General features: G+C 40.3%; 2 protein-coding genes across 6 annotated transcripts in view; one reads left to right on the top strand and one right to left on the bottom strand.

The window, feature by feature from the left end:
• LHCGR (luteinizing hormone/choriogonadotropin receptor) overlaps positions 1–44570 on the top strand; it is a 47711-nt gene extending 3141 nt beyond the window's left edge. Inside the window, exons 2-11 of one of the 5 annotated variants that reach the window (XM_004590655.2) lie at positions 11709–11780; positions 13753–13827; positions 16611–16685; positions 18992–19066; positions 19156–19233; positions 29159–29227; positions 32708–32782; positions 35289–35474; positions 39434–39514; positions 43258–44570. In XM_004590655.2, coding sequence (XP_004590712.2) covers positions 11709–11780; positions 13753–13827; positions 16611–16685; positions 18992–19066; positions 19156–19233; positions 29159–29227; positions 32708–32782; positions 35289–35474; positions 39434–39514; positions 43258–44410 — 1939 coding nt within the window. In that variant the 3' untranslated portion in view covers positions 44411–44570. The remainder of the gene's footprint in view (positions 1–11708; positions 11781–13752; positions 13828–16610; positions 16686–18991; positions 19067–19155; positions 19234–29158; positions 29228–32707; positions 32783–35288; positions 35475–39433; positions 39515–43257) is intronic. The other 4 variants (XM_058667764.1, XM_058667762.1, XM_058667763.1 and 1 more) reach the window with 4 other exon arrangements.
• Positions 44571–68700: 24130 nt separating this feature from the next.
• On the bottom strand, positions 68701–143811 carry GTF2A1L (general transcription factor IIA subunit 1 like). Its single transcript, XM_004590659.3, has 9 exons — positions 143745–143811; positions 141426–141527; positions 141125–141248; positions 130410–130462; positions 127157–127241; positions 125343–125902; positions 92245–92505; positions 91070–91159; positions 68701–68968 (listed from the first exon to the last, which is right to left on the bottom strand). Exons 1-9 carry the CDS (start codon positions 143763–143765, stop codon positions 68861–68863), a joined length of 1404 nt encoding a protein of 467 aa, XP_004590716.2. The 5' UTR covers positions 143766–143811; the 3' UTR covers positions 68701–68860.
• Between the last annotated feature and the right edge of the window lie 368 nt (positions 143812–144179).

Raw genomic sequence — 144179 nt, 5'->3', positions numbered from 1 at the left:
CTCCCAGGAGACGAGGACTGTGGTCTTGTATTTACGCACATGAACCAGCAGACACCTAACAGCTGTTAGTTAATTCCTTAGCCATTTCAAACCTTGGTATGCCTGCTTTTTAAGATCTCTTTTTAAAGTTACTAGCTGATTTTAAAGGAAGGTGGGGAGGACTTTATGGATTATAACTGCTTATCATTAAGAAGCCCACTGCTTGCAAATTTTGAAAATGGCATCATTCAAATGGTTCTGTCCTCCTCTTTCTTATTTTATTAAAAACATAGATATTTAAAAATCTGAAATGTAACACAAATAGTTCCCGTATTTTCACTTGTTTAAATTGGAGGAGAAATGCATAAGAAAAAATAATTTTAAGAAATTCTTTCCTTTTCTTACTAATTCCAGGCAAGTGGAAGAAAGAAGAGGGGGGGAACTCTCACCTTGCTCATGATTATATAAAGATCTTTGTCTCTATGACAACAGAAAGGTTGTTCTGCTTGATATGGAAACAGCTTCTGAAAAATCTGTTAGTAAGAAAATGCTAATAATAATATGGCAGTTTATTTTTGCATATTGTGCCTACTGAACAATAAAGCCTCAGGCTTTATTGTAAAGACATAATCCAGAGACTCTGGAAGCAAGAAATGTGTGTGAGCATCAGTCCAGTGTTACAGGAAGATGTTCATCTCCTGTCATCTGTCCTGAATGCCTTCCCTTTTTACTTCCATGGGAAATCAGAGTTTGAACAGTAGCATTCAGTGCCTGGCTAGGGGGAGTGGGGAAAAGGTTCAGGTGAAGGCCATGGTGTCTTTGAGAAGCCCACAAACTACACAGGAATATACCCCAAAGACTGATGTTGGCAGAGTCAGGCAATGAGGCTCTGAGGAATTCAGAGAATGAATGAATGTCTACAGACTGAGACTTCAGGGAAAGGTTTCAAGCAAAGGGTTAGGAAGCCTGAAAGGAAAGAAGAGTCCAGGGAGAAGTAGCATACAAGTGGACTCGTGAGTCTTTGCTAGGAAGGCTTGAGGAAGGAGTACAGGCTGAACGAATTCTTCCATCTTCAAGCCTCTCTCAGGGAATTCTCTTGAGGGGAATTTTTGTTTTGTGTTGTTTTGGTTTGGTTTGGTTTTGGTTTTTGCAAGGGAAGATACAAGATCACTAGGACTATTTGATTAAATTATCGAAAAGGGCACATGAGGGGGAATTACAATATGCATTTCTTGATGCACAAACTTCAGTTCAGCATCAGCTCTTCCACATGTGTGAGGCAAGCTTTAAGCCCAGTTGCACTGATAAAAAAAACTCCTTGCCAGAAGTTTTGGAAGCACCAGATTTTCTCAGTTTAAAGATTACTCTGGGGGAAAATGAATGCTGACCCTGGGCTAGACACTGAAACACAGAGTTCCCAAAACCTTCAGTGGAAGTGTAGAACCATAGAAGTTCTCTTCAAGACCACATTGGCCTTAGACCCAGTCCTCCCATGTAGAACTAAAAAAACTTCATTGATTTCTCCTTCCTTATCCTTTACTTCAAAAGCAGTAGAATCAGGCCTGGCACGGTAGCCTAGTGGCTAAAGTCCTTGCCTTGCATGTGCCAGGATCCATATGGTTGCTAGTTTGTGTCTCAGCTGCTCCACTTCCCACCCAGCTCCCTGCTTGTAGCCTCAGAAAGCAGTAGAGGATGGTCCAAAGCCTTGGGAACCTACACCCACATGGGAGACCAGGAAGAAGCTCCTGGCTCCCAGCTTTGCTGCAGCCATTGCAGCCACTTGGGGAGTGAATCAGCAGACAGAATATCTTTCTCTCTGTCTCTCCTTCTCTTTATAAATCTTTCTAATGAAAATTTTTAAAAATCTTTAAGAAAAAAAAAAGACAGAATCAGATTAACTCACGGCTCTAGTTAGGTTCCTTCATTCTTATCTCCCTGCTTCCCAAAGGACTCCCTGAGTCCTTTTCATGTCTAGAAATGAGAAGCCAAAGGTCTCTTTCCAAAGGGTTTTCTCCTGGAGTGGCTAAAGGCAGTACCATGGCCATATGTGTTTCCTGATCTCACAATGAGGTTTTACTCTTTTTAATAAGATGTCTATTTGTAACGAAGAATGATAAAGGTCTTCCATCACACCCTACCCTGCCTCCCACCCCCTGCTGCCCAAAATGCCCAAAATAGCCAGGGCTGGGCCAGGCTGAAGCCAGGAGCCAGCAACCTCATCTGGGTCTCCCACTGAGTGACAAGGACCCAAGTAGTTGGATCATGATCTGCTGCCCTCCCAGGTGCATTAGCAGGAAACTAGATCAGAAGTTTAAGAGCTGGGACTTAAAGCATCACTCTGATGTGGGATTGGGCATTACTGCACACAACACAAGAGGTTTTCAGGCCAGCAGTCACTGTGATAGAGTGAGGCCCTGCTGCTCACTTCCAGACCACAGAGGGCCAGCTCCATGACAGCACATGTGCTCTGTTCCAGCATTCCCCCCCGGGTTCACGAAAAATCCCATTAACACAGATTTAAGCAAATTTCCTCATCAGCTTCTTTTTTCTCAGGAATTAAAATTTTTCTCACCCACCAAACAAGAGGCCTTTTGGATTTGGTAAGCAGCTTCTAGGTGCTTCTCTATGGGGTCCTCATTTACTGCTGGCTTCTGCCCCTGTGGCGGCAAACCACACAAAGCTGCTCTCTGTGTGGCCAGAGCAACAGCTCTCTGAGGCCACCAGAGCCAACTTCAGGAGAATCCTATTTATAAATAAAATTCAACCTCCAACTAAAGGTGTTCCTCCTTCTGCCATTACCTGTGCCCCTGTCTCAGGCCCTACCAGGTTGCTCCTGGACTCCCGGGTCCCCGGAACAGCAGTGGCAGGGTCTCTGCACTCACAGGTCCCCACCCCTAGTTTGTATGTTTGAGTTTATGAAGAAACCTCTGTGCCATCTAAGGAAAGGGATGTGGCAATTCCTACTCCAAAAAGGGTTCAGTGTGGCAAAGATAAATCAGACAAACATACTCAGGAATACAAGTTTCGTGTAACGACAGAGCATGATTGTCACATTCTGATGAAGCAGAGGGGCCAGGAGGAGCCACCGTCCTTGCTAAGGTGGAACTGCAAATATCTACTATGCTAGGGGCAAGCCTGATAGCAGAGTTTTATTCCTAGGAGGTGTTAGAGAAAATGACCCACCAGGTCTCCTCAGTCTGGGAGGTAAGTAAGTTTGAATCCCAAAATAAATAGCATAGCTCATTATTGCCTGGAGTCCAACAGTCTGGCCTTTTCAGCCCAAACTGAACTGCCTCTAAAACATATCTCCTAGCACCTGATTAGACATTGGTTGGAGACCTGCCTGCCCAGCAAGAGCACCTGATGTTTCCAGGCATCCAGAGTGCAGAATCAACCTGGTTTATATCAATGGCATTCTTCCACTGTGATGCAAACAATGATATGCTTCCAGAAAGGGGGGCTTTTTTGAGCCAAGCAGCTACACAAATTGGCACCTACCAGAGCAAGTGAATTAGTGAAAAGGGAAGGTGCATGTGCCAGTTATCCCAGGCACTTCAAATCCACCCTTCCAGGTTAATTAAAAGTATGAGGTATATCTGTTGTAACAGGCTTTTACAAGGCTCACTCAGAAAAGAAAGAAAGGAAAAAGCAAGAGGAGCTTATAATGAACAAGCTACCAGGAACATATCTGCAGTGTCACTGCCCTGACAACATAATATTCTCAGCTTCTGAAAAATATTTTTGAGAAATCATTACAGATGACATAGACATTCCCTGGGGAAGATTCAACATGTAGCTTTATTTACCAGAGTCACTCTTGTCATGTTACATTATTGGTAGAATTCTAGGTTGGGCAGTAGAGACTGGGTGATTTTGCTGTGTGTCTTTAAAACTTTAAATGGGTTTTGAGTCCAGGCTTAGATGTGCTTACAATTTTCCTCTGAGGCTTTATATTTTTAATTTAGTTGTTGCACAGATGACTTGGAAAATCCATTATCTGGGGGAATCAACATCTTGGTTACGTGATCATTCATAAACTCCTCACAGCATCTTGGGTTCTCTGAACTGGCTCATGGAGGAGAGTCATTCAAATTGCACTTTCCAATGGGAAAGTTCCAGCTGAATGAACTTTTTAAATATAAACTCTGCAGAGTGGCTCCTCAGAACTGAAATATTTGGTACAAAGTTGAACCTTACCACTTCTTTCAAAGATTACTGGGCAAGGTCTGTAAGAGATACAAGTATCTAGGCCTGGTGGTGTGGCCTAGCACCTAAAGTCCTCGCCTTGAACGTGCCTGGGATCCCATATGGGTACCAGTTCTAATCCCGGCAGCTCCACTTCCCATCCAGCTCCCTGCTTGTGGCCTGGGAAAGCAGTTGAGGACGGCCCAATGCACTGGAACCCTGCACCCGTATGGGAGACCCGGAAGAGGTTCCTGGTTCCTGGCTTTGGATCGGCACAGAACCGGCCACTGTGCTCACTTGGGGAGTAAATCATCGGACGGAAGATCTTCCTCTCTGTCTCTCCTCTCTGTATATCTGACTTTGTAATAAAAATAAATAATCTTTTAAAAAAAAAAAGAGAGAGATACAAGTATATGAGCCCTAAAGAAAGGTGCCATGTGGGGAGTGTTGAGCCTCCCTCTCAGCCAGCCTACGTACAGTCAGTCAGTGGAGAGACAAGAGTCAGAGACAACTCCCAGTCATTATACAGACTCACCAATACCCATGCCAAATCGCAGAGTCTGTTCCTAAACAAACGAACTCATTCACTCCTACCCCTACAAAGGAAGCAGAGTAGTCATTAGGTCTGGTCTAAGTGGCTTAAATCTCACAGTAAGCAGCTAGAAATTAAAAGTACTTACTGAGTTCTTAGCTTGGATGCTGAATTAGTGGTTTAAACACCTTTTCTTAACCTCTGAAAGCTAAAGCTTTTATAGGTTGCACACATTTTCCCGACTTCATAACAAAGCTCTGATTGGAACCTAGGCAGTCTAGCTCCAGAAACTGCACCATTAATTACCACAGTTGACTGTTTCCACAGAGAAAGTGCATGGAGTGGGTGATAGAGACATAGTCCATGAAGATGGACAGGTAACCCAGACTGGAATCTGGCCAGAACATAAGGGTAGGGAATGTACCAAATGGTGGAAACAATACCTATGACGGTAAGGAGTTTAGGACACACAAATGGTTTGATTTGTCTAAGGAGGTACTATTTAGGAAACATGCAGTGTGAATCACATGAGTGATTTATAATTTTCCAGTAGCCATATTTTTTTAAAGGTTTACTTTTATTGGAAAGGCGGATATACAGAGAGGAAGAGAGACAGAGAGGAAGACCATCCACCCAATGATTCACTCCCTAAGCGGCCGCAATGGCTGGAGCTGAGCCAATCCGAAGCCAGGAGCCAGGAGCTTCTTCCAGGTCTCCCACATGGGTACAGGATCCCAAGGCTTTGGGGCATCCTCAACTGCTTTCCCAGACCACAGGCAGGGAGCTGGATGGGAAGCGGGGCTGCTGGGATTAGAACTGGCACCCACATGGGATCCTGGCACGTGCAAGGTGAGGACTTTTAACCACTACACTATTGTGCTGGGCCCCAGTAGCCACATTTTAAAAAATTTGTTTACAAGGTGAAATCACCTTTAACAAAATATTTTATGCAATCCAAGATATGCCATATATGATCATTTCAACATGGAATTTAAAAAATCACGAATGCAAGATTTTACATTCTTTTTTCTTACTAAATCTTTCTATTCCAATATGTGGCTTATACTTTTAGCACCTATAAATTCAGCCTGGTCATATTATAATCCCTCAAAGGCCATATATGGGTGGTGGCTGCCATACTGGACAGGTCAGCTCTAATGTACTGCTTATTTGAAGGGAAGAGAAGGTGTTTGGGATAAAAGTGATGAGAGTGACATAGTGATAGAGAGGATAATCTAGACTGGACAGGGGAAATCCTGGATACAGTGTGGGAAAACAGATTAGGGGATCTTAGCTGCTCCAGCAGGCTCCAGTACCTCATGGTGGACTAGGAACCAGAGCTGTACCTTGACACAGAGCACTTGCCACCCAGAAGCTCCTGGCTGAGTTCAGAAGCTGAGACTAAGTTTTCCCAGGACAAGCCAAGGATCACACAAGGTGTGTCCACAAACTCCCAACTGAAAAGCACTGCCATGTGCTGATGGGTGCAGGGCACTGGTATAGGGCTAAAAAGGAGGCGACTCGCTGTTCCCTAGTCCAGGTCTACCCTTGAATTGGCTACGTGGTTTTAGGGAAGTCATTTCACCTTTCCTAACTTGAAATTCTATCTTTGTAAAGCTAAGGAATTGGACCAAACAACTTGTAAGCAGGCCTTTCATTCAGAACTCAGCCTCACACAGCGAGTACTTCAGGGAGAAGCCAAACAATAACCCAAAACACCTGGGTGTATTTTTAAGCCATGTTCCAAACTTACTTGATGTGAAAGCTTCACACACTAGATAGTCATTTATACTGACTTGGTGTTTCAGTGAACATGGAAGGCTTGGCTCCCTCTTGGTGAATGCTGAAGAGGCCAACACATGTAGACATTTACAATGCTACATTCCCTATAACAAAGTTAACAAATAGACCTATGATTTGGAAGGCTCAGAGATAAAATCTCTTGAAAAGAAGAAAGCCATTTTTTATTTCACTCCAAGATGAAAGCACGTTTATCATAATTACTGAGGAGCTCTGAACAGAACACAGAAATCTGTTAAGTCTCCCATCAATGTAGAACAAGATCGTATGGAATAAATACAAAAACATTAACACTCTTTTGAATTTAAAGAATTAAATAAACCTCCTGCCATTTCGATGACTTCATTAGGCAAAAAGCTTGAGCTGTCTCGGATTTCTTCCTTTATTCTTTCCCAGTGATTTTGTACTGCTTTAAAATTCAGGGTGTAACTCCAGCAATAAAAGAATTGTCTGTGGGAAATGGATGGATGTCTGTAGCTTTCTTAAATAAAATACAGACATCTTTCCTAAACAATGAGAGGGGAGTGAATAAAAATACTTCATTTCTGCCAGTTGTTAAGTAGAAGAGAAGAGCTCAGGCAAGGTGACCAAAGATCTGACCTAGGTTTTGGGGACTCCAAGTTAGCCCTGGCTTTTTTCCCTGGCTCCTCTGTCTTTCCCTCCATCCCTGCTCAGCCAGGGGACCTCAGACGTATGCCCTGCTTTGAAGACCATCTTGCATCAAACTCTGAGAAACCACAAAGAAGTGAGCAACCTAGAATATAATTTGCTTTATGCAGTATCTGTCATTAAAAAGAGAATGTCTTTCCATTCACCTAGAGAGTTTGCTATTTAAAGGAAACCAGCAGTGAGTGTAGAACAAAGAATCCTTTGAAAATGCAATGGCCCTCAATTGATAAGTTTTCAGAAGCAAAGATTTCCAAATCAGCAGCTTTATTTTTGAAGGGGTACACTAAAGCCCTACTGACTGAAGCTCTCCGGCTAATATTACTTCCAGTGGTATTTAACAAATCAAAGAATGGGACAAACAGCTCAGTCCAAGGTCATACACTGGTGTTATTATAAACTACATCCCTGAGTACTCAGGAAACATTAAGAAAAACCAGGGAGGATCTGGGTTGCACTGTCTTTATCTACTTCAAGATAAATGCCATTTATCTGAATGTTCCTTGCTTATCCATAAGCATAATTTTTTCCTGCTGCTGGACTTTGACACAAGGTGCACTGGAAGTCTGGCAGCTGGGACTGGCTGGGAAGAGCATGGAGTCAGGTCCCAGGTTAAGAGTTAATAGGAAAAACACTCTGAAGACAGAGTGTTCCTTCTGAGTGATCCTACTTGCAAGTCAGGTGGCTATGCATTCATTCTGGGAATTGACCAGTCACTGGATTAGTACTGCCCAGGATAGAAAACATGATTGTGAGTGAGGGAGCAATCTTAGGCTGACAGTAGGAGAACTCCCCAGCAGCAGCTGAGAGAACTGCTCAGACCTGAAGGGAGACTGTGGCAACCAACCACAGAATCCACTACACAAACAAATCCAACTGCACTAGGTGGCCCTAATGTGCCGGGAGGCCCTTTGTGCTAGGAGGCACAGCTGGAAAGTCAGGACCCAGAAGTGAAAGATACTACCTTGATCTCAACTAGATGGCGACTACGAACTATTCTAGGGCAACAGTGTCTCCCAAAGGGCAGGGATAAAGGAATAAGGATCTGATGATGGAAAAGAAGGGGAAGCAGAAAACAGGAGGGGCTCATTCCTACACAGACTTTGGGAATACCAAGCAGGCTAAGGAATTGAGGCATAAATAAACAACCTGCCCTCCAAATAGAGTCCACATTAGACAATGTACAGTGCTTTACCAGAGCCATGACCCATCAACAAGATTCCAGCACAAGCGTGAGGGACTTCATTCCAATCCTCAGAAGTATAGATTGATTGTGTTTCAACTGCAATCTACAGATCTGATGAAGGCTTTAGGGTAGAGAGAACAAATGAATGAAAAAGTTGGGAGTACATCAAAATAAAACATTTCCTTTCTATTTCTCTCGCAGTTACTAAGGGTTAACTTAATCATTGATCAATTCAAAGTCCCTCTGTTTTTATTTATTTATCTATTTAACCCCTTCCCCCAAATAACCATAGAAAAAATACAAAATAAGTTCGTGTTTTCTTTCAGAATATCTCATGTTTGCTGTGCATGTATTTGAATCCCACATTAATTTCTTGCTTTTCTCAGTCCCATGATTCTGAGACTACCTCTGTACCTCCACTCTTGCTTCCCAGAATCCACCTGTGCAGTTAAGCATGTACTGTTCATATTTCACCTGCTTATTACCCAGCAATGCATATCTAGACTGCCTTTAATCCCCTGATGCCACCATGCTATGCAGAAAATTTTTGCACAGGTTCCATTAAGTATCCATGTCTCTGGAATATATACAGGATTTAAATTGTAGGGCTTTTTTTTTAAAGATATTTATTCAGATTGTTTAAAGTTTCTGCCTTCATGGAAGGAATCACAGAGAAGGGAGTGTCTTCAAAAGGAGTCCCTTCAAACTGACATCAACAAAGAATACTTCACCACCTTACACAAATTTATACATGGGAGATAGAAACATAACAATTTTAGGAAACACTTGCCAATTGAGGATGAATCAGTAAAGAAGATAGCAGATCTCTGTGATAAAAATACAATTCAGTGAGAAAAAATGGATGTGGATTCATAAAAAGATGTTCTTCATTTCACAGGAACACACCTGTATGAAAAGCATGATGCACCTGCCTCATCCCATCTCTTTTCCCAGTCTCTAGCCCCCAGGTTTCTTTCTTGATGCAGTCACATTTATAGCATCACTTGCTGATGGCTCAGTCCCCCTTTTAAAGTGGAGGCTGCATTTTCATTCTCACCACTGTTGTCTCTCCTGGCCTTCAGCATTATCAACTCTGCAAAATTCCATCTTGCACCAGGGTTGTTTCACAGTCCTTGGGGACTACCAATGCATGATCTACAGCTGTTCTTACTTTTGTCCTACCTTTGCTCCTCATCCCTGCAGCAATCAGAAGCTCAGGAAACCTCCCAGGTCAAATTTGAACCAAACTGCTCCTCTGGGAGCTACACCATTTTTTGGTTTGCTGGAGGAGGAGGAGGCGGCCTGCTGAGATGCCCCAGCTTGGAGCTCCATTTGCATGAATAAACACCACTGAAGGGTTCCTTGGAAGCTTTTATGTAAACACTTTCCAAAATATGTTTGCTGCATTATCCCCAGTAATAAAAATTCTGGAATCAGAATTTGGCTGTCAGTTTTATTGATGCTGCATAGGGTACAGTAGAATACAGCTTTCTCTTCTGGAAATTTACTGACCTGGCAGTGCAGAGAGCAATAAAACTGTGTTTTTAATCAGTAAGCCAAGCAGACATGATTCCACAAGAAATATAGGAAGCAAACATGCCATCACAGGAAGATTTCTCCCCCTTACCATCCCTGCTCCTCTCAGATCTCCAGTTAAATAAGCTTGGGGGCTGAGTGATGCACCTGTCAGGCTGTCCTCAGGAATACAGTCAGAGGACCACATCTGGATTACTTCTTTTTATCAGAGGAAGAAACTGTTGAGCAGAAGTATTTCACAGAAATGAAGTTTCTTAAGTTCCTACGCATCATCTCCTAGAAAGGAAGTATCAGTAAACCGCTCTACCAGAGAGTAACAAAGAGTGTTTATGCCAGGCCTTGCTTCCTCTCAACCTGTCCCTCTACCTTGTTCAATGAGAGAGATGGGTTGGGAATCACCCAGTCCCATATTGTAAAGTGGAAAGAGCATTTGGAATTACATAATCTCTTTGTGACCGCGTTTCTTCTGCTCTCAAATAATCACTGCACACCATTTTGAGCGTATAGAATAAGATCATAGGTGGGTGTACATAATCCACACAGCCACTTACTCCTCTACTAAATCCCTTCTGGGATAGCAAGGATCTAATTGATTGAAATCTGTCTTTCAGTAGCTGGCATTGTGGTACGGCGGGTTAAGCCAACCCTTGTGATGCCACCTTCCCCTACCAGAGTGGCAGTTCAAGTCCCAACCTCTCCACTTTTGAACCAGCAAAAGATGAACTAAGTACTTAAGATTCTGCCACCCAGGATGGAGTTCCTGGGTCCTGGTTTTAGCTTGAATGAAATCTGGCTCCTGTGGCCATTTGGCAATGAATCAGATGATGGAAGATCAGAGATCAGGCAATTTCTGCTGCAAGTACATAAGCAACAAAATAGCATCTCCCACTTCAGCTTTCCCATTCCTAATGTCTCTCCACCTGAAATGACCAAGTCTGTTCCATTTTCTGCAAGGAACCAAAACCATGAAGCTCAATAACCAGTGAACATTCAGCTGGGCCTTGAAGATGGTTTCTCCTGAGTTATCTTAACCTCAGCTTCCTTTAGCATTCATACATCACTGTGAACTTGTTTTGCTATTGCTCAGAGTCACTTTCTCCTCACTTCTTACATCCTACATACCTTTTACCTCAATTTCAACAATGAACTATGTTCCCATGAATATGACTGCCTGAATAAAATGCTCTAAATGACATGGGATTCCCATATGAGCTAATGACAGCAGCAAAGTGGCCTTGTTGGGATAATATTAAAGTGAGCTGCCTGAGGAAGACAGTATAGCTCAAGAGTGGCACATATTCTTGGCAAATATTCCCTTTTCCTATCTGCATGTTTTCCAATTGTGTCCTCACCATCAGTTTCTCCACGCTACCCAAGATATTTTTTTGTCCATCCTCCCAACCAACCCTAACGGTCCACTCTAGAACCATTTACTATTTTGTGCCAAGCACAGTAGGATTATTCCTATTTAATCCCATCAAGTAGGAATTATGATTCCAATTTGATGGATAAAGAAATTGAAACTGGGGGCTTAGATAACACGTTCAAGTAGTATGACCATGGGGATTTGATCCTGGGTATGTCTGATTCTCATGCTCAACATTCTAACCACAAAATCAGACATTTTGATTGAGACCAAAAATGATTCATGGCACATCTCTGTATTGATGTATGAGAATTCTCTACCTAAATTCAGGTGTTGGAAACTATGCAGTCGCGCGCACACACACACACACACACACACATGCACACACTTTATTCATGAACTTAAAAGGAACCAAATCATAAATCTTAAATTCTCCAATTCCTTTTTTTCTTTTCTAGATCACTCACCTATCTTCCTGTCAAAGTAATTCCATCTCAAGCTTTCAGAGGACTTAATGAGATCGTAAAAATGTAAGTAAGATACTGAATATCAAAAGACATTCATAATTAAAATTATGATTTTTTTCCTGAGAGAAAACACAGTTGAAAGGGGAATAATTTGTCTACAAGAGCAATTGGACCTAGGAAACTGTAATATTTTTATCTTTATAATACAAATAATATCTAGGGACCTTTGAAGAAAAGGTATGATTTTCAAGAGTCATTAAAATCCAGATAATTAACCTTGCTTCAAAGAGCTGAATGCATTTTGATAAGTGATGATACACTTTTAAAGTAGGAAAGAAGATAGGCTCCCATGGTAAAAATTCTCCTCCTGCCAGAGCATTCCCTAGTGTCACATTGTTAGTGTTATCTAACAGATAACTCCCACATAGAAGAAAATGTGTTGAAAGTTTATTGTGCATCAGGAGATAATCTTTGTATCTAAACTATAATAAATGTCTGCCAAAACCATGATATTTATAGCTGTGCTGATGTGAAGCATTTACCAAAAGCATAAAGTTGCCTGATATTGCAGTGTGATCTCACATGTGATACTTGTGACTTCAGTCATTTGTTCCTGAATTTCAGTTACTAGTGGTAGAGACCCCACACATGGACGGAGAATGTTCTCTCGAGCCAGATGTCCCAGGGTCCTCCTTATGCTGAGTCTGCATTCAAGGACCACAAAGGCCACTGGAGAGCATCTGTGGTCTTAAGAATCCACTGGACTGCACCAGATCTGCATCCCTAGCAAGGATGCTACTCCTCTGGGAATCTCTGCCACTCTTTAAGATATTAACAAGCCATGAGAACATTAAAATATAATTTCTCAAGAATTAGAGCATCTTAAGAGAAACTCACAACAGAAATGTTAGTTCATTTCAGCCAAACTCAAACTCTCCTGCTCTCAAGTTTAAATGAGGAGTTTTGATAACTTTTAGTGCACTACGACCACCTACTGAGAAAAGCAGCCACAGTTAAATAAGCAAACCATTAGGTAGGAATAAGATGAATCAGCCCAGGAGTAATCCATTACTGTGTTGTTCAGAAAAGACATTAAGTGCCTGAGGCTCTGCCTTTCTGTGAGCTAAAGCTCTCATGAAGTCTGAAGCCCTTAGTGAATGTTAACCTTAGAAACACTCAATTGTACAATTTGTGAATTTCAGACTTTTTTCTCCATTGGTAGCAAATAGTGGCTTAGCTTGGAATTTTAGACTAATACCGGCTTTACCAACAGGCTTAGGGATGGTAAATGACAAAGTCGGTTCCTTGACTTTTGTGTCTCTTTTTTTTTTCTTAGCAATTTACTCATTAATCCACTTACTCATTTACTCTTTCATTTATATACTAACCATGTGCCAGGCAATATGAAACCACTAGGAATTCAGAAGTGAACAGAACACAGTCCTTGTCCTCCATTGGCTCACAGAGTGAATTAAACAGTCAAAGAAATAGGTAATTACAGTCCGTGGTGAACACCATGTACAGCTTTCAGTAGAACAGCATTTGGGGAAACATAACATTAACATAACATAATGTTAAATTATGATACAACCAGAGTTGACATCTTACCAGAATGATGGAACTGGGACCCCAGAAATTCAAATCCTATTCATGACCCTTTGTATAAGTACTATTGCCTCTCTTACCAGAGTCTCGATTTTCAGGGCCATAAAACAAGGGAGTCTAACCAGATGTTCTCAAAGGGCCTATTCGTTTCTAATGATCTATGACTCTGAGTCATAGATAAGCCAAGAAAAACCTGTCACATAAACAGAGTTACTGAAACTTGCAATTTCAACTGCATCTGAATTGTAGATGCCCACCAGTCCTCCCACAGGGAACTTTATGAGATGAGCACAACTTGCATGTCACCATTCTTTTCAGAGGGACCCACTGGAGACCCCCAGTGTTAGATCACACATAGCTCATTATCATGTAGACATGGTCATTTCTTTCATGTTCCTTTCTTTATTGTTTTTTCTTTCCTCTTCCCTAGTGAAATCTCTCAGAGTGATTCCCTGGAAAAGATAGAAGCTAATGCCTTTGACAACCTCCTCAATTTGTCTGAAATGTAAGCATCAGCTAACAGATAGTTTATTGCTGTACACTATTACCCTCGCTGGCTGGAGCCCACTCAGTATTTGTATTCAAGCATCTACTGCCAAGAATTCAAGAGGAAAAGACTACAGCAATTACTAGGTCTGGGCAGGCACTAATTTCTCTCACTGCAGTGGCCTGAAGGTTGCCATGGTGACAACTGCTTCTCCCTGGGAGCTGTATAAACTCTGAAACATCACAACACAAAGTTGAAAATTAAAACTGACATTGTGAAGTCCTGCCAGATAGCTCTTGCTTATGGAAGGGAGGGTATGGCATACCTGGGGTAGTGGGAAAATTCAGAAAGCAGTTTAGAAATCATGAATTGGTTCATTGGGAACTATTTGGCAAATTCAATCACTCAGTGCTTCTTAAATACCTACCAAGTAAAAACCCTGTGTGGAACATGTATATATTGGGTTTGTCATGTTTTATTGTTAGTATAATGATGTTTTAGAATTAAGTCTTTAAAAACGCTTTCCAACCAATCATTTTATCCTAATTCACAAAAAAGATGGGTGAATCCTGGTTTTCGGTTCATGAATGTGTACCCAAAAGAAATTAACTGACTTTCCTGACGTCCCACATCAAGTTAGTACCAGAAACAGAATTAGAAATTAGGTAATGTGAGCTAAACTTCTTTCCTCTGTCTGTGTATTTTGAACTGGAGTTTCTAGAGAAATGCCCTAAAATTTTATTTGCTTAGGGGGTTTGGAAGTAAGGGGATAAGCATGTTAACATCACACGTTTGGAGCTTTTAGACTATGCTGCAGCATGTGAAAATGATCCCCTTTCTTCAGGGAAAGGATTGGAAAGGTGCAGTAATTTGATCAGTGTGACCCTTCAGACAATGAAAGGGCTAGGGCATAAGCCCAGATCTGTCTATCTTCAAAGGTCATACATTTTTTTCATTACATCACAAGGCCTCCCTACACATGGTTCAATGAGTAAGTACCTGAAGAAAATAATTAAAAGATAAGTATCTGAGTAGCTGCCATGAGTCCAGTCCAAAGCCAGGTGCTGCAGGAATAGAGAAAAGTGAAAAATACAAATGTGTCCCAGGAGATTACAGTGGCCAGGAAGGTTAGACTACCTCACCAACCAAGTACAGAGAAATACAAAATAACACATGTTTCAATGGAGAGGTTGTAGTCTGGGTTTGGTTATGAAGCAGACAGTGTGGGTGGCTGATACAATTGCAGGTCACAGTTTTATCTCAGAACTGAACATCTATATTTTAATAGACTCTCTAGGTAATGCTGAAGCACAGCTAACATTGAGACCCACCAGGACAGCTAGTGATAAAGAGAACCCACCAGTGATGCAAAGCAACATCTATCAACAGAAAGAGTAATGAGGCAGCCTAAGGGGAAGTTTATGAATTCTCAAAGTTAAAGCCCTAAGATTAGGAGGTGAGTGCCCCGTAACTCCCATGGTTGTGGCTCACAGCTGTGTGCCCAGCACCTAGAATATAGTTTGTCACATATGGATAGTCAAGGAATGCTTATGGGATGAATAAGTGGTCTAAGACCAGATACCAGAAGATCTTCACTAGTTGAAAATCCGTGAATTTACATTGACATCATGCCCCACATGGTCCCCGACTGTTTAATTCAGTGGCTGTAAAAGCAAGCACAATAAAATGTCATTCAAATCTAAAGAATCATATGGTCATTTCCTTCTTTTAGGCATGAATAGGCACCCAGGATAGGTAACTGTGGTGTGGTAGAACAAGCGCTAGACCTAGAACCAGAAAAACAGGAGCACAGAGAGACCTGCTTCTCAACCATGTGACAGGACACAAAACTTTCAGCTTTTTTATCTCAGCAATTACAACGATAGACATTTACATGGTTGGAGCCTTACTGTGAACTCTACATACAGGCATTTACTCCTTAAAAATCAACCTGTGAAAAATCAGAGCACAGATAGCTTGATCAGGCTGCAAAACCAAGCTGGCTCCATTTTCTCTGATGGTTGCTGCCTGGATTAAGCCAAAAGCACTTTCCAACCTTTTACTGTGTCTGAACTGAACAGGACTCAGCAACTGTGGCTACTCCCTAAAGGGTCACAGTTACTGGGAACACAAAGGAAGCTCAGTCACAGCACTGTAGTGTTGTGGTTGCATTTTTATATTCTGTGTGTCCTGCTCTGTATTATCACTGCATATTCTGTTGCTCAAAACCTATCAACCTAAAAGACAGGGCATTAGGGAATATTATGATTCCAGCTTTATGGAAGAGAACAGTAGCTTAAGGAAGTTAGGAGGCTGGATGGAATGGGCATAAAATTCTAAAATTCTAATCCCATGACCTCTGCACTTGTGGTTCCATCAGCTATGTGCCCATTCAAATAAATGAGCAGCATGGGTGCTGGTCCCGTGAAAGAAGAGGACTAGCTTTTCTACAGGGGGTAGTACTACAGAACCTCCTATCGCCTCACTTTACAGACTATCCAGTGAGACCTGCTTGACCGCACTGTTAGTGCTGTCTGGAGGGGAGGTGGAAGGGATGTGCAGACACACTCCCAGCCGTGATGGTCACTCCTATCTCTTCAGAAGGCTGAGAGCAGAGCCCCCTGGAGATAGCTGGCTCTCACCATGCCACTTACACTGCCAGAGTCCCAAGAGCTCCTCCCAAGCATTTTAAAATTACTTGGTTTGGTTGACCTCATTTTCAGCCAGCAACATCTAGCCTCATGCACTCCGAACAATTCACATCTATTGAACTGCTGCTGTCTGCTCTTCCCTTTCTACAGACTGATCCAGAACACCAAAAACCTGGTTTACATCGAGCCTGGAGCATTTACACATCTCCCCCGATTAAAATACCTGTGAGAAATTTTTCCTTTCTTTAGTAATTGGGGAGGGAAAGATGAGCATTTCATGAAAAAGCAAAACAATTCAAAGGCTGGAAAGGATTTTTAAGCCATGCTTGTACACTTAACATTATCTGCAGGGTCCTTTTCATTCTTCTGATTTACATTTAATCAGCACTTCTTGTCAGCCACCATGCAGGGTGCTTCTGCCTGTGTGTTAAGTGCCTCCCTGCCTTTGTCTCAAATGCCTAAGTAGAACACATCCTGTGATGGTGATTCTCTTTTTTGTCATTTTAAGATTCATCACTTCACTTGAAAGGTAGGATGAGATAGAGAACACAAATGCACTTCCATCACCTGGTTCACTCCCTAACTGGCCATATGACCCAGGTTGGGCCAAGACAAAGCCAGGAGCCCAGAACTCCATCTGGATTTTCTTACATGGATGGCAGGGGCCTTAGTACTTGGGCCATCTGCTGCTGCTTTCCTAGGTGTGAAAGCAGGGAGCTTGATGAGAAGTAAAATAGCCCAGGACTTGAACTGGCACTATAACATAGTATTGCTTAACCCCCTGTGCCACAATGTGACCCCTCAACAGCGAAGTTCAGAGTTGATAGAAGGAATGGAAGGATCACAACACTTCAGCTAGGGTGATTAAAAATCTCTAAGATGGAAGTGGGAGAGATATTCACTCAGCCCTCAATCCCCTAGTACTGGTCGACAGTTAGTGATCACCTTTATCTTATTTGTTCCTTCATTCATCAAGTGAAAACTTTTTAAGTACTCTCTCAGGATAGGCACTGTACCAGATCAACTAAACCCCCGGTTTCGGTTTCTTAGCCCACAGGTTAGCACTATAGCGCAACAGAGTCACCACCTTGCCAGCAATGACATAATCCTTAAAGTTTTGTACACTCTACAAATTTCTCACCATGGTTCTTTTCACATACCAAGTTGTCCCATTCACATACCAAGTTGTCCCCTAACACCAATATCCTGTCTCTTCTGACAAACTGAATTCTTTCAACTCCCCCAGAGGATGAAAAGTCCATGCCCCTACCCACCTGCAAAAAGAAAACCAGAAGAGGGGAAAGGCCGTCTGTTGGATGTGCCATTGTCCGTCTGGTTCCAGGGTGTTTTCCAGGAGCTGCTGGTGGGAATGCCAGACACCCTTAGGCCATGCTGACAGGTCTATATGCAGGTGTTATGGTTCTCTTGACCCTGCAGCGGGCAGGTCTTATATAAACACTCCAGCTGTGTCAGCCTCTTGGGGAAAAAAAAAAAAAACCTCACAGAACCCAATTTGACTGCTTCATTTTTAAGAGTCACTTCATTATTTAAGAGTCACAGTCTGTATTAAACAGCATTTTCACCCCAAAACATGATAATCCCCTGATCCAAGTCCAAACTGCAGTTGAAACCCACGTTGCTAGTCCCAGCCACAGACAAGGCACATGTGCAGTTGTTTTCTTGTCACCAGGGTGCCAAGTAGTTTATATCAAGTTGTCCTAAGACTGGGCAATTTAAAACTCAGTGGGGGAGATCCAGAAGCCTGGACACATCGAAAGGAGTCCTGTTTTTTTAATAAAATATTCTTCAATTTCAGCTGTTACTTAAAGCTTTTGCCTCTCTGGAGGGTTAAAAAAAAGTGCGAGAAATAAAAGTGGAATGTTGAGTAGCTCCAGTACCTGAAGAATGTTTAGCAATTTCAACTAAACACAAATAAGGACTTCCCAAAGCTTACTTGTTAGAGTAGCTAAATAAATGTAGGTTTTAACTAATCGGGAAAATGGATTTCTCACATGAGATTAATCTTCCTGAATTATTTAAGTTTAAAACCTGCTCCAAAGAACAGTAATACTTTCAAGAACTATTAAGAACACAGAAGAAACTACCAAAGTTGCAATATAATTTATTTAATAGGAAAAGGCAGACTTGAAGCACACTTGAAGATGACACTGGACTAATGTGGTGTAACAGGTAAAGCTGTCACCTGCTATACTGGTATGGGTGCCAGTTTGAGTCCCAGTTGATCCACTTCCAACTCAGCTTCCTGCTAATGCCCTGAGAAAGGCAGAATAATATGGCCCAAATGCTTGGGCCCCCACCACCCACATGGGAGTCCAGTATTAACAGATTTAATTCTGACAATCTTCATTAAGTAAATATGTTATTAATAAAGTCAAAACTCAATGTGCTTTTAATTAAAGGTGAAAGCAGCATTTGAAAAGGGTGTTTCTGGTCCCTTTTGTCTTTTTGCCTCAATGATAATCACTCTTACCCATTCTCTACCCCCATTACCACCCTGCTCCAAATCACAGGAGCATCTGTAACACAGGCATCCGAAAGCTTCCAGATGTTACAAAGATCTTCTCGTTGGAATTTAATTTCATTCTGTAAGTACCAGGCTGATTGCTTATGCATAACAGTTTCCTATTTGCAGCTGAAATTTGGAGAGTAAATATTTCTCATTTCTCTCCTCAAGGGAAATTTGCGATAACTTACACATAACCACCATACCAGGAAATGCATTTCAAGGGATGAATAACGAATCCATCACACTGTGAGTAAACTCCCAATTCCTGTTCTGCCCTACAGCCTCCTGCTATTCTCACCTTTGGCTTAAGGTGAACTCTTTCTGCTGTTGCACCTCATCCCTCACTCACCAGTGACACTCCTCTTAACCTAAAATGCTGAGGTGGAGGTGACATGCCAATTCTGTGTGCAATACATCACATGGGCTCAGAGATACTCAGTGGTGAATTTCTTCCTGATGAAGTTGCTCACTGCCTTCTGGAATGATCCAAGGCTGAGGAGACACAGACTTCAGAGCCCTGGTTAACAGAGAGCATGCAAATTTCAAGATGTCAACTAAGAAGAGTTTAGAAGGATATTGTCAAAGTAAGTAGAGTAGTCAATCCATGGGCCTGATTTTTCTATCTCTGTCTCTCCTCTGATTTTTTTTTTTTTTGCCTTCCTCTGTGTCCCTGTCATAATTCTGAAGCAACACCATCAATTTCTCTATCTGTGAATAATCTTACAAATGATCTCTTATTGTTTGACAGTCACTAAATCAGGTTACCAAGCTCCCAGGCCATGTTCCTTTCAGGATGTTTGCTATGGCTTTGCTTTTCCAAAAACGGTGCATACATCTTCTGAAAACTCAGGCCCACCCCAGACTACCTAACTCAGAATACAGATTTTCAGAGGATCCCCAATGATTCACACATATACTGAAACTTGAGGGGCACTCTCCAAAGGTAGTTCAATCTATTCATTTCAGGGTACATCTGCCTGACTTCCTTCACTCTGGACCTATCATCTGTCTTGCATGGAGTATCCTCCATTGTGCCACCATTCAGAAACTGCTTCCGTGGTGCTTTGCCTCACTTATTCATATCTAAATCCCAGTGGCCTCTGCTCAGTTCTGCTCCTTGTATGCACATTCTTCTCCTATTTGCAGCTGCAGCCCTGGCAAAACTACATGAGATAATAAATGAGTTCACCCTCATGGAAAAAAGTAAAAGGGAAAGATGATGGATTAGAATGAGGCTTAGATGAAGAGATGACTTTTTAAAAACATCTGAAAGACAGAATCATAGTGGGGGGAGAGAGATCTTCCATCCTCTAGTTTATTTTTCAAATGGCTGCAACATCCAGAGATAAGCCAGACCAAAACCAAGAGCCTAAAATGTCATCTAGTTCTCCCATATGACTATAGCAAGGGTTCAAGAATTGTGCCATTTCTACTGCCCTTCCAAGAACATCAATAGAGAGCTAGATCAAAAATATAGCAGCTAGGACTTTAACCAGCACTCATCTGAGAAGTCAACATCACACACACCAGCCTAACCTACAATACTACAAAGCCGGCCCCTAAATGAAGAGAACGAAGGGAATCAAGAAAGCAGAAAAACGTTTATATAATGGTTGGGGTAGAGGACAGAGGGCTTTGGATGCCACAATAAGGAAATAAACCTGAAGACAGCTCTGAAAAAGTAATTAGAAGAAACCACCCAATACAATAGCCTTTATTAAAAGTATCCAAGACTCCATACAGTTATGATCTAAATCTGAAAAATAATCAAGAACTCTTAGGTGCTCCTCCCAGGTAAATGTGATGGGAATGGAGGTGAAGTAGGCATGAAAAGGCAGATATATGGAGGAGGCTCAGTAAGAAAGCAAGTACTAGGGGCCCGGTGCCATGGGCTAGCAGCTAAAGCTCTCACCTTGAATGCACTGGGATCCCATATGGGCACCAGTTTTAATCCCGGCAGCTTCACTTCTCATCTAGCTCCCTGCTTATGCCCTGGAAAAGCAGTTGAGGATAGCCCAAAGCCTTGGGACCCTGCATCCACATAGTAGACCTGGAAGAGTTCCTTGCTCCTGGCTTCAGATCAGTGTAGCACCGGCCGTTGTGGTCACTTGCGGAGTGACACTGGATGGAAGATATTTCTCTCTGTCTCTCCTCCTCTCTGTTTTATTGACTTTGCAATAAAAATAAATCTTTAACCAAAAAAAAAAAAAAAAGAAAGAAAAAGAAAGCAAGTACTGGACGAATCCATAGGGAACCAGGAGCTCCCAAAACAGACCACCTTGCCCAATTCCAGGGGTAATGGGACTCCTCTCACAGTCACATTGCAGCATATGCATAGAGCTGCACAGTGTTCTTACGACAGGCCACTGGTTCGCTGGTGATGATTTTCACAAGAATGGCAGTGCATGTACGCATGGAGGGGAACACTGCCCCACCTCTGAAAGAAAGGAGACATGCACAGATGCCAATCTATTTGGCACTGTGTTTCCACTGCCTTCCCCGCTCTCGGCCCTTTACTTGGCAGGAGAGTGACCAGTAATTTGCATGGTGCTTATTCTTAGTTAGATAAACCCTAATGTAAGCCCAAAATCCTAAGGGGTGTGCTTCTGGAAAAGGGGTACTACACTTACAGAGAAAAGCATCATTTTCTCCTCTTAGAAACCCCACTCCCTAATCAGAAAATAATGAAAGCAAGCCTCCTATTTCGATTCTGAGTGGTATAGATTTGGCTTTCTGCAGAACATAAACTGCCTTCCACCTCCACCCAGATCCTTAGCAACTGTGAGCTCACTTAATAAAAACAAAACACTTTACTTGATGCTGGAGAAGTTCAGCGGGGCCGGTGCTGAAACTATGTATTACATTCTTAAGTCCTTCGATCAAGCCACTTTGGTTTGTCATAAAATTTCCTCAAGAGGCAACCTTGAAATGGCCTCCCTGAGAGAGCAGGATCTAGTTGGTACCACCTTTAATGTAGTCTAAGTGGCTGGTTGTATCCATCTCATCAAGGGGACAGCCTTCATCTACATCTGAACTCAATGGAGAAGGACAAAAGGCAGCAAGTAACTTCCTAAGACCTGGCAGAGAAGGGCTGTCAGACAAAGCACGATGAGGTTCCAGGCTGCAGCCAGGCCATCCTGGGTAGAGACTGATGAGCACTGAAGTGAGAAAACTGGGTTGTGGTCCCCACTCTCTGAACAGCCATGCAGCCTTAATTAAGTCAGGTCAGCTTGACATGCCTCTTTCCCTGTCTATTCAGTGTGTTAATTTATCAAAGAATATTTATTTACTATTTATTTAAAAGGCAGAACAGGAGAAAGAATCTTATATTTGCTAGTTCACTCCCCAAATGTCTACAGTAACCAAACCTGGGCTGGGCCAAAGCAAGGAGCTTGATGTTGGGCTCTCATGTGGGTGACAAAGACCCAAGAATTTGTCCATATTCAGATGTCTTCATGGAAACAACAGCAGGAACTGTCATTGGAAGCAGCATAGCCAAGGGTTCAAATCAACAATCCAATATGGTACACCAAGCAGCAGCTCAAACCACTATCCCACAATGCCAGCCTCTCAGTGGGATTATTGCAACTCCTGGTGCAAATAATATAACATTTTTCCAACTACAAAATTAATACAGTTAACTGCAGTTAAAGCTGATATTCGGGGTTTAAACCATACTAAAAATACTGAATCACCTTAATTTTTTTTTTACTTTAAAGTTTTTGACTTGCAAATGGAATCACCTACAATTTGTATTTCCACTGGCAAATGAAAAGAATAGTATGAGACACCTCATACACTTCATCCCAATTCACCATCTGCTGATTCACTTCCCAAATGTCTGCAACGGTCATGGGACAGGACAAAGCCAGGACCTCCATTTTGGTCTACGACAGAAGTGACAAGAACTCAAGCACTTGGACCATCTTCTGTCACCTTCCCTGCATGATAGGAAGCAGAGCAGCTGGGACTTGTACTGGCACTCCAATAAAGCTCATCAGCAACGCAAGCAGTGGCTTAATACACTGTGCCAAAATGTTGCCCCCACACCCGTCCCTTTTACCAAACCATCCAAAGAAATGTCTGTTCATCATGACATTTCTCCCCTAAATAATTCAGCATGTATTTCCCCAATTAGGGACATTGACTATAGTACCATTACACCTAAGAAAATCAACAAAAATTGAACTACAATTTCTAACCTGGAATCCATAATCCAGTAAAAAAAAAATGCCTTAGGAGATCTTTAAAAATTTATTTACTTTTATTGGAAAGACAGATTTACAGAGAGAAGGAGAGACAGAGAAAAAATCTTTCATCTGCTGGTTCACTCAGATCACCCAAAGCTGAGCTGCTCTGAAGCCAGAAGCTAAGAGCTCCTTCTAGATTTCCCACACACGTACAGGGTCTGAATGGGAAGTGGGGTTGCCAGGACACAAACTGGTACCCAAACAGGATCCTAGCACATATAAGGAGAGGACTTCATCTACTAGGCTACCATGCTGGGGCCCACCTTATACATATATATTTTTAAAGATTCATTCATTTATTTATTTTCATTGGAAAGTCAGATATATAGAGAAAAGGAGAGACACAGAGTAAGATCTTCCATCCAATGATTCACTCCCCAAGTGGTCACAATGGCCAGAGCTGAGCTGATCTAAAGCCAGGATCCAGGAGCTTCTTCTGGGTCTCCCAGGCAGGTGCAGGGTCCCAAGGCTTTGGGCCATCCTTGACTGCTTTTCCAGGCCACAAGCAGGGAGGTGGATGGGAAGCAGGGCCGCCAGGACATGAACTGGTAACCATGCTGGATCCCAGTGAGTGCAAGGTGAAGACTTTAGCCACTAGGGTCCCACACCAGGCCCAATTTTTTGTTGTTGTTTTGAAATCACTTTTATTTTCTCATAGCTAATAAGTACATTTCAGGAAACTGAAAAACACAAGAAGCAAAAAACAAAAGCCACTCACAAGGAGTGGAGTTCAACATGTCCTTTTGAGTCCCGCACCTGCACATACATCCACTTGAACGCAATTGGAATCACATGATCACATGGAATGTACGCATCATGCTTGTTCACACTTCAGGGATATTTACCAATTCAAAGTCCCAAACCTGTATGAGTATTTAAAGCAAAAAATTGAATCAAACTTCAAGTGCTTCATTTTTGTTGTTAGTCCTTAGTCATTCTTCCCTCTGTCATTAACACATACATTACAATGGGGTACTTTAAGTTACTGTGACTCAACAGTTAGACAACAAACTTCCATCTGATAGTTTCAACATCTGTAATTATTCAGTTAGGACATAAGGGCTACAAAATACAGAGTTTTATGCTCTAGCACTTCCTATATTTGCAATCCAGCATGCTGCTATAAAGACGCTTAAGGGTCTGGCACGGTAGCCTAGTGGCTAAAGTCTTCCAGTATCCCATATGGGCATCAGTTCTAAATCCGCTGCTTCACTTCCCACCCAGCTCCCTGCTTGTGAGAGCAGTAAGGAAAGAAGTAGAGGACAACCCAAAGCCTTGGGACCCTGCAACTACCTGGGAGACTTGGAGGAGGCTCCAGGCCCCTGGTTTCAATGGACTCAGTTCCGACCACTGCAGCTACTTGGGGAGTGAATCAGTGGAAGAAAGATCTTTCTGTCTCTCCTTCTCTCTGTAAATCTCACTTTCCAATTTCAAAAAAAAAAAAAAAAAAAAAAAAGACCCTTTCTTTTTTTTCCCTTCCCAATGTCTTTTACTGTCTCGTTTTAAGTTTCCTTATGGGGTGTGGATTCCTTTAAAAATTTTGCTTGACACATTCAGAGCCTTCACTATCAGCATCGTTTTAGTGCCTGTTGCACTCTTTATTACTACATATGAAAGAGTTATAGAAGTTGACACGAACTTTGCTGAGGTGGAGATAAATAAGAAAACTCACTGTTGTTTTGTTATTTTGTTGAAAGGCAGCAGGTACATTTTCCACAAGAAGAAGGACTCCATGCTAGAGACCGTGAACTAATGGAAATAGGGTGACCTTGCTCTATATCCAAAACTAGGGCCATGGCGACACACAGCAGAGAGTGGGTGGCCATTATTGTTAATCACTACTGCCAAGAATCCACCAGAAAAATATCTGCACACATGTGGAGTCATAAGAACCTTAGCAAAGTGTTACTTGGGGAAAAGAGGGTGAACACTGTATACTCCTCTTCTTTCGGATGCTGCCTGTATAGTCATTTGATAAACATCGGCTTATATGGAGCATCTTTCACTAAAAAGAATGCTTTATCCCTCCATCAGGGGCCACTTTTTGAGACCCTGGGGATCTGTAATAATCTTTCTTCCTTGAAATCACCTAAAAAAAACCCAGTGGCCATATGATCCAAGAGGAGATCATGGCAGAATACCTAAGTCTCAGAATGTAACTCCAGAAAGGTTTGCAGAGCCCCAGGAAACATTTGGAGTGTTTTACACGGCAACATTCAGAATGAGAGCATCACTTAGAATTAATTTCTAAAGCCTGAATCTTACTTGGAATAAAAAGATGCCATGCTCTCTGCATGATCACAATTACTGACATTTGAATAGAGAACCTAGACAATGCTTCAGAATTAGGGTAACTATTATTACAGAGGAGTTGGGGGATAGAGAACACACTTTGATTTCTGTGCCTGTGACAAACTCCTTAGGGCAAAAGAAGTCCTCCTCATTTAATTCTGACACCATGATGTTTTGGAGAAAAGTCATCTGAAGTGACTCTCCAGATGTTTGTGAATGGCATTAAAAGCACTGTGTGGGCCTGACAGCATGAGGTCTCCCACTCATGGTTGTCATTTCTCCAAAGTAAGAAAGCCACTCTTACAATCACAACAAGACAGTGGCTCTATTGTAACTTGGAGAACAGCGACAAGGAACAGCTGAAAAGGAAACAGAGAGCTGCATTCTTTGGAAAGCTGGGAGAAGCAGGACCCAGGACACTTGCAAAACATTTATATATATATATATATATATATTAAATTTTTTTCGGAATTAAAAAATGTCCATGATACTATATACCAAGGTAGCTAAGGGTCCAGAAGCCCATGCCACTGAGCTGACCTTTTCTGTCTGGGAAAGGTTGTGCCAGTAAAGGAGGATAGTAATTCCAATAAACTGGTTGGCTTCATTTCCTGGAAATCCTGTCCAGAGCATGCAAACAGAAAGTCAGGTTAGAGGACTGGCAGTCACTACAAAATACAGTAATAACAAGGCCAATTCATGAAAAGCCCATTTCTAAATGTTTAACATCCATTTAGAAATGGATGTCTCCTTGATACTTTATGAGGCCAGTACTGTCATTGTCATCCCTCTATTCAGGTTAGGAAATTGAATCAAAGATTATGCAAGTTAACCAAAATAACTCAGTTTGTAAGTATCAGAGCTGAGTGTCAAGTCCAGGTAGTTGGGCTAAGTGTCTGTAGGCCTAACCATAAGTCTGCCCTTAGAGAAATGACATTCCAAACCATCAAAAGGGGGGGGCAAAAACCTCAACATGTATCAAAACTAGAATCAGGGCAACACTTAGCAGTAAACAGGAATGGGCATCAAGACAAAGCTTTGCTTTGCTAACCGCACAGCAGGGGCTACTTTCCTTGACTGGCTGCACAGGTAGTTCCATCGCCTAGATGCTTGAGAAAGCAGTAAGGGGACTGGATTCTGAGCTCAAATCTGACCAACAGACTATCGACTTCTCACCTTGAAATGATAAGAACTGCATCATCCTATGGTACATCCTAGGGCAAGGGAGCACAACACTCACTGAGAGAGCTCACGATAAAAGTGTTTATTCCTGGATACTATCAGATTCTGATTCCTCAGATGAAGGGAACTGCTTTGATAACTTCTGGCCTCAACACTGTAAGAAATCAAATTTCAAGGAAGTTCAAAGAAAAGGCAGGCATGTTTCTTTCATCTAAGAGCTTGCTACTGAAAAATTCAACCACATATATGACAACAGCCTACCTGACAGTAATATTCTAAGCATAAAGGTTTTTAAAGTTCGAGTGGGATTAGGCTGCTAAGGAGTCAAGAAGACCACAAAAAATTACCCAAGACAATAAAGCAAGTACCTATCCTTTTGTATTCTACAATATAAAGGTGAAGAGCAAGTGTTGAAAAAACGGCATCCAATAATCTGATACTGGAGAGCTGGTGTGTGAGTATATAAACTTAGAATTCATGAAAAAAGCTCTAGGACTCGAGGCACTGAAGGAAGGAATTCCTTCCTGCGGTAGGGCAAGGCCACACTTCATACAGATTCCTGCCAGGGTCCTGGCATGTCAGAAGGCCTGGCAGGGTTAAGGAATAAATCAATGTTTGGAAAAGTTATCTTATAATGTCCAATTTATATTTCAAAGCCCAAGTACTATATTTCAACATGAGTGTTTTGTGAGTTTATACCATGCCAATCTGTGCCCAGTGTGCTTTGGATCCATGGAAACAGACCAGACATACTTAGACACATACACACATCTATCTATAGGCTAGTGGATACAAAAATATGTGTTTAACACACATATGCGTATACACACGCATTCATTTATGCCATGAAGTGTCATTGTCTGCCTTATTTAATGAAGGATGAATTAATCTCACAGACAACAGCCTGCTGGAGAACCAGGGGCAGGTGCAGCAAGTGTCTGAACTGTTTCTTGGGTCTCACCCCTACCCCAGCCTGACCCTAACATGGCCAAGCAGCTGCCAGCAAAATTGAGAAGGGAAGCTGGAGTTTAATTATATGTTACACCACAACCCTTTCCCCATTGGCTTTTACAATGCTGTTCACAGAGAACTTACACAAACGCAGTGGTTTCCAACATGTCCAGCTGTGGTTTACAGTAGGACATTGGCCTGACATTGGCTCATGTGTTGGTTTAGTGTGCCTCCAAGGTGCCAGACACTGCTCTAGATGCAAAATCCCTCTGCTGCAAACAAAAGAGCTTGCAGGCCTTGCTCCCCTGAGGCCTGTAACCTGCTGCAGACAGGAGGGGGTGGAGAACATGCAGAAGTAAAATTGCAGGTTACATGGTGATACAGCAAATGGAGGAAAACGAGGTCAGGAAGAGGGTCAGGGAATTCTGTGGGATGGGAGGATGATGTTTTAAATAGCATGTCAGGGAATGTTACTCAGAGTACACAGCTTCGAACAGGACCTTGTAGGAGGAGAGGGGTGGGCCATAAGCACCTTGGGGGAAGCAGCCTGCAAAACGCCTGTGCTAGAAGCAGCCCCCGGCATGACATTCTGGCCACATTTCTGCCAGCTGTGGGGCTCAGACAAGGCACCTTCCTTCTCAGAGCCTAGCACCTGTTTTGGGAAATGAAGAGGTGCTGCTTGACCCTGTCCTGATTCCTTCACAGTGCTCCTGCTACCCAACTGTGTTCCAGGGAGACTGTTTTATTGTTCATGGAAGTATATACACACGACTTACTACAGACGTAAGTGCACCTGTGCCTGCAGCCATGTAAACACAGTGGAACAAAACTGCATTAATATTCACACCCCAATCACTTATAACATACTCAGGTACTGTTTCATCTTTTAAAATACTGGCACCACCCAACTAAATTGATTTCATGGTCCACTAATGGTTCTTAAAGAACCATTCATAGACATTGACATCTTCTTGGGATGCGGAACCAGATTTGGCACCAGCAAATCTACGTACTCACCCAAGAAAAAGCAAAGCTGACTCAGTACTGAGCCTTCTGTTGCTATCAGCTCCCAGCACCCCAGAGAGTCCACTCTGCCCACATGGGAAGAAGAGCTCAGGCCGGCAGTTCTGGCCTCAGGGAGCTCCCACCACTGCCTTCCTTGACCTTAAGCAAGCTGCCAACACAACAAAAATGATTATGAGAATTAAATTATTATATATGTATGTATGATAGCTAGTCAGATACTTGGCATTTAATAAACACTTTATAAATCAGCAATAGTGGTGAGAGGGGAAGTAGAGGTAAGCTTGACCAAAAAAGAACAGCTTCCTCCTCAAAGACCCCTAGATTCTAAACTTTCAGAGAAACAAAACTAGACATGATGCATGCTAGCAATCACCTTAGTAATAAACATCACAGGAGGAATAGTGTGTGCTTCCAAACTGTGATTCTTTCCATTCCTTCTCCAGCCTAAACCCTCTCTCCTCCTCCTTCAGCAAACTATATGGAAATGGGCTCCAAGAAGTACAAAGTCATGCATTCAATGGGACGACGCTAATTTCGCTGTAAGTATGTGCTTATTTCCCCAGCTCATGAATAAAAATAAAATCTTACTCTGGCTACCAGATCACATCCAATCTTCAGCAAGGAACTCAGGGCAAAAATAAACTTTCAAGTGGCTAGTCCTCGGTGTTTCGAGCATGTTACTAGGCAACTGGCTGGCTGGAAACCCCAGAGCACCCTGATTTCAAAGACAAATGCAGCCTCAATACATTGAAGTTGACAGTTTGCTGAAATATTCAACACCCTACTTTCTGCCTCCTCCAGCTCACAGCCTCCTTCGCGCAGGTTGACAGTGTGTTCTTGGCGGCATGATTTCAGGTTATTCTCCCCCAAGCCCAGCTGCAGAGAAATCAGTGACACCATTTACCAGCCTAATCAGCCACTACAGACACATTCAGAGGTCCCATCCCCTACTGGTGGCTGGAGGAAACTCCTTTTCTACTTGGTACCCTCACCACTCCCTCCCTCTGGTCTCCAGGATTATCAGCTATTAATTCAAGGGAAGAGACTGCTAATTGTGCCCTCATGGCTCTCAACCTCTTTGTTTCTGAGGCTCCTTTTCCAAAACAATGGCACAGCCACGAAGCTTGAAACTTGTGGGGCTCAGAACATTGGAACCAAGACAGGCAGAGGACAAAGGGATAATCACTCCATGTACACTAAAGCTAAGAGTACATAAAAAAAAAAAAAATTCAGAAAAACAAGCAAAACAAAAACCCAGCTTCTCATGAACAAACTGCATAAACCGCATTCAGCAACAATACTTCTCGAACTTCCACACACTTAGACTAACCTGCAGATTGTCAAGCAGATGTTCAGGGCACACTCCCACAGACTTTGATTCAATGGGTCTAGGTAGGGCTTGAGGATTTGTAATTTTAACAAGCTCCCAAGAGAGGTGGTTGCTGCTACTGCTCTGAAGCTGAGCAGCACAGGTCTACTTGGGCCTGCTATTTATTTTTAACTACAGATACTTAATCAAAGACCCTGTTATGTTGATGCCATACTGTATGGTTAGGTGGCTCTGATAACAGGCCTAAGATGCAGTGACCAAAATTCAACCTTAAACATCACAATGCTTCTGTTTCTATGGCTTGGAACAAGTTCCTTAAACTTTCCAAGCCATAGCATTGTTTGTATGATAAAAGCACTTATGGAATTCATGTGAAAAGGTCTATTTTGCGTCTTCAATATTTAACACAGTGCATGGCACATAAGGGATGTTCACTGGATGCTTACTATATTATTAGTTATGAGTGGGTATATGAATATTGAAAATTAGTGTGTGCTTAGCAGAGGGCCTGACACCTCAGTTCAAGAAATAGTAGTTTTCTAAAACTTCTTCCTACCATGGAGTGAATTTGCCCTTGTTTCTTACAGACTTCATGACTTAAACAAAGCTCAACTACCAAGAACTTTGAGTTAACAGACAGCAAAACTGAATCTATTTTTGCCAAACTTCATCTCAGCACAGTACTCCCTGTTTCTTGCTCCATTATTCACACAAGTGATTATGCAGCATCAATTGTATTTGAATGAACTTAGGAAGGTTCTTCAAAAAGTTAATGGAAATGGAATAAAAGCTTTTTGTGTGTGTTGCATGTTTTTAAATCCATGCCTAGTTTTTTCATAAATGATGGCACATTTTCCCTGAATTTTTGGAAAACTCTACCTATAGGCCTGTCCAGAGTTGCTCACAACAATGACAATGAAGTCCTGCACAATGCTCAGGCCCCCTACTTTCTATGGCTGGGCTGACAAGAAAGGCACAGCCCCATTACAAACTCCAGGGATGCAGGTATCAGTGCCCAGAGCATGTCACTTAGACAAAGGCCTTTGTAGTTCTCCCTGTACCTTGAATCATCAACCTGCTTGTGCTTCTCACATCTGCAAGGTCACTTCACTTGGGAGGAGACTTGAAAGACTCCTCCCCAACCCCCAAACAAACTATGATAAATGGATCTATTTTCCGACTAATGACATGATGCAGAGTTACCAGTATTCAGAAAAATCCAAGTTTTAATAAAACATGTGGAATGCTCTGTCATGAAATGTGAGCAATTAATCTGACCTGGCTGACGTGAGAATTATTTGCTAGTAGAGTCAAGTTTCAATGATTTATAACTATAAGTGAACATAATTAAAACAAAGCGAATCAGGAAGAATAGTGATGGTTTCGAGAAGAAAATGTCTTTTGATTTAGATTTTAAAGAGCAATTCACTCTGACAACCTCATCTCTTTCAGAGTGGAAATACACCCAGGGGATGGGACGCTGTGCGACTGACAGGTGCATTCTGATGAAAGGGCTAAGGTTTGCAAGGCAAAGTCATAGTAGAAGCAGGTGGAAGAAACACAGCCACCCCAGAGTGAAATGCAGAGCTTTTGCAGTTGTTAAATTGCACTTGTAATGTAAAGGCATGCAAAAAGAAGGAGACCTAAAGCTGTAGGATGAGTGCAGGTAAGTGTGTCTGGTCATCTTGAAGGGGCAAGAGCAGTGAGGGTAGGTGGATTTGTTCTCTTGTGAAACACTGTGATTGTGATGTAAAAGAATTAGTTCCATGTTTGAAATCATCACAACAGTACCATGCATGCACACTGTGCTGCCCACCATCAGGTGTTTTCAAGAATGCTCTCTGAGTCACTGCTGTTCTCTTACAGAAAAGTACCTAAAACATGCACGCACACACACACACACACCAGCAGGTCTGTGTAGCTCCCTCGTCCAGGGCCCAGGCAGAGGCTGCTCCTGAGGAGGTTAGCCTGAGCTGCTTTAGGCTAATGGGCACAGAACCTGCAGAAAACCACTGCCATAGCAGCTTGTGACTTCATCCATGGCCTCAGGAGCAGCAGCCCTCACCACTTTTGTTTCCACTCCACCCCACTCCTGGGGCATCTATAGTGCACAGATTTGTGGAGTACCCAGGGTAGAGGGTGATTTCTACACAGGCTGGGGTTCCTTCCTGTTTATACCCACTGAGACACATCATCTGTAAGAAAAACAGCGAAAAGTGTATTATGGAATAGGTGACCTTGCATAGATCTTACTTTAGCTTTTTCAAGTATTTGTAAACGTCAGTAGATTACTTATAACAAATTCTAAAAATTCCAAGGTTACAGAGGCTGAGAGTCTAATACGAAACAGCCTTGCACTTGACCCCTTCAGCCTTGGCAGCATTTTCATTCTTACCCAGCTATCTGAAAGTAAACTTTAATAACTCCAAGAAAAGAAGGGGTAAGTTCTTTAACTTGTAAGACTAACGGTTCTACCAAGTAAGGAGGGTGAGAGGGGCAGAGCCAGAGAAAAGACCAAACACACATACCAGCAATTTCACAATTTTATAAGGAAGTACTGTGTCTTCCAGTTTCCCAGTAGTTCTCTGCTTTTTCCCTTCCCTATGCACTAGGGACACCATGTGGTCTAAACATGCCTGAGTGTGCGACTATGAGTGCTCACATTTAAAGAAACTGTCCTTCCCCACAGGGAGCTCAAAGAAAACATATACTTGAAGAAGATGCACAATGGAGCCTTCCAGGGGGCCACAGGGCCTAGCATTTTGTGAGTATGGCAGTGCTACTCTTCCTCCCCACCCAGTGCCTCCCATTAGGTCTGCCTGGTTGTCCAGCCACATTACCCCATGCCTACTTCGTGGGCTATTTTTGTAAGATCCAACTTATTATGGCTCCTGTACGAACTCTGTGTCCTGCAAACAACAGAAGTGTATTTTCCTACAGTGCTCGAGGCTGAAATCCAGAAGCCAAGATGTCAGCAGGGCTGTGAAGGAAGGTTGTATTCTATACCTGCCTCTTGTTTCCAGTAGTTGGTTCTGGTCACGGCAATAATGCCAATCTTCACTTAGCATTCTGTGTATGTCTGTGTGTATATGTGTCTATCTGTCTCCAAAGGGGAAAATTTGTCAAAGAAGAGAATGACAGGACCTGAAGGAGGACAGACAGGTGCCCCACTGGGCCATGGGGACTGTGGCCACTATGAGGATTTTGCCTTTTCTCTGTGATTTGAAGGCTTTGGGATTTCGTGCAAAGATAAACATGAGCTGTTTCAGTTACTCATCACATCCTAGATCCTACCAGTATCAACTCATGGTTCTATCTACTTTCTATCTCCCATCATTATAAACCCCAAGTTCTATCTCCTTGTTAGCTCCAGCCACTTTCCTGTTCACTTCCTAACTCCTCCCAGCTATCAACTCCTAAATCTACTTCCTAATCTGACCACTATCAAGCCCTGGCTAGGTCTAGTCACCAACTCTCACTTCTATAAACCCCTAAATTCATCTACTTCCTGGCTACAATTCATCCTGATTCTGTCTGCTCTTAATTCTCATCAACATTTTATTCCATTTGTTTCTGAACCCCCACCATAAAAGTTCTGATCCTTTCTACTTCTTAATGTCTGCCACCATCAATTCCAACTTCATGTTTTCCACTTGCCTTCAAGACTTCTGCTTACAAGGGCTTTGCTTCCTCCTGACTCCTGTGCACTGTTTTATCTGCTGTTGCTCTGCTTCTGGCCACTTTTCCCCAGAAGCCCCTTGCTCCATTTCTTATATTCAAAATACAGGAGACTCCAAATCTCACAAGTTGAGTGCTGTCCTGTCTAGCATACTCTATAGGTGGAGCTCTAACACCGAGCTGCTACTTAATTGGGCAATAGGCAATAAGAGCTGCCTCTGGCTCAGGCATGGAACGTGACTGAGTCTATAGTTTGATGAGCCCTTGAAGAGCTGTGAGGCTGCCTGCTAGAAGTGACTGGGTGGACTAGGGACACCACACTGTCACAGATATAACAATGAGATCAGACGTAGGTCTCTTTCCTTTCATTCCGCATTGTATCTAGAAGCATCTCTTCCATCAACACCTCCAAAACCACTTTCCCCACTGGCCATCACTGGGATGAAAAATCCAATATTAAAGATTGGTTATAATCAAAGGTTATAACCAGACCTTGATATTTTCTAAGATCCTAATTTTAAATATAGCCATTCAGAAAAGAAAAAGAAATCCTACCAGGTCTGCAAAGAGTCCTACACTCAATTCCTAACCCATCTGAGATAAGAACTGTAACGCAAGATGAAAACACTGCCTAAATAAATATGGGCACAAAGGCAGCCCAAGTTCATATCTCTGGAACAAATTCTGTTTTCTTCATAATTGTTCCAAGGAGACTACACTGGTCATCATTGCAGGTAGTCTGTGCACCTTCCAACAATCACCTATTAATCCTCTTCCAAGTGCTGGGCACTAAATATAGAGGCAGACTGCGGGGGACAGGGGAGGCAGGTGGTAGCTGTTTTTCTGGAAGGGTTCCCTCATGCATTAATAGCAGTTGCTTAGACAAGGAACAGACCTCTAAAATTCTCACTGACCCTTCTTCCTCCTGATATGAAACTTGTTTGGAATTTTCTAAAACTTAAGCATTCGGGCCTTTACTTACAAAGCCTGGGCTTTCCACACAGCTCTTGCATTAATAGCCAACTGTTGCCTTACTTTGGACAGAGGATCCAACTTGCCACCACAGAGCATGCAATCTGCTTTCCGGGCAGATGACAGCTTATGTTACACAGTGTTCTTGATAATAACCAATCTGGGTTCAAGAAAAAAACCGCCCAAACCTCCAACCCTACACACACACAGACTTGATCAATCAGAGACACAAGCATTTGAAGCCCCGGGTATTTTCCCCTGGGTTAGAGGACAAAAGTTGGTGTCACTGTTTGTGCCTCTTGTCTCACAGAGCCAGCAGCAGTTATTTCACTTCTGCTAAGTCGAGAGGAGGAGAGGGCAGAGAGGAAAATGCTAATGAATATAAGGCAGGTACAAGGAGTTATACCCAACTTTGAAAGGAATAATGGGAAAATGCAACGAGATACAGATTCACTTTTATTTAAAATTCAAATCTTAATAACTGAAATGTAGAATTAGGGGTAAAACAAAATGGAAAAAGTTTTCTCAGACCCTGGAGTGATACTGCAGAGGGGGAGGTTAGGCTCTCTGACTAAAATGTGTAAAGTAAATAAAAAGCTTTTTTCCTCTTTACTGTACAGGGATATTTCTTCCACCAAACTGCAGGCCCTGCCAAGCTATGGGCTGGAGTCCATTCAGACACTAATTGCCACGGCATCTTACTCTCTGAAAAAATTGCCATCCAGAGAAAAATTTACAAATCTCCTGGATGCCACGTTGACTTACCCCAGCCACTGCTGTGCTTTTAGAAACCTGCCAACAAAAAAGTAAGTTAAAAAAGCAGGGGTGGGGGACTGGGGGAGGGAAAGCTTGCCAGGCTGTAGCAGAAACTCAGAGTCCCAAAACAGTAAATTGGTCCACAGACCCCTGCCCGTTTACTCCTTGTCTTCTAGTCCAGCTCCACAGCCCTGGGGTCACTTTCAGATCCTCAAAAAGAAAGTTAACTGTCCTATTCCCGCGTGCAAAATGTTGCCAGTCAGCTGGGAGCCCTTTAAAGCCAGGGTAGGGTGAAATGAATGACAGCAAAACAAGTACAAAATAAAGGATGAACTGCTGTCTCCCAGATTAGCTATTCCCATCAGAGAACTAAGGAGAGTAAGATGTATCTAAGGTCTTGCTTAATCTTTAACAAAGTGGGAACAAAATACTGTAAAGTTATTTCTCTCCCAGCAGAGGAACATCTTCCACATCTTCCACTTCAGAATGAAGTCCCAGCTCCCTAAAGAAAAGCTTCCTACAGGAATAGAAACGAGGGTATTCCTGGCTGGTTGTTTGCAGTGGGGGTTGGGAAGGCATCTTATTCCTGAGTCACTTCAACCCAGGATAGGGTCAGGGCATTGTTTTCTAGACTTCTTTGACTGAGACACAAGGTGAGAAATTCCTTTTTTATATTACAAGCTCATGCACAAGTCATATATATAACAAAATTAAAAGAAAGCCAATACTTATCTTTTGTAAAAGACGATACACTCTGCTATTTTCTATTTCTTTTTAAAATTTATTTGTGTTAAAGGCAGAAAGAGAGAGAGAGAGAATTTCCCAACCACTAGTTCACTGTTTCCATGCTCACGATAGCTAGGACCCAGACAAGCCAAAGCCTGGAACCAGGAACACAGTCCAGGTTTCCCATGCAGGTGACAGAGACCAAGTTACTCAAGCCAACTCCTTGTGCCTCCCAGGGTGCACATTATTAAGAATACAGAATAGAGAGCAGAATCACCTGTACCCAGGAACTCTAATATGTAACACAGGCATCAAATGCCCACCCCTCATGTATTTCTCATTTACTTATTATTGTTACACTTGATTGCTTTCTCTTTTTAAAAAGATTTATTTACTTTTACTGGAAAGGTAGATCTACAGAGAGAAGAAGAGACAGACAGAAAGATCTTGCATTCGCTGGTTCATTCCCCAAATGGCTGTACTGGCCAGGACCAAGTTGATTAGGAGCCAGGAGCTTCATTCAGGTCTCCCCTACGGGTGTAGGGTCCCAAGGCTTTGGGACCTTTACTGCCTTCCCAATCCATAAGTAGGGAGCTGGATCGTAAGTGGAGCAGCCAGGACACGAACCAATACCTATAGGGCATCCCGGCACATATAAGGGGGAGGATTAGCCAATTGAGCCATCCCTGGCTCTTGATTGCTTTCTTGACCAAGTAATGGTCACAGCAGGATAGAAATATGCCCTAAAGGATTATTACTGCAGTCTAAGGAGATGTTCTGAATTAATTAAATAAGACATTCAGAAGCCAGGCTGCTGCTCTCTTTGTTTGGAACCAACTGATTCATAATTAATTTACCAGCATACATTTGCACTTTGTATAGGTAGCCTCAGTTCTGCGTGAAGCATTCAGGATAGCTGATTTAGACAAAACACTTGCCGTGTTCAGAGTCATGCACCATTAACTCTGAGAACATTAATTGAGCACTTGCCATGTTCTGAACACTGTGCAAAAGTCTGAAGACAAAAAGATGAGTAAAACCTAATCTGAACACTCAGAGTCACACACCTGTGGGGGGGCTGCACATACAAGAGACAAATGGTAAACTCAATACAGCAAGTGTTAGAACAGAGAACTGAGTCCTCTTGGATCAAGGAGGACAAGTTTCTAAATGACAGCAGGCCTTGCGGAAGACATCTTGAGAGATAGAATTCATGTGGGACCTTAGTGAACAGGGAAGCTTAGACAGGTCAGGGGAAGACTATGCCAAGCACACTGGGTCACCAAAAGGCATAAAGGCATATGGCAGCAGATGTGAGTCATTCATGCAAACTAGAACAAGGAGGCTTACAGATTCACAGAGGGAGATAAAGCAGAAGAAAAAGCTAGGGAGGGGCAAGCCATGGTGATCTGAGTGCCACACCAAGCTAGCTAAAGGACAGGAAGCTATGGAATTTCAGCATATAAAAACTTGCTTTTATAAAACATCACTGTGGCAGCAGAGTAGAGGGGTGGGCCAGAGGTAAACAAAGTTGATGGGAGACAAATTCAGAGAATAATTAAGATGCCAGTTTATGATGAAGCTGATTCTGAACACATATACTTTTGTAGCAAGGAGACCATATCCCTTCTGAAATTACTAGCATATAAAACTTTTACTTCAAATGTTTGCATTCGAGTAGACCAAAGAGATTGTCACCTCTGAGCAGAAAAAAAGAAAAAGGATAAGAAAGGATAGGGAAGGAGAGGAAAGAAGGAATGAAGAAAAAAAGATGGGAGAGTGAGGAAGGAAGGAAAACAGGAGAGAAAGAGAGAAGGAAAGGAAGGAAAGGAAAGAGGGAAAGAAAAGAGAGAAAGAACAAAGGTAAGGAAAGGAGAGGAGAAGAGCGGAAAGGAGAGGGAAGGAAACGAAAGGAAGGAAGGAAGGAAGGAAGAGAGAGAGAAAGAAAGAAGGAGAGAGAAAGAAAGAAGGAAAGAAAAAGAAAGAAAGTAAGAAAAAGAAGGTACAGAATGAGGGATCATTGTCAGTGTGAGATAGTAATGTGGCTACACACAGGTTGTCGTAATGGGAATGACAAGCACTAACTGGCTCCCTCGTCAATTTTGAAGACTCAGATGCCAGTGAGGATGGATAGACTGAAGTTGACCACTGAGATTTTTGTGTACACTCTGAGTTATCCCTACACCTGGGTAACACACACTGCTGTCCAAACAGATTGCCCCATGACCTCCTAGGATCTGTAATTGCAATTTTTAAAAGATAGAAAGCACAAAAGACTATACTCTGAAGGCCAAGAATACCCACATCTCCTGATAACCATGGCTCTATTTACATGTAACATCACTGTCAGATACCGAGCCAGTATCAGACACACATACACATGCTTGCATGCACATCATTTAATCCAACTTTAAGGATTTACAATCCTTACACAAAAATATCAAGTTGATTAATTTTCAAGGCAAGCCCAGTAGATCAAGTAATTCTGACATGTTCCCCACCTCCTTACTTTTATACAAAGTTACTCCTACAAAGAATTTTCTCATTAATAAGAGATGATTTGTCCACAGATTTGTCCAATTCAGATTGTCTTCTTTCTTCTTCCTCCTTGATAAAGTCTGAGGCTCTCACATCTTGCTCTACTTTTCCCTATTCTTAATCCATTTTAGGTTTCATTCCTAGATTAAAAAAAAAAAGTCCCTTCAATAAGTAGAAGCCTCCTTTCATTTCCTTGGCATTTCTTCCCTCTCTCTACTCTCAACTTTTTAGAGGGAAAGGAGGTGGAGGGAAATGCATGTACCTCAATATCTGCACAAAAACAGTCTAAAATTCACATCACAATGCTGGGCCCAGCATCTTCAAGTTCTTATAAAAGAGTGTTGGGTACAGTTGAGAGCCATGAACTCTAAATTGTTATTTGTTCATCAAGGCCAATATGAAGACTAGCATGGCAAGAAATAAACCTCAATACACCATAGAGATGGGTTTTATAACCTTTAAAAAATCCATGATTCAATATGATGAATTTAAGGTTTTTTTTTTTTTTCATCCCCAGAGCCCACACAAAACACTTAACATTCAGAAGCATTTTATCAAAGCTTAATGCAGAAAGCTTAACTCTCTCCTCTGGAAGTGTTTCAGTTAGGACAATGGTGAAGAACATGACACTGGTACAGTAGGTAATGAATTCAGATGAAAAAAAAGCATGCATTGATGTGATCAGCTTTAGCTTAAAGACCAAACCCTCAACTGCTTTTTTCCCCCTTGACATTTTCTCTTTCAGACAGAATTTTTCATTTTCCATATTTGAAAACTTTTCCAAACAATGTGAAAGCACGGTGAGGAAGTCAAATAATGAAACACTGTAAGTATCTGCATGCAAAGAAACTCAGGAAGTCCTATCTCCTTTGGTGTGCTGAAAATTTTCTTTGATAGAAGTGTTGGATATGGGTATGTCTTCAAAGTGTTTTTAATGTTTAAAAGAGAAATGTTTTCTTTGCCTTCTAATTGGGCAGGTGTCTCAAATATTACCCAAAAAAATCTTTAAAACTTACTCAAATGTTCATTCTATAATTAAATCAAATTCTCCTCGAAGCTGCAATTTAATTTGCAGGCACTTTGATGTCACTAAAGGCTGGTATAAAGGATAGTTTCATTTGTAGGACTTTCCACTAGTCACATAGTCAGCATCCCATGAAAATTAACTGATTATAGTCATAGTTTCTAGAAGAGTTGCTGGCCACCCAGACCACTATTCACCTACGCTTGATGTTAACTTTAATGTTATCATTAAGATATATAGGATGGAAGCTACATTCCTATTCTGCTAACTTGTAAAATGTTTCCTCATATCAATGCTATGACTTGCCCCATTGTTCTAAAACTCCCATCTTTCTGCCTTTTTTGTGCCTGGGGGCAGTGTTGCTAGAGCTCCTCCCTCCTCTAACTCAGCATTACTAAGCCTTTGGGTCCATTCACACTCTGTCAAAGTCTCCAGGCTGAGCTGAAATGGACTCCCTGCTTGCTGGCCTTGCCAGAAAGCATGCTGCTTGTTCCTCAAGAGTCATGCCTGTTCACCCCTGTAAGTAGCAGCAGGTGAGAGCTGGGATTGATGACAAATCATAAAGAAGGGAAATTACCAGCCATATTTCTAGGACAGCAAAAAAGAAAGGACAGAGGAATAGAGGAAAAGAAAGATGTTTGTCTGTCTCTTAGTATAAATTTTATTCAGAAGTTATGGCAGAATTTCTAGGAGTTTTAATCAGTGCTTCTAGCAGTTAAAGTCCTTTGGATGGCAGAAAAGGAATGAAGGAAATCAAAACAGCAATTGGTACAACATTTTCACCTGACTTAATGAAGACTATGCAATGGGTGACTCATCCAGAAAAATGTGCTTAAAATGCAGACTCCTAAGCTCTGCCCCTGGAGATTGGGGTCAGAGCTTGGGCTAAAGCCAGGAATCTGCAGTGTAGCAAAGACAATGGTGATTCTGATGGGAGGTGGTCCAAGTACCACTTGTGAGCCAGTCATTTTTCTCCTTTAATCTTGGTTTCCTGCCTAATGAAACTCAAAGCTCAATGAGATGGCTTTGAAGAGCCTTTCTAATGTTAGAAAATCAGTCAACTAATTTAATAGTCACATATAACCACCTTCTCTCTTTAAGGATTAAAAAATTGGTAGTTACATTACTGTTTGTGCTAGAAAAGTGCTGCTCATAAAGGCACTCCGTAATCAAGAAGAGCCTACGCAATCCCGACAGGGCAGCAGCTCTTTCCAAGTTCCCAGTTAGTCTCCACCATACTTCTTAACATCTTTTTCAGAGTCCCAGGTCACAAATTTTTTGTTTTTTTTAAAATCTGTATTCTTTCCCTTCAGTATTGTATGCCTCAAATACATTATTTCATCCACTCAGTGAACTAGGTGCACATTTTCTAATACAGGACATGAGAAATATTGAAACTAGAGAAAAATACTCGAAATATGAGAACCCTAAGGTAAAATTCATATTTGTAATGGCCTTGACTGAAAAATTATGCCCATTTTTCCAGCTCCCAAGATTATATTAGCAGAGTGTGGGCAAAGAAAAATTTGTTGAGTCTACATGCGTCATGCTGCATATGCTCATTGTGCCTGCAACCTATCCACTTCTTTCAGTGTCAGGATCATCTTGGTTTAGATTTATTCATTTCACTAACATTTACTGAATGAACACTCTGAGCCCAACCTGGTTTTTCAGTAATACATAACACACACAGACCCTCACCTTCAGAAAGCTGACAGAGTGTTGAAAAGACGGACATGCATCATCATTTAACTGGAATGTGTTGATACCTACAGTAATGCTAATTGCAACCCTAACAGAAAGGAAGGATAATACACTGCTTGTGGAGCAGAATCAAGGAAAGCTGCGTAAAGGAACATGCTTTTAAGGATGAAGAAGTCGGGCCCGGCGGCGTGGCCTAGCGGCTAAAGTCCTCGCCTTGAAAGCCCCGGGATCCCATATGGGCGCCGGTTCTAATCCCGGCAGCTCTACTTCCCATCCAGCTCCCTGCTTGTGGCCTAGGAAAGCAGTTGAGGACAGCCCAATGCTTTGGGACACTGCACCCGCATGGGAGACCCGGAAGAGGTTCCAGGTTCGTGGCTTCGGATCGGCGCGCATCAGTCTGTTGCGGCTCACTTGGGGAGTGAATCATTGGACGGAAGATCTTCCTCTCTGTCTCTCCTCCTCTGTGTATATCTGGCTGTAATAAAATGAATAAATCTAAAAAAAAAAAAAGGATGAAGAAGTCACAGAATTAAGGAAAGGAAGGGAAATTTAGACAAAAAAAAAATACAGAGGCAGAAGAGTAAAATAGAAGAACTTAAGAGAATCATAAGTTATTTCATGTGACCAAAGGGAATATAGCACTTTGCAAAAGATTATAGGAATTCCTAATATTTATTGCATCAATAATTATTCTAACATACTATAGGTAGTAATGCATTTAATCATTAACCCAGTCCTAACAAGGAAGGTATGATTATTATCCCTGCTTTGAAAATGAGGAACTGCGATGTGAATTAGCTCTCCTGGGTTTACACACCCTGTGAGCAACTGTGCCAGGACTGAGCCCCGGAAGTCTCACTGCAAAGCCAATTCTCTGAATCATTCAGCCCCATGGATCCTTAGAGATGAGGCTGATGAGGTAGGCAGGATTTGGATGAAGGATGGCTCAAAGATCCCCAACCAGAATCTGAAATTCATCCCACAGCCAAGGAAATCTTGGCAAGGATTTGCCTTGGGTAAGTAACATGAACAGATCTGCATTTAGAAAAGCCAATTCCAGAACGACCTAAGAAAGACTGGATTGGAGATATGGCTGAAGTTGGAGGACAGATGTTACAAAGAAAACTAATGCAATTTCCCCATGAGAGAGAATGAAAACTTGAACTATGAGGCAGCTAGGTTGGAAGGGAGTGAGAGAACAGGGCTTGTCTTCATCAAGGACAGAGTCTTTCTTGAGTCCCCTCTTCCTTTGGCTCACATCCCGACACATTCTCTCATTGTTTCTTCCTGTTGCCTATGACTGTGTCTGTCCTCTGCTCCTAGATTTAGAGGAATCTTTTGTCTCTATTAGTCAGTTGGGCTATCTGATCAGCCCAGAACCTTCTGCAAACAGGGTTACCAGTACCTAATGATTTTCAATATTAGAATCCTTCCAATTCCATTTTTGTGCCTCTGTAAATCCCTTGGTAGCAATCTGGCAACTAGATGAAATAAAAAAGGAAAATGAAAGAAAGGTTTCTTTTAAATTTACTAAACATGTATTATGCTTCTAAATCTGGTTTTCAAAGAAAATCATCCACTGTAAACTTCATTAGGGTCTTCAAATCAGTGTGATATATGGATTGATAATTGATATATGAGTAGATGGTCAGAAAAAGGAATTCCTACATCAAATCCAAGTTCTCATATGTTTAAAAACATGTAAGTTTAAGACTGTTATAGCTTTGTTTCCTTTAGTTTCTTAGGCTTTAAAAAACACTAAGGATGATTCTTGAATTTTTAACACTCAGAATCACAGAAAATCTCTTAGGATTTACATCAAGCCAATATTCTTCCTACAGTTATTCCGCCATCTTTGCTGAGAGCGAGCTGAATGGCTGGGACTATGATTATGGCTTCTGCTCACCCAAGACCCTCCGATGTGCTCCTGAACCGGATGCATTTAATCCCTGTGAAGACATTATGGGCTATGACTTTCTTAGGGTTCTGATTTGGCTGATTAATATTCTGGCCATCATGGGAAATGCAACAGTCCTTGTTGTGCTCTTGACCAGTCGTTACAAACTCACAGTGCCCCGTTTTCTCATGTGTAATCTCTCCTTTGCAGACTTTTGCATGGGGCTCTATCTGTTGCTCATTGCATCGGTTGATTCCCAAACCAAAGGCCAATATTATAACCACGCCATAGACTGGCAGACAGGGAGTGGGTGTAGTGCTGCTGGCTTTTTCACTGTGTTTGCAAGTGAACTTTCTGTGTACACCCTCACGGTCATTACTCTAGAAAGATGGCACACAATCACCTATGCTGTTCAGCTGGACCAAAAGCTGCGACTGAGACATGCCATTCCCATTATGCTTGCAGGATGGCTCTTTTCTATTTTAATAGCTATGTTGCCCCTTGTGGGTATCAGCAACTACATGAAGGTCAGCATTTGCCTACCCATGGATGTGGAAACCCCTCTCTCACAAGTCTACATATTAATCATCCTGATACTTAATGTAGTGGCCTTCATCATCATCTGTGCTTGCTACATCAAAATTTACTTTGCTGTCCAAAATCCAGAGCTGATGGCTACCCACAAAGACACAAAGATTGCTAAGAAAATGGCAGTCCTCATCTTCACTGATTTCACCTGCATGGCACCAATCTCTTTTTTTGCCATCTCAGCAGCCTTTAAAGTGCCCCTTATCACAGTAACCAACTCTAAAGTTTTACTTGTTCTTTTTTATCCTGTCAATTCTTGTGCCAATCCATTTCTGTATGCAATTTTCACAAAGGCATTCCGAAGGGATTTCTTTCTGTTGTTGAGCAAATTTGGCTTCTGTAAACGTCGGGCTGAACTTTACAGAAGGAAGGATGTTTCAGCTTATACCTCCAACTGCAAAAATGGTTTTGCTGGGTCAAATAAACCTTCACAGTCCAGCTTGAGGCTAACTACATTGCACTCTCAATACTCAACAACACCAGATAAGCCTTGCTGCAAAAAGTGTTAACTGTTGTATGAGCAACCGCATTGTTGAATTGTACCGAAATACGTAAAGACATTTAGTTTTAATATAAAGGTTTGGTTTGAGAAAATAATTTATTCTTACACACGAGGCAATATATTGTTACCTAGTTCAATGACTGTTGAATATCCATTGCCAGTCTGAAAACTATCTGTTGTGAATATAGATGACATCAACTATAGAAGTTGAGTGTTTAGAAATTTGTATAGCAATTTAGACAGAGTACTTTCATGTCTGTTGAGTCTAACATTAAGAAAAACTGGGGTGATATTTTGGGGTTGTTTTTCATTCAATATTGAACCAGTTTTTATACAGCACACTAAAACACTGGTTCCTTTCAGATACATTGAAAATGTTAAACCACTGATCCTATTCCTCAGATAGTTTCAGAAACACATTCTACTCAAGTGCCACTAACCACATGTGACTAAATGCAATAAGATGGAAATTTTAGGGTCACACATTGCACCGTTTTAGCATTTTATAGCCATACAGGACTAGGGGTTACCATGTAGGCAAGAAAACACTTCAGACGTCTCATCATCACAGTGAATTTCTATTTGCACAATGTATACTAAGAATTTCACTCCCCATCCAAATTCTATTTAAAATTTAATCTATAGTAAACACATAAAGGCACCTACCTGCTTGCCTAGTGTTTGGCCTGTGAATCGTAATGAAACATTGGATTGTATATGTGACTCCCTGTGGTATGCAACCTTGTCTCGGGAATAGGGTAAGGATACGTTTAAATGGACGTAAAAACATTTAATCAGGATGAAGCAGAGAGGACATATTTCAGGAAATAGGAAAGAACAGAACAACATCAAAGGGGTACCTGGAGACTGACAGACACAGGAAAGCAGCAGAAACAACTGTGTGCTGTTGCAGTGATTGATACTCCAGCAGCATTCAGCTAACGCCCATCTGAACTCCACCAGCAGCGGGAAATTCACCAGCATCCAGGTGGGAAGGGACTTTCACTGGGAGCTCGGGAGGTGAACCCAGTCAAAGACCTGTCTCTCCTGCTGGTCCGTTTGATTTGATCAGGAGCAGAGACAGAGCAGCAGATCCCAGACAGACAGTGTGAGAGCAGGGTGGATTTCACAGCCCAGTCAGCCCCCTAGAGCTGAATTGGCACCATTTTGCATAAGGAGGCAAAGGCAAGGAAAAGGACTGAGCATACGCTGAGCTGGGAGTGAACTCATTTCTGACTCAGTGAACTGCAGCAACGCGGCATTCTATAGGTTTCACCCAACACAGGTCTGGGTAGCCCTCAGATCTGATGGCCAGCAGATCAAGAACACTAGTAGTGGTACGTCAGATGCCATTTTGTACACTGTGGCAATAGCTTTAGGACTGCAGGGGACAACAGTGAACTGCACATGTGCTGCGCTCACGAGAACTCACTGATGTCTGTGGATTGCGCTACTCCCGCAGGAAAATAATAATGACTGTGGCATCGTACTGGCCAAAATAGGTCCTTGTGGCACCCAGACCTAACGTCCAACAGGTTCCGAAAAGATCAGCACCACCAACAACCTAATTATATAGGACACCTGGAGTCTCTCTAATCCTGGGACCTATTCCAACCGGAAGTGGGAGAAAGGTTGCAGAGACAATGGTGCAGCCTCAGCATGGTATCTCAAGAGGTAGAGAGTGGTGAGTCAGGAGCTATGACTGTGGAAACAACGGTGGAAATCTGACATAAGAACCCAGACCTGGAACTCGCTGGAAGTTGTGGCACAAGTGGCTGCAAGCAAAAAGTTGTATACCAACTGCAATAAGTAAAATCGCATTGTAGACCTGTGGGTGACACAGCTTAGAAACCTACCCCAAGGAGAAGACTCTGCTAACCAGAAGTACAATTACCAAGAGCAAAAGAAGAGACGAAGGCACAATGAATATTACTGAAGACTCCCCTGCAAAGGAGCAAAAGCCTTTGCCAACCTCAAAGTTAACTGAGGAAGACATCGAGAAAATGGGGCATACAGAATTCATAAAACTCATTTAAAAGCTTCTGATCAACAATGAGAAGCTCATACAAGAGTTCAAAGAATTTAAGGAAGCAACAAGCAAATCAAGGCTGGTATATCAGAAATTAAGAACACAGTAGAGCAAATTAAAAGTACAGTAGAGTCTCCAAAATAGAATGAAGCAAGCAGAAGAAAGAATCTCAGAATTGGAAGATATTTCCTTTCATCAGGGGGAAGCAAACAAAAAGCTGGAAGCAGAGCTGGATCAGGCCAAAAAAAGTTTTCAAGAATTGAAAGACACTATTAAGAGACCAAACATAAGAGTTATGGGAGGGCCCAATGGCGTGGCCTAGCACCTAAAGTCCTCGCCCTGAATGTGCCATGATCCCATATGGGCGCCAGTTCCAAATCCGGCAGCTCCACTTCCCATCCACTTCCCTGCTTGTGGCCTGGGAAAGCAGTTGAGGATGGCCCAAAGCCTTGGGTTCCTGCACCCTTGTGGGAGACCTGGAGGAGATTCCAGGTTCGTGGCTTCGGATCGGTGCGCATCGGTCTGTTGCGGCTCACTTGGGGAGTGAATCATCGGATGGAAGATCTTCCCCTCTGTCTCTCCTCCTCTCTATATATCCACCTTTCCAATAAAAATAATAAATCTTTAAAAAAAATAGTTATGGGAGTCCCAGAAGGTGCAGAAAGAGAAGCTGAGTTTGCTAAGGTATTTAATGAAAAACTAAAGGAAAATTTCCCTAATCTAGAGAAAGAAATGGGAAACAAGATCCAAGAGGGGCACAGAACTCCCAACAGGCCTGATCTAAAGCGATCTTCACCAAGACACATGATCTTCAAGTTCTCTTCAATCAAACACAAGGAAAAGATCCTTAAATGTGCACATGAAAAAAATCAACTGACATATAAAGGTATGCCAATTAAACTCACAGGAAACTCTACAGGCAAGAAGAGAATGGAGTGACATATTCCAGATTCTAAAAGAAAAAAATTGTCGGCCCAGGATAACATATCTAGCAAAGCTTTCTCTTGTCTTTGAAAATGAAATAAAATTCTTCCACAGTAAAGAAAAGTTAAAAGAATTTGCCTCTTCCAAACCTGCCCTACAAATGATACATTAGGATGTTCTCTTGACAGAGAAGAGGAATAGCACCCACCAATACCAAAGGCAAATTGCAGCACATCCAAGTAAACGGACAACAGAAGATTAAACCAAAGAACAACCCATTCCTAAAACGACAGGACCAAAGTACCACCCATACATATTAAACTCTGAATGTAAATGGCTTAAGCTCAACCAAACGTCATAAATTAGTAGACTGGATTAAAAAACAAAACCCATCTATTTATTGTCTAGAAGACACACTTCAACAAGAAAAATCAGCGGAAACTATATTGCATGGGTTTTGTTGTTTTCTGTTGGTTTCATCTCTTCAAAACACTTTCTTCTGATTAAATCACTCAATGACTCGTAGATCATACAGTAGCATCATTTTCTTCAAGAAGGTTCTTGATTTTCATTTCTTCAGCTACACATTAGTCATTTAGTTGCATGTTATCTAACTTCATGGTATTGTTAATTTCTTTTTGCTCCCTAATGTTGATTTTCTTTCGTGCTTTTCATTTAAGGGATGTACAGTAGCTGTGTAATGGAGACTGTCATAGCTAGTAACATGTCATTTAACTTCATGGCATTGTAAATTTCTATTTTTCTTTCTATTGTTGATTTTGTATTATGACTTTTCATTTAAGGGGATGTACAGTAGCTGTGAAATGGAGACTAACATCCAGATGTAAAGATACAATGTAGTATGCATTTCTGTTTCCAAAGATGGACTTAAATGAAACTGTTCACTATATCTTGACAATAGGATGCTGGACTCTCTGCCATTGTCCATGCCTGCAATGATGGACATATGACTGTGTATGAAGAACTATACTTTAGTAATGATATAGAGGAACTAGGTGGGGGGAGGGAAACTGGGGAGGGGATAAGGGAAATGCCAGAGGCCTATGAAACTGTATCATAAAATGATGATAATAATAATAAAATGTAGAAAAAAAAAGGAACCTTGTCTCTGTTCATTCTCTTTCCCTTTCTCCTACCTCAGGATCTTGGCAGTAGTACATAACAAATATGCTGATTCATTCTGCAATTAAGAAATCTGTAAGAAGAATGTCTTTCTAGAACCATATCTTTTTTTTAAGTGAAAGACAGTATTTAAATATTTAAAAGTAATTAACTTTCTTAATTTCTATCATTTGGCAGGTATTGAAAAACACATTCAAAATTAATAAGTTATCTTCACTTATGAGAATTGGCTCTCACAGCAAAAACCAGTTTTATTAGCAATTTTTATCATTATTTTATACACAATGTTTTTTACATTTTTAAAAATATCTTATTAAAAACTTATGTCAAATATGTTGATGTTTTGTATAATTTAATCTACTTAATTTTCATAAAACTTTATAATATAGATATTATTCATCCTTTGTGAGACATGAAAATCCATTATAATTTGCCAGTGTTCTCAAAACTAATAAATGCTTCAACTAGCAAGATTTAACCTCAAAGCTCTAATTTAGACCCCAGTCTCTTAATCACTGTGTTTTACTGACTCCCATGTTTGTAAATAATAGTCATCCAAGGGTTTAATATGCATTTAAAGCTCCTTAAATTCTCCCCAACATTTTATGGTAACAATTTTTTAAAGAATGTATTTATTTGAAAGCTTTTGGGGGGGGGGAGAGTGTCAGCATAGAAGGAAGGAAATATTGATATTTTCCAATCACTGCTTCACTCCTCAGATGACTCAACAGCCGGGGCTGAGCCAGGTTAAAGTTAAGATCCAGGAGCTTCAGTTGGATCTCCCACAGAACTGGTAAAGGCCCAAGCACTTGAGCCATCTTACATTGCTTTTCCCAGGCCATTACCAGGAAGCTGGATCAGAAGCATGAGAGCCTGGACACAAATTGGTGCCCACAGGGGAAGGCAGTGTCACAGGCAACTTTGCTGGAAAGGTGACAATGCCAGGCTTAACAATCAAATGTATCCTAAAAAAAGTGAATCAATTTTATAGTGGGACTAGCATTGTGTATAGTGTATTAAGCCACTGCTTACGTCACTGGCATCTCATGTTGAGGTGCAGGCTTGAGTCCCATCTGCTCAATTTCTGATCTAGCTTTCTACTATTTTATCTGGAAACACAGTGGAAATGATGATCAAAGTGTTTGGACAGCGGCTATCCATGTAGGAGACTCAGACAGAATTTCTAACTGTTCACTTAGGCCTGGCCCAGCCACAGCTTTTATTGACATTGGGAAGAGAACCGGTAGGGAGAACTGTGCCTCCCTCTGTCTGTGCTTCTAACTCTCATTCTCATTCTCTACTTTTCCAGGTGGATGGATATATAGAGAGATAGAGAGATAGATAAACTGGACCATTTTTACAAAAAAATTATAAAATAAACATCAGTATATCATTATGAATCAATAATAGTTTACAATATTGGCTTCAAAGCAAATCTTATAATTAGGCATTATTTTTGTTTCTTATCTTATTTGATTTTCAATTCATTTCAAAGTTCTTAGCAGAAGCCAGTGCTCATCAGCATTAAAAAATTTGAAATTCTTTTTTTTTAATTTATTTTTTTATTATTCATGATACTGTTCCATAGGCTCTAGGATTTCCCTTCCCCCTACCCACATCTTCTCGTGCCCTCTGGGTACCCCCAGACTGTTGCAGTAGTATAATCCACCATAAACAGTCCTAAACCCATCATTCTGCTCTTTAAGTTTATCCTGAAATTGTAGCCCTGGACAAAGGCAGAGTCCAGTATCCTATTGTCAAGATACAATAAGCAGTTTAATTGGAAATCCATCTTTGATACGGAAGTAGAGATGCATACTGCATTGCATCCTCACATCTGGATATAACAGTCCCTATTACACAATTTTTATACATCCCCTTCAGTGAAAAACCACAGAGCAAAATCAACAATAGGAAGAAAAATAGGAAATTTAGAACATGAAGCTAAATAACATGTTACTGAATGACCAATGTGTTACTAAAGAAATGAAAATCAAAAACCTTCTTGAAGCAAATGATGCTACTGTATGGCCTCTGAGTCAGTGAAGAAATTAAATAGAAAAGAAAGAAAAACCTATCTTGAAATGACAATAAAAATGAGAATATCAAAACCTATGAAATGTAGCAAAAATAATATTGAAAGGGCTATTGGTCTTGTGTTTTGCATGAAGTTTGCCTTATATCAGAGAAAACATGACATTTGTCCTTTTTGGATTGACTTGTTTCACTGAGCATAATGGTCACCAGTTGGGACCACTTGGTTGCAAATGGTAGAATTTCATTATTTTTCATGGCTGAGTAGTACTCCATGGAGTAGCTATACCACACTTGCTTTATCCATTCCTCTTTGTTACATTGCATTATGTGGCACATTTTTATATGCACTGGGATTCTCCCCACCCCTCCCCAAACCCTCCACCCATGGTGGAGTGCTCCACCTTACTGAATTTCCATAGTTCAAATTCAGTTGAGATTCTTTCATTGGAGGTATTTACCAAGCATACAGTCCAGCATCTTATTGTCCTGGTAAGTTCATTAGTTTCTTGGTGAGACCATCTCTGGTCTGAAGGTAGAGCCAGCAGAGTATCATCCCAATCAATTAAAAGCCCCAACATAATATTTACAACCAATTACAACATTATGGCATTAATTGATATGGTATTGATTAACCAATATGTTAATAGGAAAATGCAGGTTCTCAACCGCAACCTGTGACTTCTTCATAGACATTTCCATTTTGGTTTATATTCAACCATGTTCTATACACCTTAAAATGGCTATAGACTGCCATTCAGCTGTCTTATGTCTATTTTAGTTTTACTATTTAGCAGTTTCTAGCATTGAAGCATGGTTTCTTTGAACCTGGCTGAGTTTTGGGTAGTCTAACTCTATAACAAGACATATGTCAACAGTTTAGGTGAACAGTTATAGGAGAGGTGTGCAGAGAAATCTTCAGTTCCCCAGTGTATCCAATCCTCTTTGGATGAGCATCTGGATTGTTTGTCTTTGCTATTGTAGATTGTGTTTCTGTAGGTACAGGCTTACAGATCCCTTTTCTCATATGCAGCTTTCATTTCCTTTGGCTATATTCCCAGAAGTGGGGTAGCTGGGTCACATGGCACGTCAATTTTCAGTTCTCTTAGCTCTCTGAATACTGACTTCCGTAGTGGTTATGCTATTCTATACTCCCACCAACCGTAAAGGAGATAACCTTCCTCTCCACACCTATGCCAACAATTGTTATTAGTACAATTCTGAATGCAGGCCAGTCTCACTGAAGTTAGGTGGAAACTCAATGTGGTTTTTATTTGTATCTCTCTGATGGTTAGGGAACCTGAGTATTTTCTCGTATGTCTATTAACCATTTGAATTTGTTCTTCTGAAAAGTGTCTGTCCATTTTCTTTGCCCATTTCTTCACAGGGATGCTTGTTTTGCAATTATTGAGTTTCTGAAACTCTGTAAATCCTGGCTATTAGTCCCCTATCAGTTGTGTAGTGTGCAAAAATTTTCTCCCATTCTGTTGGTTGCTTACTCACTTTGTTGATAGTCTCTTTTGCTGTACAGAAGCTTCTGAGCTTGATGCAGTCCCATTTGCTTATTTTGGCTTTGACTGCCTCTGCCTTGGTGATTTTTCCAAGAACTCTTTCCCCATTCCTGTGTGTTGGAGAGTGCTTCCTGTGTTTTCCTCTTAACAGTATGATGGTTTCTGGATAGAGATTTAGGCCCTTGTGCCATTTAGAGCTGATTTTTTTAAATAAAATGACAGATGTGGATCTTGCTTCTTACCTGTGCAGGCTGCTATCCAATTATCCAACAACATTTGTTGAAGAGACCAGGCATTTTCTCTGGATTGTTTTCAGTTTTCTTGTCAAAGATTAGTTGGCTGTACATGTATGGGCTCCCTTCTGGGGTTTCTATTCTGTTCCCTTTATTTTCTTCTCTGTTTCTGTACCAATACCAGGCCATATGATGACTACTGTCCTGTATTGTGTCTCGAGATCAGGAACTGTGATTCCTCCAGCTTGATTTTTTTTTTCTTCAGGATAGCTCTGGCTGTTCATAGTCTGTTTCCAGATGAACTTTTGTACCATCTTTTTTTTATTTCTGAGCAGAGTGTTGTTGGGATTTTGATTGAAATCGTGTTGAGTATATTACTTTCAATAATGTGGACATTTTGACGATATTGAACCAGCTGATCAGGAATATGGTAGGTTTCTCAATCTTTTAATGTCTTCTATTTCTTTTTTTAGTGTTTTATAATTTTCATCATAGAGGCCTTCCACATCTTGGTTAGGTTAATTCCAAGGTATTTAAGATTTTTCTCCATTATTTTAAAGGGGACTAACAATTTCTTTCTCAGCCATGGAGTTATTTGTGTATACTAGTGCCACTGATTTATGTTCATTGATTTTGTATCCTGCCTCCCTGCCAAATTCTCTTATGATCTGTCATATTCTGTTGACTGAATCTTTTGATTTTGCTGTGTAGAGAATCATGTCATCTGCAAACAGAGATTAGGTTAACTCCCCATCTGCAGTTTGAATTCCTTCAATTTGTTTTTCTTGGCTAATAGTTCTGGCAAGGACTTCCATTACTGTATTGAATAGCAGTGGTAGAAGTGGACATCCTTGTCTAGTTCCAGATCTTAGTGGAAAAACTTTCAGTCTTTCCCCATTCAGTATGATGCTGGTGTTGGTTTTTCTTGTATATTGCTTTGTGTTCTAATATGTTCCTTCTATCCCTATCTGGCTTAAGGTTTTTAGATGAAGTTGTGTTGGATTTTATCAGATGCTTTCTCTGGGTCTGTTGAGATGATAACATGGTATTTATTTTTCAACTTCTTGCATGCCAGGAACAAATCCCACCTGTTCCAGACGAATGATCTTCTTGATGTACTGTTGGATTCTGTTGGCTACTATTTTGTTTAGGATCTTTGCATCTGTGTTCATCAGATATATTGGTCTCTAGCTCCTTTTTCTGTTGTGACTCTATTTGCCTTTAGTATTAAGGTGATATTTACTGCACAGAAAGAGTTTGGAAGGTTGCCTCCCTTTCTATTGTTTGGAATAGTTGTGGAGGATTGGGGCGAGTTCTTGAAACATCTGTTAGAATTCACACTTTGAAATTCCTATTATTCACTAAATCCCAAAATTTATTTATACTTTAGGTAAATTTTACATATGGTAAAATGGGCAGATTTTACCAATACCATGTAATGAGTTTGCAGAAATGCATACATATGTGACTGAACCTTCTGTCAAGGCATGGAACACCATCAGAGTTCCCTCAAACTCCTTCCCAGTCTGCTCCTCATCCCCACCTAATTTGAGATTAGTCTTTTTGGTTTTCCTCACCCAAGTTTTTGCCTATTCTAGCATTTTGCATAAATGTAATCATACCATCTATACACTATTGTGTAAGATTTGCTTGACTCAACATAATTTTTTTTAATGGAAGTCCTAAAACAACACAAAGCACCCCTAGGCAAGCATTTTTATCTATTAACTTACTTTCTAATTTTTTAAAAAACAGATCCACTAATTTGTACCCTACTGTTTTTTCCTTATGAGCACTGGTTCGAATCCTGGTTATTTCACTTCCCATCCAGTTCCCTGCTTATGGAGTAAGAAAGCAGTGGAGGATGGCTCTAGTCCTAGGGACCTTTCACCCACATAGGAGACCTAAAGGAGGCTCTAGGCTCCTGGGTTCAGCTTGACTCAGCTCTGGCTATTGAGGCCATCTGGGCAGTGAATCAGCAGACGGAAGACCTGTCTCTCTCACCTTCTCTCTGTAAATCTGCCTTTCAAATAAAAATAAATAAATCTTCAAAATACCATATTAAGACCACAAATAAACTGAATCGGTCATAAAGATTTTTCAATAAATATGTCAATTTAGCAATAATCTTTTCTTTTAAAATGTGATACAACATTTTCTCCTCTCATAGTTTCAATTATCTGCAGTCATTCAGTCGGAAGATACTCAATGAAACGTCCCAGGAATAAACAATTCATAATTTTTTAAATTTTTTACTTTCTTTTTTGGTTTAGTGTTTGGTTTGATATTTTATTTTTAGCTCTGACATATAATGGAGAATGCACAATGTTTGTCTTAATCAATCTGGCTTTTCTCATTCAACATGCTCTCCACTTTCATTTATCTTGTTGCAAATGACAGGATTTCATTCTTTCTTACAGCCAAATAATATTCTATTTTGTGTGTCCTTTTGCATAGTATAATATTATCTTGTGCCAACCATTTCATCCCACCTAGCACTTGAATCATCCATGCTGAGTACACTACATAGCTGTTACTCCTCTGGGAACGCTCCATCAGATCAAATGTGGGGGTGTCACAGTGCTGATATTTAAATAACCTTCAGTTAAATGCCACCAACACACATGAATAGTGATTCAAAGACATCACCAGGGGCTAAAACATGCGAGGGCAACTTAACTCTGTACTGTGTAGCAACACTGTAAGGCATAAAGGAAACAGTTTATATAGGATTCTGAATTGTCTGCAGCTTCAACCAGGGGATCTTGAAATGTATTACCCACAAATAAGAAGAAGTACTACATTTTCATCAATGTTGTTTTCCCCTGAGGGTCATTACCATGTGCTTCCTGCTTAGAATCTAGCTTTCCAGTTATAAATGAAAGTTTCCACCTGACTCAGAGTATTTTTACATGAAAGTAAGCATAACATTGACCTATTAGCATGAGTCAAAATATAATCTCCCAGTAAATACCCTACCTCACCCGCATCAGTTCACTGTAGCTATTGAAATTAATGGGTTTCTAACACTAATTATATGATTGAAACCAAGAAAGTACATCAATTACTGCCCTGTACAGATAGATGGCTATACATACTGTGGCACCATCCCAGGTGTTACGCACTGAATAGATAAAGAAAGTATACCAGGAAAGGTCAGTTGGTCAGCTCCTAAGAAACTAAGCTGTGCAAATTCAAAAATATACTTTTAGCCTGCAGGTAGGAGTAGGAGGAAGAATGCACTAAAGGGTGCAAATACTGAGAAAAAGTTCAAAGTTCTCAAAATGCTCTAAACGGGAATCAGAATAAATGCTACTTTCCCAAATATCCAATAAGACTCTAAGACACCAAACCCTAACCTGTGGAAGAGATGCTTCCTGCATGTGCAAAAAAGTATATGGTACATATACCAAAGTACTATCTCTATAAGAATATAGAAAATTATTCCACAAAATTTTAGTATAAAATGAAACAAAATACACTTACTTTGGAAATAATGAAGAGGTTTCTGAAAATAAAAGCAATATGATAACAAGCTCAAGTCTCAGGTGAACTGCCCCCAACTTACAGAGCTTAAAAAATCATTGTCTCTTTTAGAAAGGCTAAGATTTCTATCTTTACCACACATGTTAAAAACATATTCTGACAGCAACCAGTGAAATAACTTCAGTGGGTAAAGATCGTTAACTTCAATGAAACACAATTGAGTAGACAATATACTCATGGAAGGCCATTATTCTCAAGGCAAATATAATTTGAAACTTTGGGTTCATGTTTTGTGTGTCAGTGAGCATTCATACATACCAGGTTGCTCAAATGTCTGTCTTAAAATGGATCCTGGCCAAAAAATGTTTCAAAATCACTGGTGTACAACAAAGCTCAGCGAAAACTATACCATGAATTCTGATTTTTTGTTTTTTTGTTTTTAGTTTCGTCTCTTCGAAACACTTTCTCATTAAATTCTTCACTGACTCATAGGTCATACAGTAGCATCATTTTCTTCAAGAAGTTTCTTGATGGTCATTACTTCAGCAATACATTAGTTATTCAGTAGCATGTTATTTAACTTCATGGCCTTTTAAATTTCTTTTTTTCTTCTTGTTCTTGATTTTGTATTGTGGCTTTTCATTTAAAGGGATATACAATAACTGTGTAATGGAGACTATTATATCCAGGAGCATATTATTTAACTTCATGGCATTTTAAATTTCTATTTTTCTTCCTGTTGTTGATTTTGTATTGTGGCTTTTCATGTATAGTAACTGTGTAATGAAGACTGTCATATCCAGGTGTGAGAATACAATGCAGTATGCATTTCTTCTTCCAGATCAAAGATGGACTCCCAATGAAACTGGTAACTATATTTTGACAATAGGATGCTGGATTCTGCCATTGTCCATGCCCGCAATGATGAACATATGACTTTTTTATGAAGAACTATACTGGGCCCTGCGTGATGGCCTAGTGGCTGAAGTCCTCATCCTGAACGCACAGAGATCCCATATGGGTGCCAGTTCTAATCCTGGCAGCCCCACTTCCCATCCAGCTCCCTGCTTGTGACCTGAGAAAACAGACAAGAACAGCTCAAAGCCTTGGCACCCTGCACCAGAGAGGGAGACCTGGAAGAAGTTTCTGGCTCCTGGCTTCAGATTGGTTCAGCTCCAGCTGTTTCGGCTGCTTGGGGAGTGAATCATCGGATGGAAGATCTTCCTTTCTGTATGTCTGACTTTGCAATAAAAATAAATAAATCTTTAAAAACAAAAAAAAAAGAACTATACTATAGTAATAATAGAGGGAATTCAGTGGGGGGGCGGTTTGGGGAAGGGGTAAGAGAAATCCCAGGGCTTATGGAACCATATCATAAAACAATAATAATAATAAAAAAGAAATAAAAAACAAAATCACTGATATAGCCAACTTCTATGATTTTTTTATTATCTGAAACTAACAAATATTTATATTTTTTATTGGAAAGGCAGATATACAGAGAGGAGGACAGACACAGAGAAAAATCTTCCATCCATTGGTTCATTCCCCAAGTGGCTACAAAGGCCGGAGCCAAGAGCCAGGGGCCAGGAGCTTCCTCCGGGTCTCCAACATGGGTGCAGGGTCCCAAGGCTTTGAGCCATTCTCTATTTTCCTAGGCCACAAACAGAGAGCTGGATGGGAAGTAGTACAGCTGGAACATGGACCAGTGCCCACATGGGAACCCAGCATGTGCAAGGCAAGGACTTAGCTACTAGGCTATCACACCAGGCCCATCTGAAACTAATAAAAGTGGACCAGATCCAAAATAATTTGGTGACCACTAAGTATTCTCTGTAGTCACCACAGGAACTATTCCCAGGCATATTAGCATGTAAGGATAATTATTGTCCTCTATTTTGTTGTAAGCCTATTTTAAGATTTATTTATTGCATTTCTATTTCTGTATTATTTGAGACACAGAAAGAAAAAGAGCTCTTATATGTCGAATCATTGTCCAACAGTGCCCAACAACAAGGGATGGACTGAGGCCAGTGCAGGATCAGGTAACACAATCTAGGTCTCCCTATATGTAGCAGGGACCTAACCCCTTGAACTATTGCCACTGCCTCACAGGGTCTGCATTGATGAGATCTTGAGTCAGAAGGCGAAGCTGAGAATTTCACCCAGGCACTCTGATGTGACCTATGGACATCTTAACCACTAGGCAAAGTGCACAATCCAAGTGTTTAGCATTTTAAAATATAAGCCAAATGAGGATAAATGAAGCAATCATGAGGTTTTTTTTCCCCAATGATAACGCATAGAACATAAATAAAATAAACCAATATACTAAGAATATTTGTAATACGTCATTTTAAAACACTAAAATTAATGGTAACAAGGAAAGGAATATTAGAAAAAGAAAAAAGAAAAAACTATTAATGCCTTCCACCAGCATTTGAATCAAGAAATTAAACTCTAATTTCAGGGTGAGTACACCTGGTCAAATCAAACTCTAAATTTGCAATAACGTTTGACTTGGGCAGTAATAGCCTGGCTGAGTTGTCCAGGGAGAAAAAAAACAGGAAGAAGACTGGAAAGTGTACCCCTCAGTCAGCAAACAGTATCTTTTGTTTTCAATGTCTAGAAAATGAACAACCAGGGATGGACAACACCCTTGAAAAGACACCCTGAATCCTCAGAACTCTCAAGAGCCACAGAAGGAATAGGAATATCAGTGGTGATGCTGAGCAAGAGGGAGGCTCAGTAGGATGCCCCACCAATGGTCTCAATCACAAAGATATCAATTCCAACAGTCATTCATGCACCAAGTCTCCTGCACAAAGCCAGGAAAACCAGGTGAGAGACTTCACCATTAATGTAAATCAAGACACATTGAAAACATCTGGAGAAAAGAGTTGTCCTTGTCACCTTTCTCCAAGTAGCAAGTAGCACAGTATGGAGAGAGATAATCACCTCCCATTCCAGAGAAGCAGAGGGAACTAAGATCAGAACATAGAATTAAAACAGCACAAGGCCCATCACAATAAAGAACAGGGCCAGGCTGTTCTCAAGTTCAGACTGCAAGCTGAGTCTGTGGAGTCTTCTTATCAGCCATGAGTTTTGCCTCTATCACACCACCCCAACTTCCAGCAAATCAAGTTTAAGCTGCAAGGGCAAAGGGCAAGAAAAGGAAAGTATGACAATTCTGAAGTGGAGCTCAAAAGCCAATATCCCCATCAGTGCACACAAAGGAAACCTCTAGAACTGTCCCATCATCAAGCAAAGAGCTGCCCCTTGGTGAGACAGACTCCTGTTAGCAGGTATCACTGACAGTTTCACAGGAGCCTGGCATGCACGCCAGATACTGTTCAGGGACTGATGACTGTGAGAACTGATGTGGCCCAGCTTAGCAACAGCCTAAGTGACTAAGTGACTACATTTAGTATCCCTCCCTCAACCTTGGACCCAACAGATACAGAATTATCCATCCTACAGCTGCAGAATACATATATTTCTCAAAAGCACATGGATAATTTCCCAGAAGAGATCATATCATGTGAATTTAATGTACAAAAAATTAATAAAACAAAAGCTGACTCTCTGAAATTATAAACAAAATTTATAAATACTTAGCAAGATCAACCAAGAAAAAATATTCAAATGCAACAGAAGTGAGAAGACAAAAGCAACACAGCAGACAAAGGGCTAATGTACATAATATATTTTTAAAAAAATCAATTCGAAAGTACACAAAATAATCCAATTTAAAAATGAGCAGCAGATTGAAACACACATTTTACAAAGGAAGACATACAAAAGGTAATAGGTATGCGGAAAAAGCCCAGTATCAGTAAACATCACGAAAATGAAAATCAAAAACACAATGAGAGAGCACATCACTCCCATAACAATGGGTGCTTTCCAAAGGACAACCAAGTGCTGGCAAGCACATGGAGAAAAGGGAACAAATGCAAACTAATGATGGGATGAGAAATTAGCCACACCAGTCACTATGGAGGACAGCATGGAGACTCTTTAAAAAGCTAACCAAATAATTTCCTGGTGATCCAGCAATCCCATTTCTGGGTACGTCAAGGGAAATGAAATCCATTGGATGAAAAGACAGCTCACTCTCATGTTTATTGTGGCACTATTCACAACATCCAAAAAATGAGAGGGAGAGGGGAATCTTAAAAAAAAAATCCACCAACCAACCGATAAAGAAAATATGTATGCACATACACACACACAATGGACTATGACTCAACCATAGCAAGGGATGAAAACTTATCCCCTTTTCACAACACATGAATGAAACTCTGTTAAGTGAACTAAGCCAAGCACAGAAAAACAAATATCACATGATCTCACTCATCTTTGGAGTCTAAAAAAATAAGTAATTTTATAGAAGTTAGAAATATAACAATGGTTACCAGAGGCCAGGGAGGACACAGGGACTTGGGGTTAGTTTGATTGATGGTACTAGTTTATAGCTAAATAGAAGTAAAAGTAAGATCTTCTTGTCCTGTAGGGTGACTACAGATGTAATATATATTTCCCCATTTAAAAAAATAGAATATAGAGTTTTGGATGCTTTCACTATAGAGAAATATTAAATGTTGAAAGGATAAATGTATTTACCATGACTGGATACTTCATAACATATATATATATCACATATATGTGTATTATACATAAATACATATATATAATATCACATAGTACCCCACAAATATGCACAATTATATATTTGTTTAAATTTTTACAAGAAAAACAAAATCATAACATCACCTAAAAACATAATAGAGTACCAGAAAACAACCACCTAGGAAAAGGTATCTTTAAATATATTAAATATTTGATTGAGGAGTTCAAAATGGCTGTTTCAAAGAAACCCTATGAGCTTAAAGCAAATATAGAGATATATGCTAGCAGAATGATTTGACAGAGAGACAGAAGTACTTTTTAGAGATCAGACAGACATCTTTTTTCTTTTTAAATATTTATGTCTTTTATTTTAAAGGCAAAACTAGAGAGATTGGGAGAGACAGACAGAGTGATCTTCCATCCACTGGTTCACTTCCCAGAATTCCACAACAGTCAGGGCTGAGTCAGACCGCAGCAAGGAGCTGAGAGCTTCATCCAGGTCTCACACATGGGTAGTAAAGAAGGATCCAACCATTTGGGTCATCTTCTACTGCTTTCCCAGGGTCATTAGCAAGGAGTGGATTGGAAGTAGTGCAGCCACAAATGGAACCAGCACCCTTGGGGGATACTGGCATTGCAAGCCACACTTTACTTTGCCACGCCACAGTGCAAGCCCAAGAATCTTTCAATCAAAAAGTACACTAAGAAAATTTTAAGATACAGTACAAACCATCACTATCAGAATAGATCTTATATAAGAAACAATCATCAGACTTAAACACTCTTAAGAGGAGGGAAAAAATCAAGAGGAATGAAGAAAGGGTGTTTTGGGGCCATATGAAAAGAAAATATCTGAAATACTGAGTTTCAAGAGCAAATGGTACAATATTTGGAAGGTGGGAAAAAAAGAACTATAATAAATCTAGAAAACATGGATCAAAACAACAGTAGCAGCCCCTTAATACAAAAAGATTCAATTCTTCAATTGTAAGATACAGATTTAGCAAATGGATTTTAAAAAAGACACAATACCTACCAGAAACTCACATAATCTCTAAGAAAATATATAGACTGAGAGTTCGCTCTCAGAACAAGAAAAATCCAAAATAGAACTCAACAGAAATCAGGAGTAGCCATACTTAAAAAGAGTTTTAGAAAGTGTCAAGGAGCATCATTATATAAAGGGTTCAGTCCAGGAAAAGAAACATAATAAGTATAAAAGCATATTTACCAGAGCACTGAAATACATACACAATCACTAATAGACCTAAACGGAGAGATAGATTCCAATAAAGAAATGAACAGATCATCTACACAGAAAGCCAGTAATACCACAGCAGAGTTAGATCAATTAGATGTAACGTCTGCAGTGTATTTCATGCAAAAGCTACACAATGTACATTCTTCAGCATAGGGAATATTCTTTAGAACAGATCACAGCTAGGTCATGAAACAAGTATCAACAAATTTTAAAAGTAGAAACTTAGTATCACTTGGGATATTAATGCAGTAAATTTAGAAATAATCTGAAAACTCTGTAAACAATATAAAAACATAAAAATTCAGCAATTTAACTTTGACCAAGGAAGTTGATCAACCAGTGAATCAAGGGAGAAATTAAGAAGTAAACTGGGGCCAGCATCATAGCCAAACAGGATAAGCTGTTGCCTGCCACATAGCAACCCATATGAATACTGATTCAAGTCCAGCTGCATCACTTCTTCTTTTTTTTTAAGATTTTTTTTTTTAATTGGAAAGGCAGATATACAAAGAGGAGCAGAGAGGAAGATCTTCTGTCTGATAATTCACTCCCCGAGTGACCGCAATGGCCAGAGCTGAGCTGATCTAAAGCCAGGAGCCACAAACTTCCTCCAGGTCTCCCTCTATGGTGCAGGGTCCCAAGGCTTTGGGCCATCCTCGACTGCTTTCCCAGGTCACAAGCAGGGAGCTGGATGAGAAGCGGGGCTGCCAGGATTAGAACCGGCGCCCATATGGGATCCCAGTGCATTCAAGGCAAGGACTTCAGCCACTATGCCACCACGCTGGGCCCACTGCATTACTTTTGATCCAGCTCCCTATTAATGTGCCGAGGAAAGTATCAGAAGATAACCTAACCTTGGTCATCAACACTCAGGTAGTAGACCCAGAGAACCCACCTAGTCCAGCCCCATCCATTGCAGCCGTTTGGGAAATGAACATGCTAGAGCTCTCGCGCGCTCTGTCTCTCCATTTCAAATAGATAAAATAACACTTATAAATAGAAAATTATACTCTTTTTAAAGTGATTAGAAATGAAAACATTACCTACCAAAACCTATGAGATCCATCAGAAATGGTACTAGATTAATTTATAATTAATTTATAGTAATGAATATATACATCAGATAAAGCTGAAATAAACATCTTACCACTGTACATCTAGGAATAGAAGAAAAAAACAGACCAAATAGAAGTAGAAGCAAAAACATAGGGTGCAAACAAAAAAACCCACAATGAAATCAAGAGCTGCTTCATTGAACAGACAAACAAAACTGACAAATGCTTTCACTAGATGAAGAAAAGACACATTGAGAGCCTGGGTATTGTGGCACAGTGGTTAAACTGCTGCCTAGGATACCAATATCCATATTGGTACCAGTTCAAAGACCCAATTGCGGCACTTCTGACCCAGCTCCCTGCTAATGTGCTTGAGAATACAGCAGAAAATGGTTCAAATACTTGGACTCCTGCACCAACATGGGAGATCCAGATGGAGTTCCTAACTCCTGCTTTTGGCCTGATCCAATCACAGCAGTCTCTGCCATTTGAGGATTGAACAAATGAAGTGGAGTGCAGACCTCTCTCTCTATCCTTTTCTTTTCCTCTTACAAATAAATAGTAAAAAGTAGAGACAATTAAGTGAACAATCAGAGGGGAAAAGAGAGATTTTAGAATACCACAGAAACGCAAAGGATTTTTGTTTAAGATTATTATGAATTATGTAGCAAGGAATTTTGTAACTACAGGAAAAAATGGACAAATTTGTGGACATACATATCTTACCAAGACTGAATGATGAAAAAAGCGAATACCTAAATAGAGCAGTAATGAGTAGCAACACTGAAACAATAATAAAGCCTTCCATCAAAGCAAAGTTCAGGACAAGGTTGCAGCATTACTGCTGACTTCTACCAATTTTTTTTAACATGATGTTTACATCATCAAAATATCAGGGTATGAAGGGTCAAGGATTAGGGGGAAGTGGGTAGAAACCGCTGTTTCAAATTTTCTTTTTCTTCTCCCTGTATCTAGTAGAAGGGGGGAGGCAAGTGGCGAAGCTGCACCCAGCCTCTAGCTTTAGTGTACCAGTGAGTGGTGGTCAGCGGTGATCAATGCTAACTAACCCAGCTCAGGTCTCCCACGTGGGCTGGTACATCAGTCTGACCCTTAAAAGGTCCTCCAGTCTCCCCCTCCAAACCACTTGGTTTCAGCCTCCTCGCTTAACTGCAAGTTCAGTGGTCTTGTCAATAAAAGTCCCTCTGTAGTCATTTTTAACCTGCAACATACTCCCTCCTCAGCAGTCCTCCCTGCTACACATCTTCCCTGGGCAATCTGCTCTCCATCCTCTGCTATGGTATCAGATGTCCTCTGCAGGCCCCAATGAACTGTCATATCCTCCATGTGCACCTGGGTATGCCATCCACTGCTCCGTCTAAGCCACTGAGGAGGCTCAGATCCACAGGAACAGCAGCCTTGTCCATGAAGTCACTCAGAGGTCATTGCTCACCTGGACGTGAACCTCCCCCAGGTGCCCAGCAAGCCCACATCCCTTAGGCCCCCCACTGTCAGCCCAGGGGTTTGTCCAGCACCATTATAGCCCTGAGCTACGTGATGGAGGAGAAGGGGGATTCTTCCAGATTCCATTCTATGAAGTCAACATCTCCTTGATACCAAAACCAGGCATCAGCATAACCAAAAATAAAAAAAAAATTGTACACTAACATACTTAATGAACACAGATGTAAAAATCCTCAGCAAAATACTAGAAAACCAAGTCCAGCAGCACATTATAAAGAGTATGTATGTACCATGACCAAGTGGAATTCATTCCAGAGATGGTTCAGCATTCAGTAACCAATAAACATGACAAAGATCATGCAACCAACTCAATGCATGCACAAAATACAAAAGATATTTGGTAAATTCTAATATCCCTTGATAACACAAACTCTGCAAAAAAACAGTTACAGAAGGAATATACCCTAACATAACAAGGGCCATATGTTATGAGCTGGCAGCCAACAACATAGTGAATGGGGAGAATAAGACAAGGATGCCTGTTTGCACCACTTTTATTCAACACAGTGCCAGATATCCCAGCCAGGGAAATTAACCAATAAAAAGAAATAAGGCACATCCATACTGGAAATAAGGAAGCCAAATTTTTACTATTTGCAGATGACATAATCTTATTTATAGAAAGTCCAAATATGACATTAAAGATTACTAGAATACATCTGTTCAGTATAGTTGGAGTATATAATGTGTCAACATTAAAAATGAATAACATTGCTTCACAGCAACAGCAAATTATCTGAAAAGAAAATGAAAATTCTACTTCTTTTTCAATAGATAGGGATACACACACACACACCTCTCACTCTCTCCCTCTCTCTCTCTCGGCTTAATTTAATCAAAGAAGTGAAGGAACTGACATTTTTCATTAAACTAGAAAAACTATTGAAATGTCTACAAAAGACTGCAAATAACCAAAGCAGTTTTGAAGAGAAAGAACAAACTAGGAGGTACTACACCATCTGGCTTTAAAAATATATTATAAAGCTATAATAACTGAAATACCACAGTACTGGCATGAAAAAGACATATGGAGCAGAACTGAAAGCCTATAAGCAAACTCACACATCTTCAGCTAAGTGATCTCTGACAAAGATGCCAGGAACATGCACTGGAAAAGAGACAATCTTTTCAATACATAGTGCAGAGATAATTGGATATCCAGGCAGAATTATGTACAAAAAATGTACACTACATACAAAAACAATCATAATGGATCAAACACCTGAAAATACTAGGAGAAAACACAAGGGAAACATTTCAGGACATGAAATGTGCAAATATTTTTTGGTTCACACCCCCAAAAGAGCCCTACAACATGGGAGTGAACATTAGAAATTCTACATATGAATGGACTAATAGCCAGAATATGCACGGAACTCAATGCAATACCAAAAAATGATAATCCAATTAAAATAAAGAAAAGTAAACCTAAACAGATATTTCTCAAAGAAAGACATACAAATGGCAAACAGGTAACTGAAAAATGTTCAACATCAGATATCAGTAAAGTGAAAATCAAAAACACAGTAAGATACTACCCCCTTCTAGATTGGCCACTATCAAAAAGACAAAAATACAACAAGTGCTGTCAAGGATATCAGGAAAAGGGAATCCCTGTACACTGTTAGTGATAATATAAATCAATGCAGTCATTATGGGAAAACAACATGAAAATTCCTCAAAAGCTAAAATAGGACTACCACATAATCAGAAAGTCCATTACATGCCAAGTTAATGAACTCACTCTGTCATGGAAATATCTTTGCTATTGCAAGAGAAATTGAAACAACCTAAATGTCCATGAACTGGTGAGTGTACACAACAGAATAATTAGCCATAAAATGCTAATAATTATGATCATGTACAGCCATATGGATGGAAATCATATGTTAAGTCAAATAAGACAAACCTAGAGAAACAGATACTATAGAATCTCATTCATATGTGAAATCTTAAAAAGTTTATCTCACAGAAGTTATAGTTTTATGGTGGTTGCTAGAAACTGTGGAGCGAAGTGAGACAAAACCTGTGGAGAGATGGACAAAAACTGATAAACCAGTACTCAGTTATATCTAGACGGGAATGAAAAGCTCTGCACAGTAAAGTGACTATAGATAATATTCATGAACTCAATATTCCACCCAAATAAAACCAGAAGGTTTTGAATGTGTTCACAGTAAGAAAACAAATGTTTAGAGAAATAGATGTGTTTGCTCTAATTGGACATTGTAACAAATACATGTGTGTGAAAACATTACAGAGTCCTCTATAAATATACATGATATTTGTGTTGTCCAATATAAAAGACAACTCTTTGTATGTGGTTATGAAGAAAACACAGCTAGAAAATGTGGTTAAAGGAAATCCCACTCATTAGTATTAATCAAATCTTTATGAATCTGTCAGCCTTGCATTAAAGAGAACATCCTACTCATGTTATCCAACACCCAAAAGAGACTGATCAGATTTTGAAAATATATAGCAATATCTGAGTCCCTTGCGTAGGATACAAAAGGTGTTTGAATAATTAAACTCTCCAAGTGGAGTTGCTATCCAAAAAGAAAAGAAATTTTCCCTGGGAGCCGGCATCATAGTACAGTGTGTTAAGTTGCTGCCTGCAAAGCTGGCAACACATGAATGCTGGTTCAAGTTCTGGTTGCTCAACTTCCAAACCAACTCCATGTCAATGAGCATGGAAGATGGCCCAAGAACTTGGGTCCCTGCCACTCATTTTGGAGAACAAACTGGAACTCCTGGTTCCTAATTCAGAGGAATGAATCAGTGATTGTGTATTCTCACTCTTTCACTCTCACTCTCTCTTTGTTCCTCCCTCTCTGTCTCTCCTCTGTAACTCTACCTCAGTAACTCTACCTTTCAAACAAAATACATGTCTATAAAACAAAGCCAATACAAAAAAAAGAGAGAGGGAATTTTCCCTGTGTGCACGTGCCCTAAATCCCTAAATCCAAATACCTATCCATGGAAGCTTTCACAGATAAAACCTGCTGATCCCTTCTTTGCTTTTCCTGCAATTTCTGTCCTTGAGAACACAACTCAAAATCTCAAAACACGCCCCTAAACCAGAGATCACACGTGCCATAACCATTAAAGAGAAACAAAGTGATACAATTTTCCTTTGAGAGATTTGAATCTAGTGGGGAATAGCACATTATGAAATTGCTTACTGGGGTATTAATTTGGGTTTGTTGTTTTTTTTTTTTTTTTTGCTGCAGGGAAAATGAGAGCTCTTAATGTTTTATGCCTTATTTTCTCCCCCTGATTTCTACAGTTATCCAGGACTTCTTAACTCAAATGAAACTACCTGGTCAAAACACAAAGTTCTGGAAGAGAGGGCTTGGCGGCGTGGCCTAGTGGCTAAGGTCCTCGCCTTGATCCCATATGGCTGCTGGTTCTGGTCTCGGCAGCCCCACTTCCTCTCTATCTCTCCTCCTCTCAGTACATCTGACTTTGTAATAAAAAAAATAAAATAAATTAAAAAAAAAAAAGTTCTGGAAGAGAACATCTTCTTGGCTTTTGTTTCACAAAACTTCAACCCAGAATCTCTAATGGAGTTTTTCCCATTAGGGAAAAGGCAGAGCAGTCTTACCTTTGAGGGAAGAGTTTTCAAAAGGTTATTTCACCATAAGAACAATAGAAGAAAGGAGGTTGAGAGGGAAAACTCACCAAGATTAGGAAAAAGATGGAGATCTGAAGTTTCAGATGTGAGGGCAGTCCGACTGCGACATCTGTCACACCACTGGTCACCAGGGTTGATTCGGCTGATCTGGCTGGCTCAGCACGTGTCTTCTTCCTGCCTCATCGCTCCATGTGCATTCATCCTGAAGCTGCATGTTAGCTCAAAGAGGATGACCAATCCCACAACAGGAGGACCAGTCTTCAGTCAGGAATATATGAGTGCTCCCCTGCTAGAACCTCCAAACAAGCTCTCAAGAAAGTCTAAAGCTTCAAGAATAAAAACCTTTAACCCATTCCCTTCACAATTCCCCAATGTCATGAGAAGAATGAACTTGCTACATAATAAGCTCAGAGATGCTGAACCTGAGCTCCAGGGATTGAGACCTTAGCAAAGACTGTCATGTACAAATAACAGTGTAGATCTCTGCCTCACAGGGACTACCTCAGGATACTTACCCGCTCAGGATATCATCAGTGATTGATGTTAGACTAAAAAGCCCAGAGAAGTCTTCTGGAATATTCCACTATGAATATTTCTAAGACATCTGACTACTGTGATTTGATGAGAGGTGAGAAGGCTTGAAGCATTAATCTAATAACTGACACTCATTTTATATGAAGGAGAATTAGAATTTGATTTAAACTTTGCTTAAAAATAGGCAAAAGTGACATTTCCTCATGCTCTAATGTATTCAATGCTTATAAGCTTCTAATGGCACTGATGAGGGTGTTTAAAAAACTGTTTGAAACAGAAAACAAATATAAACTTAAATAATGGTACCTGCATCTATAATTTTATTAAATTCCATAGAGTGAAATAAAAAAATGTGAGCAGCTCTGATCTGGACTGTATTTAAAACAGAAATAATCTTCAAAACCTAAAATAGAGCCTGGCTGTTGTTTACACAGTTAATATGCTGTGCTCATAAGGTTTACCACTCTGCATCACCAATGGCTTTTGCAAATACATAGTCTCTCCCTCCAAAACACATAACACCATCTTTCAAACAGAGCTTCCACTTGTTCTTGCTTCGATGAATCTGGAGAGAAAAAAAAATCTAGATTAATTTTTTTGTGAGTTAAAGGATCATATACAATTCTTACATATAATGAATGGAATCATTCTGATCTTAAATAGGGTCACAATAGCTTATCCATTTACTCAACAAATATTTGAATTCTTATGCATCAGATATCGTTTCAGGCACTGGAGATATATTAGTTTAAAATCTATATTACCCTGCAGCCTCCTGGCTAAGGGTGGGTCTCAGGATGGGGTGTCTCATGCCTGGATCCCACATGTCAGCCACCATGTGCACATGGTGAGCTGTCTCCGGGCAGCTTTGGCGCCAGGCTCTGCCTGCTGGCCGCCCAGCCAGGGAGCTCTGGGGCTTGGGTTCAGGTAGCTCCAGGTTGAACCCACTGTGCTTCTGGGATGTGAGTTAATCCTAAAGATTCCCAATGACAGTAACTCTTCCTTTGAACAACTTGTAATTACTTAACAATGCTGAGCACTGAACAGCAGCTCATGCAAAAACTAAGGCTCAGGGCTTGTGCAGCAGGATATCCTATTAAGTACCATGATGATGGATCAGCTGACGGGTCACATTAGGCAGGGCCATGACATTAACTAACACTCGAGAACCATATCCAAGGGTGGATTCTCTGAGGAATGTGTGGGCCACACCCTGTGGAAATTCTAGCCCCAGTGGTTAGCTCAATAGTTTGGGTGGTGATGGACTAAGCTAGGTGTGACCAAGGAGCTTGCCATCAATCACAGGTAAAGGAATCCGCAACAGTCTGTACTGGTCAAGGCAGCAGCACCCGAATGTGCATCCTAAATAGGGTGTGGGGTGGGCCACCTGCAACATTCACCAGCTCATACTTGGCCAAATGGAAGGCCAGACTGCGCCAGGCACTGGCCTAAAACCCATTGGCATGTATGAGAACTGGGTCGGGGAGTGGATCAAGTGGAGGAACTTGGGAAACTCCCCTGGCGAGTCACAGCTCCCGCCAGTGAACATGGGGTCCAGACCTGGGGGTTGGACAAGCTGGGCAAAGTAGTTCCAATGGTCATCGTGTGAATTGGTAATGGAGTGCGATACACCGGGCAGGACCGAGCAAGCCCTGGACTGCAAGCCAAACTAGAAACCAGCATGGAACACAGGTCATGCCTAGCTAGGCTCTTGCACCTACTGGTTTGCATGAGTCAGGGATGCTAAGCCACAGTATCTAAGGCAGAGGCAGGGACAGGTGAGGGGCTGAGCTAAGCTGAGTCAGAGCAACCGCTGGCATGCACGTGATCTATGGCTGGGAACAGGCCCAGTTGCGGAGCTAAGCGGACACCCCAGCTGGGTTGAGGTTCCCACCAAGGGGTGCGTAGGCTGGAATGGAGGCTGCGTTCTGATCAGGATACAGTTGTAGTCTCCCCTGGCACAAGTGTGGATGGGGACTGGACGCACCAGGCCAGGCCAGACTCCAACACCGTCCGGTGTCCTGGAGGACCAGGGTAGATGTGGGACGAACTAAGCTAGGTCTCACCCCTACTGAGCCATATGTGAGCCATATGTGGGTATGAACAAGCCGTGGCTGGGCTGAAACATCCAACAGTAAGAACCAGATTGGGTTGAAGACCAGTCAGGAAAAGCTACTGTTCCTGCTAGGACAGGAGGTGAACTGAGTAGGGCTGGCTCATGGACCCACTGGTATGCGCAAAATCTGGCACTGGGAGGAGTTCTGATGGAGCAGCCTGGGCAACTCCTCTGGCAGGACACAGTCCCTGCAGGTAAGCACAAGAAGCATGATAGGAAATAGCCCAGAATAGGCCATGGAAAGTTTCCCACTGGCATACATTTGGCATGGCTCGGGGGCAGACCAGGCTGAATCAGTTCACGTCATCCACTGGCAAATCCGAACACTAGAACAGAGTGTGGGTCCAGCCAGGTTTGATCGCGACAAAAACCAATGCACAATACGGAATGCCAAGGTGATGCTATCTGTACCAGATGTGGTTGCAGCACCCAACCAGCAAGCGTGAGAACCAGGAAGGGAGGGGGCAGAGCCGGCAGGGGGAATAAGGGAGGGTCCCCTTGCTGGACAGCTACTCCCACTGGAGAGCGTGGGCTGGGATGGGGACAGACCAGACTAAGCAGGGCTATAACACCTGCGCACCACATGTGGACTAGATCAGGGAAAAGCCAGGCTGGGCTGATTATTCCTACTGATGCAAGCATAAATTAGAGTGGGTAAGGGTTGTTGGGCTTAGCTGCAGCATCAGCTGGCAGAAGCTGGCACTGGAAGCTAATTCTGTCAAGTCAAATGCCAGAACCACCTCAAGAGTGCATAATCCTGGAGTGAGAGAGACCTAGAAGGGAAATAGTGGGTTCCTCCCTCTTGGGTTACCACTCCCACGGGAGGGCACAAAAACTAGGATGGGGGCTGGGGTGGCTAGACAGAGAGGCACTCAACAACATCCGTGAGGGCTGGATAGTTGAGCTGGTTGGATGGAACTAAGCTTTAATACCCACTGACAAGTACAACAGCCAAATGGGATGTGGGACAAACTGGACTAGTCTACTACACATACTGGCAAACCAGGGTAGGGGGCGGGCCTGGTGGGGGTTACTGCAGGTCACTCTGACTAGGCTGCAGCTCACACTGGTTTATGTGAGGGCCGAGTATGTGCTGGGCAGAACCAGTCTGGACTGCAACACCCATTGGTTCCAGTGGAAGTTGGGGCTGAAAATAGAACCAACCCAGCAATTGCAACCACCAGCTGATTGTGGCGATGGACTGTGCCGGGCCCTGGGCTTGATAGAACACAGAAGAATCTAGTCTGGGAACACCTCAAAGTTTCTTTGGGGATCTCCCCAATCGAAATGCCGGACTCAGAACCCTAGCCAAGAAAAGACAGAAGACAGAACAAGTCAATCAACCACCTCAGCTATATGTTGGCAGCGAAATACTGGGCAAATGGAGACTCTATGAGGGACTGTGTCAATCAGTGGATTCTTCAACGACCTCATCGTGCTTGGAGTGGCGATATTGGCAGTGATTCATAAATGGTGAACTATCAAAACCACTTGAGCAAGTATCTCAGAGCATGCCCCACATCCGGGACTTGGGGTGGGTGGGAAACTGGGTGGGGTTTCACCCTCAATATCCACCTATACCTCAGATACATGAAGGAAACAATATGGAAATAATAGTCTTACCCACTTTCCTATAGCCCTTGAACCTTTTTACCCCAATTAACTATGTAAAGATTGTCAAAAATATAATTTTAAAACGTACATTAGGTTTCCTCTGACAGGACACTGACCCTACAAATAAACGCAGGAAGTATGGAGGTAAACAACCCAGAAGAGGCTTTGGAAAGTGACCCACTGGCATACATTTGGCTCGGGTTGGGGCAGACCAGGCTGAGTCGGTTCACGTCATCCACTGGCAAATCCGAGCGCTGGAACTGTGTGGGGGCCTGGCCAGGTTTGGTTGCGATAAAAACAGTACAAAACACAAAATGCCAAGGTGAAATGGCCTGTGCCAATAGGGAGTGCAGCACCCAACCAGCACATCTCCCACTGGTTTAGGTGAGGGACGAGTGTGTGATGGGCAGAGCCGGAGAGAGCTGCAATACTCATTGGTTCCAATGGACGTCGGGGCTCAGAATAGATGCAACACAGGGGTTACAACCACCAGCTGATCGGAGTGATGGACTGTGGCGGGCACTGTGCTTACTGGTAGTGCATGTAGGAGCCTGGACTTGGAACACCTCAAAGTTTCTTTGGGGATTCCCCTGAACAAAATGGAGGAAGAATCAAAACATTAACCAAGAAAAGATAGAAGATGGAGTAGATCAATCAACCACCTCAGCTATATGTTTGCAGCGGAAAACTGGACAAGGGGAAACTCTAAGATGGACTATGTCAATCAGTGGACTCTGCACCAGCCTCATCATACCTGGATTGTTGCTGATGATATGTTGGAGCTTCTAATTGATCGAGGTGACGCTCTGCTGGCTCTGCCCTCAAACCTGAGAGGGCCTCCCTAAGAGGCCGTTAAACTTGACTGGACAAGTGGGATGCTGGACTCTGTATGGTGTGAGCTTTTAATTAGGGAATCTCAACGGAACTTGAGCTGTGGTTATGCATCAAGGTGAAGGAACTCATCATGGGGTGGGGTTTGGGGTGAAGGGGGGAGAATCCCAATACCTATGAAATTGTGTCATGTAATACAATGTAATTAATGAATAAATGAATAGAAAATAAATAAATAAATAAATAAAAACAAACAAATAAATAAAAATAAAATCTATATTAAATGCATTTGTGTTACAGAGAGTGAGTCATCTTTCAATATCAAAGGCAGAACTGGCTCTAGGGCCACCTGCAGATACACAAGTCTGTAAATATTCAAATCCCATATATCCGATGACAGTGTTTCTATATAACATAAGCACATCCTCCCATACACTTTAAATGATTTCTGGGATATGCCAAGATGGTGGATAAGTATGGTAATCCAGAGAACACTTACCCACACAGACACCAATTTGAACAGGTCTTCTTATACTCAGTTACCTTCACAAGAGCTACAGAAGCCTAAGGAAAGACCACAGTGCCTTGTTTTAGCACAGTAAGCTCTTTCCTTTTTAAAGTCACACTGAAGAAGAAGGAGAACTCTGTGCATATCACTGCTCCCTAGCTCCAAGGTGTGGAGCAAGAAGAAAGAAGCTGCCGCCCCCATCTGAGGGGAGGGGAGAGGGATCTGAAACCCAGTGCCAGAAAAAATCCAGTAGACCCTGGCTCACCGACCCATTCCTGCAAAACGTATATGGCACCTGTACAGGCAGGCAACCTCCACTACCCCTCTCCTAATCACCAGCAAGACTACAACTGCAGTGGCAAGGGCAGGAGAAGCAAGCAGCTTAGGATAATGCCTTCAATCTCACAGCTAGACCTATCACTTTGAGAGCCAGTACAAGACAAGGGCCCAAAGGCCTCTATCACCAACTTTTAAACTTTGATTTAAACTTTGCTTAAAAATAGGCAAAAATGACATTTGCTGAAGTTTGCTGACATTGGGTGAAGGTCAGCACTGCAGCGGGATGGACCTTGTCCGAGTACATGAATTCCAACCTCAGGAGGACCTAGTGTGCACCCCCAGGATTTCATGAGCCTGCCAACTGTGACACCCAAGTGTAACCCTGCCTGGTAAAGCCCAACACTGACTAGATGCTAACGTCCCCCTGCCTGTGCCAACTGCTAACTGAAATTGTCTCTGGACTTGTTCCCATATCAGACAAAGCCTTGTGCCCTGGTAGTGTAATCCTATTTTGTCACATATCATCATTGGCCTTATATAGGCCTAGTATGTACCTCTAGGATTACCCAGGGCCTAATGACTATGAGACACAAGTGTGACACACCTGGTGTCCAGCTGGAAAGCTGAGGGCCTGCCTCTATCATCCCCTTTCAAGATATTTCACAACAATCCCTGTCCCCAAGCCAATGCCTATAGATGGAGCCTCTGGACCTGCTTCAGAACCAAATGGTATTTTGTGGCCCCATTATGTAAGTCTCATACCTTTGCTAGCATCACCAGTGTCTGGCATGTGTAGTCTCAGGCAGTAAGTCTACTTCAGCAGCAGACAGACCATAGCATAATCAGCATAGGTTCTAGCCCAGGTTGCAATGGTATCAGTAGATTGTGGGCTCCAGATACAGGGCAAGCATTTTGAGCTCACCCCAGACCCCAGGAAACATTTTCAGGGGCAAACCCACTTTCACACGCTTAGTTCATTCTAAATAACACTCCAACTACATTTGGGACAAATTTAAGCTTAGGGAGTTATGGAGGACTAAACCAGTAATTATATATATACACCTAGAACTGAAATAGCAGAAGGTCCAAGAGGCTCAGAAAAGAGAGACAGAGAATGCACAAAATTTCTAGAAGGCAACAAACAAAGCTAGATTCCTTTAACAAATCCCTCAAGGCACAGATAATGTCATATTCCAACAAATACCAAGAACTCTCAGTGAACCGTGACTTCACCTAAAGAGAGTAAAAAAAGGTGCCAGAAACCAAATGTCAAAGAACTGAAATGTTCATATATGCTGGAAGATTACAAAATCACTGTTTTAATAAACCTTGATGAACTATAAGAGAATAAAGATGCGAGGAACAGAATAGAGAAGAGAGGTGGGGAAATGTTGAATAGATGCTAAATTAGAGTTAGACAAGAGTTAAACTGCTGGTATTAGGTTGCAAAACAAAATAACTATAGATAATTTTAACATACTGTTGTTCTTTTATTTAAAAAAAACAGCTAAAAGATAGGATTCAGGATGTTTCATCATTTAAAGATTACATATTTTAAGAAAGAAATTTATATACCCTAACTGGATATTACACAAGATACACATGTATCAAAATGTCACTTAGTACTCTATGTTGCCCGCCGCCACGTTCTGTTAAGGTGGCGCCTGAGCACTGCGCGTGCGCTGAGCCAGGAGGAGAGACGGGCGTAGAGTCACGTAGCTCGCTGAGCACTGCGCGTGCGCCAAGTAGCGCATGCGCGGAGAGCCTGTGTGTGACCGGCGCGTGATCACCTCACTCCACCAATCCCTAAGGGAGGGTGATGCATGATCAAGGCGTGCTCACACTGTCATGCCAATCAGGACGCAAAACCCAAGCATGACAACTGTATAGCCAATGATGGGCGTAATCTTCCGGCATAAGAGTAGCTCATTTCCCGGGATCGGGGCCTTCCTCCTTCAACCTGATGAGCGCACAATAAAGATTACCGCAGAAGACTCCGGATGTCCTGACTTCATTGCTGGTCGATGGGGATCGGGGCATAGCAACTCTACACATACATATATCAACAGTTTTAATTAAACAAAATCTCTAAATCTAATGCCTGATACAACATAAATGCAATGTAGACAGTTGGTATCATTAGTAGTTGGGAAAAAATCACAATGAGGGAAAAGTCTGCACATGTTCACAGCAGAGAAAATTTTTTCCCAAATATTTTCTTTTTTTAAGATTTATTTATTTTTATTGGAAAGTCAGATATAAATAGAGGAGGAGAGACAGAGAGGAAGATCTCCCATCCGGTGATTCACTCCCCAAGTGACTGCAATGGCCGGTGTTGCACTGATCCAAAGCCAGGATCCAGGAACCTCCTCCAGGTCTCCCACACGTGGGTGCAGGGTCCCAAGGCTTTGGGCCGTCCTCGACTGCTTTCCCAGGCCACAAGCAGGGAGCTGGATGGGAAGTGGAGCTACCGGGATTAGAACCAGCACCCATTTGGGATCCTGGCGCATTCAGGGCGAGGACCTTAGCCGCTAGGCCATGCCACTGGGCCCACCCAAATATTTCCATCTGCACTTATTGGAGTCATGGATGCAGAGCTATGGGTATGATTATACATGTTTTAATATATTACATATGTAAAAGTAACATGCATGTGCAAAAGAATGAGGGGGGAAAACCCTGCCTTTGAAGAGTTTACATGGTGAGGGTGGGAGGGACAAAAGCCTCACACATAAGTAAATTACCTACAACAAGAAAAGTAAGTTCACAAATATGGAGAAGGGATGCCAAGTTTTCAAAGGATAGTCAGGTGGGCTTCACTCTTTATAGATCCAAGACCTTCCAGGCAAAGGGAATAGAAGTTAAAGTACCCGAGGAAGTGTAATAATGGACTATGTTAAAAACAAAAAACAAAAAACAAAAAACAGCCAAGAGTCAATATGTCTACAAAGGAGTAAACAGGGAGGGAGTAGCTAGCTTTACTGGGAACAGAAAATAATTCACTGTAAGGATCCAAAGCACTGAGCAAGGTCAGAAGATACATCTTACAACCTGTTAGATTTTGCTGGCTGTTTTTCAGATTCAATAAATCAGCTTATATACAGACAAAAAAAAAATTCTACCTTCAAGGGAGGAAAAAACCGTAAGATGATTGCTATGTCTGGGTAAACTGCAAGAGTTTATTTAAAAGCTTTCACAGTACATGAGCTGAGATCAGAGATAAATTTAAACCTTGTTGTTAGCTGTAAATAGTCAAATACAGGAAGAGAAGTCATAACTAACATTAGATGCATCTGTGAAGCACAAGAAACACAAAGAGTAAACTCCTGCTTAAGAAAAATTCTTAATAATAAATTTTTTTCTGGTATGACCTTCAAAGTTTAACTTGCATGTATCTTAAAAAGCCCCTGAAAACACAATAGTGATAATAGAAGCCTTTATTCAATATAGGTGATAAAATACGACCAGAATTAGATTAATAGCAGCTTAATCAAGTGACCACATTTTTTTCTATAAACACAATAGTTTTGGACCACTGTTGTGGCATAGCACGTTAACTGGTCTCCTGTCAAACTAACTTTACATATGAGCACTAGCTCAAGTCCTGGATGCTCCATTTCTAAACCAGCCCCTGGGAAAGCAGCAGAAGATGGCCCAAGTAATTTAGTCCCTGCCAAGAACATCAAAGAAGAGACAGAGAGTTAGTTACTTTTCACCTGTTAGTTCATTACTCAAATGGCTGCAACAGCCAAATATGAGCCAGACCAAAGCCAGGAGCCAGGAATTCTACCCTGGTCTCTTATCATGAATGCCATGCTGCAAAGGTTTTGAATCGTCATGCACTTCCTTACCAGGTGAATTAGCAGGAATGCTAGCTGGAAAACAGAGAAGAGGCTCAAACTGGCACTACATATGGAATGTCAGCATTGCAAGCAGCAACTTAACTTACTGCATCATAGCGCTGACCCCTATTTCCAAATTTGTCAGACACAAATACAATTAGACAAGAAGAAAACAGTCAATTAAATTGAGAGTAGCACAGCCAAGCTTACCACCACGTACGTACGTACATGGGGTGAGCGGCTCTCGGGCAGCTTCCTGATTTGCTGGGGTCCTGGTTTGATGGCCTTCTTTTGGGAGTGGGGGGGTTGTCCTGGGACTCTGAGAAGCGGATCTGGAACTCCTCAGTGCGCCATGCGGCTGGAGTGGGGGAGGAGCTAGGAGGATCCGGGCGGGGCCTGAGCGGCTCAACCCCTGGGTTGCCATGCTGCCCGGAGGGTTCAGGTCTCCCGCCATGATTCCAGCCTAGCACAGCCAAGCTTACCACCACGTACGTACGTACATGGGGTGAGCGGCTCTCGGGCCAGGAAGTTCTGGAATTTGGTTTCTTTGATATGCTACATGAGTCGCTCCATACTGAACCCACAGTTTCCCTGGAATGTGTATCAGTCCTTAAGATTCTCAATGGTAGTTAATCTTCCTCTGAAGAACCTGTAGTCACTTTATAGTGCAGATTGCCAACACCAGTTCATTCAAAAGGTAAAATTCCGGGCTTGTCCAGCAGGATACCCCATTACCTGATAGGATGAGGGATCAGCAGAGGGGTCACAGAAGGCAGGACTATGACATTGACTGGCATTCGAGAACCATACTCGGGGCTAGAATGTGTCAGGTATGCATGGACCAATCCCCTGGAAACTCTGACCCCACTGGACGGTTTAGAAGGGCCGGTGGAGTCTATGCAGGAGGCATGACAGTCTATGGGGCACGCTGGGCTGACCCAGAGCAACCTCTGGCATACTTAACACTGGCTGGGAACAGGCCTGGTTGGGGAGCTTGGGGGAGGCCTTGGCTGGGTGGAGCTTACCACTAAGGGGCTCAGGAACTGGAAGGAGGCTGAGTTCTGGTCGGGTCACAGTTGTAATCCCTTGGCACAAATATCGATTTGGACTTGATGCACCATACCGGATTAGACCGCAACACAGTTTGGTGCTCCGGAGGACCAGGATAGATGTGGGACGGGCTCGGCTAGGTTTCAACCCCAACTGAGCCATATATGAGATATATGTGGATATGGACGAGCCGTGGCTGGGCTGAAACTCTCAACAGCAGGAACCAGAATGGGTTGAAGAGCGGTGCTGGCTAAAGGACCTGCTGGTATGCGTGAAGCCTGACACCAGGAAGGGGTCGGATGGAGGAATCTGAACAGTTCCTCTGACAGGACACTGACCCTACAAATAAACGCAGGAAGTATGGAGGTAAACAACCCAGAAGAGGCTTTGGAAAGTGACCCACTGGCATACATTTGGCTCGGGTTGGGGTGACCAGGCTGAGTCGGTTCACGTCATCCACTGGCAAATCCGAGCGCTGGAACTGTGTGGGGGCCTGGCCAGGTTTGGTTGCGATAAAAACAGTACAAAACACAAAATGCCAAGGTGAAATGGCCTGTGCCAATAGGGAGTGCAGCACCCAACCAGCACACCTCCCACTGGTTTAGGTGAGGGACGAGTGTGTGATGGGCAGAGCCGGAGAGAGCTGCAATACTCATTGGTTCCAATGGACGTCGGGGCTCAGAATAGATCCAACACAGGGGTTACAACCACCAGCTGATCGGAGTGATGGACTGTGGCGGGCACTGTGCTTACTGGTAGTGCATGTAGGAGCCTGGACTTGGAACACCTCAAAGTTTCTTTGGGGATTCCCCTGAACAAAATGGAGGAAGAATCAAAACATTAACCAAGAAAAGATAGAAGATGGAGTAGATCAATCAACCACCTCAGCTATATGTTTGCAGCGGAAAACTGGACAAGGGGAAACTCTAAGATGGACTATGTCAATCAGTGGACTCTGCACCAGCCTCATCATACCTGGATTGTTGCTGATGATATGTTGGAGCTTCTAATTGATCGAGGTGACGCTCTGCTGGCTCTGCCTTCAAACCTGAGAGGGCCTCCCTAAGAGGCCGTTGAACTTGACTGGACAGTAGGATGCTGGACTCTGTATGGTGTGAGCTTTTAATTAGGGAATCTCAACGGAACTTGAGCTGTGGTTATGCATCAAGGTGAAGGAACTCATCATGGGGGTGGGGTTTGGGGTGAAGGGGGGAGAATCCCAGTACCTATGAAATTGTGTCATGTAATACAATGTAATTAATGAATAAAAAAAAATTAAGATGAGATAAAATAAGTAGAGGTGGAAAGATGAAATAAATTTTCAAATGCAATTATCTCCAAGATAATTGAAACATACTAAACAAGAATTATTTGATGCAAAAGTAATATATCGAAATTCAAAGTTTCCATGCACATAAGCAACAGAAGACAGAAAGAAGGAATCCATTTCCCATGATTATAGAAGAGAGAAAATAACTGGGACTAAACATGAGGAATGTTGACCTATTGGCAACATGAAATATTTTCTACTCCTTGAAATATTTTTCTGACTAGGATACCCTAGAAGATAATTATTTAGGCATTCCTTGGTTTCTTCTGCTGATTTGTCTTATTTCTCTCTCAATTTTAGTGCTTCCCAGGACTTTCACATCTGCTTATATTCACTCTTGGTGTTTAAAGTCATGAGAATAGGATCACTTATCCTCTGGTCTCCTCTGTTTCCTGAACACACATTCTCTTACTTTTGGGCCTTTCAATTCACTGTTCCCTCGCTATGAAATGCTTATACCTGGCATTTCCCTTATCCCCTCCCCAATGCCAGGAGCCTAAGGAACTGTATCATAAAATGATAATAATAATAATAAAATGTAAAAAAAAGAGAGAGAAATGCTTATACCTAGGTACTCTGGTGCTTCGTTCCCCCACAGCCTTCTGACCTGAACCATATCACCCTCTCAGAAACACCTCTCCTGAAAGCTGCATCTAAAATGGAAACCTATTTCTCCCCCAAACAGCACTTAAAAATCAAATTCCGTGAATTTTAAGATGCGTTGGTGAAAATGCTAACAGGGTTTTATTTCAAATAATACAATCTAATCTTGAAGTTAGTATGAAAAAAAAATTTTTTTAATCCAGGAAAATTCGGCAGCAGAACATCAGTGACAAGGCAATAGCCCTACTAGATATTAAAAATATCAATAATTAAATCAATGTAGTAAATCTGGCCTATGGAAAAATAAAGCAGTAGAACAAAACAGAAAAAGAGGAAGTAGCTCCAAACACACACAGAAATGAACTAGATGACAAAGAAGTCTTCTCATTTATTGAAAATAGGCTTTCCAATAAATGCTAGAAAAAATGTGTAATGACTTAGAAAAAAATAAAGGTTGAAAACCATGTCACATTTTATATCAATATAAACAGTGAGTAGTCTTTGAAAGGCAGGGCAAATGGCAACTAGGTAAGAAGTCTCTGTGACTATCTCCACAGAGGCTCTAATACTAACAGCTATCCATACAACAAGCCTTCTTCACGAAGGCTAAGGAGGCCAGAAAGGTGGTGACAAAACAGAGTAGAAACTACACAATCCAGCAGATGAGAAGAACAGACACAATGCTGCTACCAATGGCCCAGGAATTACAACTTGCACCTCACCTGCTCCAGTCCAAGAATGTCATCTTACTCTAAAAAGTTAAGAAGGTGAGATGAAGACCCTCATCAGCACCTACAGCAGAATTACACAATCCTTGCTGGCTCTAAGTGCAGCCTAGAAACACATGCTTGCATACTAGCATGGCAGACTGAGTCCCACATACCCAGCTGGGCCAACAAAACAGCGACCCAGGATCCAGACCCATTCAGGACTCTTCACTGAGCCAGAGTGTGAGGCCAGGGCAGCTGATACAGATGGGCCCTCAAACACTGGAAATACAGAGGCCCAACCAAACAGACATGGATACCATTACTCTTCACCACTGCCTCTACTGCCAACCACTTGGCTGGGGTCCCATTTACTTGCCTAATCTCACCACAAAGTCTCAGAGTTCCCTGGGTAATGGGGATAAGAGTTCAGAGTTGGGGGTTGGGGATGCAATACAGGGTGAATCAGTACATCTGGCCAGGTGAAGGGATCCAACATTTCCTTCCCATACATATAGCAGTCAGAAGTGTTCTACCATGCCCATCTCAGGTATCAAACTAAGACTCTTGCTTCACCCACCTGTGGTGGCCAGAATTCCGTGGCTTCACCAAGTGTACATGCCTGGAGCTCAGGTATATGTTTTAGATGCTCCACCTACCACAGCAATACACTACAAACTGGGAGAATCACAACGAGGTCTTCATACTAACTTCAACACAGTACAACATTACAACTTGCTGGGATCCCTGGCCCATAAGATTTTTTATGACAAAGGGAAAAAATTAGCATAGAGAGGAGATGACTGACAAAATGGGAAAAAAAATACTTACAAACTATACATCCAGAATATATAAGAAGCTCAAGATACTGTAACAAGCAACAAAACAATGCAGTTAGGTAATGGGTAAATGATATTAATAGTTACTTTTCCAAGGAAGAAAAATAAATGGCCAACATATGAAAAAAATGCTCAGTTGCTAGCAATCACGCAAATGCAAATAAAAACCACAATAAGGTATTATTTTATTCCAGTTAGAATGGCTATTATTCAAATATCAAAAATAGGGCCAAGGGCAATGGCTCAGTGGCTAAATCTTTGCCTTGCACATGCCAGGATCCCATAAAGGTGCCAGTTCATGTCCCAGTTGATCCATTTCCCATCCAGCTCCCTGCTCGTGGCAGAGTAAAGCAGTAGAAGATGGTCCAAAGGCTTGGGACACTGCACTCGTGTGGGAGACCCAGAAAAAGCTCCAAGCTCCTGACTTCAATCAACTCATGTCTGGTCACTGTGGCCACCTGGGGAGTGAACCAGCGGATGGAAGGTCTTTCTTTGTGTTTCTCCTTTTCTTTCTACAAATCTCATAATAAAAATAAATAAACCATTTTTAAAAATCAAAAATAAGAAATGTTGACAAAATTATGGAGAAAAGGGTACTCTAATACAATGGAGATGCAAAATAGAACAACCATTACGGAAAACAGTATGGAGATTCCACAACAAACTAAAAGTAGATCTACCATAGAACCAGCTATTCACTTCCTAAGAATATATCCAAAGGAAGTGAAATCACCATAGGAGGGACCACTGTATAGCAGCTAAATGTACAACAGAATAGACATTGAACCAACTTAGATGTCCATCAACTAATGATTGAAGATAAAGAAAATGTGTTAAGTATATACACATAATGGGATATTAGTCAACTCATAGAAAAGCATAGTGGTTTAATTTTTAATCACATATATGAACCTTTACTCAAAAAAAAACCACAGGAAGCAAGCAACTATACTACATACCTAAAAGACAAATCCACCTATGAACAAGTTTGCCAGATTTCTAAAAACATACATTTACAAATGGCCTCTTACTCTACAACACTGTGCCATTTTAGCTTAGAATATTTTCATCTCTAGTAAGAGGTTTCACTACACCATTAATTTTCTCTATAACATCCTTATTATTTCAGTCTTTAAACTAATATTAGATACCCTCCAGATCTCTAAACTAACACATCCATACCATTCAAATAATTCTGATCTATTATGTAGACTAATGCCCTTCATTTAGCCCTTTTTCACTATAAATATCAACATTTTCAAAGTTTTCCCCAATTCTTAACATACAATATTTTAAAACAAATTTGATGTGCCCACTTAAGAATCTTTTCCTTGTGTTCATCTGAAGAGAGCTTGATTATCAGGTGTCGTGGTGAAAATCATTTTTGGTCAACACTATTTAGAGTTCTGTGACACTCCCATATTTTATTTCCCAATTCTTTCTCCAGATTAGGGAAATTTTCCGTTATTATTTTGTTGAACAGATTTTTAAACCCAGCTTCTCTTTTTGCACCTTCTTATATTTAGCCTTTTAAAACTGAATACTTTTAAGACTTACTTATTTCTATTGGAAAAGCAGATACAGAAAGGAGGAGAGACAGAGAGGACGATCCTCTGCCTGATGGTTCAGCAGCCAAGACGGCTGGAGCCAACCCAACCCCAAGGTGCCAATATGGGATCCCAGAGTGCTCAAGGCGAAGACTTCAGCCTTGTATCATACTGGGCCCTAAATACTTTTCTAAAGTTTGACTCAGGTGCTCTTTCAGGAACTTAATTCTCAAATGCTTTTCTTAGTTTAACTTGGGTTCCCTTCCAGCTTTTTGACTGTTTCATCATTGTGGCAAGCAATAGCCTGTAATTCTGAGATTCTTTCTTCTGTCTCAGTCATGCTAATACGGAGACTTTCCACTGAATTTTCAATTTGTGCCACCGTGTCTTTCATTTCTAATAATTCTGCTTGATTTTATTTCAGTGTTACCATTTCCTGTGTGACATAGTCCTTAAATTCCTTGAACTCCTATATGTGCTTCTCATTGTTATGAAGTTTTATAAAAGTTTTTTTAAGTTCTTTATCCTCCCCATTTCCTCAACGTATTCCTTGTTTAACTTTGAGGTTGGCAAGGGCTTTTGGTCCTTTGCAGGGGAGTCTTCAGTAATATTCATTGTGCCTATGTCTCTTCCACAGATCTACAGTTCGATTGTACAGATTGTGGTTGGTACACACACAGTTCTTTGTTTGCAGTCACTTGTGCCACTCCCTCCAGCAAGTTTCAGGTCTGGGCTCTTGTGTTAGACTTCCACTACTGTCTCTGTAGCCCCAACTCCTAGATTACCAGTCTCAAACTCCTGTGATCCAATGCTGAGGCTGCACCACTGTCTGTACAATCTTTCTCCCACTTCCTATTCAAGCAATTCCCAGGATTAGGGAGACACCAGATATCCAAAATAACTAGATTGTTGGTGGTGCTGATATTGCCAGAACCTGCTGGCAGTCAGGTCTGAGGGCCATGTGAACCTATTTTGACCCATAGGATACCAAAACCAGTATTATTTTCCCCTGTGGAACTAGTGCAATGCACTGAGCTATAAGTGAGTTTGCTTCCAATTCAGCACATGCACAGCTCACAGTTATCCCTCCAGTCTCATAGACTTTACCACACTGTACAAAGTGGTGCCTGTAGTTTCACTATTATAGTTCTGGATCTGCTGGCCATTAGGTCTGGGGCACTATCCGGACCTATCTTAGGTGGAACCTGTAGGAGGTCACATCAGTGAAATGCACTGAGCCAGAAATGATTTTGCTCCCAGTTTGGTGCATGTGCAGTCCTGTCCTGTAGCCTTTGCCTTCCTGCACACAATGGCACCAAATTCAGCTCTGGTGAGGGTCAGAGCTGTGAAATCCATCTTGTTCCCACACTGCCTGTTTGGAAACTGCTGCTCTGTGTCTATTCCTGAACAAATAAAATAAATCAGCAGGACAGGCAGTTCTTTGCCTGGGTTCACCTACCTGGCTCCCAGTGAACTCCCCTTCCTGGCTGATTGCTGGTGGGAAGTGACATACAGAGAAATGACTATCAGAGTCACAGCTGACCTCTCATAGAAAACTCTACAGACTAGAAATGAGTGGAATGAAATATTCCAGATTCTAAAAGAAAAAAATTGTCGTCCCAGAATAAGTTAGTACCCAGAAAAGCTTTCCTTTGTCTTTGAAAATGAAATAAAATTCTTCCACAGCAATGAAAAGCTCAAAAGAATACACCTCTTCCAGACCAACCCTACAAATGATATTTAAAGATGTTCTCTTGACAGAGAAAAAGAATAGCACCTACCATAACCAAAGCAAATGTGAAGACCATCCCAGCAAAATAACAACGGAAGACTAAATCAATGAACAACCCATTGCTAAAATGACAGGACAAAATTTCCAACTAATCATATTAACCCTGAACATAAATGGTTAAGTTCATCGATCAAACTTCATAGATTAGTAGACTGGATCAAAAAAACGAAACCCATCTATCTGTCACAGGAGACACACCTCACCAGCAAAGATCAGCAGAAACTACATCTCATGGATTTTGATGTTTTTGGTTTTAGTTTCATTTCTTCACAAGTTTTTTTCCTCATATTAAATTCTTCACTAACTCATAGGTCACACAGTAGCATCATTTTCTTCAGGAAGGTTCTTGGGTTCCTTTTTCATTTCTTCAGCAACAAATTAGTCATTCAGTAGCATGTTATTTAACTTCATGGTATTTTTAATTTCTTTTTTCTTTCTGTTGCTGATTTTGTTTTGTAGCTTTTCATTTTAGAGGATGTTTAGTAACTGTGTAACAGAAACGATCATACCTAAATATGAGGATACAATGCAGTATGCATCTCTACTTCCACATCAAAGACTCCCAATGAAACTGTCAAATATATCTTTAGATAGGATGCTGGACTCTGCCATTGACCATTGTTAGGAGCCAAAGACTTATGGGCCTTAGACTTGGCCTACCTGACAGCCTGTTGCATTGCAAAAGCCTGCAGGCAGGGCTACAGCAAGCAGGATATTAGGCCAAAACATCCTCTGTAGAGGAAACAGAATACAACCTCCACCCTTGTTCCTGTTCAGATAACCAGTTCCTCCCCTGTTTCAATGTAGCTGATTAGTTCCTTCCCTGCTTCAGTGAAGATAATTACTCCCAGGAAACCCCTCCCTTTCTCCCCCTCCCCTAGAGAAGAAGGTATATATGTGAGGAGTAAAAATAAAGACAGAGGCACTTTTTTCCACCAAGTACGAGTGTCCGTGTGTTTCTTGGGCCAGCAGCCCGGGGCTACCAGCCCGGCATTCCCAGTCCACCCTCAGGGTTTGAGCGTCGTATCCTGCAGGTCGGGACAGACCATGCCCGCAATAATGATGGATTTATGACTCTTTATAAAGAACTACAGTATTGTAATAATATGGGGTAAATCAGTGGGGGAGGAGAAGATCTGCAGGGGAATAAGAGAGTCTATGGAACTCTAACATAAAATAATAATAATTTTTTAAATATTTTTTTGTTGGAACGTCAGATACAGAGAGAGGAGGAGAGACAGAGAGGAAGAATCTTCCATCTATTGATTCACTCCCCAAGTGAACACAATGGCCAGAGCTGAGCTGATCCAAAGCCGAGCTTCTCTCGGGTCTCCCACACAGACACAGGGTCCTGAGGCTTTGGGCTGTCCTCCATTGCCTTCCCAGGCCACAAGCAGGGAGCTGGATGGGAAGCAGGGCCACTGGGATATGAACCAGTACCCATATGGGATCCTGGCTTATGCAAGGTGAGGACTTTAGCCACTAGGCTACCACGCTGGGCCCAATAATAATTTTTTAAAAGGAAAAAAAACAAAGCCAAAAAATTTTAACATTTTAAAATTATGTATTTGGACTACTCAACACAGTCAAATTAAAAAAAAAACTACTTGCCAAAGTTTAGTGGATGGAACTAAATTCAAGGGGTTATGCTGCTGCTTGAGACATCAATATCCCACTCTGTAGTGTCTCACTTTGAGTTCTGGGTTCTCTGCTTACAATCCAGCAGCTTGCTAACATGCACCCAGGGAGATAACAATGATGGCTCAAGTACTTGTGTCCCTGTCACCCATATGGGGTACTTAGATGGAGTTCTGGGCTCCTGGTTCTTACCTGGCCCAGCCTAAAAAGATATAGGCATTTGGGGTTGGGAGGGCAGGCAGGAGTGAATCAACAGATCAATCTCAATCTTTCTCTCTCCTCTCTTCCCCCCACCCCCGTCTCGCCCATTTCAAATACAATGAGAAGTAAATGCTCTTAAATTTCTTAGATTAAAGGTTAAGTAAGTAAATCAATTAGGTGTTGGTAAACTGCATATTCTGCCACCTATGTGGGAAGCACAGATGGAATTCCTGCCTCTTGGTTTTGACTTGGCTTATTCCCTAGCTATTGGGTTATTTGGGGAGTAAACCAATGAACAGAGGATCTCTGTTTCTTTATTCTGCCTTTCAAATAAATAAAATAAAATCTTCAAAGTAAAATAATAAAAGTAAAAATAAAGCAATAATAATAAAGTAAAAATAATAATAAAGTAATCATAAATAGTAAAAATAAAGTCTTCAAAGTAAAATAATAAGGCCAGCTCTGCGGTGTAGTGGGTAAAAGCAGCAGCCTGCAATGCTGGCATCCACATGGGTGCTGGTTCAAGTTCAGGCTGCTCTACTTCCAATCCAACTCCCTGCTAATCTACCTGGGTAAGCAATAACAGATGCCTCCAGGACCCATAGGGGAAACCCAGTTCCTGACTCCTGGCTCCAGACCATCCCAGTTTTGGATTCTGGTCATTGCAGTCATTTGGGGGAGTGAATTAGAAGATGGAAGATCTTTTTTCACTCTGATATACTTGAATTATAACTGTAACAAAAGCTCAAAGGTAAAAATACATTTTAGTCATCAGATTGAAGCTACAATGAGATATTATTTCACATGCAGCAGACTTGACTAAAATTAGAAAATCACATAACAAATACTGTTGCAGCAAATGGAGAAACTGAAATGCCCAAACCCTGCTGAAAAGAATATAAAATCTGAGAGAACTAAAAAATTCCATGGGGCAAAAATTAAAATAAAAGTTGATTTTTGGTGCAAATTTTAAATCCATACATACTTTTCTCATGATACACATATGCATTTTCCATGAAGTTTCTCTTAAGATTTATTTATTTATTTTTAATTGGAAAGTCACATAGACAGAGAAAAGGAGAGACGGAGAGGAAGATCTTCCATCCAATGATTCATTCCCCAAGGGGCCACAATGGCTGGAGTTGAGCCTATCAAAGCCAGGAACCAGGAGTTTCTTCCTGATCTCCCACAAGAGTGCAAGGTCAAAAGGATCTGGGCCAAACTTGACTGCTTTACCGTGCCACAAGCAGGGAGCTGGATGGGTAGCGGGACCGCCAGGATTAGAACCGGCACCCATATGGGATCCCCGGGGGTGCAAGGTAAAGACTTTAGCCACTACGCTATTGCACCAGGCCCCTCCATGAACTTTTTAAAGACCCATCATAGAGCAACCATTTTGGAAAACAGTCTAGTAGCTCCTTAAACCAGGAATTCAATTTTTAACAGGCACCCACCAAAACCAATGAAGACACATGTTCACACAAAAAGTGACACATGAATGCTAATAACAGCATCTGTCAAAGAACCAATGATAGGGTTCGGACCATGCTACTCTACAACATGGCATCCTGGCATTGGAGAAATCAGCTCAAGTTCTCACAGACCTTCCCTTTGCCTGATTCACCTGATGAAGAAGACTACAGAAGGGCTCTCTAACCTTCGTCTAAGTAGGTCACAAAACCTTTACTCCAGAGGTTCCCACCCTCTACCTAGAGAACAGTCATATCTTTATCCCTGAAATCAAAGAGACACAGGAAACAACCTTGCCAGGTTTCTCGCAGTTAATCAGCGTTAGATCACATTTTTCCTTGCTATCATACCTCTTTCTGGTCAGAAAAAAAACTCTCTTGTTTCTTTGTATCTTCATTTCTAAAAAAAAAAAATCTCATGCACATGGAACATAATTTAAATAAAGGTGTATGCTTTCTTCTTGTTAACCTGCGTTGTATAACAGGGGCCTCATATATTAGCTTAATGATGACAGTACAGATGTTACTCCGTCTCCCAGGCCACAGAAGCAACCCAAAGACCCATCAGCAGACAAAGGAAAAAAGTGAAATGTGGCTCTTCAACAGAATATTTGGCAAAAAAAAAAAAAATGAATAAAATCCTAACACATGCTCTAACATGAATGAATCTGGAAAATAAAAACTGTGTTAAGTGAAAATAAAAACAACAACTAAGGCCACTCACAAAACATCACGTGCTATGTGACTCTCTTCATTTGGAATTCTAGAACGGAGAAATTTAGAGACACAGAATGTAGACCAGTAGCTCCTTAGGCCTAAGGACTGAGGGTAAGGAAAACGCAGGGATGCAGGAGTGAGAACTAAAGGATATAGAATTTACTTTTGAGGTGATGAAAGTGTTCTAAAAGTGACTGTGATAGTACTGCACATATCCATGAATATATCAAAAATATTTTTTAAGGTTTTTTCTTTTAATTGGAAAGGCAGAAAGAAAAAGAGACAGAGAGGAAGCTCCTCCATTTGTTAGTGTACTCTCCAAGTGGCCACAACAGCAGGAGCCAAGCCAGTCCAAAGCCAGGAGCCAGGAACCTCCCACTGGCCTCCAATATGGGTGCAGGTCCCAAGGACATGGGCCATCCTCCACTGCCCTCCCAGACCACAAGCAGGGAGCTGGACAGGAAGTGACGCAGCTGGAATACGAACCAACACCCACATGGGATCCCAAAGGATACAAGGTGAGGACTTTGGCCACTAGGCTATCACATAGGGACTGAATATATCAAAAATTCAAGCGCAGACTTTAGGTGAGTTATATGACAATCAAACCTCAAAGCTGTTTTTAAACAAGATGTCATTATTTATGAATTAAAGAAAAAACCTAGACCATTCTATTACATAATCACAGCCATAAGTATTTTTTTAAAAGAACAAAAGCATTAGTGCCTTTTAATGCTGAAGTTAAATTGCCACTATTAAATCAATAGGGATCTTCAGCTAAGCACTCAGTCCTACCTGCCATGCTTGGTCTAGGTTCTGATTACTTTATGTCTGTACTACTCTGCCTTTTCCAAATCAGTGAATAGCTTTTTATTAAACTTAATTTCTCAGTCACCCTCTCAGAAATCTACTGTCCTTTAAACAAATGTGCATTTCTCTTACCAGCAATCAGGATATTCACCATTACTCACCTCCTCTGCTTTCCAACTCAGCTTCATTTCCTAGTACAGCCAGTGAGAGACTTCCTTCAAAACAAATCAGTCTTTTCACTTTCTCTGAATCATTTGTCTGACTATCATCAGTGTATCCCACCTACCTGTGGCTGACAAATTATTTAAGCCCCATTTAAAAGATTCACATCACCAGTGAAGAATTTATGGAGAACTTCAACCACATGATTTTTTTTCTATTTCCTAGCTATACTAAGGACTACTGTTTTTGCCACATATTTAAGCATTTGATTTATGTATCACTCATCATTTGATTTACGTGTCACATATTCCAGCAGTTGATTTACCTACCATATCATTGTTTATCATTCCGTTATTCTATAGATGCATCTTGCTTCAGTAAGTGTCACCTCCTTATTACAAGGGCTATTACTTCTTTGGTATCAATAAGATCTTACAGCAAAGTGCTAACTCCAAAATATAACCCCCAAACTTAGAGAACTAGAATTAAACAGCTGTTTCAAAATTCATTTAACTGTGAACCATTATTCACCATCATATTTGCCGTGATTTTACATATATTTCTACTAAAGGCAGTTAATAAGCCGAAGGTCCAATAGGTGAATACAGTACCTTATCATACTGACAGACAATTACATTATCCGTGTCAAACAGGTCTGGCACATCCTGCTCACTAACATCATCGCCAGAATTTAAAGGATCCTAAAGATGAAAGATGATCACATTAAGAAATTTTATGATGCTTCAAATTTTTTCGAGATACAAGCCTACAGAAATAAGGAAACTAGCAGAGGCAGAATGGTACTGTATTAAAAGTCAAATGCCCTGGGTTTGAATCCCAGCTTGACAACTTAAAATTACTGACTTAGGGCAAGTTACTAAAATTCCCCATTTCTCAGTTTTCTCATTCATCAAATAAGGATAGCATTGAGATGCACAGGTAGTAAGGCAGTTGATGTCACATATACGAGTTCACCAATGGCTACATTCCACTCAAATTTTACTTCTTTTACTAGAATTAGAGCACATACTACATGCTCCTACCAAGGCTGCCATCTTAAACCTCTGCTACAAGCACCTAAACTTCCCACCATCTCTAGCTAAGACAAATAGCATAAGGAGTTGTGGTGCTGCTTGGGATGCATATCGCAAGGCCTCTTCCTTCTCAGTTTCCTATTACTGCTCCTGGAAGGACACTGCCACCCGTCTGAGAAACTCAGAAGGCATTCCAGGCTCTAGTCTTTGACCTGGCCTGGACTCTGCTGTTGTGCAAGTTTCTGTCAGAAGCAGCATATGACAGATCTGTGTCTCTCAAATAAAAACAAATAGAAAGTGAAGACAGTAAAGCATTTAGGAATAAAAAATAAGACTTATTTGTACACTGAGATTCAAACTTTTAATCTTGAACTGTAATTTAAACCGGCATTAAGTATTTAAAAATAAATTTCCATATTTGCTGGTCTCTTTTTCCCTTTTTTGAGCTATTTAATTAGAGTGACAGAGAGAGAAAAAGATAGAGAATATCTCCTATCTTGTAGTTCATTCCCCAAATATCTTCAACATCCGGGGCTAGCCCAGACCAAAGCAAGGAGTCGGGAACTCCATCTGGGTTTCCAACATAGGTGGCACGGACTCAACTGTTTCAGCCATCACCTGCTGCCTTTCAGGGTGTGCCTTGAAAAGACTGAGGAGAGGACTAGTTTTAATAACTATTCCTCTTGGTTTTGAAACATACTAAACTACACATGCTACAAATGAATAAAAACCTCTGGTCAAAAGATACTCACCTCTTCCACAATGGCTATTTGAGAGTCTTCATTCTCACTGCTGTTTGCGGTTGAATCTTCATTTGATATACTGTCAGCTTCTTCTTCAAGTACTTTCAGATCTCCTACATCAATAATCCCTGGAAATTCACTCTCCTCTACATCTCTTGTGCCTTCCAGTTCTTCATTGGAAGATGTATCATCAGTCCCATCTATTTGAATTATTTCATTAGTATCTTCATCAGCTGCCTGAATGTTGAAATCCACTTGAGAAACAGACTCCTAAAAACAGAAAGGCAATAAAGTTCTTCAAATCAAGCAAGTTCTATAAAACACTCCAGCAGAACTTAACTGGCAAACCATCCACAAGCGGTCACATAAAACATATTCCTGCCTTATTTCCTAATTTTGAGTATCTCCTTGTTTTGAATTTTAAAATACAGCCAGCATTACTAAGAAATGTAGGACTAAGTCTACAATCATACATGCACAGCAAATGAGTTCAGTGCTTTCAGATAGCATGGACCACTCTTTTTATAAATTATTTTAGATTTATGTACATCTGTTGGGTTTGAACCATTTGACTCTAAACATTAACTCAATAAAAATAGAAAACATAAGTAGCCTCATGTCTAATAAACAAATAAAAGGGTACACTAGATGACGTAAATCAACCACAAAAGGACAAACATTATGACTGCCTTTAGATGGGGTACCTAAAATAAAGAAATTAATAAAAAACAAAATAAACTAAATGTTACCAGGGACCTAGAGGAAAAGAAAAACAAAGAGTTATTGTTTCTGTTTGAGGTGAGGCAAATTACTGGAAATGAGGAGTGATGATGATCTTACAACATTATGAATATAACCCGTATCACTGAATTATATATTTAAAATGGTTAAAAAAGGAGTTGGTGTTTTGGCACAGCAAGTTAAGCCATTACTTGCAATGCTAACATCCCATATAGGCACTGCTTCGAGTACTGGCTGCATCAGATCTGAATTAAGCAACCGGGAAAGTAAAAGTTGGCCCAAGTACTTGGGCCCCTGTTGCAAATGTGTAAGACCTGAACAAAGTTCCTGGCTCTCTTGACTTTAACCTGGTCAAGCCCCAGCCATTGTGGCTATTTGGAATGGAAGATATCTCTTTCCTCTCTCTATTTGCCTTTTAAATAAATAAGCAGACCCTTAAAAACAAACAGCAAAAACTTAAAATGCTATGTCTCCTATTAGTGTTTTTACCATAGCAGAAGTAAAAAATCACAAAATTAAATTTAATAATCACCTCTGGCTACATAAATCATTATTTTCAACCCTTAAAGCTAACACGTGGTAAGTATTCTGTGAGCCTCTTCTAATTCAAGTTTATTTGCAACACCCAACAGCCACACTCAAGATACTGCTGCTAACCAAGATGACAAAGACAAAAGATGTAAAGCACGATTCAAACCCAAGTCTGATTATGAGCACTACACTTGTCACTACCACTACTATACACTCCTCTCTAGCTCTCCCATTCATTATTCACGAGATCAGTTAAGTTTCTAGCTTCTTAACATCACATGCTATTTAATGTTTTTATATATTTTTTAGTATATATCACAAAATTTATAGCAAAAGTTCACAATCTTTTTGGAGAAGTCAAAAATCCTGTAGAAAGCTGGTGAAAGTTTAAGATGTGCACTAGTGGAGCAAACAGTACCACTCATTGTCTTGGAAGCATACATACAGGTTAACCCATAGGTTGCATGTTTGACAGATTTCAGCTTTAAGAATGGGAAACTGGGAAAAGAACATGCAGTTTGCCAGGCACAAATAATCTTGACATATAACTCATCTCAGGGAATCAATTCAAGACACAATTTTCATATCTGAAAATATTGAACTTATCATTTGAGTGGAAAACTGCCCTTTTGGGATGCAGTCATATGAATATTTTCTAAAATGTATCCCCAAATAATCCTACAAAGAAAACCTCAGACTAACAAGCTAAAACTGTGCAAATTCACATGCAATTAACTTTCACTACATTGAAGACAGATTTCCTTCACAGATGGAACATACGGAATATCACACTTGAGTAAACACTGATGGCCATGTGCTGAAAAATAGAAGTAAGTCCAAATTGTAGAAATAATTTTGCTATCCCCAAAATACAGAACTCCTGGATGCTAGAATACTCCCTATGGTATAAAAGCTAAAAAGAATCTGTGGTCATCCACACTAAAAATATGATAAAAACCACAAATATCCTTGGATTCATCAAATATATTGGGTCACAGAGCATTTCATCAGCCTGAAACCCAAGAAGACTGTTCCACAAAGAAATTGAGGGCTATATCTTTATACCAGAATACTAAAACACGGGTCAGCACTGTGGCATGGTGGATGAAGCTGCCACCATGTGATGCCTGCAGCCCATGTGGGTATTAATTCAAGTGCTGGCTACTTGATTTCTGACCCCAGCTCCCTGCTGGTGTTTCATGGACAGCAATGAAAGATGGACCAAGTGATTAAGCCTCTGAACCCACATAAGAAACTCTGAGGAAGCTCGCAGCTCCTGGCTTTGGACTGGCCCAACTCCAATCACTGCAATCATTTGAGCAAGGACTCAATGAATGAAAGCTCACTCACTCACTCTCTTTTATCCTTCCTCTATTCCCCGCCCCCTGCCTTTATCTCTTTCAAATAAATTGATAAAACTTTTCTTTTGGTTAAAAGAATACAATGATACATATTTATAAGTATAAATATTAGCTATTAAATATAAGATATCAGATAATTAAAACCAGACAAATCTAAAGGGATCAAAAATCAATCAAACCAATCAAAAAACAAGACTCATCATGCTATGATTGATATATTACATGATCTTATGAAAAAGATGAACATGCATGAAAAAATCAAGTATACTGAAAGAAAAACTAAAAATCAAATGGAAATTCCAGAAACAAAAACCATGATGTCACAGTCAAAATTTCATCTAAAACAACAATCAGTATATGTGACACAACCAAGGAAAAAATCAAAAGCACACCATAAAAAGAAAAAGAGAGTACTCAGAAGTCATCTAACAAGTACCTTAATGACTACTATACATTAAGCATATATGGCCTAGACATCCTAACTCAAGGGTAAAATGGCAAGACTAGATAAATTAGCAAGACCCAACCATATTCTGTGTATTTAACCATAATGACAGAGATAGACTGTGTGATACTAGATTTTCTACCATTGCCTAATCTACAATGCCATGGTACACTTAAATAGCAGAATGTTAAACTTATAACTATTACTAAAGGACTATACTACTATAATAATATGGGGGGAGATAAATGGAGAAAAATAGGGTGGGAAAAAGGAGAACAAAAGGAAGAAAATAATAACAATAAGATTTTTTTAAAAAAAGCAAATGAACACAGGTGGATATTGTATCACACCAAGTTGAGTTGATGCTTGGCACACAAACATCTCATATTAGCGCCTGCTTCAAGTTTCAGCTACTCTGTTCTTCTGATTCAGCTTCTTAGAGGTAATAGACAGTAGCTAAAGTACTTAGCTTCTTGCCTCCCCATGGAGGAGACCTGCTTATTATTGGCATATGAAGAATGAACCTATGGATGAAAGATAAATCAATCAATCAACTTACGTGATCCATCCATCCATCTCCCTGTCTCTCATTCTCTGCCCTTAAAATATGTAAGTCATTTTTAAAAGGCTAACAGAAACACTGTCCAAACATCAACAAAATAAAGCTAAAATGGCTATAATCATACTAGTAAGTATAAAGTTCAGAAAAGATAATTCCATATGGGCACCAGTTTGTGTCCCAGCTGCACCACTTCCAACCCAGCTCTCTGCTTACAGTCTGGGTAAGCACTGGAAGACCCTTGGTATCCTAAACCCATTTGGCAGACCCAAAAGAAATTCCTGGTTCCCAACTTCAGATGAGATCAGTTCCAGCTAATTCAGCCATTTGGGGAAAGTACCAGTGGACCAAAGATCTTCTCTATTTCTCCTTCTGTTTCCATAAAATCTGACATTCAAATAAAAATAAAAAGAATTTTTTAAAAAAAGAATTTCCCTGGCATCAAACAGAGCCCTGTGTTCTCATGGAATATACTCATTTCAGCATGAATTATTCCCAGCCTTATGTAGATCTGGAGTGAAACTCAGCTTAGTGGCACCCTAGGTAAACCAAGGATTTTGTACCACCTGTACAAAAATCTTGGGCAGACAGTAGGCAATCACAGAATTTTGGGGGTACTCATGTATGGCTGATAAAAACCCACCACTGTGTAAAAACCCAGGACACTGTATACACACCACCAAACTGATTCCAATGCCAAATAAAGTTCCATGTCCCACCCAACATCATCAGTGACTGGAAGGAGAGGCCTCAATATATGAGTACACTTTAGCATTCCACAAACCATAACAGAGCAGGCTTTGATCCCATCTCCCAAGCTGGCTTATCAGTGGGCAAGGGAGCTCCAGGTACTACAAGTGTCGCAGAATTGCTGGCCACAGGACTAGGCATCTGTGCATATTCCAGCCCAGAAGAAACCTATAATCTTTAACAGATGATTCCACAGTTGATTCTGAGTCACATACAACTGTGGATTTCGGGTAAACCTGAAATCAAGGCATAATTTGGGATTGAAACAGTGACATACCAACTGCAAACCTGGACAACTTTCAGTGCCATCTAGTTCTGAACTAACGGAAACATGCGTAAGTTTAGAGAAAAAAAAAAAAGGAGATTGCTTTAAATTTCTCAAAGCACAGTCACAAGCACAGCCAGATTACAAAAACTGGGGAAAATAATACTTTAAGGTATATATATCATATGCCTAAAGACATCAAGAACTTTCAACATTCACCTGACACAATAAAGTGCCAAGATCCAAACACACACTGACATTTTAAAGTACTTAGATGAAGAATTTAAAACAGCTGTTTTAAAAAAAGTTAATTAATGCGAAGAAAACACAGGAACAACTTAATATTTTAACAGAGACTTAACAGAAAAACAGAAGCAATTTTTTAAATCAAACAAAAATCCTTCAACTGAAAATTACTATGTACAAAACTGAAAATGCAACAGGAGGCATCAATAGCAGCTGAAACATAGCATATTTGAAAATGTACAGTAAGAGAAGAAATAGCAAAAAATCAAGAGGAATGAAGAAAGCTTACAAACAGTGAAACAGCACAAAAAAGGACAAATTTTCAAGTTACTAAGCTACAAGAGGAACTCGGGAATGTCAAAGTAATAGAAAACAAATTCAAAGTAGTAGTAACTAAAATCTTTCCAGACCTAAAGATACAACTATCAAGAAATAAAGAAAGGTCAAGGATCACCAAAGAGATTCTACTCAACAAAGTCTATTTCAAGATAGGTTATAATATGGCCTCTTAAGACAAACATATAAGATCCTCAAACTGCTGAAGAAACTAAAAAGGTCATTACATAAGAGTAAAGGGTCAGTTCAGCAAAGGAGATAACACTTGTAGCACATATCTACCAATATTAAAGTTCCCAAATACATACAGCAATATTAGCTATAAAGGGAGAGACTGACTCCAACGCAATAATAGCAGCAGACAGTAACATTCACTTTCAGAAACCGTCCAGATTTCCAGACAGAAAATCAACAAACAGCAGAGTTAAATTGTACCCTTGATCAACTAGACATACCAGACATTATAGAATGTCGCTCTCTAACAGCTGCAGAATACACAATCACATCAACAGCACATGGAACACCTTTCTCTGTAGATCATATAATAGGTCACAAAACAAGTCAGCATATTTTAAAAGTGGAAATGATATTGAATACCTTTGCAGATCACATTTTGATTAAAAATTTTTTTTTCTTTTAAGTTTTGGAACATATATAAATACATGGAAACTAAACTTGTTTCAGAACAAAAAGTGGATCAAGGAAGAAATTAAGATTAAAATGTTTCTTGGGACCAGCATTGTGGTGTCTTCCTACTTAGGCAGTTTCATGTTCTAGTTGCTCCACATTAAATTCGGCTCCGTGCTAACGGCCCTTGTGGGAAGTCCTTGTGCCTAGCCCCTGCTACCCTCAACCCTGGCCATTATAGCCATTTAGGGCATAACCCAGCAAGTGTAAAATCCCTCTGTCTCTCCCTCTCTCTCTCCAACTCTTTCAAATACATAAATAAATTTCTTTTAAAAAGTTTTGACACAAGTAAAAATGTAAATACAACATCCTAAAACCCAGGGAGTATAACCAGAGCAATACTAAGAAAGATATTTACAGCAATCAAAAAAGCAGAAATATTTCAATTTATCAATGCATATCAAAGAACTAAAAAGCAAACAAAAAAACTAGAAATCAAACTTAGAAACAATAAAACACCTCACAAATAAATGACAGAGTCTTTAAAATTAAAAATTAAAATCAGTGAGGGGCAGGCATTTGGCCTAGTGGTGAAAATATCAGATTAGATACCCATCTTCCATTTCAGAGTTTATAATCCATCGCCATTCCTTATTCAATTTTCTTGTTAACATACATTCTAGAAGACAGCTGTTGTCAGCTGAAACAGTTACGTCCCTGCTACCCAGACAGAAGACCTAGATTGAGTTCCAAGCTCCCAGCTTCAGCCTGCAGTGACCCAGCAACTGGTAGCTTGCTCACTTCATCGCTATCTTGCTCTCTACTGAATAAGCAAACACTTTTTTAGAATCAAGGAATAAAGGGTTTTTCTGCTTTACAAAAAGCAAATTTGATGAAGCATAAACTACAAGACATTTAAATAAAATCAGAGCAAAAAAAAAGAACACTGGGAGAATCAACATGGCGGAATAGGGTAAGGACACGTATAAACGGACAGAAAAATATTTAATCAGGATGAAGCAGAGAGGACATATTTCAGGAAATAGGAAAGAACAGAACAACATCAAAGGGGTACCTGGAGACTGACAGACACAGGAAAGCAGCAGAAACAACTGTGTGCTGTTGCAGTGATTGATACTCCAGCAGCATGGCGATCTGAACTCCACTAGCAGCCGGGGAAATTCACCAGCATCCAGGTGGGAAGGGACTTTCACTGGGAGCTCGGGAGGTGAACCCAGTTAAAGAACTGTCCGTCCTGCTCGTCCGTTTGATTTGACCAGGAACACTGCAGCAGATCTCAGACGGGCAGTGCGAGAAGAGTGGATTTCACAGCCCAGTCAGCCCCCTAGAGCTGAATTGGCACCATTTTGCATAAGGAGGCAAAGGCAAGGGAAAGGACTGAGCATACGCTGAGCTGGGAGTGAACTCATTTCTGACTCAGTGAACTGCAGCAACGCGGCATTCTATAGGTTTCACCCAACACAGGTCTGGGTAGCCCTCAGATCTGATGGCCAGCAGATCAAGAACACTAGTAGTGGTACGTCAGATGCCATTTTGTACACTGTGGCAATAGCTTTAGGACTGCAGGGGACAACAGTGAACTGCACATGTGCTGCGCTCACGAGAACTCACTGATGTCTGTGGATTGCGCCTTCCCACAGGAAAATAATAATGACTGTGGAATCGTACGGGTCAAAATAGGTCCTTGTGGCACCCAGACCTAACGTCCAACAGGTTCCGAAAAGATCAGCACCACCAACAACCTAATTATAGGGGACACCTGGAGTCTCTAATCCTGGGACCTATTCCAACCGGAAGTGGGAGAAAGGTTGCAGAGACAATGGTGCAGCCTCAGCATGGTATCTCAAGAGGTAGAGAGTGGTGAGTCAGGAGCTATGACTGTGGAGACAACGGTGGAAATCTAACATAAGAACCCAGACCTGGAACTCGCTGGAAGTTGTGGCACAAGTGGCTGCAAGCAAAAAGTTGTATACCAACTGCAATAAGTAAAATCGCATTGTAGACCTGTGGGTGACACAGCTTAGAAACCTACCCCAAGGAGAAGACTCTGCTAACCAGAAGTACAATGAACAAGAGCAAAAGAAGAGACAAAGGCACACTGAATATTACTGAAGACTCCCCTGCAAAGGAGCAAAACCCTATGCCAACCTCAGAGTTAACTGAGGAAGACATCGAGAAAATGGGGCACACAGAATCCATAAGACTCATTTTAAAGATTCTGATCAAAAATGAGAAGCTCATACAAGAGTTCAAAGAATTTAAGGAAGCAATAAAGCACATCAAGGCTGGTATATCAGAAATTAAGAACACAGTAGAGCAAATTAAAAGTACAGTGGAGAGTCTTCAAAATAGAATGAAGCAAGCAGAAGAAAGAATCTCAGAATTGGAAGATATTTCCTTTCATCAGGGGGAAGCAAACAAAAAGCTGGAAGAAGAGCTGGATCAGGCCAAAAAAAGTTTTCAAGAATTGAAAGACACTATTAAGAGATCAAATATAAGAGTTGTGGGAGTCCCAGAAGGTGCAGAAAGAGAAGCTGAGTTTGCAAAAGTATTTGATGAAATAATAAAGGAAAATTTCCCTAATCTGGAGAAAGATAGGAAACAAGATCCAAGAGGGGAACAGAACTCCCAACAAGCTTGATCAAAAGTGATCTTCACCAAGACACATGATCATCAAGCTCTCTTCAATTGAGCATAAGGAAAAGATCCTTAAATGTGCACATGAAAAAAATCAACTGACATATAAAGGAATGCCAATTAAGCTCACAGGAGATCTCTCACAGGAAACTCTACAGGCAAGAAGAAAATGGAGTGACATATTCCAGATTCTAACAGAAAAAAATTGTCGGCCTAGGATAACATATCCAGCAAAGCTTTCTTTTTGTCTTTGCAAATGAAATAAAATTCTTCCACAGTAAAGAAAAGCTAAAAGAATTTGCCTCTTCCAAACCTGCCCTACAAATGATACTTCAAGATGTTCAAGAGGAATAGCACCTACCAAAACCAAAGGCAAACGGGAAGCACATCCCAGTAAAATGACACAGAAGATTAAACCAAAGAACAACCCATTCCTAAAATGACAGGACCAAAGTAACACCCATGTATATTAAACTCTGAATGTAAATCGCTTAAGCTCAATCAAACATCATAGATTAGTAGACTGGATTAAAAAACAAAACCCACCTCTTTAGTGACTAGAGAAGACACACTTCAACAAAGATCAGTGGAAACTATATCGCATGGGTTTTGTTGTTTTCTGTTGGTTTCATCTCTTCAAAACACTTTCTTCTGATTATTCAGTGACTCGCAGATCATGCAGTGGCATCATTTTCTTCAAGAAGGTTCTTGATTTTCATTTCTTCAGCTACACATTAGTCATTTAATAGCATGTTATTTAACTTTTCGGTGTTGTTAATTTCTTTTTTCTCCCTGATGTTGATCATTTAAGGGGATGTATAGTAGCTGTGTCATGGAGACTGTCATATCTAGTAACATGTCATTTAACTTCATGGCATTGTAAATTTCTATTTTTCTTTCTATTGTTGATTTTGTATTATGATTTTTCATTTAAGGGGATGTACAGTAGCTGTGAAATGGAGACTAACATCCAGATGTGAGGATGCAGTGTGGTATGCATTTCTGTTTCCAGACAAAGATGGACTTACAATGAAACTGTTTACTATATCTTGACAATAGGATGCTGAACTCTCTGCCATTGTCCATGCCTGCAGTGATGGACATATGACTGTGTATGAAGAACTATACTTTAGTAATGATATAGAAGAACTAGGTGGGGGGAGAGAACTGGAGAGGGAATAAGGGAATATGGAGCTGTATCATAAAATGATAGCAATAACAATAAAATGTATATTAAAAAAAGAGCACTACAACTGAATGCAAAGATTTTGGATCAGTATAAGCAACTATCTGGCAAAATATTAGGTAATGTGGGAAAAAAGTACAAATTCATAAACACATACAGCTTACCAAGACTGACTCAGGAAGAATAGCTAAATAGATCAGTAATGATTAGCAAAATGAATCAGCAACCATCTCCCACCAAAGAAATGCCCAAGATCAGATGTCTTTATCACTGAATACCAACAAACATTAAAGGAATTAAAACCAAAACAGCAGAACAGAAGGGAATTCTTCCAAAGTCAATCTGTAAGACTGGCATTATCTTGATGAAAAAACAGGCAAGGAAAAAGCAAGCAAGCAAGCTACGGGCCAATATTCTTAATATTGACATAAAATGCCCTAAAAAATATTAACAAACCAAACCCAACAGCATAATAGAACGTTTATTCAGGTAGTCACTGTGGCACAGCTGGTAGTTTATATCCCAATTTGGAGTGCTGGTTAATACCCTGGCTATTCAGTGTCCCATCCAGCTTGTAGCTAATGCATCCTGAGAAGCAGCAGATAAGCACTCACATGCCTGGGCACCTGCCACCCAAGTAGGAGATCCAGATGGAGTTCTCAGCTCCAGATTTCAGCCTGGCCCAATCCTGACTATTGCAGGTATCTGAAGAGTAAACTCCAAGGATAGGAGACCTACCTCACACACTGCCTTTCAAACAGATGAAAACAAACAAACAAACTTTTTAAGAAGTACTCAGCATAATCAAGTGAGATCCATCCTAGGGATGCAAGGATAACTTAACATATACAACGAAATGTAACAGACCACAGAAAAACAATCAAGAACACAAAAATCAAATGATCACCTCAATATGCTTATAAAATGTATTTGATATCAAATATTCCTTCATGATAAAAGCTCTGAAATTAGATACAGCAAAAACATACCTCAACACAATACAAGCCAATAACCAACACCATGCTGAAAGAAAAATACTTAAAGGTTTTCTCTCCAAGATTTGGAACAAGAAAAGGATGCTCACTTTTGCCAATTTTATTCGCCATAGTACCAAAAGTCCTAGCCAAAGCAACCAGATAGAAGAAATAAAAAGCTTTCCAAATGAAAAAGAAGTCAAATTTTCACTACACAATTGACATCATTTTATAATCCAAAACCTCAACGATTCCATTTAAAAAGCTGCTAGAACTAAGTGAATTCAGCAGATACAGAATCCAAAGTCAATGTTCAAAAATTAGCACTGTTTTATACTGAAAGCAAACCCTTTGAAAAACAATCAAAAAAGATCATTTCTATTAGTTACAAGAATAAGTAGCTAGGAATAAATTTAACCAAAGAAGTAACAGATCTCTACAATGAAAACATTGAAGGAAGCAGCAGAAGAGGATGGAAAGATATGGACAGACATCTTTTAATTATGGGATAGAGCAATCAATGCTATAAAGTTGTAGACACTACCCAAAGTTTAGATTCAAAGTTTAGACCCAAAGCAATCCCTATCAAAATACCAATGACATTTCCCTCAGAACTTGAAAACAAAATAAGCTGTTAGAATTCCTGTGGAGCCACAAACGATTACAAATAAGACAATGAATAGACAATGTAATCTTGATGAAAAAAAAAGAAGGCTCTGGAGGAATTATATATTTGAATTTAAAATAGAAAACTACAGTAATTAAAATGCTATTGCAGTGCCCTAGAACCTTCTCAGAGCTGCACTAAACAAAATACAGATCTGTAAGTAAACTCACACATCTGAAACAACTACTCATTAACAAAGATGCCAAGAACATGCGCTAATAAAAGAACAGTCTTTTCAAAGCATACTAGGAGAAATGTGTGTCCATAATCAGAATTGTCTTACTTTGTAAAAAGTCAACTCAAAATGGATCAAATATCTAAATCGAAGACCTGAAACTCAGAGACTACTAGAAGAAAGCATAAGAGAAATGCCTCAGAATATCGCAAGGAGCAAGAATTTTTTTAACAAGACACCAAAAATGAAGGAAACAAGAGTGGTTTTAGACAAATCGAATTTCTTTTTCACAACAAAGAGTGAACAAAGCAAATAAAGCACCCTAAAATATGGGATAAAAGATTTCTCAGCAATACACCACAAGGCAGGTAAACAACCAAAATGTATGAAGCATCCAAACAATTTGCTAGCAAAAAAAAAACAAAAAAGTAGATAAAAACAGACATTTATCAGAGGAAAACATACAAATAATCAACAAAATTCTGGGTACAAATTACTAGAAAGTTGCAAATCAAAACCATAATGAAATATAACCCCACTCCAGTTACATTCACTGTGATCAGAAAGATGAAAGATAACAAGTGTTGTTATGGTTGTAGAAAAAAATAAAAACACTGACACAACGTGGTGGGATGAGAAATTAGTATGCTCACTGCAGAAAACAGTATGGAGGTTACTGAAAAAACTAAAAATAGAACTACTGAAGAAAAAACTCACAACTATACAAACAAGGAATCCCACTACTAGGTGTACATCCAAGATAAATAATTCTATCCAACAGACATCTGCATTCCCATGTTTATTCCAGCACTATTCACAATGTCCACCAAACACGGTACAGACATACAATTAAATATTGTTCACTCTCTTAAAAGGGAAATGAATCTTGCTCCTTGCAACCACATGGATGGAACTGGAGATAATCATTTTAAGTGAAATAAGTCAAGCACAAAATGACTAGTACCACAGGGCATCACGGTGGATGAGCAGCTACGGCTGAGAAGGGGGAGGGAAGGAACGTTGATTAATGGATTATACTTAGTTAGAAATGAGATGTATGGTGTTCTTTTGCACAGCTGGGATGCTTATAGGTAAGCCATACACTGCATATTTCTCTCCCAAAAAGACTAGAAAAGAATTTTGAATGTTTTCAACGTAAATGTTAGATATTTGATTACATAAATGTATTTCGAATACTTGGATCTTATACACATGTATATGTACCAAAAAATGACAGGGTAATCTATAAGCACATATAATTTTATGTGACAAATATTTTTAACTTAATAAAATATTCAGTAATTCATTTCAAAATTTCTTGGCAAATGAGGTTAAAAGAAATTTGCTCCACCTGAGAAGTGCATCTATTGCTAACATAATATTTAATGATGAAAGGCTCTTTTCCCTTAAGACCCGGGGAAAGGTGTCTGCTGTCCGCAATTCCTTTCTAATTTTGTACTGGAGGTCCTAATCAGTGACCTCCAGAGACAAGAAAAAAAATCAATTCAGAATAAATAAATCAAACTCATTTTAGCCACAAAAATAGATTGCCTACCTAACACAATTCCAACAGCTATAAAAAATGATAAAACTAAAGCCAAGCCTTATTCAAGTCATAATATGTAAGGTCAATTTATAAAAATCAATTTGTGTCTATATGGTAGTAATAAATTAGAAACCAAAGTTTTTTAAATATTTTAACTTTACTTAAAGGTAAGGAGATCACAGATACACAAGGGTGGAGTGGATCAAGAGGGCTAGGGTGGGAGAGAGGAAAATGATTCTGCCCTCCATCCTGAGCCTTCAGGAAGAGAAAACTGGCCCCTCCGAGTTGCCAGTCTTCACCTGATCTTGAGAAAGGGAGTGATTTCATGATACTGCTCCAGGTCTTCAGCGAAGGGAAGTACATGCTAGAGGAGGCGTCATTTGATAAATAAGTGGGTGGGATTTACAAAGAGCTGGGGGAATGTGGCTTCTAGCTTGTGATCCAAAACTAGCTACCTACCTGTCCCATTTCATTCAGCCCTCAGAAATTTCCAACCCTTAATCTAATGGTTGATATGCAAATTCATCACATCCACTGCAGTACTTGCTATTTTTGAGGGTCATAGGACTTGCCAATACATACTTAAATTTTAAAAATATCCAATAAAGAAGCAAGAGAAAAACAATCCATACAGATATGACAGATTGTCAGTAAAAAAGTATTAGCAGATTTTACATGTTTCTGACCTGAGGATTCTGTGTAGTAATAGATAGTGAGAATGCTATACAAGGCATAAGTCTCTCCAGTAAAGGAAAATGCATGGACAACCACAAAAAAAAAAAAAAAAAATCATAGTTCCAATTCATTGATTTAATTCTTCTAAAAGATTTTCTTTCAGAAAATCAAAAAAATAGATTTACAACTAACCCAATGCATCAAAAAAAGGAGGGAGAAGATATGAATCATTAGGTACGGAGAAGAAGAAAAAGGATACATAGCAACAGACACTTCAAACAACCATAGAATCATTAAGAACTATTACAATCTACTATATGCCAACAAATCAGAAGACCTAGAAGAAATGGATAGATTCTTGGACACAAACAATATACCAAAGTTGAATCATTAGGCAGTTAAAAATCTAAATAGCCCTACAACAAGGACTGAGATTCAATCTGTAATTAAATTTCTCCGAATCAAGAAAAACCCTGGGCCAGAAGGCTTAGTGCAGAACTCTAAACCAGAATTCAAAAACCTCTAAAAGCTATTCCAAGCAACAGAAAGGGAGGAAAACCTTCAAAACTCTATGAAGCCAATATCACTTTAATACCAAAGCCAGATAGAGATATGACAGAAAAAGAGAACTATAGATCAATATCCCTAATGAACACAGATGCAAGGATCCTCACAAAATACTACTCAGCAGAATCCAAGAGCACATCCGGAAGATCATTCATCTGGAACAGGTGGGATTTACCCCTAGCATGCAGGCACAGCTTAGCATTCACAAATCAATAAATGTGATTTATCACATCAGCAAATGGAAAAATAAATGAATACCATGTTATCATCTCAACAGACCCAGAGAAAGCATCTGATAAAATCCAACACAACTTCATCTAAAAACCTTAAGCCAGATAGGGATAGAAGGAACATTCTGTAACACAATTAAAGCAATATACAAAAAAAACAAACAAACAAACAAACAAACAAACAAAAAAAACAAAAAACCAGCATCATACTGAATGGGGAAAGACTGAAAGTTTTTCCACTAAGATCTGGAACTAGACAAGGATGTCCACTTCTACCACTGCTATTCAATACAGTAATGGAAGTCCTTGCCAGAACTATTAGCCAAGAAAAACAAATTGAAGGAATTCAAATTGCAGATGGGGAGTTAAACTAATCTCTGTTTGCAGATGACATGATTCTCTACACAGCAAAATCAAAAGATTCAATCAACAGACTATGACAGATCATAAGAGAATTTGGCAGGGAAGCAGGATACAAAATCAATGGACATAAATCAGTGGCACTAGTATACACAAATAACTCCATGGCTGAGAAAGAAATTGTTAGTCCCCTTTAAAATAATGGAGAAAAATCTTAAAAACCTTGGAATTAACCTAACCAAGATGTAGAAGGCCTCTATGATGAAAATTATAAAACACTAAAAAAAGAAATAGAAGACATTAAAAGATTGAGAAACCTACCATATTCCTGATCAGCTGGTTCAAAACCATCAAAATGTCCACATTATTGAAAATAACATATTTAAATTCAACGCAATGCCAATTAAAATCTCAACAACATTTTTCCCAGATATAGAAAGGTCGACACAAAAATTCACCTGGAAACAGGGACTACAAATAGCCAGAGCTATCCTGAAGAATAAAAATTGAGCTGGACTCCCTGCTTGTGGCCTGGGAAGGCAGTTGAGGACGGCCCAATGCTTTGGGACACTGCACCCGCGTGGGAGACCCGGAGGAGGTACCGGGTTCCCGGCTTCGGATTGGCGCGCATCGGCCCATTGTGGCTCGCTTGGGGAGTGAATCATTGGACGGAAGATCTTCCTCTCTGTCTCTCCTCCTCTGTGTATATCTGGCTGTAGTAAAAATGAATAAATCTTTTAAAAAAAATTGAGCTGGAAGAATCACAATTCCAGACCTCAAGACACAATACAGGACAGTAGTCATCAAAACAGCTTGGTATTGGTACAAAAACAGAGAAGAAAATAAAGGGAACAGAATAGAAACCCCAGAAGGGAGCCCATACATGTACAGCCAACTAATCTTTGACAAGAAAACTGAAAACAATCCAGAGAAAATGCCTGGTCTCTTCAACAAATGTTGTTGGATAATTGGATAGCAGCCTGCACAGGTAAGAAGCAAGATCCACATCTGTCATTTTATTTAAAAAAATCAGCTCTAAATGGCACAAGGGCCTAAATCTCTATCCAGAAACCATCATACTGTTAAGAGGAAAGCACAGGAAGCACTCTCCAACACACAGGAATGGGGAAAGAGTTCTTGGAAAAATCACCAAGGCAGAGGCAGTCAAAGCCAAAATAAGCAAATGGGACTGCATCAAGCTCAGAAGCTTCTGTACAGCAAAAGAGACTATCAACAAAGTGAGTAAGCAACCAACAGAATGGGAGAAAATTTTTGCACACTACACAACTGATAGGGGACTAATAGCCAGGATTTACAGAGTTTCAGAAACTCAATAATTGCAAAACAAGCATCCCTGTGAAGAAATGGGCAAAGAAAATGGACAGACACTTTTCAGAAGAACAAATTCAAATGGTTAATAGACATACGAGAAAATACTCAGGTTCCCTAACCATCAGAGAGATACAAATAAAAACCACATTGAGTTTCCACCTAACTTCAGTGAGACTGGCCTGCATTCAGAATTGTACTAATAACAATTGTTGGCATAGATGTGGAGAGAAAGGTTATCTCCTTTACGGTTGGTGGGAGTATAGAATAGCACAACCACTACGGAAGTCAGTATTCAGAGAGCTAAGAGAACTGAAAATTGACGTGCCATGTGACCCAGCTACCCCACTTCTGGGAATATAGCCAAAGGAAATGAAAGCTGCATATGAGAAAAGGGATCTGTAATCCTGTACCTACAGAAACACAATCTACAATAGCAAAGACAAACAATCTAGATGCTCATCCAAAGAGGAGTGGATAAAGCAAGTGTGGTATAGCTACTCCATGGAATACTACTCAGCCATGAAAAATAATGAAATTCTACCATTTGCAACCAAGTGGTCCCAACTAGTGACCATTATGCTCAGTGAAACAAGTCAATCCAAAAAGGACAAATGTCACGTTTTCTCTGATATAAGGCAAACTTTATGCAAAACACAAGACCAATAGCCCTTTCAATATTATTTTTTTTTAATTATTTTACCCTCCCACCATGGTGGATTCCTCCACCTTGTTGCATAACCACAGCTCAAGTTCAGTTGAGATTCCCCCATTGCAAGCGTATACCAAACATAGAGTCCAGCATCTTATTGTCAAGTTCAACGGCTTCTTAGGTATACCCTCTCTGGTCTGAAGACAGAGCCAGTAGAGTATCATCCCAGTCAATTGAAAGCTCCAACATACCATCAGCAAAAATTTACATCATTATGGAATTAATTGACATAGTAATGAGAAATTCAATATTATTTTTGTTACATTTCATAGGTTTTGATATTCTCATTTTTAATTGTCATTTCTTCAAAATAGTTTTTTTCTTTTCTATTTAATTTCTTCACTGACTCAGAGGCCATACAGTAGCATCATTTGCTTCAAGAAGGTTTTTGATTTTCATTTCTTTAGTAACACATTGGTCATTCAGTAACATGTTATTTAGCTTCATGTTCTAAATTTCCTACTTTTCTTCCTGTTGTTGATTTTGCTCTGTGGTTTTTCACTGAAGTGGATGTATAAAAATTGTGTAATAGGGACTATTATATCCAGATGTGAGGATGCAATGCAGTATGCATCTCTACTTCCATATCAAAGATGGACTTCCAATTAAACTGCTTATTGTATCTTGACAATAGGATACTGGACTCTGCCTTTGTCCAGGGCTACAATTTCAGGATAAACTTAAAGAGCAGAATGACGGACTTAGAACTGATTATGAAGGACTATATTTCTGTAACAATATCGGTGGGATTAGTGAGGGGGAGAGATACAGGAAGTAAAGAAGGGAAATCCCAGGGTCTATGGAACAGTATCCAAAAAATAATAAAAGAAGGAAAAAAATTTTAAAGACAAAAGCATAAAAATTAACAAAAGTCTTTGTTAACGGAATATAACGCATAATGACACAATCATTGACGGTGACGCCAGTATGATAAACTGAACTAGAAACAAACACATTTTTACATGTAAATGACCTGAAATTTATATTAAAAATAATTACAATATTATATGTAATCTTCAAGATAACCACAAGGAAAAAAACAATAGAATTTGCAAAAAAAAAATTATAAGGAAATCAAAATGTATATTATTGTGCACCAAGTCCATCGCTGCGGGACAGCTACAGCGTTGAGTTTCCCACGAAGGAACGCATGGGCTGGAATGGGGGCTGCGTTTTGATCAGGATACGATTATAATCTCACTTGGCAAAAATGTGGACTGGGACTGGAAGCACCAAGCCAGGCCAGACTCCAACACCATCAGGTGCTCTAGAGGATCAGGGGAGATGTGTGACAGACTAGGCTAGGTCTCAGCCTTTACTGAACCATGTGTGAGCTGTATGGGGGTATGGAACAGCCGTGGCTGGGTGAAACATCCAACAGTAAGAACCAGATTGGGTTGAAGACCAGTCAGGAAAAGCCACTGTTCCTGCTAGGACAGGAGGTGAACTGAGTAGGGCTGGCTCATGGACCCACTGGTATGCGCAAAATCTGGCATTGGGAGGGGTTCTGATGGAGCAGCCTGGGCAACTCCTCTGGCAGGACACAGTCCCTGCAGGTAAGCACAAGAAGCACAATAGGAAACAGCCCAGAACAGGCAATGGAAATTATCCCACTGGCATACACATGGCAAGGATTGGGGGCAGACCAGGCTGAACCTGTTCACATCAACCACATCAACCAAATGGGATGTGGGACAGACTAGACAAGCCTGCGGTACATACTGGCAAGCATGGGAACCAGGGTAGGGGGCAAAACTGGTGGGGGTTATGGGGAGTCGCACCAGCTAGGCTGCAGCTCCAACTGGTTTGCATGAGGACCGAGTATGAAGTGGGCAGGATCGAGCTGGACTACAACACCCATTGGTTCACAAGGAATACAGGGCTGGAAACAGTACAGACCCAGGAATCGCAACAACCAGCATGTGCATAAGCTGATTGGTGTGACAGATGGTGTTGGACCCTGTACTAGCAAACTCACGCAAGAATCAGGTCTGGCATCATCTCAGATGAAGTTTCTTTGGAGATCCCTCCAACTGAACTGCTGATCTTAGAACCCCAACCATGAAGAGACTGTCAGCCAGTGGACTCTGAATAGGTTTCATTGCGATTCGAACAGCGAGATTGGCAGCAATCCAGAACTGATGAACTATCAAAACTGTTTGAGCAGGACCCTCAGAGCACGCCTCCCATTGGGAAACCTGGGATGGATGGGAGGTTGGGTGGGGCTTCTCCCTTTGTTACTCCCCTAACCCCAGATACAGGAAAAAATGATAATATTAGTGTGGAAACAATGATATTACCCACTTTCACCCTGTAGCCCTTGACCCTTTGTACCATAATCAACTAACATTATTGAAAAAAAAAAAAGATTTAACAACTATCACATCAAACAGTATAGGCAACAAAGGAAATGAACAACAAAAAAAATTCAACATGTGAAATTTACAAACTTCTGTACTTCAAAAGATACCAATCAAAAGACAATCCACAGAACGCAAGAAAAGACTTGCAGATCACATAACTCATAAAGGGCTAATATTTACAATATATCGGGGACAATACCATGACATGGTAGGTAAGCCTCCACCCAGAGTACCAGCATCTCAGATGGGCACTGAGAGTCCTGGCAGCTTTACTTCCCATCCAGCTCTCTCATAATGGCCTGGGAATGCAGCAGAGCATGGCCCAAGTCCTTGGGCCCCAGTACCTTCATGGGAGACCCAGAAGAAGTCCTGATTCCTAGCACCGGCCATTGTAGTGATTTAAGGAGTGAACCAGCAGATGAAAATTCTCTCTCTCTGTAAATCTGCCTTTCAAATAAACATTTTTAAAAATACTTACAAAATAATAAGAACTACATTTCAACCATGAAAAAAGCAAAATCTCCTTAAAACATTGATCTGAAGAGACATTTTGTTAAAGAAAAGACTCAAATGACCTACAGGTATACAACAAGATATTCAACATCATTGGTCAGTAGGGAACCACGTATCAAACCCCTGAGATACAACTTAAAACAGGAATTATTAAACAAACAAAAACACAGAAAATAAGTGCTGGTGTAGATGTGAGAAAAGTGGAACCCTTGTTCACGCTGCTGGGAATGTAAAATATTACAGCCTATACGGAAAACAGTATGGCAGATAATAAAAAAATAAAAAGAGTTATCATATGAACCAGAACTTACACTTCTGAACTCACAGGAGTCAAAAGTGGAAGCAACTCTAAAGTGTCTGCAGACAGATGAAAGAATATCAAAGAAAATGTGGGATATTATTCAGCTTTGAAAGAGAGGGAAATTTTAATAAACACTACAAAATAAATGAACCCTGAAAACATCACATTAGATGAAAGTATCCCAAAGGGCATGTACTGTCTTATTCCCCTTACCTAAGGTAGTCAAATTCAAAGCGATCAAAGTAGAATGGTGGCTCCAAGGGTCAGACGCAACTGAGAAATGGAGAGCTTCTGTTTAATGAGCAAGGAGTTTGAGTCCGGGGAAAGGAAACATTTCTGGAGGATCAATGGTGGCAATGGCAGCACGGTGTGAATGTACCTCACTGACCTATCCAGTTAAAGTGGTTAAAATGATAAAACTTTATGCTGTGTATAGCTTATCACAAGACAAAAACAGGGCAGAAAAATTCAATGGTGATAACATTGCCGTCAAGTATGTGGTAAAACTGATACAGAGTACCGGTGGCAGCACAGACACCAAAATTGGCACAATCCTTCAAAAACACTGGAGTAATATACTTCAAACCCCATAGAAATTTGTAGCTTCTCTTCAACACCCCTCTTTTTAAAAAAGTATCTTTATAAAAACAAAAATGGGGCCTGGCACGATAGTGTAGTAGCTAAAGTTCTCACCTTGCATGTGCACTAGGATCCCATATGGGCGCCAGTTCTAATCCCGGCAGCTCCACTTCCCATCCAGCTCCCTGTTTGTGGCCTGGGAAAGCAGTTGAGGACAACCCAAAGCCTTGGGACCCTGCACCCACATGGGAAACCCAGAAGAGCTCCTGGCTCCTGGCTTCGGAATGGTTCAGCTCCAGCCATTGGGGCCGCTTGGGGAGTGAACCATCAGACAGAAGATCTTCCTCTCACTCTTCCTCTCTATATATCCATCTTTCCAATAAAAAATAAATGAAAAAAAAAAAAGAAAATGAAGCTTAAAGTAAGCATAAAGATGCATTGTATTTTTTTAAAAAAAAGTTAATAATTTAAAATTGTCCTTCACAATAGCACCCAAAACCATGAAATATTTACCTAAAAGAATAACTGAATACATACGATATTTACATGATACAAATGAAAAGAACAATTAGTGAAAAACCAAAGGCTTATATAAGTGGGAAATATATCATGTCCTTGAATCAAAAGACTCAATATTCCATTGATTCATCTATAGACTGAAACCATCTCAAATCTCAATCCCAATAACCTATTTTTTAGAAAATTGAAAGCTCATTCTAAGAGTTATATGGAAACACAGAGGTTAGGACAACCACAACAGCTTTGAATATAAAAAACTAATTTGAGACACTCTCTAACCTCTAAATTTCCTATGAACTCAACACAATCAAGAGAGTGCAGCATCACTGAAAACAAAAACAAATTGCAGTATGTGCTGGGGGCAGGCAGCAGGGATAAGGCAACTGGATAGACAGCTAAACTGACACTTGGGGTACCCATATCCCCCATCAGCATGCCCAAGAGTTTCAGCTCCTTCCCTTATGATTCCACTTCCTGCTAATTCACATCCCCGGCAGGTTTCAGATGATGGCTCAAGTACTTGAGTCCCTGTTATACGTACCTGAGTCCCTGTTATACACATGGGAGATGTGGCTTGAGTTCTAGGCTCCAGACTTCAACCTAGTCCAGTCCTGGCTGTTGCATGCATTTGATGAACTAAGCACCATATAAAAGAGTTCTGTCTGTCTCTTTTTTTCTCTGCCTTTCCAATAAAAAAATTAAGTTTGGTTTATTAAAACAATAGTTAGAATGAATGTCCAGAGATAAAGCAACATAGATACTGTGACTGATCTGTTTTCCAAGCACACCATGTTTTAGAGACAGAATAGTCAGAGACACAGACAGTCTTTCGATAGGTAAGGCTACAATCATCACGTATATGCAAAACAAAAATAAACCTCAACCCTAGCCTTGCACTATATACAAAAAGGAACCTAGAATGGACCACAGACCTAAATGTAAAGTTCACAACTATATATTTTTTAAAGTGAGAATTTTTTTTCATTCTTTGGCTAGACAATATAATAAAATAATATACTGGAGTTCATTAAAATCACAAAGCTCCCTCTACATAGCTCCCAAAAATGTGTGGCAACTGCAAATCTTACATGTTACCAGTAGAAATGCAAAGTCTACCACACACAACTGGTGGAAATACAGTTACTTTGGAAAGGAGTGTGACAGTTCTCATGGATAAATACATATCATATGATCCAACAATTCTGCTCATAGGCATTTATCCAAAACAAAAAGTATACACATATACATGCACACATACACACACACCCTGCATATAAATATTTTCAAAAAGACAAAAAGTAGAAACAACTGAAATGTCCAACTGCTGAACAAATTGTGGTCCATTCACATAACAAAATACACTGACATTTGCAGCAACATGAAAGGAGCTCAAATGCCTTATACAAAGGCTACATATGCAACAGTTGCACTTGTTTCTACTTCACAGAAAGGTAAACCTGTACCAAAAGAAAACATTATCAGCAAGTGACTGCAGGGACTAGGGAGATGCAGGAGTACTATCTCCAATGGCAAATGAGAAAACTTCTCAGGGTTACAGAAAGGCTCTTTTCTCAGTTGTGCTAGTTGTATATAGCTCAGTGATTGTCAAAAGTAACACTGCACACCTTAAAAAGGTAAATTGTATTACAAGCTTAGTCCTTGACCCACATTACATAGTGAGGCTGACTTTCCATTTTAGTAACAACTGCTGAAATCCTTAAGTCCAAAGATCCTTTGCTGCAAACTGAACCAGAGTTCCTTCGGTGCTCTGCCAGATAGACACACGCTCACAAAGAAATCTGACATTCCAGGACTCCTTTAGTGGAATTCTTGTAGCATAAATTTCCTTAAATTAGGAAGGACCTCTTTACTTCAAGAGAGAGGATTACAAATCCAAGTTTAATATCAGTAACTGTAAAACTTTAGTTTTTCTTAACTTCAAAAGTAGTTCTGGCAAGCACTATAAAGGGCACATGATTTGCCTGTTTCCAATCTCGGAGTGGTAATGTAACCAAAATAGCCAGTAGGTTTGCAGCAACATCCATAATTGATGCTGCAAGATCATGAATAGAAAGATTTAAGTCTCCCATACAGCCAAACACCTGCCACATAGATCATCAACAACCTCCTCTTGATCAAACTGCTATGGGGGGGCTTTTGTTCCCTCTCTGAGCCAACAACCATCTTCCCAAAGGATTAAGCAAGGGCTTCACATATTGTCCTCTGGAACGCCAGAAAATTTCTGCATAAAGAATTTAACATTTTGCCCACATTTTCTGATAAATGTCTTGGGAAGACAATAATTCAAAACCATGGCTCTAATGTATCTGAGTTTTATGTCAGCTGACGAGACTTCTTTCAGAATTATTGGCTGTGTCTTAGCACTAACGCCTGCCGTGGCTGCTGAAGCAGACAGCACTGCTTTCTGCAGAGAAGCAGCAAAGCCATACCTTGCCAAGCATCTCAGGCTCTTCATCAGTTTCCAGGGGACCGAATTTTGCAAAGCAAAAATAAAAACCTTTTGTTACAAAGATGTCAGTTTGATGTCAGTTCGCAGTTTAAAAAAGAAAGGAAAGCAGGAAGGACTCACAACAGAATTCTTTGATGGTGTCAGTGTACAAATAAAGATTAAAATCAACTGCTGGCAGCTCTAAGTAGCACCAGTATTTTTATCTTGTTGAATGTTAGAAGTCACTGTTGATGCTTCTGTGAATTCCAACTAAATAGGGAAAAATGCCAACTGTTCTAATGCACATGATGTCATTCTGCCAAAGACATTGTTTTAAATGTTTCTCTGCTCCACAGCAACCTGCTTCAGTAATGCCCCAGATTCTCTGCTTCCCCACATCATGTCTGAAATTACATGTGGCTTCTGTGGCTGAGGAGCACAATCAGCAAATAAACAGGATGCTTCAACATCAAGGTTTGCTTCTCAAATCCAGGTTCCAACTTTTTCCATTTCAGCTTTCCTCTAACGAAAGAACTATATTTTTCCAACAGCCAGTGAAGACTGAGAGGACTCTTTACCCATGGGTGGGGATATTCATTGAACAAGAAAAGCTGAAGATAAAATATGATTTCTTTCCACATTTCTGACCTAAACTGTGTCAAATTCAGTGACTTACAATGACAGGGAAAATATTCTTTTAGCCTTAACAGAAATTTAATCCAAAAAAATCTCTCCCTCATAACACACTGTCCTCTCCAGTCTCATTGACATGAAATGTACCTTAACTTATTTTGACAAATGAAAAAAAATTTGTTAAACCATCTTTTATCCTTTAAATAAAAAGTCACATACCTAGTTCAAAAATCTGGAGGGACTGGTGTTGTGGCACGGTGGATTAAGCCACTACATCCTACATGGGCACCAGTTCAAGTCACGGTGCTCTGCTTCTAATCCAGCTACCTGCTAATGCTTCTGGAAAAGCAGTGGAAGATGGTCTAAATATCTGGGTCCCTGCACCCATGTGGGAGATGTGGATAATGACCCAAGTTCTTGACGTCAGCCTGGTCCTGCCTGGTCATTGTAACCATTTAGAGAGGACACCAAAAGATAAAAGAACCCTCCTTCCCTCTCTCTCTGTAACTCTGCCTCTCAGATAAAGTAAATTTAATAGATACAAAAATATCTAGAGATATTTAGGATTTTAATACATACAGACTCAAAACCTTCATTCATTTTAATTGAAGTCTGAATTGAAATAACTACTGGGGCCCGGTGGCGTGGCCTAGTGGCTAAGGTCCTTGCCTTGATCCCATATGGCCGCTGGTTCTAATCCCGGCAGCTCCGCTTCCTCTCTGTCTCTCCTGCTCTCGGTATATCTGACTTTGTAATGAAAATAAAATAAATCTTTAAAAAAAAAAAAGTTATTTTTGCCTAACAATCTTTTAAAGATTTATTTTTTATTTATTTATTTATTTATTTATTTATTTATTTATTTATTTATTTGAAAGGCAGGATTATACAGAGAGGGAGGGAAATTTTCCACCTTCTGGGTCGTTCTCCAAGTTGCCACAAGAGTTAAGACTGAGTCAGGCCAAAGCCAGAAACTCCATCCTGGTCTTCACAAGGGTGGTAGGGGTCCAAGAACGTGTGCCATCTAAAACTGCCCATGAAGGCACATTAGCAGGGAACTGGATTGGAAGTGGAGCAGCTCAAACTTGAACCAGTGGCCAAACAGGATGTTGAAAAGCACAGGCGGCAGTTTAAAGGCCCCTATCCAACAACTTTTGAAAACTATCCATACACGGAGTCTTTGGAAAGTTCATTGAGAGGAAGGCATTTAGACTAGCAGTCAGATACCTGTGTCCCACATCTCAGGACCAGAGTTCTTTCCTCAGCTCAAGGTCCTGACTAAATCCCGGTTAACATACACCCTGAAGGGGCAGCAGTCATGGTACAAGTAACTGGGTTCCTGCCACTGACAGGGTAGACCTGGACAGCATCCATGAGCCAAACTTTGTATCTAGCACAGTCCTAGCCACCGCAGGCATTCAGGGAGTAAATCAGTGAAGGAGGATATCATCTATCTCTCATGTCTCCAACTATTTGTTTTAAAGTTCATAGAACATAATGGCCCAATTCTTTGGGCACCTGATAATCATAGAGGAAACCTATTATGGAATTTCATGCTCCTGGCTTTGGCCTAACTCAGACCCAGCTGCTACAGTCTTTGAGGAGTAAACCAGCAGACAGAAGATCTACCTATTAATCTCTCTGTCACTCTGAATATTTGTTGATTTTTACTTAAAAGACAGATTTGACAGAGAGAGGAGAGGTGATAGCAAAAAACAGAGAGAATGACAAGGAAAGAGAGATCTCCTATCTTCTGGTTCATTTCCCAAACAGCATCAACAGCCAGAGCTGAACTGATCTGAAGCTGGGGTTCAGGAGCCTCTTTCAGAGCTCCCATGTGAATGCAGAGGTCCAAAGACCTGAACCATCCTCTGCTGCTTTCCAGCCCATAGGCCAGGGGTTGGATAAGAAGTGGGGCAGCCAGAACACAAACCAGTGCCCATGTAGGATGCAGCACTAAACACAGAGGATTACCCTTATAAGCCACTGTGCCAGGCCCCAAATAAATTTTTTAAAAGAATTCAAAATATAGCTTGCATAAAATACATATTATACAAATTATGCATAAATTTCATAAAAATGCACCAAAACAAGCATTATTTAATGTCATTCCCATGAACATTTTGAAGTATTTTCATAGAAAATACTATGGGAAAAAAATGTAATGGTTCTAAAATTTATGCCAGTATGAATAAAAACTTGCTAAAAGATATTAAACAGGTTTTATCAAATATCTGAAACATTCTAAAACAAGTCAAATAGTTTCTGACAACTGTTACTCATATGAAATTATCAAAACAGTTTCTGATGAGCTTTGTTCAGAACCCTTTAATATATCCTACATCGTTCCCCTACCTAAGAAATGTTAAGTGTTCTGGAAGTAAAATGTATAGGTATCATTACACTGTCTGTTGCTAGATTCATAGTTTTAAAAGGATTAAATCCTTAGCAGAAGTGTACATTTTTAATTACATGTCATACGTCACTAAGTTATACAAATGGAATTAGCAGTTAAGACATATTTTACATTGGTAAAGAGATTATGGATAACTGAATAAGATGTAGTCACACTAACTTCAGCTGCTCTAGGACATGAAAAGAACAAAAGGAAGACCACATTTCCATGGGCCTGAAGGATAGAAATCTTTATCCAAAAAATGAAAAAAAAACAGCTAAGACTCTGTGGAACATGCGGAAAAGAAGGCAGGCACCACTGCAGCCAGCCACGCAGCAGAGCCAGCTGTCTGCTGAGTCACCAAATTCAAAGCCAGGAGGAAATAGCTGTGTACCCTGCAACACTCAGTTTTAGCGTTTTAGCAGAGAAAGAATCTCACAGCCACCTGCTGAGTTTTACTTTAGCCTAGGAAGCTGATTGGGGTCTGAGCAACTGCTAGGCTTGGCCATCTTGCTTTTGTACTGTTCCCTACTCCTGCAAAACACACAATTCAGAAAGTGCTCCTCTGATCTACTTGTAACACTGTCAGAGTCAGCAACAGGAGGAGACTCCATCTCCATAAAGAGAAATGAAAGGAGACTGCAGCAGTCCCCATCACTGGTGACACTGCTTGAGGGAGAACCTTGCAAACCATGCAGACTTAGGATCCAGTCTGGAGTGCTAGAAGTGGAGGCAAGGAGATGAGAGTACACAGCTTGCTGCCCCTCACCCCAACAAGGACCCCAGTGAATAACAGGAAAAAAGATACATCTAAAGTGAGTACAGGCAGCCAGGGAGCTTGCAATGCTAAGGAATTTATCTGAAGAACAAACCCACCGCCGCACTGACTTGAGTCTGGTCTGGAATACTGGCAGGCAGCAGGACACTGGCTTAAGCTTGTGAGGCATTTCCCTTCCCTGTTTATCTTTTGTACCTGCACCCCAACTGCTAAGGCAGAACACCAACAGGTGGCTGGCTCTGGGAATCCCTCAGTTCCGTCCTTGGACATAGACGCCTCGCAGGGCTAAAATTGGCTCTCCTGTTCTTTTTGTCTGCGGGGTCCTGCATGCTATGATTGTTAGAAGAGGCAACAGAATGCAGCCTTGGTCTCTGGACAATCTCTGTGTTTGGCTTCAGAGGCTCGGTGATCCCCCAGTGCCCAAGGTCAGTCACTCCAGAGGGTTCAGAGCTCACACTGAGGATGGCACAGAGCCTTTGTACAGCTCATGCACCTGTGCAGGTGGGGTGTGTAACCTCTGAGAACTCCCCCTGAGCACCAATCACCATGGCAGAGAGGAGACAAGCCAGTGATCACACCCGCGGATATGATCATATGCTCCAGCCTACCTAAAATAGAAGATAGGGCCTAGTACAATCGCCTAGTGGCTAAATCCTCACTTTGCATGTGCCAGCCATCCCACATGGGTATCAGTTTGTGTCCCAGCTGCTCCACTTCCTATCCAGTTCCCTGATTGTAACCTGAAAAAGCGGTAGAGGATGGCCCAAGGCCTTGGGACTCTGCACCCCTGTGGGACACCTGGAAGCAGCTCCTGGCTCCTGGTTTTGGATCGACTCAGCTCAAGCCAGGGCAGCCACTCAGGAAGTGAATCAGCAGATGGAAGATCTTCCTCTCTGTCTCTCCTTCTCTCTGTAAATCTGCCTTTCAATAAAAATAAATAAATCTTAAAAAATTATGGGATACTGTCAAATGACCTAACATATGTGTCTTAGGAGTTCCTGAAGATCTGGAAAGAAAAAGTGGATTAAAAGGCCTATTCAGTAAAATAATAATAATATCAAATTTCCCTTATTCAAAGGAAAAAAAACTGGGATACCCAAGTACAGGAAGTACAAAGAATTCCTAATAGACATGACCAGAAAAGATCTTCACCATGACATATTGCAGTCAAACTTTCAACAGTAAGGTATAGAGAAAAGATTCTAAAACGTGCATGGGAGACATGCCAGATTACCTTCAAAGGATCTCCAATGGGATTAACAGATGATTTTTTCACCAGAAATTCTACAGGTTAGAATAAACACAGCTCAAGTTCTAAAAGGAAATGAAACTGTCAACCCAGAATACTGTACCCAAAAGTTCTCATTTATGAATGCATACAGGTTAAATTAAAAAAACATGCAAAACAAACAAACTGGAAAAACTGTCGCCACTCATCCACCCTTGCAAATGATACTTAAGGACGTACTATGTACAGAAACAGAGAATTGTAGCCATCAGCATTGCAGAAAGCAAAGGCAGAAAATCTAATACAAGAACAAAGGAAATCCAAGGCAAGCAAAAGGAAAACATATGCAAAAAAATGGCAAGGTCACTTCATTACTAATAAATAACAACCTTGAGTACCAATTGTCCCGATTGTCCAATTGAAAGCCACAGGAAGGCACACTGGATTAAAAAGCAAGAATTAGCTATTTTTTTTTCTCTGCAAGAAACACATCTTACCAACAAAGATAATACACAGACTGAAGGTGAAGATTCCTTGCTAGTGGAAAGCAAAAAGGAGTAGCCATCTTAATATCAAACAAAAAGACTTGGGACACAAAAACTGTTGTAAGAGACAAAGAACATTATGTAACAATTAAGGGATCAACTGATCAGGAAGATGGGACTGTAGTCAATGCATACACATCCAATGCAAGATCATCTGGCTATTTAAAACAAACACTGATGGATCTAAACGGTGACATTAGTAACGGGGGACTTAAGCACCCCACTTTCATCAATGGACAGCTCAACTAGCCAGGAAATCAACAAAGAACCAACAGAGCTAATCAGTGATGCACCACATGGACTTATATTTACAGAAGGTTCTATACCACAGATGCAGAATATAACGCTTCTCTTTGGTGTATGGAACTTTCTCTATGGTAAGCCACAACATAGGCCATAAAAAAAGTTCCACAAATGCAAAAAAAAAAAAAAACCCTGAAATCATATTATTTATCTGACCATAATAGAATGAAGCTGAAATTAGTAACTTAAGCAACTCTACAAAGTATACAAATACATGGGGATTGAATATATTCCTAAATTAATAGTAACAGAAGAAATTAAAATCCTACTATAAAACTCCTAAGCAAACTGAGTATAGAAACATTCTGGGTCCAGTGCAGTGGCCTAACAGCCAAAGTCCTCGCCTTGAACATGCCAGGATCCCATATGGGCGCTGGTTCTAATCATGGCAGCTCCACTTCCCATCCAGCTCCCTGCTTGTGGTCTGGGAAAGCAGTGGAGGGCAGCCCAAACCCTTGGACCATGCACCCACGTGGGAGACCCTGAAGAGCTCCCGGTTCCTGGCTTTGGATCAGCGCAGCACTGGCTGTTGCAGTCACTTGGGGAGTAAATCATCGCACGGAAGATCTTCCTCTATGTCTCTTCTCCTCTCTGTATATCTGACTTTGTAATAAAAATAAAGAAATCTTTTTAAAAAAGAAAAGAAAGAATATTCCCTGACATAATTAATGTAATATATAACAAACTCACAGGTAGCACCACATTGAGTACTGAAAAGTTAGGACCATTTGCAGGCCCAGCACGATGGCTCAGTGCTAAATCCTTGCCTTCCACAAGCCAGGATCCCATAAGGGTGCCAGTTCATGTCCCAGTTGCTCCACTTCCCATCCAGCTTCCTGCTTGTGGCCTGGAAAAGCAGTGGAGGCTGGCCCAAAGCCTTGGGACTCTACCCTTGTGGAAAACTCTTAGGTAGCTCCTGGCTCCTGGCTTCAGATCAGCTGAGTTCTGGCCATTGTGGCCAATGGGAAGTGAACCAATGGACAGAAAATCTTTCTCTCTGTCTCTCCTTTTCTCTGTAAATGTACCTTTCCAATAAAAATAAATAAATCTTTTTTTTAAATGAAGCATTTGCACTAAGATCAGAATCAGACAAGGATGTCCACTTTTACCATCACTGTTCCATATAGTTCTGAAATTTTTAGCCAGGAACATCAGGCAAGCAAAAGAAACAAAAGGAACACAAACGGGAAAGGATGAAGTCACATTAACCACGTTTTCACAGGATTCAATCCTGTATCAAAGAATCAACAGACTTTAAATTAATAAACTTTTATAGCTCATAAGAGTTTGGTAATTTCAGGATATAAAATCAACAGACAAAAACCAACAGCCTTTGTATATACATTCAACACCATGGCTGAGAAAGAATTTTTAACATCAGCACCACTCACAATACCTACCCAAAAATTTAATTATCTTTAAATAAATTTAACCAAGGAGATAAAAGGTCTCTGCAATAAAAATTATTACACTTCAAAAAAACCACCAAAAATGGAAGATTCATTCATGTGTGTGAACTGAAAAAAATTAATGTCATCAAAATGTCCATACTACACAAAGCAATTTACAAATTCAATGTGATCTCAATCAAAATACCAACAATATTCTTTTAAGATCTGGAAAAAATGATACTAAATTTCATGTAGAAACACAAAAAAAGCCCAAATAACAAACAAAGATAGAGGCATCACAATGCATATTTCAGAACATACTACAGAACAGTAGCAATCAAAGCAGCCTGGTGCTGGCATAAAAACAGACACGTAAGAGCCCAGCACAACGGGTCAGTGGTTAAATCCTTCGACATGCCGTGATCCCATATGGCTGTTAGTTCCTGCCCTGGCTGCTCCATTTTCCTTCCAAATCTCTGTATATTATTGCGTATGTAATCAATGTGAGCAAAATTGATATTTTGAGGATTGATTATTAATAGCCCTTGTATACTCTTCAGAAACAGTGGATTTTTTTCTACTTACTATCACTTGACATTTTTTAACTAGTAGAAGCTTAAGCCTATAATTATAAAATAAACTGGAGTTACATCACTGTAAAAACTAAAAAACAGGGCCCAGCACAGTGGCCTAGCGGATAAGGTCCTCGCCTGAATGCGCCCTGGGATCCCATATGGGCGCCAGTTCTAATCCCAGCAGCTCCACTTCCCATCCAGCTCCCAGCTTGTGGCCTGGGAAAGCAGCTGAGGATGGCCCAAAGCCTTGGGACCCTACATCCATGTGGGAGACCCAGAAGAGGTTCCTGGTTCCCAGCTTCAGATCGGCACAGCACTGGCCATTGCGGCTCACTTGGGGAGTGCATCATCGGACGGAAGATCTTCCTCTCTGTCTCTCCTCTTCTCTGTATATCTGACTTTGTAATGAAAATAAATAAATCTTTAAAAAAAAAAACTAAAAAACAAATGAAAGGGAGAAAAATGGTGAGACTACAAGTGGAAAAGAGGGTAGAAGAAAAGTATCTATGCCTCTAAATTTGTATATATGAAATACATAACATTTGTCCAGCTTATATAAGTAATTTTAATAACATTTTTTAATTTCTTCAAACTAAAATCCTCCACCAATTCTTCTCAGTATGAATAAATCTGAAATTTAATAACTTATGCATATTTGCAGTATGAAAATTATCTATTTTACTAGCTTAAATTCTGAAAGAAATTAAGCAAAATTATTTTAGCATTGAGAAAATTACTAGCAAAGAAATTATGTAGGGAAAACTTTCATCTATGTGTTCAGGAATGCTAAGTAGAATTTTAAAAATGGATTTCTTTGATAAGATAATAATTTGTTTTTAAAAATCAATACAATTACTGAGATAGATTTTGATACTGTAAATTTCATGTGTAGATCAAAAAACAAGCAAGAAGCTAGCAATGTTTAAGAGAGGTAAAAGAGATTATCTTAAAAATAAATGTATTTTCTTTAGAGAAGTATTCTTACAGAATAAAAAGCTCAGAATGAGTACTTTAGGCATGACTGCTTTAAGAGCTGGTCGTTGCTTCAGTGCCACAGATTGAGCCACTGCTGGCAACACCAGCATTCCATATGAGCAACAGTTTGAGTTCTGATTACTCCACTTCCAGTCCTGCTTCTGGCTCCTGAGCCTGGGAAAGTGGTGGAAGATGGCCTACGTATTTGGATCTGACGTGAGCAGGAAGCAGGATTGCAGTTTCAAGCTCTTGGCTTTAGTTTTCCCTATTCCTGGCCATTGTGGCCATCCTGGGAGTGAACCAATGGCTAGATGATTTCTAAACCTGCCTTTAAATACATAAAATAAACCTTTTTAAAAAACAAAAGAACTAAATGGTGGGAAGGGAAATGGGGAGCAAGGATAGAGACAGGAAGACGGGAATCCTTATCCCTAACAAAACTATATCATGAAAAAAAAATGACAATACAAAATAAAGAACTCATACACAGACTATCTGCTAGAGAGAACAGCAAAAAAAAAAAAAAAAACCATTCTGATTAAATTCAAAGCTTAAAAGAAAACTTAGGAGACCTAATCATTGGTCATTATCCCCTGACCAACAAGTTGACCACAGAACCATACCTTCACTGATCCAGGGCGACTGTGTGGCTCCTCTGTGTTTCTCTGTTGCTTCACCGAATCATACTCATATATCCTGTTTGGAAGCACATGAAGCTGAGCATCCCCACGCTGGTGAGGAATCCCACCAGGCAGATTTGGAGACATGCTGGCTGCAACACAAAGCCCTGACTCCACATTGGGATGTGTCTCTGAGACCTGCAGAGGAAAAGCACCGCCTTCAAGACAGACAAACTGAGAGCTCGCCTGCTGACTCAACAAAGCATCGGACAGAATTTTATACTCATTTCCAGGCACAGCTGTATCACTGGTGCCATTTTCTAAGCGCCTCCTGCTCCTGGGTCCAGAACAAAGAATAGTGGGTTGCTGAAGCATAGTCTCTACTCTCTGTGATTTTTCAGTTGTTGCTTGAAGAGAGCATAGGCCCAGTCGGGGAACTCTGGCTGGTATCAGAGAAGGCTGCCCAAACGGCTGAAATACTTGCTGGAATGGATGCTGAAGAATATTTGCTCTTCCGGAAGTCTGTGTCACCATAATTGGCACACTGACTTTATAAAGGTGACCTTGAAAAAGCAGACAATAAAACTAAAAATAATAGAAATCTAAGTTTCTTCAAACAATAATCTCACCCGCAACAGGTTGGTAGGAAATATATCAATATATTAACAGGGATCAAATCCAGGCAGTTTTTCTTTTATTCTTCAATATTTATCCATGAACTTCTCTCACTGTTCGATAAATTAATGTTACCAACCCCAAATGACACTAACAAACATCATCATGTAAAGTATATCTAAAATACGTAAAAAATAATATAGTAACTACAAGATAAGGTTACTAAAGAGAGGATTCAATAATTTAAAAACTTATTGAAATTCTTCCCTAGAACAATTCTAAAAAGGAGAAAAATAAATTTATTTTTGGGCACTGAGTTAGGTACTTTACTTAATCTTTCAATAACACAAAAAATAGGTGTGATCCTCTTTCAAATTAAAATTTAGTTTTGGGACCAGAACTGTGGCATAGTAGGCTAAGCTTCCAGCTGTGGTATCAGCCTTCCACATGACTGCTGATTCTAGTTCTGATTGCTCCACTTCCCAGCCAGTTTCCTGCTTACAGCCCAGGGAAGCAGCAGAGTATGGCTCAAGTTCTTGGCCTCCGCACCCGCACAGGACATCTGCAAGAAGCTATTGGCCTCTAACTTAGGATCAGCTCACTTCTGTCACTGCAGCCATTTGGAAAGTGAATTAGCTGATGGAAAATCAACTCTTTCTCTTTCTCTCTCTCTCTCGTTCTCTCAGTTTTTTCTGTAACTCGATCTTTCAAATAAAAATAAAACCTTCGAAAAAAAGACAGTGCTGTGACTGTAAAGTGAAATAAAAGTACGCAGGCAGGAAAGCAGGAGCTGATTAATCGCCAACGGTTCAGCCATTCTTTCTGGAAGGCCATGTAGTCACCAATAAGAAAGGAGGCAAAGACTAGTCAACCTTATCTTTAGTTTTTTTCTTGATTAGAACCGGCAAGACATGGATATGTAACACTGTGTTTGCTAAAATTCAGATAACTAAAAAATTAGAAAAACATGAGTGAGCACAAAGTACCCTGTATAATGTTGGCAAAGAACTGAGAATAAAATACAACACAGGCCTAGTACAATGTCTTTCATGATAGATTGCTTTCATAACAATAACTACTACCTATTCTTACTTTTCAAATAGGTTTTACCATAAAGTGCTACAGTTTTTGGTACCGTTTGCTAAAAATCGAACTTTACGATGTCCATAAGTTAGTAAATTATCTGTACAATACACTCTTACCGGATGCAGACTGTAATGTCACACCTGCTGGTACGTGAACAGGATAACCAGGAAAAGTCAAATTTGTGCTGGGAGTTGAGGTGCCCTAAATAGAAGCAATGTACATTAGAGATGTTAGAAAAGATCTCTACCTGTATGTTTTTTCCCTAATACCCTAGGGGCTCAAAACATCAGATTCTAGACAACAGGAAAATAGCTTGACAACATCTAGGATTTAACATGTAGGCTCAGTTCTTATTTAGATCACACTTTTTATGAGTCAAAATAAATTTTATTTATTAGCAGTGAATCAAACAAGACTTGAACGATTTGAGAGTGTCAGAGGAAAAGGAGTGGAACAGGGGCCCAGGGGAGGCGAGAAGGATCGTTCATCTGCTGGTCATTCCCTAAATAGCCAAAGCCAAGAGCCCAGAATCCCATTCTGGTCTCCCATGTGTGGCAGAGACCCAAGTGTTTGAGCCATCCTCCCTTCCTAGTCACCTTAGCACAAAGTTGGGTCAGAAACAGAGTAGTCAGAATTTGAATCAGCCCTCCAGTATGGCATGCCAGCATTTCAAGGGGTAGCTTAACCCACTGCACTATAACACCTACCAGAGCCAGAAATAAAGAGTACGAACATGGGCTCATAAAACTTGCCCAGCACTTTTCTCTGAGTCTTATATCTTCAACGTGCCCGACATAAGAGCCTCAGCTATTTATAAAACTCCTACAATCTCTAAGTTGATCACTAACAGTAATTTTAAGTGGATAATAATGTGTAACTTTCACTTTGGAATGTAAACTCTATAGAGTTTCAAAATTCGAAAAAACTTCAAAAGATCAAAAGATTATGATTTTTCATTATTTAACTCACAAATATTTTAAAGGTTGACAACTAACACCCAATGTTAGTGAGGATATGATCAAATATCCTCTCAGATACCGCTTATTTAAGTGTAAACCAGCCTGGTTTTCTGGAGGACAATTTTGCAAAAAGTAACAAAACTTTTAACATTTATAACCTATAAAGCCATGTTTAAAAATGTATCTTATTATCACACAGCACAAAAAAAATGTACAAAGATAATTAATGGAATGATACATTAGAAAAAATTGCAAGTTAAGAGCCACCAATTAAACCATGGACTCTAGGGTTTAATTCAGTCAAAACTAAACAAACAAACAAAAAAAAAAAAACCCACCTTAAAATTACTGGGAGATTATTTGGCAGTGTGGCACAGAGGTAAGATGCCACTTGGGACACCTACATCCCATATTTGAGCATCTAGTTTGAGCCCCCGTTTTTGTCCTTTGTGGGAGATCACCCCTGGATCTCTATCTGCTTAGCCTATGTTCCCAAATAGGCACACGGTACACCATGTCCCCAGGGGAACCCCCTGACAATGGTTTTGGCTAACTGAGATGCCAACCTGATCTGTTCACTGGGTCTGCAGCAAGAGCAGTGGGCTATACCCTAGTCTCTCTTTTCTGTCCTTGGACGAGCTGTGCTGGGACTTTCTTGACAAGCAATTCTAAAGAAGTCAAATGTGACCCACAGCCTACTTGCCAGCTATATATGGTGACTGTGACATGAGGCATAGCTTCTAGCTGCGCTTGCAGAATGTGACCTGTGACTTGGTTGGAAGGTCCAGAGAGACATGCCTTCTAGCCAGTTACATTATTGGGTGGGACAACTGCCAGGGAAACCTTTCTGCCTTTCCGTTTCCTACTCTATATAAGTTTGTGTTCACTTTACAATAAATGGACATGCTCCATCAGACTGCCCTCAGTAGTTACTATAGCCAAAGGACACTGTTACCTCATACCATCAGTGGTTTCGGAGGCCTGTTGGCAGGAAAGACCCCTCAGAGTACTTCTGGTCTAGCTTCCAGCTAATGTACATCCTGGAAGACAGCAGACGATGGCTCAACTGCCTGAGTCCCTGCACCTATCAGTAGAAGCCAGGTAGAGCTCTGAGCTCCTTACTTCAGCTTGCCCGGCCACTTGTTATTGCAGAAATTTGGGAGTGAACTAGCAGAAGAAAAAATCTCTCTATAGGTCTTTGTCTCTAACTGAAATCAAAATAAAAGTTTTATAAGAAGTTACAGAAATAGTTGAAAGAACTAATCCTACTTATCACCCTGAAAAGTAATAACAATTAGAAGAGCAGGCAGATCTACTCCAGATAGTTAAAATAATTATCTTTAGGGTTTAAGACTTTAGGGATCTTTCACATTTTACCTATGAATTGACTGTTAATTTTTATAAGCATATTATTTCTTTATTCAAGAAAAAAGGCTGTTGCATGAATTTTAAGGACAAAGGTATTTCTCCTTTGGTTTCCTGTTAAACACAGCACTAGGGGCTGCCTCTGTAGCACAGTGAGTAAAGCTGCCACCTGCATTGTTGGAATTCCATACAGGCACCAGCTGGAGTCCTAGCTGCTCCACCTCAGATCAGCTCCCTGTTAATGGCATGGAAAAGCAATGGAAGATTCCCAAAGCCTTTGGGAGCATGCACCCACCTAGGAAACCGGAATGAAACTCCTGGCTTCTGCTTTATGGCCCAGCTCAGGCCTTGCAGTTTCAGCCATTTGGGGAGCCAATCAGCAGATAACAGATCCCTTCCTCTGTCACTGTATCTCCTTCTCTGTAACCCTGCCTTTCAAATAAATCAAAAAATCTTTAAAATATCTATATATGTGTGTGTGTGTGTATATATATATATATATGTATATATCACATCCTTCCCCACTACAGGATTTTCTTTATGTAGTTGTTAATGTGTCCCCTGTCTCCAAGTCTCTTCAAGCAAAAAATAAGCACTCTTATTCAGAGAAATAATTAAATTATTGCCCTTAAATGAAAGGAAAAATTATAACGCTATTCAACTCCGGGGGGGGGGGGGGGGGAGAGTATCAGAAAAAAATATATGAACACTGTCTACTTAAAATCCACTACACATATACAGTGTATAAAGTCCCATGCCTTGTAACCAGAAATTCCTAACTTTATGGGTACAGTGCTGGCAGATGCTAACTGCTCTGGGAGTTGCTGAGAGTTGTTGTGTGGGAAAAGTTGGTCAAAAATATTAATTCTGAAACTCCGGAGTTTTTGCTATTTTATAGAAACTGTTCCTGTCTCCCCATATCTTACCACATCTCTTCCCATTCAGATGGGGGGGGAGGAGCATGAATTCCATCTATGCCCAGCATCCTGTCACTATTCCCTAAAGTGAGGCAAATATTTTAAAGTATTTTTTTTAAGTTACATACCAGTTCTGTGGTAAAACTTGGAAGAGTTCTACCAGTAGGAATAATTATTGAGGCTGCACAGAAAGCAAAATAATTATTACACACATATTAAAATTTACCAATATAATAAATTGCTCAGTATATTTCAACTTCAGAAATATTTTATAATACTAACATGTTGGAAAAAGATGAATTATAATTTCCCAATTCCATGTGAGGGAAAAAAAGTATTTAATTATATTTTGTTGCAACAACATTAGCTAAACAGCCCACAACTAAAAGGCTTTCATTATCAAACTAAAATATCACTTTAGGAATCCATAAAGCATATTGAAGGTCCTTAGAAGGTCAAGGCAGCACTAAGCTCTTCATTATAACTTTTCATTAAGGAAAAAATAATGTTTGTTCAGTGACATATTTCTAGGAGCCTTTACTACTGAGCAAAAATATAGACTATAAACCCATTCTAAATTATATAGGTTCAAAATAAATTTCAATTCACTAATTTCATGGAGAATCACATACAGTACTTTGGCCAAATAAGAAAAACATAACCACAGTATTAGGAACAAATTTACAAGAGCACATTTTCCAATGAAGCAAATACCATTAAGAAAAATGTATGAGAACAAATTCTCAGGAAAATGCCAATTCAACATTTATTAAAGGTACAATCCCACCCATCATCTTTATTATCTGCCAATCTCTTATGCAACTTTACATAGAGATATTTTACAGTATCTTTAACAAGCTCACAAAGTGGTGGTGACTGTCATTTTTCATTTGAACAATTAAACAATTCATTTAAACAAATTAAAGAACAGATAATAACTGCAAAGGGCCCAGTGTGATAGCTCAGGAGGTTAATGCTTTCCTTGCAAGCACTGGGATCCATTATGGGTGCCAGTTCATGCTCCAGCTGCTCCACTTCCCTTCCAACTCCCTGCTAATGACCTGGAAACTCAGTGGAGGATGGCCCAAGTCCTTAGGGTCCTGCATCCACACAGGAGACCTGGAAGAGACTCCAGGCTCCTGGCTTCAGATTGGCTCAGCTCTGGCTATTGCGGCCATTTCAGGACTGAACCAATGGATGAAAGATCTTTGTCTCTCTGCAAATCTGCCTTTCCAATTTAAAAACTTTTACTAAAAAATTTTTTTAACTTTTAGAATTTTTTTAAAATGTGGCAGTACAGAGTCTATTAATCTTCAAAAAAAAAATAGTAAATGACTACATTAAAAGCATAAAAAGATATCAGTTGAGCCAGGTAATCACAAACCTTAAATGCTACAGATTAATTTTACCTAACTAAACACAACTGGTAGAATATTATTTCGTCTTATCGTTAACAAAACCAAAAGCTTTTTAACATGTCTGTGCAAACATATTTATCAGCACAAACCTTTATTGTGGCCTATTTTACACATAGCGCATTAAGGAAAATGGCCCTCAAGATCTATCTCTGATGCTACAAGAGTTCCATCTACAACAAACAGCTCAGAAGAGCAAATTTCTAAACTAATCATTCTTTCCATGTTAACACAAAAGAAGTGAGGCTGCAGATTGATGGTTAATGAAGCACAGAATTATTTTTATCCTCTGTTCATCTATGGCTTAGCTTATTAACAGGCATTCTTTTAGAAAAACTAAATTGGAAAGAAGTAGAGTAGCAGGAACACAATGGTATTAGTCTTAATTAGTTGAAGTGAGCAAAGCTTAAGCTGCTACAGCTTAAGCCATAGCCTGAGAGGAAACAAAAATCTGTTAACACACAGTCTCCAGCAATTAAAAGAATTTCTTGGGGGAAAATAGCAACAATCTTCCTCCTTTAAATACCTCGCAAACAAATCTTTAAGGATAATTCTCTGTCTTTAAAACAAAAAAATCAAATAGAGCTATAAGATAGGCTTTAAAGTTTCTTCATCGACACCAGAATAAAAACATTGAACTAGCAGTTTTATAGTGAAGTTTCATGCAGATGTCAATTTCCATACTAAACAAGTCACATTTCTAATGTATTGCACCACTTCTATATGTTCACATATTTTATATGTATACCATTAAATGTATCTGGAAAATATATTTTTAATATTCAAGATAGTTTTAATGATCAATTAAGTTTTTAACTGAATAGGTGTTTTTAATAAAAGTTTCGTAATTTTATTCTTAGTTTATATATTTCAGGTATATTAAATTTTACAAACAAACTTTGTAAAATAGCAAAAATTCACTTCCACATGCAATTTGAGACATACTGCCACATGGCAATATGGCATAATAATGTTAAAATCCCTAAGCGTCCTTTCCCACCCACCATCACAATCCCTTGAAACACGGTATAAAGGACAGTGCCACGAGGCTTCGTACTCCTCTGAATCATCCCAGATCTCATTCCCCAAGCTCCACACACACAAAACAACAGGTCTGTTTCATAAGCACATGGCTATGTCCTGAAAGCAAAGCTGAACAGATTTAACACTGAAATCATTCAAGCAGCCAAACATAACAGTCACACTTTCAATAGCTGCAAGTCTGAGAATGTACACACTCGGTGTAGACCTACTGTCGGTACCTATTACTCAAGAGAGATAATGTTCAGAGAGGTCAAGCAAAAGCTCCTGGTCGGCTCTTCCCCTCCTCCCACCGAGACTGAAGACCAGACAGTAAACACTGACTCTCGAAGGCCTCTAAGAATGAGGCAATCACAGGACGATGGCTACCCACCACAGACTGCCCAGGACAGCCCTAGTTTATCACCTGATATTCTGAGGTAATTGCTCATAGAATCCCATTTCTCTCCCAAACGTGGATTACAAATAAAGTATAATCACTTCAAGTACAAGGTAATAGTTTTGACTGTAATGTGCAAATACAGGTGTCTTCAAGACCCTATCAAAGTGTTCATGAGGTAACAAAATATTTTCAGAGCCAGCACTGTGAAAGAAAAAGTCAAAGTTCGCCTGCAGCACTGGCATCCCATATAGGCGCCGGACTGTGTCCTGCCTACTTCACTTCTGATCCAGTTCCCTGCTTGTGGCCTGGAAAAACACTGGATCGTCCCTGCACCAATGTGGGAGACCTGGAAGAAGTTTCAGGATCCTAACTTCAGATTGGCCCATCTCTGGCCATTATGGCTATTTGGTGAATGAACCAGCACATGGAAAACCTCGTTGTCGCTCCTTTCTCTCCCTTTCTTTCTTTCTTTCTTTCTCTTTCTCTCTCTCTCTCTCTCTTTCTCTGTAACTCCTGCAAGTGAGATAATCTTCTTAAAAAATTACTTTTTGGGCCTGGCGGCGTGGCCTAGCGGCTAAAGTCCTCGCCTTTAAAGCCCCGGGATCCCATATGGGCGCCGGTTCTAATCCCGGCAGCTCCACTTCCCATCCAGCTCCCAGCTTGTGGCCTGGGAAAGCAGTTGAGGACGGCCCAATGCATTGGGACACTGCACCCGCGTGGGAGACCCGGAAGAGGTTCCTGGTTCCCAGCTTCAGATTGGCGCGCACCGGCCCGTTGTGGCTCACTTGGGGAGTGAATCATCGGATGGAAGATCTTCCTCTCTGTCTCTCCTCCTCTCTGTATATCTGACTTTGTAATAAAAATAAATCTTTAAAAAAAAATTACTTTTCAAAATACCAAGATAATACATGCTTTCTTCATTTTGTTATGTTTTGTTTACATTAGGATGATGCAAAAAGCACTGATGAGTACCTTAGCATGAAATAAGGGAGCAGCATCAAAACGTGTTAGTAGACATTGTATTCTCCTGTGCCATCCACTCAGTTTAAAAAAGAAGAAAGAATGGGCCTGGCGGCGTGGCCTAGTGGCTAAAGTCCTCGCCTTGAAAGCCCCAGGATCCCATATGGATGCCAGTTCTATTCCCGGCAGCTCCACTTCCCATCCAGCTCCCTGCTTGTGGCCTGGGAAAGCAGTCGAGGACGGCCCAATGCATTGGGACCCTGCACCCGCGTGGAGACCCGGAAGAGGTTCCAGGTTCCCGGCTTTGGATCGGCGCGCACTGGCCTGTTGCAACTCACTTGGGGAGTGAATCATCGGACGGAGGGTCTTCTTCTCTGTCTCTCCTCCTATCTGTATATCTGGCTGTAATAAAATGAATAAATCTTTAAAAAAAAAAAAGAAGAAATAAGAAAACAGCAGCAGAAGCAACAAGAGCCTGGGTATAACATGAGAATTATTAATTATGCTAGAATCATTAATTAACTATACTATATGGTGTTGTGGCATATAGGTTCAGCTCCCATCTACAATGTCACCATCCCATATGAACACATCAGTTCATGTTCCCACTGCTCCTTTTTAAATCCAACTCCCTGCTAATAGCCTGGGAAAACAGTGCAAGATGATGCAAGTATTTGTGCCCCGCCACCAACATGGAAGACCCAGATGAAGCTCATAGCTCCTTCCTGTCTTTGACCAGCCCAGTGTGAGCTATTGCAGCCACTCGGAAAGTGAACCAGCAGACAGAAGATTCTGTCTCTCCTTCATTTTTCTCTCTCGCTCTTTTAAGTAAATTAATAAAATAATTAAAAAGTAATTATTATGTTATATTTCAGTCAACAAGAATATTTCCTTTAAATATTTGATGAGAATGAAAAAAATGCATAGAGCATTCAGCCAGCATTCAGAAATGCAAAGGTCCATGAAGAAAAGCCTTTGTGCTGCTATTCAAGTTGGAAACTCACCTCCTCCTTGCTTCAAGAAACATTTTTACTTCAAGAAATAATAGAAAAGAATATGATTATTCAGACCTGAGTGACTGGCAGACAATTTTTAATTAAGTAAGCATTATTTCAAGCAAACAAGCAGTATTTTTTGCCAATCATAAAATTCAAGCTTTCAAGCAAAAATTTAATACTGGAAAGCTTTTCTATCACAGTAGATGATCTTTGTGGTGATATAAATGTTATTTTTATCTCAGGTAATTAACATTATTTTCCAAATTACCAATGTATACTACAAAATTGTCCATGGGTCAAAAAAACAAGCAGGAAATAAAATATTCTCAAACATCTGTTGGTGGGGTTTCAGATTCCACCTTGCAGTGACCCTCTCAAACTACCTCTTATTAAATAGCTCTGTCTTTCCTAATTGTGTATCTGTGCAAAGTCAGATTTTCTTCATATACTTTAACAAAAACAATATATCACAACAGCTTGAACTTAGAAATAGATATAGAGATTGAAGTAGTAATTAAAAACCTCACAGAAAAAACTCAAGACCAGATGGCTTCATAGCTGAGTCCTATCACACAAATTAGAATACCAACCCTTCATAAAGTCTTCAACAAACAAACTAGAGGGGAATTTCCAAGCACATTTTACGATATCTGCATCACTCAGGTCTCAAAGATCATACAAGAAAAAGAAACCCAGTTATTTTTGATATTTGAATATTAATACAAAAACACCTGATAAAACACAAGCAAACTAAATGCAGCACCACATCAAACACTATATATACACCTCATGGCCAAGTGGGATTTATCCCTACCATGCAAGGCCAGTTTAACATATTAATAAATCAAACAATGTGATATATCATATTAACAGAATGAAAGCCAAAACCACATACCATTTCAACCAGTGCAGGAAAAAAATGATTTGACAAAGTTCAATGCCCTCTCTTGCTTTAATGAAAAAAACTCCAAACAGTTTATGAATAAACTTCTTCATTATAAAATCCATCTATGAAAAAATCAACAGTTAACATCAAAGTAAGTAGAGAAAAGCTGAAATCAGTTCTTCTACAATTCAGTGCATGACCTACTTACAATGTCTGCTCAAAACAGAAGCTAAAATATCAAGAGTAATCCTACCAAAAATGAAAGACTTTTTACAATAAAAAGCATATAAATTAGACAAGAAGTAAAAGAAGTAAAATTATCTCTCTGTACAGATGACATGATCCCAAAGACTATTCACATGCTGTGTGTTCAATACAATATAAAATTAGCATGCAACACTCAGCTGTATTTCTGTACACAAATAGTGATCAATCTTAAAAAAGATCACTTACAATGGCATATCAAAATTTAAATACTTAAAAATGAGTTGAACCAAGGAGGTGAGAAATCTGTACCAAGGATGTAAAAAAGGATAAACACTGATGAAAGAAACTGAAGAACAAATAATGAGATGGGGCTGGTGACATGTCTCAATAGGATAATCCTCTACTTTCAAGCCCGTGCCAGGATCCTATATGGGCACCAATTCATGTTCTGGCTGATCCACTTCCCATTCAGCTCCCAGAGAAAGTATCAGGGGATGGCCTAAGTTCTTGGGATCCAGCACCCACACAGGAGACTCAAAAGAAGCTCTTGGCTCACGGCTTCAGATCAGCTCAAATCATAGGGGTCATTTTGGGAGTGAACCAGCAGATGGAAGATCTTTCTCTCTGCCTCTCCTCCTCTCTGTATATCTCACTTTCCAACAAAAATAAACAAACAAAAAAAAAGCTTTAAAAATCTTCTGAAAAAAGAAATAAGTATAATGATAATCACAGTTCATGGATCAAAAATAATATTGTTTGATTATCCATTCTTTCTCAAACAGTAAACAAATTCAACACAATCCATTATCAAAATCCCCAAAGTATTCTTCATAGACATGTAAAACAATTCTAAAATTCATACAAAACCACCCACACACACACACACACACACACAAAAAAAAAAAACCTCAAACAGCCAAAGCAATTTGAGGGGGAAAAAAAGTAGAAAGAATCAGCCTGCCCGATTTTAAGTTAGATTACAAAACTCCAAAAACCAAAACAGCATGGTACTGACATAGAAACAGACACACAGACCAGTAAACCTGAGTAGAGAGCCAAGAAACAAACCTAACATACATGGTAAATTGATTTTCAACCAGGATACTAAGACAACACAATGGGGAAAGGATAGCCTCATCAACAGGTGATGTGAGAAAGCTACAATTCCTCATATGAAGGAATCAAACTGAACTCTTACACCATACACAAAAACCAACTCACAATCTAAGAAAACCCTAACATTAGACCTGAAACCATAAAATTCCTAGCAGAAACCACAGTGGAAAATCTTGATATTAGCCTTGACAATAATTTTTTGGATATAACAAAAAATTCGAGTAATAAAACAAAACTAAATAAGATTACACATTACATTAAAAAGTTCTGCACATTACAGTCAACAAAAAGGCAGTCTACATATTGAGAGAAAAATACCTGCAAACTATCTGTCTGATAAACAGTTAATACCCAAAATACACAAGGCTACACAACTCAAATGCAGGAAAAACAAGCCAATCGTAAAATGCGGCAAAATCTGAACAATTTGTTTAAAATGACATAAAAATAACCATATTAGGAGGTCACTGGCACAGCAGTTAGAATAGTGCTTGGAATACCACACTGGAACACCTGGGTTCAAGTCCTGATTCTTTGGCTTCGCATTCAACAACCTGCTAATGTGCATTCTGGGAGGCAACAGATAGTGGTTTCAAGTGCTTGGGACACTGCCATCAGCCTAGGAAACCCAGAATGAGTTCCTGGCTCCTGACTTTAGCCTAGCCCAACCCCTATTTTGTGAAGTCATTTGGGCAATGAACCAATGGATGGAAGATCTCTGTTTCTCTCCACCTTTCAAATAAAATGCAAATAATTTTTAATTATAAATTCCCGATACATAAAAAGGTGCTCAACATCACTAACTTCCAGGGATCCAGGGAAACACAAATCAAAACCACAATGAGAAACCAGTTTATACTGAACAGGATGACGACTATTAGAAAGAGACAGCAAGTGTTGGTGAAGTATAGAAAAAAAGATATGCATCTTTGTATGCTGTTCACCAACACAGCTATTAAATAAAACAGAATTTACCTAATCCTTCTTATGGCTATATAACCCAAAGGAAATTAAGTCGCGGTTCATAAAAATATCTGTGCTCCCATGTTCACTGTAGCATTATTCACAACAGACCAAGATACGGTAACAATCAAGGTATATGGTAGTGGATGAATGGATAAAATACATATTTATTTATGTACACAACAGATTATCCAGCTTTTGAAAAGGATATTACACTATTTGCCACAACATGAATCTTTCTGGAGGACACCACCCTTAGTAAAACAAATCAAAAGAAAAATACTGCATCATTTTACCTGTAGGTGGAATCTAAAAAAGATAATAACATAAATAGCATGTTGAATACAGAGAAATCAAATAAAATAGTGGCTACCAGACGCAGGTGGTGAAGAAACGTGCAGTTGTAGGTCAAAGATTACAAAGCCACAGAAATAAAAGATAAGCAAGTCTTTCCACTAGATACATGTATACATCTCAAAATCTTATGCTGTGCAGCCTTAATATATACACTAAGCTTTACATAAGATATTCATGAATCCAACAGGCTTATTTTAAGCTAGACACTAACAAGACATAAAAGTGTACCAATGTCATTCTTCTGACCACAATTTTTTTGTTCAAGAAATCCGTATTACGTTCATAGGTAATCAAGGTTTTAATTATTAACCAGTATTTTTTTAATTACTTGAGAGACAAATATGAGAAACAGAGAAAATGAATGAGAATATCCCATCCACTGTGCATTCCCCAAATGCCCACAATGGCTGGGACTGGGCCAAGGGGAGGAACCTGCCAGGAAGGTGGCTTACCATGTGCGTAACAGGGACACAGTTACTTGAACCATTACCACTGACTCCCAGGTGCTCCTTCAACTAGAAACCCGATTGAGGAGCTGGAGCTGGGGGTCAAACCCAAGCCCGCAGACAAGGCGCAGGCATCTAACTGCCTGGCTAACTCCTGCTTCTAAACCAAAGGACTGCTAGTTTTAGTTTTCATTTCTAATATGAATACAGATACATAAAATCCATATTTTATAAAGCTCTTTGCAGTCCTCAATTTTCAGGAGTATATAAGGGTTCTGAGACCAGAAAGAAGAAAAAAGCCAAGAACTAAAGGAAGAGAAATTACTAAACAGATAGATAATGCCGTGGAAAATACCCACAGATAAAGAGAATACAGCAAAGCAAATAAGTTGTAAAGTGAAGGAGACAAAGGCAAATGACTAGAGTGTAGTTTTAATTTGTACTTGTTATCAAAAGAGATAAAAAGGTTGTAGATGTTTATTTTAGTCAGGCTTTTAAAAGCATATCATGAGAAGATATAATTAAGAAGTATTTCAATTTTATGAGGCTATTTATTCCAAGGATCTTATTGTAGGGTTCCTAGAACTGGAGAGAGATAGGAACAAGACCTGCACTAGGCTTGCTCTTAAAGGAAACAGGTACTCCTTCTTAATCTCCTTCATTACAAACTACGTAGAAGAGAGGAAGGAGAAAAACAGCCTTACTTGAAATGTAATTATTTCTATTATTCTAACTTCTAAGGACACAGAATTAAAAGGTGCTGAGTAAAAACCGCAGGAGCTGGAAAGCTACTTTGTGATTTAAAGCATTGCTAATATTACCATCTTGCGGAAAAATCAAGTACTACAGTTTCAAATGACAAAGAACCTGAGCAGTGTTAAGCATGCTTTCTGACAAAAGATAGTCACGTATTTTCCTCTAACCATCAAACTCTTATGCCAGCCTTAAATAAAAACAGTCTTCAGCATTTTCAACATGTAAGAGATAAAGTCCAAAAGAACATTATTTAAAGAGAAGTAAAAAGGATTGTCATGACAAAAGTTAAAAACAAAAGCACAGCCAAAACCTCAGCTGATGTTTCAACGTGCCAACTTAATAAATACCGCCATGTCTAGTTCTCAATTCTTTGGCAGCACAGTACTGTATAAAGGCTGCCATTTTTTAAAGTTACAATTGCTGTCACACGTACATCCTCCTATTGTATAACTAAAGAAACAACCTTATAATCTTCTCTTCACCTTAGTCCACATAAATCTGATGTAAATTTTCTCAAACATGCAATCTGATCCCCACTCCACCTTCATTTCTTCACTCTAAAATACTAACTAAATCAAAACACAAAACCTAATTGTGTGAGTAACCCACACACACACACCCACAGGAGCACAAAGAGAAGAATCAAATGGGGAAACAAGGAATATAGGCTAGAAAGATAGGATGGCACTACTCTCCCTCCTACTAGTCAACCATATGGAGTTTAAATTGATAGAGGCAAAATGGAAAAATTTTGTCCCTTGAAGGAAGAGGGCTCTATTCAAACCATCAAAGGACCAAGATTAAAAAATAGTATTAATACATCTGGCCAATTTCTTGCCATCATTTTAAACATTCCAAACAAGAGGTGGTCTGAACAAGCTCCCTATTCTAGTTAAGTCTATTTTTTCATCCAGCACAAAACGGATCTATTACATACACAGAACATAAGAGGAAGAGAATGTATAAGTACGCACGCATACACCAAACGCTGCCTCTGCCCACACAGCAGTGACTGTGGGTTACTTCATGCTGAGACCCACAAACTCTGAAACAATCAATGGGTGCTCCTAAAAATGCATAAACTGTGGACCTCTCCCTATAAAATTCAGCTTTCTCACTTCTGGATATGGTTATTAACCTCACTTCAGTAACCTGAGTTTTTAAATCAATTTCATAGGATGTTGATTTATGCTGTGTTCATGTAATGGAAGAGTTCTTGAAGCTCACACCCTCTCATCTTAACAACATTACACTGTTTAGCGAAAAATAACCACCAAAAGAGAATCCATTCTGAAAAAATAGCACCAATTTACAACCTGTTGGTGACTGCACTGCTTGGTGCAAGCCATGTGGCAGCTGGAAGGTGAACACAGGTGGACGGACACTATGCCTAAAGAAGTCTTCTGTTGCCTTAGACTGCAGGATCTTGGTTTCCCAGAGCTGTAGAGGGGAGAAACAGGGATGTGGTGCTTTTATTAAAAAGTATTATGATATTTTCTTCTTTGAAGTTTAAATTGACAGAATGGGTAAGTGGTAAAACTATAATTTAGGAGTTAAACTACAATTTATGGGTATAAGCTGAAAAAATACGTAGGAAACTTTGTATTGTCTACACACCTGCTTTAGGTCTTTTAAGACCTGTTCCTCTACACCTTCTTCAGCAAACAGATTCCGTACTGCTTCAATTACATCTTCAATTACAGATCTGTAAAGTTTAGGCTACAGAAGAGCAATTGATCCAGTTTTAAATTCTCATTTGACATCTTAAAAGACATGAATTGAACAATTTCTAATCTTTATAATCTAAAGAAAACTCACCATAAGGATTTTACTAAGCATATCCCACTCTGTTATCAGCTTGCCATAAATCGTGTGGCCATAAATAGCTTCAGACCCATAATCTCAGCCTACTGAATTGAATTAATATTCAGCTACAACAAAATGAAATCATAATCTTGTAAAGATATATGGTAATGGCTATGTTACTTGGCTACTGTCAGTATTTAACCTTCCAACTTCTTATATAAAAGGAAAATAATTTAAAGCTGCTGGAAATAAACCTATTTTCACTTTCCTGTTTACTCAAAGTGACCAAAACGCTCTTTTTTTTTAGGGCTCACTGTATTATTTCTACAAATGTGAATAAATTTCAAGCCATAAAACAGGGATAATCAAAGCTTGTCCCACTTTCAAAATACAGTTCAAAAATTATTCTGAATCGTTCTCAAGTACAATTGGCACTAAAATGGATTTCCTAACAGAAACCTAGGGCATAAAACACCTTACCCTTCCTTCTGCCATGAGCTTCCACTGCAGAGACCAAATAGCACTCTAAAATACTTCCTGGTGAAAACGGGTCATGTAATAAAATAAAGCAGATTTCTACCCAGGTTGTCTAAAGTTACATCCATAGAAAAACAGGCACGTGGAATCAACTCAAGCATTCCAATCTATGAAAACTGTGCTGCAGCCCAGCCCCCTGCCTTAAAGGCCAATGTAAACCATGCTGAAAATAATGACCTAGCCAAAGCTAGGTGAGTAGTGGCAATTCAGAAATTTAGTTGATTCAAATCAGTCCAAAATGAAAACTGTGGCATTCTAGGATTGCTTTTTTAATACTACCCAGAAAATACTCTAAATAATCCTGTTCATGCCAAGAGTAGCTAAATTTTAGACTAATCTTTCTAAATATCCAGAGTAAGCCTATTAATAGGCCAATCACCAACATTTAAATAATAGGTTGTTCATAAGCATATCCATCATGACTAAGTGCCCCGAGATTAGTTGTTTCTTCTAAAATGGTTTGTCCTGATAAAGGCATACTAAATTGATGCTTCAGTGTTAGTCCCAGCTATTGAGAGCACACGTAAAGCTACAGAAAAAATCCCTACGGCTAAAAACATCTTTAATATCTGCCCTCAAAACATAATATATAGCCAAAAAAAATTGAAAACAATTTTTCAAAAGCCAAATAGGAAGTGAATATTCTTCGCATTTTATATCCCTTTTTCCTATCTTTATTAAAACTGAAAAGTCTAAGAGTCCGTCTTTACTTCTTCCCCCTTTAAAACACACACACAGTCTCTCTCCTTGGAGTTTTCTAATCTGGCAAAAATTGTTAGCCCCAGTAAGCTCACCTCCAAGTATAAGTACTTTACATACCTCAAGACACATCATAAGGATAATAATAATTAAAATCGTGGGTCTGGAAAACTGGACCCTCTTGTCGTGTGTGTATATATGTATATAAACATGTACATGAACCTTAAAAAAAAACACCACACAGATCTAAGCAGGCACATTTGTTTTTTTAGGAAATATGAAGTCACCTGAGATGAACTAATAAAGACGCAATCTTTTCTTTTTCTAATTCGGGTTTTGAAGATATATAGAGGGTCTCACAAAAGCCATTTAGCCAGTACATTTCTAAATCCTCACCGTGAGGTTTAGGTACCTCTTATGAGTAGAAGGGTAAAGGTAGCAGGCGGCACACTTATGCATGTAAGTGCTAAAGGACAGGGGAAATCGGAGTTACGAAAAAAGACACTAAAAATACGTGCTGAGGCAACATGAAGTACCAACGTTACTGGTACTTCACGCCACCTCAGGTTAGTAAAGTGCGCCGTCGTCAACAGAGACCAGGCTAAAGCTAAGAATTGGAGTACAACTGAACTCGAGAATGTTCTCAACAGAAAATCAGAGGAGTTAAAGGTGAGGCCTCACTTCTGACACCCCAACTGAGATCATGTTTGGGTGAAAACGGGGAAAGGAAGGTCGCTTGTTCTGAGGAGAGGTAGGTTCCGACTTCCAGGAGACGGCCCAGGCCTTACAGCAGAGGGTTTGGAAGCCAGAGAACACTAAAGGGAGTACCGCTCTCAAGTGCCAAGAACGAGCGCCCAGGGAAGCCCCCTCAACGGAGACCCCGCACCCCCTTACCACCGGGTTCACGCTGGCCATGATGGCGGCTCCGGCGCCAGGCCCTCTGCGCCTGCGCAGCACGCGGGGCCGTTTTGAACGGCGGTGCACGCGCGCGGCGGGCGCGGAGGACGCCGGGAGTGGGGCGGGAGCGGGGTTGGGCCAACTTTAGGCCCGGGACCCAGACGGGCAAGAGGTTGGGGAAGCAGGGGCCCATTTCTCTGTCACCTTAACATGCGCTTCAGGTAATCCTAATGAAAGGAAAAAAGGAAACAGAAAAACTAGTGCCTGAGGCCTCCCCCCAAGGGAATCTGACGATAAAATGCAACTGCAAAGTGGTGGCTGAAAGCAAGGTCAGCTTGACAAGACCAGCCTGGCTACTTTGCCTTCTCAGGCAGAAATTGCCATCTTTGGACCAGCTGTAACTCCTTTCCTGCCCTGAAAGGCTGGGCATCT

Source organism: Ochotona princeps, chromosome 8 (assembly GCF_030435755.1).
Source record: "Ochotona princeps isolate mOchPri1 chromosome 8, mOchPri1.hap1, whole genome shotgun sequence".
Lineage (NCBI taxonomy): Eukaryota > Metazoa > Chordata > Mammalia > Lagomorpha > Ochotonidae > Ochotona > Ochotona princeps.
Note: the sequence above shows the minus strand (reverse complement) of the source record. Positions and strands in the feature narration are given on the sequence as shown.

What these genes read in the sequence shown, in the direction of transcription:
- GTF2A1L (XM_004590659.3), bottom strand. Translation starts at nt 143,765, where the DNA reads ATGGCCAGCGTGAACCCGGTG. An exon ending in TGGCCAGCGTGAACCCGGTG is followed by an intron (nt 141,528 to 143,744) that starts GTAAGGGGGTGC and finishes GCTCTTCTGTAG; the next exon opens with CCTAAACTTTACAGATCTGT. An exon ending in TCTTAAAAGACCTAAAGCAG is followed by an intron (nt 141,249 to 141,425) that starts GTGTGTAGACAA and finishes TCCCCTCTACAG; the next exon opens with CTCTGGGAAACCAAGATCCT.